The sequence below is a fragment of the Tympanuchus pallidicinctus genome, unplaced genomic scaffold (assembly GCF_026119805.1).
Source record: "Tympanuchus pallidicinctus isolate F22 unplaced genomic scaffold, pur_lepc_1.0 scaffold4, whole genome shotgun sequence".
NCBI classification, from domain to species: Eukaryota; Metazoa; Chordata; class Aves; order Galliformes; family Phasianidae; genus Tympanuchus; species Tympanuchus pallidicinctus.
The window spans coordinates 34,529,069-34,661,929 of NW_026294758.1; the positions used below are offsets into that span (position 1 = coordinate 34,529,069).

Consider the following 132,861-nt stretch of genomic DNA (forward strand, 5'->3'; position numbering starts at 1 on the left):
AGTCTGGCGCTGATTTCTTACAAAACGAACAAAACTTCACACCTCGTATTCCACAAGGAACATTTGGTCCTTTGTGCTATTCAAGTAATACATAGCACTTGAACTGGATTAGAATAATGAGATCATCTAGTCCACCTCCCCTGCACTGAACAAAGACACAGCAAGATCAGGTTGCTCAGAGTCTGGTCCAGCCTGACCTTAAATGTCTCCAAGGACAGGATATCCACCACTTCTCTGGGCAAACTGTTCAGAGTGCAGAGTAGAGGACCAGGATCACCTCTGTCAGCTTGCCGGCCACAAATCTTTTGATGCAGCCTGGAATACAGTTGGCTTTCTGAGCTGCACAGACACACTGCTGGCTCATGTCCAGGTTGTCATCCACCAGTACTATCAAGTCCATTTCAGCAGGGCTGTGCTCTATCTTTACATTCCTCGGTGTGTACTGATAGTGGAGGTTGCCAAAAGCCTGGTGGAAGATGGTTCACTTCACAAAATCACAGAATCACAGAACGGCCAGAGTTGGAAGGGACCTCAAAGATCATGAATCTCCAACCCCCCTGCCACATGCAGGGCCATCAAACTCCCCATTTAATACTAGACAAATCTGCCCTGCGCCCCATCCAACCTGGCCTTGAATACCACCAGGAACGGGGCATCCACAACCTCTCTGGGCAGCCTGTTCCAGCACCTCACCACTCTCTCTGTCAAGAATTTCCCCCTGGCATCCAACCTAAATCTCCCTTCCCTCAACTCAAAACCATTTCCACTTGTCCTGCATTTATCAACCCTTTCAAAGAGTTGATTCCCCTCCCCTCTGTAGGCTCCCTTGAGGTATTGAAAGGCTGCAATGAGGTCACCCCGCAGCCTTCTTTTCTCCAGGCTGAACAAGCCCAGCTCCCTCAGCCTGTCTTCGTAGGGCAGGTGCTCCAGTCCCCTGATCATCTTTGTGGCTCTCCTCTGGACCCTCTCCAACAGCTCCCTGTCTTTTTTGTACTGGGGGCTCCACACTTGAACGCAGTACTTCAGATGGAGCCTCACAAAAGCAGAGGAGAGGGGGACAATCACCTCCCTGTCCCTCCTGGCCATCCCTCTTCTGATGGAGCCCAGGATACCATTTGCCTTCTGAGCCACAAGGGCACACTGCTGGCTCATGTTAAGTTTTTCATCTCTCAAGACCCCCAGGTCCTTCTCTGCAGGGCTGCTTTCAAGGACTGCTCCTTCCAGTCTGTATGGATGCCTGGGATTCCTTTGGCCCAAGTGCAAAACTCTGCACTTTGCTGTGTTGAACCTCATCAGGTTCACCCAGGCCCATCTTTCCAGCCTGTTGAAGTCCTCTGAATGGCATCCCTTCCTTCCACCATGTTGACCGCACCACTCAGCTTGGTGTCGTCAGCAAACTTGCTGAGAGTGCACTCGATTCCATCATCGATGTCATTGATAAAGATGTTGAAGAGCACCGGTCCCAACACAGACCCCTGGGGGACGCCACTCGTTATGACCTCCACCTGGACACAGAGCCATTGATGACCACCCTCTGTCTGCAGCCTTTCAACCAGTTCCTTATCCATCGAGTGTTCCACCCATCAAATCCACATCCCTCCAATTTGGAGATAAGGATGTGATGGGGGTCCGTGTCAAAGGCCTTGCTCAAGTCCAGCTAAATGACATCAGTCTCCTTTCCGTTGTCCACCAATGCCATCACTCCATCATAGAAGGCCACGAGATTAGTTAGGCATGACCTTCCCCTGGTGAAGCTGTGCTGGCTGTCTCGGATCACATGCTCATTCTTTATGTAATCAAGCATGTTGTCCAGGAGGATCTGTTCCATGATCTTCCCAGGCACAGAGGAGAGTGTCACCGGCCTGTAGTTCCTGGGGTTATCCTTGCTCCCTTTCTTGTAAATGGGAGTGATGTGACCCTTCCTCCAGTCATTAAGGATGTCTCCTGACAGCCAAGGATTTTCAAATACGATGGAGAGTGGCTCGGCAACCACCTCAGCCAGCTCCTTCAGAACCCTAGGATGACGCCATCCAGCCCCATGGACTTGTACACATTCAGTCTCATGAGGAGGTCTCAGACTAGCTCTGTCCTCACAGCAGGGGGGAGATTTACTATCTTAGTCCCCACCTGGAGGTTTAGGGATGCAGGGCTCAGGGATGTGAGAAGTATTGGAATCCTGGCCGCCAGTGAAGACTGAGGCGAAGAACTCATTCAGTACCTCAGCCTTCTCTTTGTCTGTTGAAGCGAGTTCTCCTTTTACATTTACCAAAGGAGGCACGCTTGCTTTGGCCTGTCTCTTCTGGCCAATGTAACTGTAGAAAGTCTTCCTATTGTTTTTCACGTCCCTCGCCAAGTTCAGTTCCGCCCTGATCCCATGTCTGCAAGACCAGAAGGCATCCCTGCATTCCTCCCAGGTAAAACACCCTTGTTTTCAGAGCTTGTATGCACCTTTCTTCGCCCTTAGCATGCTCAACAGGTCCTTACCAAGCCATGCCAGCTTCCTATCTCCTCTGCCCGCTTTCTTATTCAGAGGGATGGAGAGATCTTGTGCTCTCAGGAAGGCATCCTTGAAGAGTAGCCAGCTCTCCTCAACATCTTTGTTTTTAAAGACAGCATCCCAGGGGAGCTCAGCCATCAGTCCATTGACCAGCTTAAAGTTTGCTCTTCCAAAGTTCAGGGTCCTGACGCCACTCTTTGCCAGGCCCACATCCTTTGAGATCATGAACCCAACCAGGGTGTGGTCACTGCAGCCCAGGCTGCCTCCAACCTTAACACCATTAATTATTTCCTTCGCATTTGTGCACAGCAGGTCCAGCAACGCTTCACCTCTGGTCAGTCTCTCCAACACCAAGACCACAAAATTATCTTCAACACATTCCAGGAGTCTCCTAGATCTCTTGCAACTTGCCATGTAGTCTTTCCAAGAGATATCCAGATAGTTGAAGTCCCCCATCAGGACAAGAGCCTGTAAGCACGAAGCCTCTGGCATCTGAAGCAAGAAAGCCTCATCAACAGTCTCCCCTCGATCAGGTGAATTTGTTTAATCTCATGTGCTTCACCTGGGCCCACTGACCTAGGCTCTCTAGGTCTCTCTAAAAGAGATCCCCTCCCTCAGGCATGTTGACTGCACCACACAGCTTGATGTCATACACAAACTTGCCGAGGGTGCACTTGATCTACTAATCTAACCCTAGTCAACTCTTTGAAAGGGTAGATAACTGCAGGACAAATGGAAATGGTTTTAAGTTGAGGGAGGGAAGATTTAGGTTGGATGTCAGGGGGAAGTTCTTTACAGAGAGAGTAATGAGGTGCTGGAACAGGCTGCCCAGAGAGGTTGTGGATGCCCCATCCCTGGAGATGTTCAAGGCCAGATTGGATGGGGCCCTGGGCAGCCTGGTCTAGTATTAAATGGGGAGTTTGGTGGCCCTGCATGTGAAAGGGGGTTGGAGATAGTCAACGGTTTATGGGCTGGTTCAGCCCGGTTCCATGACCAGCATGGTAGAGGGATCCACGGATCCATGCCTCTGGAAAAGGGAAACAGGGGACCCCAGAATAATTGAAAACAGTGGCAAATATCTGAGGTGGAACAAACTAATTTACTAAATGTAGTATCAGCAAAATATAATGAGAAAGAGAGAGAGTGTGTCTGAATGGTAGATAGGCCTCACCAGAACACTGAGGTGAGAAGTGCGGTCCAGTTGAGTAGATGAAGAAAAGCAGATGGTGAAGAGCAGATGGAGAAGCGCAGGTGAAGAAGAGCAGGCGAAGAAGACAGTATCGGGTGACCTTGCCAGGAGTTATATCTCCTTGCTGACCGCACAGCCTCCTGGGGAAATGTAGTTCTTCTCCGTCAGACAGGCACTCAGAACTTGAGCATCAGAAGTCAAACCCCCAGTGTATTACATGATGTTATGGTGTGGAATACTGATAACCAAAAATCATAAAACCATGACAGAGATTCTTGATCCTTGAGATCTCTTCCAACCCTGGCCATTCTGTGATTCTGTGATCTCAGTGTCAGTATAATTGATGAAGATATTAAAGAGCGTCTGTGCTAGTATGGACCTTCATGGAACACAACTTGTCTCTGAATTCCATTTGAACACTGACTCATTGGCCACCACTCTCATAACCAGTTTCTCATCCACTGAACAGTCCACCTTCAAATCCACAACTTTCCAATTTGGAGAGAAGGATGTTACAGGGGATCATGTCAAGGGCCTTACTATAAAGTCTAGATAGATGAGATGACATTAGTGGCTCTTTCCTTGTCCATTGATGTGGCTGCACCTTTTTAAAAATCTGCTAGGTTGTTCGGGGCCTGACCTTGCTGAAACCATGCTGATTATCCTATATCACCCCCCTTTCTTCCGTGTGCCTTGGAACAGCTTCCAGGAGGATCTCCTCTATGATCTTTCCACAGAAGTGAGGATGACAGGTTAGTAGTTCCTTGGTCATCCTTTCTAACCTTCTTAAAATTGAGTGTGATACTGCCTTTTTGCAGTCACCAGGGATTTCGCCCAAGTGCTATGCCTTTTCAAATATAATTGAGAGTGACTTCATGACTGTGTCAGACAATTCCTTCAGGACTCTGGGATGCATCTCTTCAAGACTGATAGACTTATGGATATTCAAGTTCCTCACTCAGTTGCAAACCTGATCTTCACACACAGCAGGAAGGGCATTGTTGCTCCAGTTTCTACCTTTTGAACCTACTCAAGGGTATTCTGTAGAAAATCACTAGTGAAGGCTGAAGCAAAAAAATTCTTGAATGCCTCAGCCTTCTCCTTGTTCCTTGTTACAAGCTTGCCTGTGTTGCTCTCCAGGGAGGCTACACCTTCTGGACTTACCTTTTCTGGTCAGTGTACCTGTAGTAGTCATTCTTTTTACACCCCTTGCCAAGTCCAGTTCCAGTTGGGCCTTGGCCTTCCTGACCTCAACCCTACACAACCTAGCATCATCTCTGTACTGTTCCCAGATTACGTGTCCTGCTTCCACTACCTGAGCATTTTCTTTTTGCTTTCTAGTTTGACTAGCAGGTCCCATTTAAGCCATGCCAATCTCTTGCCTTCCTGTCCTGACTTCCCACACCTGTGACGGAGAGCTCTTGTGCTCTAAGGAGAGCTTCCTTAAAGATAGGACTCCCTCTTCTGGGAGCTGCTCCCCGCCAGGGGCCGCATTTGTAATTGCAGGGTGTGATGCCGCAAACCCTGGCCCCGCCCCCGCCGCATCAGAGCCGCTGTCGCGCAGAAAGCAGCAGCGCACAGCAGCTGGTCTGTGAGAGGGGCTCGGTCGCCCTGCGAAGGCAATTCCTTGCTTCGGCACGGAATGCGACCGCACCTATTAGGTTACTCATTTCTTTCACAGCTACAAAGAAAGCAGAGTGGACCTATTAGGGTTTTGTTCCTTGTTTCAGCCTAATGAGAATAAGACTGCAGCAATGACAAATAAATTAAGATTAAACTAACAAGCACTTTTTCAAGAGCTGTCTGTCCCCAGTTTCAGCTGTTTCAGGGTGCAAAGCTAAATCGTGCTTCTTGGCAGTACTAGACCCAGCTGTGCAGCTGGATGCACTCTTTTGCCAGCAGCAAACAAGAATTTAGGCCAAGAGGTCTAGCACTGTGGTCACTGCTGATTCACTCAGTCTATCATGCTGCCTTCCCAGCTCAGGCTGCAGCTACTGTCCACAGCTTCTTGCCAATCTTGCATTCAGTGTTTTTGGGAGTTCAGTATAGCTTCATCTTCTGCTTTAGTCTCCATATATTTCTGAAAGTTGTATTTATTATATATTGAAACTTGGATTGAGCAGAGGACCAGCACAAGGTTTTCACTCAGATGGAGTCCAACCATTAGAAATTACCCACTATAGTTACGACCAAGATGTACTACTCTGCAAATTCTAGTAGGACTTCAGCAATACACAGTTTTGTTCAATTTTTCCTGCCTTTCTCTGTACCTTTACCTTCACTACTAATCCTGATAGAGGTTTCAGCCTGTTTCCACTTCAGTCAGGAGGAACTATATCATTCAGTTCAGTGGAACTATTCTAATATTATACTTATTTGCAAATTATTTGTTTAACATCAGTTAAATCTAAGGAAGAATTACTCTTGTAAAATTTCTTGAAAACAGAAATACTGAGATATAGTTATGGAGATTTTCTAGTATCTGGATAGGATAGGATAGGATAGGATAGGATAGGATAGGATAGGATAGGACAGAATAGGGTAGAGTGGAGTAGAATAGAGTAGAGTAGAGTAGAGTAGAGTAGAGTAGAGTAGAGTAGAGTAGAGTAGAGTAGAGTAGAGTAGAGTAGAGTAGAATTCTTTTGGAAGGGACCTATGAAGATGTTCCAAGTCCAACCTCCTAAACACTCCCAGAGTAGCCAAAATTATAGCGTATTAATGAGGGAATTATCAAAATGCCTCTTGAATATTCACGGATGTGGGGCATTAACCACCTCTCTAGGAAGTTTGTGTCAGTGTTTGTTCACACTCACACTGCAGAAATGTTTCCTTATGTCCACTGTAGTCCTCCCCTGCCAGAGTTTTGTGCTGTTCGCACATCCTGCCATCAGTTCCCAGGAGCAGAACCCAGTACTTCCCTCTGCTTGCCCTCCTCAGGGAGCTGCAGAGAGCCATGCAGTCACCTCTTAGCTTCCTCTGCGGAGTCCAGAATTGCACCAGTGTTTTTTAACATCTTTGTGGATGACATAGACAGTGGGATCAAGTGCACCCTCAGCAAGTTTGCAGATGACACCAAGCTGAGTGGTGCAGTTGACACTAGAGGGAAGGGATGCTATCCAGAGTGACCTAGACAGGCTTCAGAGGTGAACCATGCCAACCACATGAAGTTCATCAAGGCTAAGTGCAAGGTCCTGTACCTGCACCGGGGCAATCTCAAGCACAGATAGAGTTTGGGTAGGAATGGATTGAAAACTGCCTTGAGGAGAAGGATATTGGAGTGTCAATTGATGAGAGACTCAACATGAGCCCTCAGTGTGTGCCTGCAGCCTGGCATGGCAACTGTATCCTGAGTTGCATAAAGAAAAGTGTGACCAGCAGGTCAGGGGGGGTGATTCTGCCTGTCTACTCTGCTCTCCTGAGACACCTTCTGGAGTACTGCATCCAGTTCTGGAGCCCCCAACACAAGAAGGATATGGAATTGTAGAAGCAGGTCCAGAGGAAGGCCACAAAGATAATCAGAGGGCTGAAGCAACTTCCTTACAAGGACAGGCTGAGAGAGAGCCAGCAGAAGAGAACGCTCTGAGAAGAGAATGTTTACAGTGGCCTACCAGTATCTGAAGGGGGCCTACAGGAAAGCTGGGGAGGGACTTTTTATTAGGGATGTGGAATGTGTGACAAGATGAGGAGAAATGGTTTTTAACTGGAAGATCTATAGACTAGATCTTAGGAAGAAATTCTTTACTGTGAGAGTGGTGAGACACTGGAACAGGTTGCTCAGTGGGGCTGTGGATGCCCTGGAAGCATTCAAGCCCAGTCTGGATAAGTCTCTGAACAGCCTGGTCTAGAGGAAGGGTTATAGCAGGGGGCTTGGAACTAGATGATCTTAAAGATCCCTCCCAACCCAAACCCTATTATTCTACGATTCTATGAATGCTGAAGGTGAGGCTGCATCAACACTAAACGTGATGAAAGAATCACCTCTTTTGGCTGGTTGGCAGTATTGTGTTTCTTGCACCCTAAATGCCATTTGCCCTCTTGGCAGCAAGGAGTGCTGCTGGCTCACACTGAGCTGCTTTGTATGGAAAGGAATAAGCAATGTGATAACTTCAAAAATAAAATTAGTTCTACATTGCACTGATACTTTCCATTTCATGGATTTGACTGAGGCGGATGACAGCCATGTAATAATCCAGCGTCATCTAGCATTATCACAGCTGAGATACAATCCAGAGGTTAAATAGTCAATTCTGTGCCTTCAGCAGCCCACTGAGCAATTTTCCAGTCAGATATACCTGCAGTTATCATGGCTGAAATTCAGAGGTATTCTGAAAATTTACACCATGTTTACAGAATATAAAATGACTCTTGGAAGTCTCCTGCTGAAATAAGTGAAAACTATCTAACCATGATTGTCTGTGTTTTTCTGCAGGGTTCTGTTTACCAAACCTGCAGATAAGTGATACCATATGATCAGTATAAACAACTTTGTTCCTTATAGTAGCACTGCATTGTGGTGTATAATTATGTTGACACAAAAGACATGATAATAACCTATTTAAGGTCATTACAAAATTATCAGATGGGCAATTATGATATTATCCATATTCAGTAGTAGCACTGCCTGGCATTGTATGAATGGCTTAGGCAATAGAGTTACATTCTTCTTCTCTTTTTCAGCTCTTAAATCAGGATTCAATATTAATGTGAAGTAAGCCACCTTAACTGATTGCTTCCTTTCTCTTTTCCCACACCAGTCTTTCTCATCCCAACACTATCCCCTGTGATATTCCAATATAAGTAAATGTGCAACAGGACAGATTAAGAAAACAACCTGGAAAAAAAAAATTCTTATTTTAACAGTTATTTTTTTGTTTACTACACCATGAAGAACCACACAAATATGACAACAGGTGGCCAAGGATGGCGATGAAGGATGTCAGAAAATTTCCCTAAAACTGCTGTAGCCTGTTCAGTGAGAGTTTTCAATTAGACTACTTTTTTGTTGGATGTTTCTGACTCAAACAGCATAAAATGAGACTTCAGATTCACCAATGCAAGTTGAGAACTTCATCAGTACATTATCTATTACATGAAGGAACAGTCAAAGAGCACTTGCACTGTAAAGGGACTGTTCAGAAAATCCATTCTGTTTTAGTAGCTATCTCATGCTCTGCACAGCTCAATTCCAAGTTCCCATTGCTGTGTCATGGAGAATTTTAATATTTCAGTTATGTTTGCTCCAGAAGGGTTATAATCTCTATGTCCCCTCACAACACACATGCATACTGTGTCTGACCATGAGCTGAAGCCTTTTTCATCTTGACTACATCCTTCTATATCTAGTATTGAGTAAAATATTGCCTCAGAGAAAGGAAATATGAGGTGTTTGGGGTTTTGTTTTTCTAAAGGTCACACAAACCAATGAGACAAAAAAATCCAGAAACTCACAGTTTCTGTTTATTTAGAAGAATACAGTGCTGTAGTCTGTGGGCTTACAAGTGCTTTACTTTCATATTTTATGGTTTGCTCTCCTGAGCCCCTATAAATAAGACTCTAGAAGCCCATTTGCTTTATTTGAGACATTTTAGCAGAATATTGAACAAAGCATTAGCTCCTTGAAGTGAACTATTACATAATATATTTATGGATTTAAAAACTGGTATATATTCAGATTTTAAGGATTTATGTGCTTGAGGAAAGAAGGACCTAATGCATGTAATTTATAGAAAGCATGTGAGATTGATACCCTTGTTTATTGATGGCAATAATCTATTAATAATTGAAATACAGCTCCATCCCTATTATTTATACATTCTCTACAACATTATTCATCTTTATTCTGCGATGGTTTATCAGTACCATCTGCACATTTCTACTAATTATGTTTTATAATGATATACTTTTTAGGGCTGTGGTGGATATGCCTCCAACTTTGAAATCTATTGCCAAACATAAATTCAGAAGTTTAATGCAGTATTATAGTTTTTCTTGCAAGACAATATAAGTAAATAGCAAATGATGGATTAGTGGACTAAAAATCACAACAGAAGTCCATGGGAAAAAAAAAAAAAAAGGGGGGGAAGGAAAGGAGAGGAAAGAGAAGGGGAAGGGGAAGGGAAAGGGAAAGGGGAAGGGGAAAGGGAAGGGGAAGGAGAAGGGGAAGGGGAAGGGGAAGGGGAAGGAGAAGGGGAAAGAAATGTAGAGCAAGCCTATCTTTGGGACAAGATAGTTGCTTTGTTTTGCTTGTCTTTCACAGTTCAAACTGTGTAGAACTAGGATAAGGTGACACTGAACTCCCTGAAATGTTATCTGTCTTATTGACATGCTTAAGCTGGATTTATATCCAGGATCTAGAGTATATGACTTCAATTTGCGGATGGAAAAATGAGGGGAAAAAAAGTACATCAACTAGTCATCTCCTGTTTGACCTAAGACTTTGCAAGACATCAGGATTTCTGTTTCCAAGCTTGACCAGAATTATTTAAACCAAATAAATAGATGCTTGACTTCCATAAAGAAATCACAGAATCACAGAATGGCCAGGGTTGGAAGGGACCTCAAAGATCATGAATCTCCAACCCCCCTGCCACATGCAGGGCCATCAAACTCCCCATTTAATACTAGACAAATCTGCCCTGCGCCCCATCCAACCTGGCCTTGAATACCACCAGGAACGGGGCATCCACAACCTCTCTGGGCAGCCTGTTCCAGCACCTCACCACTCTCTCTGTCAAGAATTTCCCCCTGGCATCCAACCTAAATCTCCCTTCCCTCAACTCAAAACCATTTCCACTTGTCCTGCATTTATCAACCCTTTCAAAGAGTTGATTCCCCTCCCCTCTGTAGGCTCCCTTGAGGTATTGAAAGGCTGCAATGAGGTCACCCCGCAGCCTTCTTTTCTCCAGGCTGAACAAGCCCAGCTCCCTCAGCCTGTCTTCGTAGGGCGGGTGCTCCAGTCCCCTGATCATCTTCGTGGCTCTCCTCTGGACCCTCTCCAACAGCTCCCTGTCTTTTTTGTACTGGGGGCTCCACACTTGAACGCAGTACTTCAGATGGAGCCTCACAAAAGCAGAGGAGAGGGGGACAATCACCTCCCTGTCCCTCCTGGCCATCCCTCTTCTGATGGAGCCCAGGATACCATTTGCCTTCTGAGCCACAAGGGCACACTGCTGGCTCATGTTAAGTTTTTCATCTCTCAAGACCCCCAGGTCCTTCTCTGCAGGGCTGCTTTCAAGGACTGCTCCTTCCAGTCTGTATGGATGCCTGGGATTCCTTTGGCCCAAGTGCAAAACTCTGCACTTTGCTGTGTTGAACCTCATCAGGTTCACCCAGGCCCATCTTTCCAGCCTGTTGAAGTCCTCTGAATGGCATCCCTTCCTTCCACCATGTTGACCGCACCACTCAGCTTGGTGTCGTCAGCAAACTTGCTGAGAGTGCACTCGATTCCATCATCGATGTCATTGATAAAGATGTTGAAGAGCACCGGTCCCAACACAGACCCCTGGGGGACGCCACTCGTTATGACCTCCACCTGGACACAGAGCCATTGATGACCACCCTCTGTCTGCAGCCTTTCAACCAGTTCCTTATCCATCGAGTGTTCCACCCATCAAATCCACATCCCTCCAATTTGGAGATAAGGATGTGATGGGGGTCCGTGTCAAAGGCCTTGCTCAAGTCCAGCTAAATGACATCAGTCTCCTTTCCGTTGTCCACCAATGCCATCACTCTATCATAGAGGGCCACCATAGAATCATAGAATCATAGAATCACCAAGGTTGGAAAAGACCTAAAAGGTCATCCAGCCCAACCTATTACCAATAGCTCCCACTAAACCATGTCCCTCAACACAAGATTGGTCAGGCTTGACCTTCCCCTGGTGAAGCCGTGCTGGCTGTCTCAGATCACACACTGATTCCTCATGTGATGAAGCATGTTGTCCAGGAGGATCTGTTCCATGATCTTTGCAAGCACAGAGGTGAGACTCACCAGCCTGTAAATTGCAAGAATAAGAATAAGTGTATCAATTTTTAAGTTCTTTGGCAAGCCCCATCCTGTAGATGCCATGAGTACGCTGCTTACTAACAGAGCTAACCAAAATTCATTAGCTGCTTTCTTTCAAAATAAAACAAAAATAGATCCTTTCGCTTTATGTAACATCCCCAGTGAATGAAGTAGTCACACAAATGAGATAACCTGCTAGCTCTCTTACGTTTAAATTTCTAGCTCAAGCCATAAAATCACTAACCACCAGATAAAGGTTATCAGAAAATGTGAAGTGAGGCCTCTGATATGGACTGGCATTCTTTTCTTCTGCCAGTAAGTTATTTCTGCAATAAAAAATGTTATGCTTTTCTACTCCATCACAAAATCTAAACAGGAGACAAGAACTCTGCATGTATACCAGTGCCTTGTCTAGATGCAAATATTGGGGAACCAGCAACTCAAACCTATGTTGAATACACCTCAAACAGCATTTAGTACTCTAACATAGTAAGATACATCACAGCAACACCTCCAAGAAAGGCATAAGATTTCAGCACACCCCTTCCAGGTTTTTCCCATTGGGTTGCTCTGTACACAAACTTTCCGCAGCTCTGTTCTGAAGCATAAACTGTCCTTATGAAGCACAGACTATCCATAAGGAATATGAAAGAAAAGAGAGCTCTGGGATTTATATTCCATTTCTGAACCACGTCTTTGACTTGTGGATGTTGATGTTTTGTTTGTTGTTTGAATTCTCAGTTTTAAGTGGTATCAGATCAGATCAGTACTCTTCAGAATACTCCTGTATATTATGACAGAAGAGCACTAAAAATCACTATTATTCAAGAAAGATGTGATGCAAACATGTGTTGCAGTAACTACAATACTACCTCCTATCAGACTTACTCACTTTTTAGCTCACTTACAACATGCTTTTAATGAGGTGTCAAGTATTTCAATTAAAGGCAAATGCTGTGGAGAGATCTTTGCTTCTCACAGATGTGCTACTTAAATATTTCCCCTTCTCCACTCCCCTGCTGTTCCCCTGCAACTACTTGTCTGCTGGAGGTTGCCACCCTTGCTGAACAATGTGTGTGTGACGGATGCTTAATTCACTTCCCACAAAACCAGCTGCACCAATTTAAACAGTTCATATAGTGGTTTGAATTAACTTAGTTTATTTTGTATGATCTGGATTAGGGAGTATTCCAGGATCCTTTTAAGCAACCACAATTGTGGGTGGTGAAAATTTCAAGCCAGCCAAGAAAAACACCAAAAAGAGCAGGCAGTAATGTTTTCAGTCGGTGCTGGTGCACTCAAAAGAGAGCATCTGCTCATAAAATAAAAAGAAGCTTTGGAGGCAGTAGTACTAGAGATTTTCACCACTGAACCAACCAAAATTGTGAATTTGATATTAAATTAGCAATGGTAAGTAATTTCTGATCCAACAGAACTTTGGAGAAAAATGACACATTATTCTTGATCCAAGATAAAATTGGACAAGTAAACCCCAAGCAAAATATATTAAAACAACTTTGAAAAAGAAGAGTGAATTTAAATTTCTTCTGTGCTTTATGAAGAATACATCTTCTTTTGATCTACATACAATTATTCAAAATCAAATTTTCCAGCTTCTGGTACTGCTGCTTGACAGAAGCTGATTCTGGGATGTTGTTATTTTTCTCATGATTTAGAATCACAGAACCACCAAGGTTGGAAAAGACCTGAAAGATCATCCAGTCCAACCGTTCACCTATTACCAATAGCTCCCACTAAACCATGTCCCTCAACACAACATCCAGTCTTTAAAAACAATCTTTATTTGTTGTAAGAGAATGCATGCTTCCTGAGTGTTTGAGAATTCAGAGAAGTCTGTCTATAACATGAACTCTACATAGCCAACGGTGATGAGGGAGGCCCTGTTTTACAGTGAAACTACGGAGACAGAAAGGCTGATTATGAACTCTAACTCTAGGAAAAACTGGAACAGCCTTCTTCATGCAAAACAGTCTTACTTCATATGTAAACCTATGATAACTGAACATATCAAGATCATTGAGATCATGAGTAAAGAACGAAGCATCTCATATTTAGGCAAATAGACAAAAACTTGACAACACTCAAATGGCAATGCAGATTTACCTTGTGTGGAAAACTTTGCATATCTCTTTGATTTTCATATTCTTCTGATATTCTGAAATACTGTCTTACTATCTGCAAGCCTTTCCTCCCATGCTCAAGCCAAGAGCAAACATTTTCAGTGATGTTTTTATGAGTTTAATTATTGCCCATAAATATAAACTGGTAGATTAAGTTCTGATTCAACAATCTTTTCTTAAAATTACATACTGATGACCAAAATTTTCAAAACATTCAAAATCAAATATAATAGTGTTGCTTGGGCCAGATGATAGCCTGGAAGACTTGAATTTATCCTAAGTATTGCTTGCGTTAGCTAATATAATTGGAATAAAAGGTACAATAAAAAACAAAAGCAAACTTACAGAATTAATCATTCTTGACCAGAATAGAATAGAAATCAAATCCAGATATGACTTTGAAGTGATCACTGTAAAGTCCAAAAAGTGGGGAAAAACAAACAAACAAAAAAAAACACATGTCTGTGAAGAAAATCTCTTCGGTTATGTAGCATGAATCTCTAGTCCCGTTTCAGATTATAATTCTGCAGTTCAGGCACATCTCTACACTTGGGGCAGACTCCCCACTATACAATAGCTTCTTTAAACATCCAAGATTGAATAAAATTTATAGATGAATTTAATAAGTTTCTATTATTATTTTTATATTTCCTCGAGGCACTGCAGAGAAACTGAGCATGAATAAATCAGGTTATTCAAATACGCATACAGAAATACACTAAGCAATCCTAAAAAGATTTGAAAAACTGCTGTCAGTGAGAGTTTCATTTTTACGACTGACATTTGCAGCTTTAGATTAAATTATGGCACCTATATATAATGGGCATTTTAGAAATCAAGTCATTAACATCTTTGTACTCAAGGAGATAACGGGGCACTCCCTCCAAGAATTCATTTCTCATATAAAATAGCAGTGGAGCCAAAAATAGCATTGCACATTCTGGAGCACCACCTACTGGCACTTCATCTGTTCTCTCACTACTAGTAACAACTAGTGTATCTGATTAATGTTTTTTTTCTCAGAAGGTTTGGATTTCCTTTCATTAGTTGTCATTATTTAGGGGAAAATGATATTTTAAGAGAAAGTAGAGTGATTAAATTAATCAATAAAATGTGGTGCAAATTCTTAATCCCACTATAAATGCTGGAAAATCTATCAACCTCTTCCAAGTACAGAGAACATTTTTAGACATTTCCATGTAAGGGAATTTCAGATTCCAGAGGGTTCTGCTGCAGAACAAGATTGCTCTGTTCATTGCTGTCTTGCTTATCCTGTCACTGCTAGTCATGCCTTTGGGAAACTAGAAGGGGCCAAAGCTCTCCTCTCTCTCCCCAAACACACGCATATATGCATCTTAACATCTCCTGGAGCTATAGTGATTTCAGCAAATGTTTTCAATGGGCCCCACAACTTCACAATTTTGATTAGTTCAACTCTCAACTCCCAGCAGTATTGCTCCACTTAGCATAAATTATTAATTTATTACAGACCATTTCAAGGGAACAGAGGAATAATTCAGCGGGATAAAGACATCAACAGCAAAAAAGGAGTTGGAGACTCTTAGTGAGAGGGAAATCTCTGTTCCCAGCTTTTCAGATGAAAACAGGTGGAATGATGCCTCAACTGGATATGAAAACTCCCTAGCTTCATCCCCAAATTAATTAATTACTCAGTGGATCTGATCCAAAGTCACTAAAAATATGCAGTGTTAAAGTTATACTGCTTTACATCAGCTAGGGAACTGTCTTAGCATTTTGCAGGGATTAAGTTCTATCTTGCATGATTTTCTTTTCATTTCTAACATTGTATATTACAACAAAAAGGCAGTTTTGAGCAGTGTGGGTGAATGCATGATTCTTGCATACCTAAAGCTGTGAAAACCTTGTAACAAGACCACAGACCACAGAATAAGTTTCACCAAAACAAGAAGGAAAAAAAAAAAAAAAAAAAGACACATTATTCTTGTTCTAATTCACTGCAAAATCAAAGTTGCATTAAGAGAGCAGATATTTACCCAGAGTAAATGTTTGGCATTTTACAGTTTAACTAGAATGTAGATTTTACTATTTGCACCACAAACACTCAAACACTTCTGTCTGCTGCTCATATCTGGAAAAAAACAAAAACAAAAACAAAAACAAAAAAAACAGTAAACAAGCAAACAAACAAAATCCAACAATACAACCAACAAAACAAAAATAAGCATTTCCACATCTTACTTGATAATAGGGTAGGGCTGAAAATGTGCCACAGACTACAAGTTTAAGGACATAGAAGAGGACAGAAATAGTATTTGATATACATATGCTTTACAAATTCTTCATGGCATAGCTTTTGTTGTGAGCTACTCTGCACTTGCCAACTCCCCCCAGAATGGATAGTTGCCAACATCTACCTCTGGCACTGGTGTACAATATTACAAGGGATTTCTTCAGTCATCTGCACAGAGGATGTAGCCCCATATAACCATTTCTAAGGGTATTCCCAGTGCCAGGTAATCAGTAAGCTCTGTAGTAACCTGTTCTGCACAGGTCTTGGGACCACTCTACCTATTTACCTGTCACAACAATCCTAAATTAACTGTTAATCAATATAACCCCTATCTATATTATCAACTGCATTTTGTTAGATTTCAAATAACTGTTCATATAATTTATGTCCTGAGATTGAGCAGATAGGACTCAATAAGAACTCCTGAGATCAAAGGCCAACAAAACCAATCAGAAAAACACAGTACTTAAAGCAAAATCATGCCTGAAGACAACGACAATCAAATTGAAAAATTGTAAATGGAATCCATTGTCCTTCTCTTCTTCCTCTGTGATTCTCTCTTTCCCTTCTTTTCCCCAGCCAAAAAAGCCCACAACTCTTCCAAGGCTGCAATGAGAACAGTGTTGGTAATGGAGTTACTGATGCAGGAACCCTATGCACATACTGCCATCAAGTGCCCAGCATATCTGTCTGCAGTGCAGGCTCCTGTTGGCAGTTACATGTGAAGGTGTGCACATTCACGAGCCGTGGAGGCTTATAAATGAGTTCCTCTGGCACAGTGCCACAGCACTGAAGGATCTGCACATACAGCTAAAGGCAACAACAATCCTCCCCAAGGCAGCAGAGTTGCATAAGATTTAAACAGAAAGCCATCCTTTCTACTCATGGCATTGTCTGTGCGTTTGCAAGACCTATTCCATCTCTTCGTGTGCCCCCAAAATTGAAACAAAATCCTCTTTCCTGATTCAGCACTTTGGTGTGTTGGCAAGGGCTTCAGGAGAAAGAACAGTGAGAGGTATGGAATTGTGGCCAGCAGCCACAGGGGCTGGCACCAGCATGAAGAATACCCTGACCATAACACAGCATGGCCCTGCAGTGCCTGGGAGGACTCCCGTTTGCCTGTGACCAGTCTCTGGCAAGCTCCGGTGGCCTAGCACCTCTTTTCACTGCATGTGCCATGGCTGCTGCCAGCCTGGCCTTCCTGCTCACAGTTGTTCTTCCTGTCTTCAACTTTTGGGCTTGCAAGCCAGTTTCGACTATCTGAACCAAAGCATTTTTTTATAATCGGTGACTTCAGTGAAGAAAATAAACTCTTCAGTCAGGCATATGAGCTTTTTCCTTATCATTCTTCTGACCCATCTGATACATCACAAGAATCTAGATCATATATGTTCTCACTAGTAATTTTAGTAATATTTTCACTGTTACTTTGGGCAGTTATAGTACGAGGAATGCTTCCCAAGAGCAGGAAAAGAAAAGAAAAAAAAAAAAAGAAAAAGAAAAAAAAAAAAAAAGAAGGCATGTCCTCTGGCTATGTTAAATGTTACACTGTAAATGATTGTATCAGCAGCATGAACAAATGCCGCCAGAGAAACAAGTGCAAATGATAGTCAGTAAGACAAACCAGCCTGGAAGTTTTCTGTCCAAATAAACTTCAGAGGGCCTTGAAGAGAACTGCTTTTGGACAGAAAAAGTGCAACTTTGTAATGTAGGAGATAATAGGACAATAGGTTGAGATACAGGAAAGAGAGGAAAGAAAGGACTAAATGAAAACATTAGTTTAAGAAGATTGAGGTAGGGGAAAAATACAATTAATTTCAATGAAGATTAAAGCAAAGTATGACTACATGGGACACTCAGACACAACAGACATGAATTTGTAGGTTAATTGCTGCAGTGTTGTATGAAGCTTAAACTTGAGTACTAAAATCCTGAACACAGTGTAGAAAATAATCAATGAGGTGTTTCCAGATGAGGTGATCCAAGACACTATACAAGAATTTAACTTTAAAGGCAAGTGTGGGTTAGATTATTTTCTGTGTGTAAAATATTGGTATTACAGTAATTAGCATTACTTGCCTTAGTTGAACTTGCTGATCCTTACGCTATGTCAGGTAGAAAATCCTTTATTGGGAAGACTAGACATATAAACAAGCTAAGGAATAATATAATGTAAAGCAGCAATTACAGACAGCTTATCTAGGAGATACCAGGTGACAGCAGAAGGGGAATTTTGGTGTCAGTGAAAGAAGAGGCAATCAATGGTTTGGCTGCTGCTTTGCCTTGGCAGAGGCTCCAGGGCTAGATGTGATTTCTGTATCTGGGTGTCCACAGGAGAAGCCAGAAATTTCTCCTAAGTCACATTTCAATTCTTGTCAGGAAAACTGATCCAAATGTACACCAACAACCATACTCATTCATATGCATTAACAATATAATTTTGTTCTGTTATTTGGTCTAGGAGTGAGGATGTACATATGAATAATCATGTAAAGCAATAGTTAAGATAATGCTTATATTTGCTTATATTCACTTTCCAAGCCTCAAAGACAATGTGAAAGATCACTGCTTAATAACGATGACATTGCAGGATAAACAGAAGCTTCCTACTCTGTCAGTCTCTGAGTGTGGCCTTTCTGGGGTACACCACACATACGCTGAATTTCTGCTACCAACAGATGTTACTCCACTGCTTAGAATGAGATAAGTTATTGAAGTTTCCCTTCCACCCAAGGAAAAAAAGGGGAGAAGTGAACCTGACCTTTCATAGTTAGTCCCATCAATCACTGCAAGGACTGTAATACAATTCCCACACACTGTGGTCTGGTGCTGCCTAACTAATCTCATACACAGCTGGTGCAGGGCAGCTCAGCAAGGTAATTTGCTTCCAGTGGAATTTTCAAATGTGCTTTAAAGTACTCAAGTATAAAGCTTTGTAAAATGAATAATCTGTCACAAATGATTGGAACTGCCCTTAAAGGAGTTAGTCAGAAAGTCAGAAACAGATGTGTCAAGTAGTTAGCTTACTGGTTATTTGTGGCCAGAAAGAGAGCTTTTCTGATAAAGGCCCTGACCAGAAAGTGTCAGTGGGCAACTTGTTGATGTGAGGAAAAGTCACAACTAGAAGCGAGGACAGAAAAGGAATTACTAAATACTTCTATGGTGTTTTTACCAAGATGTCTCATACTTTTTACTTCATTGTACACTGTATATGTAGATATACATACACAGACACATATATATGTATGTGTATATATATATGTATGTACACATATGTATTTCATATGGTGTTCATTATTCAGGTAGCTTTTGCTACTTTTCTGGCACAAAATATATTTTTTCTTGTTACACTCTATACACAATTCCATATTTAACTAGAACACCTTTCTTGGCTACATAGTTACAGTTCCTGTCTGCTTTTATATATATATATATATATTTCTTTTGGTTCCAGTAGTAAATAATTTAATTTTTCTCCTACTCTTCCTTTTAAGCAGAGTGTTACTCCACAAGGTGCCCTTCTCCTTCCACATTGCTGTATGTTTGGATACACAATTCAGGCTTGGAAATGGAGCCTGCAAGTATTTGAACTTGACTGTCTTTTCAGTACTCTTCTTTCCCTTCTAATTCTTCAGAATGTTATTTTTCATTCACTAGTGGTGCTGAAGGATCACAATAGATCCATACTGGGCAAAACATAAAATTCAAAGATGTGCAGAGGAACTGCAGAATTAGGGTAGTATGGTTAGGTTGCAGTTGGACTTGATGATCTTTAAGGTCTTTTTCAACCTGAGCAATTCTATGATTCTATGATTCTGTGATTAAATTGCAACTTCTGAAGAGATGTGCCAATATTAAAAGCAATGGCACCAGGGCATGGGATCAGATCACTGAATACAGTAGGAAACATTTGTATCCAGAGACTTTGTGTAATATGTATCAGTCAATTATGAAAGTGTTTCCTGTGTTGGTTAGTTCAACAAGAGCTGGTTATTTCTGCAATAATACTGTGCATCACCTGTCATTGGATCTAGGTAGCAAAAAATCAGCTAGAGGGAGCTCTGTTGTTGAAAAAGCTGGCAGAAAAAAATTACAAATTAAATACGGTGAACTGGTATAGATGATGGTTTTGTCTGTCAGAAACACAGGAAAAAATTTTCTTTAGATTAGGTTATGTCAGTTTTATGAAATAGATTGCTTTCACTAACAGTATATTTAAGAAATTCGAAAAGGTCATTAGGTCAGCAAATATTTAACTGAAAAGGTACTAATAAACCATTAACACACATAACTTGCAGTGTGAAAACATAATAAACATGGAAGATGAGAGCTTTGGATTTTTTTTTGAAGCAGAGTAGACAAGACCTGCAAAATAGAGATTGCAAATCTAAACTACCCATGGAAAGATTAGCTGTGGAAACACAAGTTCTGCTGGCAGAAGGATTAATCCTCTGTTGATTTTCCAAATCCACTTATGTTCTACTAAATCCTTTGCCTTGACAGGCAAGAGGAAGTTTTATGTCCCTTGGAGCTGAAAGGTCTATATCCTGAACTACTTAATGGAGAGAAGCGGCAACTCCTTATAGTGTATTGTGTTTGGAATATACATATATATTTTTTTTACTCTTAGGCATAGTTCCAAGTCTGGTATCTCAGCAGACAGGCAAAAAAGGGAGTTGACAGGTGAAACGTGTTATGTTGGAGTCTCCAGACTCCAACATAGGTTGTCCATTTCATTCATGGACAAAACTGGTCTAGCAACAATGCTGTGACGCTGAGGCACCTGCCGCCCTACAAATGTGCCCCAGGCCAAAACCTCCCCAAAAAGCCGGACTAAAACTCTTATCAGGATGGTAACAACTTTTGCTGTGTTAAAAGCATGTGTTAACAGTGGAATTTAGCCACTGTTAGCCTCTTCATCTCATCAGCTTCTGTAAAGACTTGAACTTCTAAACAGCTATTAAAAATTCAAAAGAATGTTTTACATGGTGCCTCTCCCTCCCCAGGCATCAGCAGTTTAAAAAAAAAAAAATCCTTGGAGGTCTAACTGAGCAAGCATGTTGCTTTTGGCTGGAGTAGTATTTCACAACCCAGGGAATTCTCTTCTCTTCTGAAACATATTTTACTTCAATTCTGCATCTGGTCAAAAATTGTAAAGCATACAAATATGGAAAATACCAAAATATGCCTTATCATGTTTTAAGTATTTCAGTGAATTGATTCTCTGGTATTTGTAGGAAAAGATTTTTTCTTTCTTTTAAAAAGTTTTGATGTTCCTATTTCTTTCAAGTTGCCTTCAGCATTCAAGGGATGACCTTTGACAGGATCATACTGGGTGTTCCCATTACACCAAGCTGAGAGACACTATGTTTTCTCTAGCACATCTAGGGAACCAATACAAGTGAGAGATTTAGCTCAGACACTTCAAGTAAATAGGTTATATTCAAACCCATTTGTCTTCAAGACTTGATGTCCACACTGGGTTCACTTGGTCTTGCTGTGGACACATGGAATATTTATTTAAATCTACAGTGAATGCTCATTCTGTTTCAAATTCATTCATCACATTGACCTTGTGACATGTAATTAAAGCAAGACTGCTAACAAAAATCAAGGAGAAGAAAAAAAGACGAGTAATTTGCCCCAAAATAACTTGCATTGTTATGGTTCTATAGCCTTATTAAAAATCTTTTTTCTATTTCCTCTTGAAAGCACACACAACTCATGTCCTTTTGCAGGCCTAGTTAGCTGCATTAGATGAAAAATACTGCTCAGAGTAGTATGCTATATGAAGAGTACTGTACTTGAAGAAAAATACTTTGGGTATGGTACATTCCAGTTCTTTTTTCCCTTCTAAATTTACTCTGACAGTAAGAAGACTCTGTGGCTAGAGGACTGGGAGCTGGGAGTCCTGCTCTCAGCAGTAAATTTGGGCACAACGCAGAGCTTTGTGGTGCTGAAAATGTAAGCCTATTGAACTAAGAGTAAGAAAAAAGCAGTGGAACAATACAACTATTAAAAAAAAAAAAGAGAGAGATAGAACATTCTTTTTGCATAGACCGCAAGAGTAAATCTCCCACCAGATGTTGAGATAAAAGAAGCTTGAAGATGCCTTGCAAATAAAATCATTTACACAGAGGCTTGCAAATGAGATGCCCTTGCTCACAAGTTGAGCAGAAGCTTGCAAATTCCTTTCCTCTCAGTCTGTACACTCACCAAATTAAATTTTAGTTACAAAAACTATGGAAAGCTTGAATTTATGAACTTTGGATTTACTACACAGACCTAAGAGATCATATGCAAGTGAGAATATATATATATTAGGTAGACCAGGAAGTCTGTAACCTCTGAGAACATCAGCCAGTGAGGGAAGGAGGAAGGGACAGTACAACCAGGCATTTAGAATCAAAGGGAATCTGCAAAGTCTGATAATTTGAGACCTCACAGGACTGTGTTCCAGTGGACTCTTCCTTTATGTGAATAAAAAAAGGAAGAGACTCTTCTGTCTCTTTTTGTGATAAAGAAAATTGAGCAGGCCTACTAGAGCAGAAATTTTCCCAACATACCTTATGTTTAACTACATGGTGCTTTGTCCAAAGGTACACTTTGCTTTCGGTATCCAGTAAGTTTGCTAACATAAAATATAATTTGAAGGAGTAAACTTTGCACTGAAATGATCAAGTAATTGTCATCCTGACACTTTTGCAATGAAAAAGAACTAGTTTTGCAGATGATTTAATGTGTTGCTAGAAGAGGAGAAACAGCAGAAAGCACTTGTGTATTGATCTAGATACGACCATAGGGATTTCTTCCAAGTGTGTGAGTTTAGACTCCAGATTTTAGTACTAAAGAGTCTGGATCTGAAAATGACTCAGTGCCACATTTCCTTTGTCATCTTCCTTGTGGTAGTAAAAGCATTTCCAAAACTAGCAGGGGGACAGAAGGCAGGAAGGAAGAGAGAAACAGCTGAGGTATGCAGTAATCAGTGGGCCATTATATCAAATTTGTTAAAAATTTTAGCAGCTATTTTTGTTACCAAATAGTGTGCAAACAGAAAGAGGCAATTAGTCACAGAAATTGCTCTATTCACAAAGTATATACAAACAGGAACAAGCACTGATTTCAAAACCTGAGACATCAAAAGATTCTTAATTATATATTCTGTTTTCCTGCGTTTGAACAGGGAAAAACTACTCAACTTCTTAAGCAATAATTAGATCCAAAGACCATGTACTGCAAATATGATTTATAGTATACATAAAACATATTTAGGTTATTTCCCAGAAAGATGTATCACCTTGTTTTTTATACAGTTCTGCTTTTCCATGCTAGTCGATTGTATCTTTATTCCTAAAACAGGACATATTTTTTTGCTCTTTCACAGGAAGAGGGAAAAACGCATTTCAAACATTTTCAATTTCCAAGAAGAAATGAATTCAGCAATCTAACAAGTTCATAAAAATACACTGTCGTACTTTAAAGGAAGAGAATTTTTGTTTTCCTTAAAGTAAAAAAATACATTTATTCCAATTTTTTCAGAGATTTGTGTCAATAAAAGAGCTACAGTGAATTTGCAGAGAACAAACTGTAAATGAGAAGTTCACAGGCAAATAAAAACATATTTAAAAGATCTAACTGTTCTAAGAACAGAACTTCCCAATACAGGAAATGATATTGAAAACATGTAATAAGAAATTCTTTATTTAAAGGTGAATAAGGTGAATAATGTTATGACAGATAACCAAATGATCCTATGTCATACGATTTGGAATGCAAATTAAAAATGTGTAACATGTATCTGTTGAAGATTTGAGATTCTGTTTGTTGTTGTTTCTCTTGTAGATGAAATATTTAATAACTATGAAAATAGAATCATGACAACCTCACAGAAATGGTGATTCGAAATAGCTGCTAAAAAAAAAAAAAAAAAAAAAAAAAAAAAAAAAAAAAGACAAAAACTGTACTGATGTCATAAAGATCAGGGTGGAGAAAATTTTCCATTCACTATTTGCTACCCCAAGCCAGAAACCATGTGATTACATGACATGCCAGAGAGACATCTACCTTTCAGAGCATGAAGAAATCCTTCCTTCCTTTCTCAAGAAACACTGAATTCAGTCTCCCACACCAGCCAAAAGAGGCTGTCCAAGGGAGAGAGAAGGTGGAGCTAGAAGTGAGCAAGTGCAACCTGAGAATCCCTACATTTGATTAGTCTTCAAGAGGTAGTCACAGACCTTGTGGATGGATTAACCAGATGCTGACTGCTGTTGCCCTGTGCTACAAGTAGATTTCAACACTTATCCAAAACTCTCGTGTCCATCCTAGGCACATGGAGCTGAAGGAGACCAATCGTGATCACTCAGGAGTACACAATTTGACCTTCCAGGTAAGCAAGGTTTCCTTTGTTCTGTCGGGAAAACTTAGAACAATGAATAAAGCTTACTTCAGTCCCTGAACACTCTACATGCTTTGCACTGATATCTTGCCAAAATATATGGCTTTTATACAAAAAGGCAGAGCTATAATTGACACAGACTTCTCTTGCTCCCTCCATTACCTGGTATATTGGTATCTTTGAGAAGTCTTCTGAGTTGGTAATATTTGATAAGCTGACAGGTCTCACAACTAACTCATCCAGTTTTCCTCTTATACTAGTGCTGCTTTTTTCCTGAGGATGCCTGATTTACACTTGTATTGAAAAGATCAGTGTTATGAGCAGACAGCAAAGCAATGTACATTAGTAACATGAAAAAAATATTCCTATAATCAGAGCAGGGCATAACTTCCTTCCATATGTAAGATAAGTGTAATTGTATGTTTTGCTCCAGAGAAGAATGCAGAACGGAGGTAAGGAGTCAACACAGAAGGTTCTGCATATCATGTGGACAAAGGAATGTTAGCAGCCATTTAAAAAATGTAGATTTCAGAAGCTGAAGCACAAAATAACAGTATTTAGTGTTAGTTATTGTTTCTCAGTGCTTGGCATCCTTGCACTGTCATAGGAATATCAGAGTGGGAACAAACAGAAACTTGTGAATCCACAGCCAGGCCAATTCACTGTCCTTTGTTTCTGGGAGTAGAACAGACAAGGAAAAAGTTGTGTCTCTTAAGAGTGCTCCAATGACAAAATACTCCTTGCTCTTTTCCTGAAGCTTCCAATCCTTGCACTGTCGCAGAGCCCAGCTAATAAGAAGGGGAGCATGCTGTGGGCATTACTATCAGCCAGCACCATCCAATACAGAAGAATATTTGCAGATGCTAAATATGATGTAGCACCAGTGACATACAAGCATTTTATACTAATAAATATTCACTGGGCTATATGATACACACACACAAGAGGTTGATTTGATAATGTGCCAGTTGAGGAATATCTGGAATGTAAGGGAGCTAGGGGCAAGTCCCTACTCCCATCAGTAGTTAATAATTCACAGTAAGTGGGACTGCTGTCTCTCTCCTGTAAGAGGAGAGTGACAACTCTTAAAACATGATAGCCTGGCATTCAGGGCATTCTCCTGGCTAATTACAGTGCTCTCATAGCATCTCTGCTTCAGAGCAGGTAGATGAGCAATGTGAACTTGAGTGTCTCTCAGTTTAAATGGTTGAGGTAAGAGAGAGCATAATTCTGGCTTCATTTTCACAAAAAAACAGGGGCCTGAACCAGCTTCCAAAATCTGTGCTAACAAACCTATGGAGAAGTATCTCCATAGGTGCAGAAGCTCAGTGCCAAGTGCTCTTAATCTTCCGGATTACTTCCCCTTATCACTACATTCCTCAGCAGTCTTTGTGGAATATAGAAGAGTGACTTTGGTAAATCTCTAGCTTTGTGCAGCTACCCCATCAGAGCAATGCACAAGTAATCCAGGTGCCTTCCATACTCATCACAGCAGAACTTTGCAAGAGCCTGGAGATCTCTGATTTACATAATCCAAGTACGGAGCTATTGAGACCATCCATTAGTGAATCCTGGGCCTTGAGTCAGGTTTTCTAGTGGTTTGGGGTTTTTTGTTCTTGTTGGTGTTTTTTTCCTCCTCATTTGGGACACCAGAAGGAGTAAATGTTTATATTTATGCTGTTTATCTCTGACTCAACACATAACTCACTCTGAGGAAAAGAAGACAGAGAAGGAAATAGGTAACTACTCTTTATTATTTATTATCCACATTATTATCCACAATAATGTCATAATATACAGAAACACTATTGTATCCCTTGCTTTCAGCCTGAGTGAGTTTACTTTTCTGATAGCACCAGTTGGAGAATCATCATCATCATAGATTCACAGAATGGTTTGGACTGGAAGGGACCTAGTTCCAACCCTCTTGCTATAGGCAGGAACACCTCTCACTAGATTAGGTTCGCTACCTTAAGGATTTCCCACTGATAAACCTGGAAATGCTAACAGTAACCTTAAAACTTAGATTTTATATATCTAGTTTGTGTTTATCCTACATTTAAGATGCAAAGGTTTTATTTAATTAGTTCTGATGATTTGGATCTCTGCTAATGATGACGTTAAATCCCTCAAAGAACTTCAAGAGCAGGCTCGTACAAAGAAATGGTAGGTGAGACAAAAAAAAAACAAACAACACTGACTCATGGAGGAACTTGGAGTTGTTAAAACATAAACTAAACACAATGCAAAGAGCAGATTGCAGCCAGTAAATATTTATTGTTCACTGGTCTTTGACTGATGGTGTTAAGACGCATTAAGCAGTCAGAACCGGTTTCTGTAGCCTTGTACATCATACTTTCAAGAAGCTTACCCGAGGAAAGATCCCTCTTATACCAGCCTTTTATTGATGCTGCTTAAGGACATCGGTACTTCCATGACATAGGCAGTTTTCATAATCCATTCCATTCAAGCATATATCCTTATAATATAGCTTTAAAAATGCCTTCTATTTATCTCTGTATTTACTGCTATTCTCCAGAGTTTCCTGAATTTTTATGTCTTTGGTTAGTAAAGACTATATTAAATATTTCCATTTCATGGACATTGTTGAAATTTTACTGGAAATTATGAAGGCATTGTACTGTATACCACCATCAGACTCAGGCAGGAAAGTATATTATATTTTCCTATTTTCTAACTTGCTTTTCAAAGCTATGTTTATTTTAACAACAAATACTTAGAAGTTAGCCTACTGTGATATGCTGCTCTGTTCCTTACAGGAAATAGTGAAAGTTGGTCATACCTCTACGATCTTTTGTGCTCAGGTAAAGTTTTTAGGATTTTGGTCCATGTCATACTCTCTTTGTTCGTGTTTACTGCAGTGCCACAATGCCACAACTAGAATGGTCATACACACCTTGTCATCTTCTCAAGAATGTGGAGATGTTTTCCCCTCTCACTTTTTCTAGATTTTGCTTTCTCTTTCTCATACACTTAATTATTCTATTTCATTTTAATGACTGCCACTTGTGCCAATCTATAACTTGTTCATCCAGCATTTCAAGATGCCATTCAACTGCCCCACTCGCAGCAGACAACTTGAGCGTTTTAAATAAAACCCTAACATACTCAGAGGTCGATGAGCTTAATTTACAACCCATTTCAACACGTGAACACTGTGATTACTGATTAGAAATGTTTCCCCTCCGTATTTAAGATTTATTTTCTGTCTTCCAAAGTGGGGACGCTGGCTAATCAAAAAGAGTTCGCGGGGGCAGTGGGAGGGAAAGCCCAGGCGAATGGTCTTAAATAGCACTGAATGCTAAAAGAATAGCGAAGGTTTGAGCTGTAAAGTAGGTGTTTTCGTTTCGATTTACCGAAAACAATCTATGAAATCCATCTAATCCAAATAAAAACATTTGCTTCTGAAGGATTTCAAAAGAGATCCACAAAAGCGCTGAGTTCCATAAGCTCTCTGATTCTAATCTCAAAAGCTAATTCAATGACCCACCTTTAAATGCAAAATAGTTAAAGCAAGTGCCTTGCACGCGTTGACAGCCAATCTGTTGTAATCACTAACTGGTAGGGTGGAAAACCATCTGGAGTGGGCGCAGCTGTTAAAAGAGCAACCGAAAGTGAGTTTCTTTGAGATCTTTCTGGGAAGCGCTCTCCTCGGAAACTCAAGAAGATAGCAAGGGAGCTCAAAGAATGTAGCTATTGAAAAGGCTTGGTGAGCGAATAGCTCTTCTGACGAACAGAATGCTGACCCTGAAAGAGCTCCCTGCGCAGAAGTAAAAGACAAATCCGCGCTTTTGCTATTTAATCAAGCATTCTATAAATAAGAAACTCCAATCAGGAAGGTTCAGCAGAACGTGAAATTTCTGTGATATTGGTCATATTTGCTACTATTCAAAGTAAATTGATCGAATCTGTAACCTTTTCCATGTATGCTATCAGAAAGAGGAATTTCACATTCAACTTACGGTAACTTGTTTTTAACTTCCTGCTTCCTTGTGTCACTGTATACTGAGTAAATTCAGAACTAGCTTGGCACTTTCTCCTGTTTTCTGTTACAATGTTTTATTCTGTAGTCTTTACTAGGGAAGTAGATGGGCAAATGAAGCAGATGCTTGTTTGTGATGGGTGCTCAGGCAGCAATCTATAATAGCTGTTGATAAACACAAACACTGATTGATATTTAGTGGAAGATTTTCTTCAGTAAAATCAAAAATACTCTGAATAAGTGTGTGTGTGTGTGTGTGTGTGTGTGTGTAGGTGTAGGGGGGGGGGGGAGGGGAGAAAGGGATATGGTGGGGTTTTTTTGTCACCTGAATATTGCTATTCTGATGAGAAATTTGATAAATTATTTTTCTTCAAGGTCTAGGGTAAAATAAGGTTAAAACAACATGTTTTTCACCAAATAGGATAAGAAAATTTTAAATGGAAAGGAGGAAAGATGATTATTTGCCAATACATTAAAAATGCTCTGTTTCATGGCACTCATTCAAAGACTGTTCTTAGTCTTTTACTAAACCTCTCTGACTTAATCTTGCTATCAATAGTGATTAATCAGTTCCTACTAAATTTGGAATATGCCAGGAACATGGTGTGATCCGTTGAAGTGAGCACTTCTTATGCTTGTAGAAAATAATACATTGCTATCATTCAATGTGCAGATTATTAAGACTTTCAGCAACAATGTCATCCTCCATATTGCTCTTACATTCATATATTTTAATCACTCTAAAAATGAAACTCTTACGTAACCAATGTGGTTGAGAACAGTTGTACAAAGCAACTTCTAGAGGTTTTTCCAACACAAATTATTCTGTGCAACTTGTCTGAAGGCAGCAATCAACATACTTTCTGTTTTTCATGTGTTTTTGAGCAAAAATCCTAAGAAATCACTGCCTTTTCTTGCTCTCAGTAACAAGCACTGAAATCTTCAGGGAGAACATCGTCCTCTGTGCTTATTAATTACAGAACTGGATCAGTTCAACTTCACTATTCTATGTAGAATTTCTCATATATTAAATTTAATTCCCACAGTTAAGCATTGCTCTTGCTTTTTTTGAGCTGTAGGGAATGTTCAGTAGAGGCTTTAAGCATGGACTGCGGGACTAGCTATAGGAAATGTATAAGACAGCATAGTCAGAAGACAGACAAGTAACAGAGGCTCTCTTTCAAAAAGAAACATCACTCTTCGAAGGGAGTGTAAAGCTACTCTTTTCTTAAGACAGGGAATGGAAATTGTGTATTGGCTTTTGGTTTATCGAGGCCACAGAGACAGCTTTTGTGATGCCTTTCTCTTTTCTCAGTTCTAGAAATACTTTTACTGACACTTCTTCTGCGAAGTTAAACAATCTTTAAGAAGAACACATTACTGTAACGTGTTCTGGGTGCTTTTAAACTCACGTTTCTGCTAAAAGGCAAAATTAATTTATATAGAAGCATTATTCATTTTTGCCTTTATGATAATGCACTATGATTAAGGCTATTTTGTATTTTGTTCATCTGAAAACATTTATTTTCGTAGAAGACTAAATGTAGGTAATATGCTGTTTCTTACCATATTAATGACATGCATCATAGAATAGAACACACAGAAATGTCTGTTTTGTAGGAAGAAGGGAGGGGAGGAGGAAAGGAAGAAAAAAGGAGAGAGAAAGATGGAAAGAAAAAGAAAGAAGGAAACAAGAAAACTTGGCTTCAAAATAGAAGTATGTAGAAATAGTGGAACTTGTTACAAGTGGCAGAAAAGTACAGCCAATTAGCACACACTAATAAAAAGCATACCACAGAGTGTGAGTGTAATAAAGCTAACTACTGCCTTTAAAAATACTCCTGAGTTTTATTCCAGAAGCAATTGAAATACATGTTAAAACATTGTACACATATGCCATGCATGCATTAATAAAAAGCACTGTCTTGAAAAAAAAAAAGACTCTAACAGCCTGGGCTATTAACACCCAAATAAGTCATTTTGTTGTAATGTGAAGAATGGACACATCTTTGTTAGTGTGTTAAGCAAGTTCTGAGGCAAAGAGTAGAAAATGCTGCTTTAGGTCAAGAAAACAGCAGACTGACACTGAGTTGTGTTTGTGATCACAGCTTTATGTAGAAGTACAAGGACAAGAGTATATGCATTTTGAGTACTGAGTTTTGGGCTATTCTGTACTAAAGTGAAACATGAAAGCTCAGGAATCATAGAATAAACCAGCTCTCATTTGACATAAGAAAGGGTTTTGCTTTTGATACGAATTGACACCATTTTTGGTCTTCTTGTACCCCAGAATGACAATGAAGACATTGACATTGTAAATAAGGAAGATCTTCAAGACAATTTACAGAGAATTGAGAATTCACAACATGAGAAAAACGTACATACTAATCAGGTATGCTTCTAGCCTTTTTCTTTTGGAAAAAAACCACAGTTTTTAGAAGCCTGATGTAAATTCATTAGCAGCAAATTCCATGTGAGAGGCTGTTATGTCTAAGACAGATATTTGTAAGCTAACAGGGAGGCCAATTTTGTTCTCTGAAATATATTAAGGAAAAAAAAAACCACAGAAAATTAACAGAACACTTAAGAATAGGATTCTGAAAAATTTAGTTTTCTAGTATCGCCGTAGCTTCATGCAAGATGCAAAACAGGTATCAGAAATGGTGTTCAGAGGAAATATTATTGATAAGGACTTGACACAGAAGTATTTTCTACTGAAAAGTTGAAAACAGAGGACCTGGGAACATTATTTGTGATTAATGCTGTCTTTCAGTCAGGTCACAGATATTATCATATACCTATGGATCCAAAACAGGGAAAATTTCAGAAAAAAATACAGTCTGGAGGCAACAGCTCTGGCTTGTGACTGACCAAAGAGAGAAAGAAAAGAATGAAGTACAAAAACAATACAGATGATTTCATAAACATAACTATTTTAATTTTTTTTACTGTCAGTTTGTCTAAATCCACATATTGAGTAGCTAACTATGAAGGTAGGAATCATTTTTACACAAAACTTTTTTTTCCAAAAGTGGATATTTTCTAATGTCATCTATTTTCACACCCATACAAATAATAAAATAAAATAAAATAAAATAAAAATAACCCATTGTCTTGAATTCTTGGTAAATACTTTATGTGTATATATATGTATAGATACATTCCTGTTTCGTAATCATGTCTATTTAATAAGTATGATGGTAGGATCTGAAACTACATAAAAGAAATAGAGCTTGTTTGGTGTTGGATGTTCCTCTCTTTCTTTCAATGAGTTTTGCATATAAACAGAGGCAGAAATTGGCAAAGAAATGACTCTGCTTTCCTCCTGCCTCTCAAAGCTGAAGTGATTCTAAATTTGTAATGATGGAAGGGAATCACGCACATTATTCTGATACATAGACCTGGAAACTGGGATGTGACATCCTAGGAATGTGGTAGGCAATGTCTGTATCTGCCCCTTCAAAAAGTCATCAAGAAGGAAAGAATGCAAAGAATGGAATAAAAGAACTTTCAGAATTGTTGGAAATTTTGAAACCAAGAGAAGTAGTGGCAGTCAATGAAAGTTTGGTTTCTGTAAGTTACTCTGAAAGTCATACCTTCTATTTATGCAGTAGCACTTGAAGAGTGTCAGTCTTCAGACCCACTAACAGACCACAGAAAAAATGGGAAGTTTTAGGCACATGCAGAATGTTGGAAGTCATATGAGCCTAAAAATGTACATATTTGATCAGATCCTTGAGTCACTGTCCCTGGAAGTGTTCAAGAAACATGAGACAACATGATTTAGTGATGAACAACATGGTTTAGTGAGGAAATACCTACTAGTTCTAGGTAGATGGTTGGACTGGATGATTGTGGAGGTCTTTTCCAACCTTGGTGATTCTATGATTCTGTTAATTTCCATGGAAACTACAACAGCTACAAAGTGCACAGTAAATATATTTGATAAAGGAAATGCTAAACTACAAAACTCTATTTCTCAACATAGACATCATCATTAGCTATGCATTTTGCCAGTAATGAACAAGAGTCTGCATGCTGTGCTTGTAAATACCTGCAGCAATGGAGTGAACCACTGTTTAACAACTGCTACAGTGGCATAATTGCTGGGAAAATATTGCCCACACAGCCCATCTTTCATTAGATAATATTTATCTCCAAATTGGAGGGATGTGGATTTGATGGGTGGACCACTCGATGGATAAGAAACTGGTTGAAAGGCCACAGACAGAGGGTGGTCATCAATGGCTCTGTGTCCAGGTGGAGGCTGGTAACGAGCAGCGTCCCCCAGGGGTCTGTGTTGGGACCGGTGCTCTTTAACCGTTTTAATCTTTATTAATGACATCGATGTCAGAATCGAGTGCACCCTCAGCAAGTTTGCTGACAACACCAAGCTGAGTGGTGTGGTGGAAGGGATGCCATTCAGAGGGACATCAGGAGGTTTGAAAGGTGGGCCCGGGTGAACCTGATGAGGTTCAACACAGCAAAGTGCAGAGTTTTGCACTTGGGCCAAAGGAATCCCAGGCATTTATACAGACTGGAAGGAGCGGTCCTTGAAAGCAGCCCTGCAGAGAAGGACCTGGGGGTCTTGAGAGACGAAAAACTTAACATGAGCCAGCAGTGCGCTCTTGCAGCTCAGAAAGCAACTGGTATCCTGGGCTCCATCAGAAGAGGGGTGGCCAGCAGGGACAGGGAGGTGATTGTCCCCCTCTGCTCTTGTGAGGCTCCATCTGGAGTACTGTGTCCAGGTCTGGAGTCCCCAGTACAAAAAAGACAGGGAGCTGTTGGAGAGGGTCCAGAGGAGAGCCACAAAGATGATCAGGGGACTGGAGCACCCGCCCTACGAAGACAGGCTGAGGGAGCTGGGCTTGTTCAGCCTGGAGAAAAGAAGGCTGCGGGGTGACCTCATTGCAGCCTTTCAATACCTCAAGGGAGCCTACAGAGGGGAGGGGAATCAACCCTTTGAAAGGGTTAATAAATGCAGGACAAGCGGAAATGGTTTTGAGTTGAGGGAAGGGAGATTTAGGTTGGATGCCAGGGGGAAATTCTTGACAGAGAGAGTGGTGAGGTGCTGGAACAGGCTGCCCAGAGAGGTTGTGGATGCCCTGTTCCTGGAGGTGTTCAAGGCCAGATTGGATGGGGCCCTGGGCAGATTTGTCTAGTATTAAATGGGGAGTTTGATGGCTCTGCATGTGGCAGGGGGGTTAGAGATTCATGATCCTTGAGATCCATTCCAACCCCAGCCATTCTGTGATCGGCTTGAAGAAATGAAGTCAGAAGATGATAAATCCAGAAGGTATGTTGGGAGTGATAAGTCAGTCCAACCAAGATTGGCAATATGCTTCACGATGCTTCAATTGATATGGAGCTTAGCATCATCACAGAAAAGTTGTCTTCTTCTCTGGCCTGACTGTGGAAGTTTGAGCCTTTAGCTTATCTGGGATCACAATGTTGTGATCAGTGTAAATGGTTTGTTTGAGTTCCAGGAAATCCAGAGAGATCACCCCTTTCCTATAACAGAACACAGTGCACATCACTTTACCCACCAAGACCTTGTCTTCAACTTCTTATCTGATGGGGAATTCGTGTTGCCACTCCTCCCTCAGGCTGTCATTTGAATGCCAGTTCACTGTAATGACAGGACCGATCTTGTCACCGATTATGTGATTCTGGAAATTGTCATCTTGTACTGGTCTTATTGTTCCTAACAAACTTGTATACAGTGTTCTTTCTGTTCCTGTGTTTCCACCTGTGAGACCCACCTGGCACAAATTTTGTGATATTCCAATTCTGCTGCTATAATTTCCAAGGCAGTGAAGCCAATATTCAGCTCTGTACACAGTTCCCTGATCATTATTCGCTGATTTGTGCAGATGAGTTGGTGGAGACTCTTCATTTTATGGTGTCACAGCTGTGCATGGCTACGTGTAACATGGGTTGTCTTTCACATCTCTAACATCATCGCTGAAATGCACCACCCACTGCCTCACTGAGCTCACATCCACTGTTTGGTCTCCTTAAACATTCAGTAAATGTTGATGAATGCCAGTGGGTGAAATTTTTGCTGTGTGCAGGAATTTAATGACACACCTCTGCTTCATATACACTTCCATGTCAGACACCCTGCTCTGAGTGCTCCTCTGCTACCATCTGTCACATGTAACAGCATGTAACGAAATACTAGCAGGAAGGTTCAGCCTATACTGCCATACCACCAACATCTGCCTCTGCCATCATGGGCCAACATAGGAAAAATAAACAAAAGACTTTATTTTCAGAGCAGCCCTCATAAAATCGTAAAATAAAAAAGAAACCAGTTTCCCACTGAAACAGTTCAGCTGACAATGTTCAGTCAGTACTTTGTACAAACATGCCTGTAGATATGCATATCTACAGAGATTCATAGACATATTATGTCTTTGTAAGAAAAGAGCTGATATGGTCAATTTGGAGCAAACTAGAACAGCTTTCTGTGCACCTTCACATAGGCCTTGGGTTAAACTCAACAAGGACCTCCACCTCCCCAAATCTAGCATTATGTGACCAAACTGAAAAGAAGGAAAGGGTTTGGATCAATTTGCTCTTTCCCTTGTGCACAGTTAGGCACAACAAGATCTTTGATTTCAGATTTTCTTCTTTTTAATACATATTAATGACAATAAGGATTAACATAATATTCTGGATCTGTTGAAGTACATTGCAAACAGTGTTAAAAAGATAGACTGGTACTTTTTATAAAAGTAAAAATCACTCAGTTAAAACAAAAGGTGATATTCTCAAGATAAATACTTGAAAACAATTCTTCCCACCTTTCACTGCCTGGAATCTTTATTGTGCCAGTGTATTTCATGGATTTAAAGAACCACGGTGAGGTTGTGAGTGATATAGGGGAGCTCCTGGCCTTAGGATGACATGGCAGCATGGGGGAAAGGAACAGGGAGGTACAGTTTGGCCTTGGCCATATGTGAAGCATGTCTGTCAAGGGCAGTGGAGAAGAGAGAAGAGGGATGTCTGGGACATCAGTATCACTTGTAGCCTAGGGAAAGGACACAGTGCCCTAAGGAGAGCACAGTGATCCACAAAATTGGAAGCATAGGTCTTCAACACAGAAGGCAATCCACTCTCGATTTTTTAATTTATAAGGTAGGCCTGAGATTTTTGTCCCTACAAATTCATAACCTTGTGAGAACCTGAAGTTAAGCTCAGAAAACAATGACACTTCTGTTGCCTCTGCAATCACTGTCCCATAGAGAAGAAGTCAACTTTTGGCAGCTGCTGGGAGGACCGCTCCCCACTACCAAAAAATAGCAATTCAGCAGGTGGTGGGATTTGCAATTTATGATTTCATAACAGATAACAAAGAAAGAAAGAAATCAAGTTTATGGAAATAAACTTGATATAGCTTAGAGCACAAGATTTGCATTGCTTCACAACATCTGCTCTGCTGTGGGATTTGTTGTAGGGGAGCAAATAGCAGTTTCCATGTCTCCTACGTGCCATTTTAATCACTGGCTACATGTCCATCCTTTGCCAGCTTTGCCCATGAGATTTTCTAGCCAGATGCTAATGGAGAGCTCACCAGAACTGTCAGTAGAATGGCAAGATCCCAGCATGAGCAGAAGAGCCTTTCTGAAAGCAGGGTCATGATTCAGGATATACTCTGATATACAAGAGGCAGCTTGGGGAACAAAGCTGCTATAAATATTTGTGACATAGAAAAGTTGAACTCACTCACAGGCCAGTCCTGTAGGGACATTTCCTCCCTGCAGTATATAGCACACTGCCCAGTACAGGCCAGTACATACCCAGAAAAACAGGTTTGCCATTGTGGGAGTTTCCAGATACCGTGGAGCACGTGACCTATCACGTTTCTCAGGCTGGGTGTTAAAATCCAGGAGGGCAGCTAGGCCATTCAGTTGCTGTGCTGACTTTGGATGCCAAGGAGTCCCAGCAGCAAATATGCCTGGGTGCCAGTCCTGCCTTAGTCCCTGCCATGAGCACCAAGGTACATACAGGAGGGATGGGCACCTCTGAGTGGCACTGAGCCAGTTCCAGAGGCATCTGAGAAGCCACATGCCTCCCAGACACCATGAGGATAGCCACCGAGTGTGACAGAGCTGAGTGCATGCTGCAGCATTGGAACAAAGCTCCCTGCCATTTTGGCAGAGAAACGGAAACTAACCAGAACATGCAAGTGCATAAAATGAGATGAAAAGAGGAGCTTCATAGTGTTTCTGATAAAAAATTGCCTTGTTAGACTGCATATGTAGTACGAGGTAAAATAAGAAATTTAAAGCGAGCGATGAAGTACAGGAGGAAACATCAGAATTTCTCTGACAAGGGAAGATCCGGGTATGAAACAGAAGGAGATTCTGGATTTCATGCTAAGCCCGCTGGCTGTAGTGACATACGCTTCTGGGTGAAGGCAAAGTGTCAGCACAAGCACCTGTTTTTACAAACCACATGAATCCAGCTCCCTGCCCTCCTCTCCACAGGACCAGTGCCAGCCCATGCTCTGCCCATAGGCTGTGCCAGGAGCACAGCACAGCCAGCAGGAAGAGAAAGGTGCATATACTGGATGTGTCCCTGTGGACAAGATCACACTGTGCTCATAAGTGCTGAGTGAGTTGGTGCGTAGGCAGTTATACAATCCCCACCTGTAACATTCACTGTTTAGTAGGTATGCACAGCTGCTTTATATGAGTGCCTCTTTAGCTCCAGATAACACTGGAAGGTGGTTTTTTTTTTTCCTTTATCTTCTCTTTCAAAATCATGTGGAAGTCTTGAGAAAGTTTGTAACTCAAAACAGTCATGAGTTGACAGTCACAGATTAACTACCTCATTTGCCTGCTAGTTATCACAGTGTTGGTGGCAGACAGGACAACTGTAGCTGTGTACCCAGTGCAGAACAGGGAAGTCTTGTGACTGTTTCAGCCATCTGCCTGGGGGGATCTCTGCTTTTTCACGTTACTTAACAAGTATGCATCTCTCTGACAGTGTTGGTACTGATCTGTTTTCCAGGAGGATGAATTCATCAACATTGAGAGTGATCTGCATGAAAACAAACATGACTCAGCGGGTGATGAGAAACTACACTTAAAAGGGTAATGTCTTCTGGATGGACAAATAATCCACTCACTTCATAGCAGCCTAAACAGTCAGCTGCCAGTGTTCCAGATTCTGGAGCAAGAGCTCATATAGTTGCTGCCATACCCTTGTGCAGTGCAGACCTTTGTATCACGATTTGAGTAATACAGAAACACATTGTTTTTAAAATAACTTTACCTTTCAGCCAAAATACGTGTGGAATTATAATTATAAAACCTCACAAATTGAGCCAGCAGTGTGTGTTTGTATTCCAGAAAGCCAGTGACATCCTCGGTTCCATCAGAACAGAGGCAGTCAGAAGAACAAATGAGGTGATTGTCCCCCTCTATTCTGCCCTCGTGGGGCTCCAGCTGACGTACTGCATCCAGTTCTGGAGCCTCCAACACAGGAAAGATGTAGAGCTGTTGGTGAGAGTCCAGAGGAGGGCCACAAAGGTTGTCCAAAGGCTGGAGCACCTCTCCTATGAAGACAGGTTGAGGGAAATGGCCTTGTTCGGCCAGAAAAATAAGAAGCTGTAGGGAGACCTCATTGTGCCCTTCCAATATTTTAAGTGAGATTATAAACAGGAGGGAAATCAAGTTTTTGCAAGGGTAGATGATAACAGGGCAAGGGGGAATAGTTTTAAACTAAAGGAAGGGAGATTTAAATTGGATGTTGAGGAAGTCCTTTTACTGAAAGAGTGGTGAGGTGCTGGAACAGGCTGCCCAGAGAAGCTGTGGATGCCCTGGAAATTACATTTCCAATATTTCTGAAAGGGGCTTTTTAAAAGAAAGGCCTTAAACAGTGAACTCTTGCAGAAAGTCAAAGATTCGACACTGCTCTTCATTTTACATATCTGGTTACCCCACCGCAAGTTGAGAGTAGAATAGACAAAAAATATATATATCATTTTGCTTTAGCAGCATTTTTGCCTCTCATGCAGTGTTACTAAGTCTACACAGTAAAAGTACACACTCATAATTATTTGCAGGTTAGTATCCTTATGAGAACTATAAATCTCATGTAAGACATCTAAAAAAGTGAGATAGAAGACTTAAAATAGTAATTTGTATCTTAATATTTTTCCACCAGACTGATGCTTTATTTAAAACCTCATAGAAATCATGCTGTAATTTTTCTGCTGACTTACATTTCTCCACCTTAATATACATCATGCCATTTCAGCTTTGAGTCTCTGTTTTTATCAGCTGATTCTAGGTACTGACTTGCCGGATGTTCCAAACAGGAGCTTTTCTAACTCAGACTGAACAACTTGAAATGATCTCATGCCTGAACAAATGGTACAGTTATATATTGTAGCAGTAAATTACTGATCATTCAGTGATGAGTAATCATTGTGATTATAGTGATCATTCATGCTTTTGAGCTGTACATACAGAACTTCCAAGACTTCTTACTGCGATTAGGCTTTCTGATGCCACTGTATCATTAAAATGCTGCTTTAAAGAGCCAGCAACAGTCTCTAGATGTCCTTAAAGTCTTTAAATTTTCTCTCATTTCTCTTCTCTGTTCTACAGAGAACATTTCATATTTAAATATTTTCAGTGTTCTTTACAAAAAAAAGCTGAGATTTGATAGATCAAATGTCAGTGACATGTACCCAACACATATTCCAAAATTATCTGATTACACAATAAGTGTTGGTACATGAACAAGATTAGTAGTGTCTGTCTTCCCTCAGACCCAGGTCCAGAGGCTCATTGGACTGGAGGGAGTTCTGCCCAGATAGGCACTTGGGCAGTGGTAAAGTTCCATATTTGTCACTCATTTTTGTACTCCTACAGAGAGCCAAGAGCTAAGTAGCTTTTAATTCACAGGGCCTTATCATTCTCTAGGCTATCTTGTTCTTCCAGCAATATCTGGTATCATGCCTTGGGCAGTGAGAGCTCCTTTGCAGACTGGAAGCTGAAGAACACTTTGCTCTATTCTAATTATATTCAGGCTATGGCTTGCCCTATACTGTTGGGCAGTGCCATAATGTGATCTAATGTTTTAATTTTATCTGCTTAAAAGGAGTGTTCACAAAGTGTCCCTTAATTTTGAATGCATCATTGATTTCTTTCAGAAAATGGCACCAAACAGTCTGTGATTTGAGACACAAAACCTCTGAAACATCAGATTGTGGATAACAATAAGTGTGAGCACATTCACTCACAGAGCACATGCAGATCAGAACAAGGATTTCTAAGTTGTAAAATGCAAGCAGTAATAGAGTTGGTATGCAAAAATGTATTACATTAAAGCTCTCATTTAAATATGCTTAAAATACATTTGCTTTTTCAACATCTTCAGTTAAGTAAAAGCCGTCAGCAGTGTGCTGCAGTATAAATCAATAGTCTTCAGCAAACAGTGTTTACTTGGATAACCAAACATCATAAGGGAGACTATTTTCTTCTGCTACCTTTCGGAAACAGAGCTGTATATTTATAACATACATGTTGAAATATTTAAGATATACTGGTATCAAAGTGATAATCACTAAACAGATAAAATAACAAGATAAGGAAAGATGTTAGATTAAATAAGAAATTGCAAGGAGTTGTAATATTAAGTAGTGATCTAAAATCCCAAAAGACTCATAATACATAGTTCCAAATCAAAGCTACTACTTTTTTCCTTTTTATGTTGGTGGTAGATGAACAATTAATTTGATAAAGTCACTCTGGATTGTTTGTTCATCTGTCTTTCATTTCTCCTTTTATTTCTTCTCTTGTATCTAATCTTGAATCTAATCTCACTGTTGAGACTGAGTGGATAACCTGATTTTCTAACAAGTAAAAGCAAAGGACTGTGATCTGTAAGGCAAGAGGAATTCCTAGGAAGAAAAAATAAAAAATAAAAAACAACTGGAATATCAAAAGCAGTCAAGATTTCTCAGAGATCCTGTTACTTTTTGAACTAATGAAGAAGAACGTTCCTTCTCTGCTGTTCTGAGTACAAATGCAGTAGGGCAGAAAAGCAGGGTATTCATGCTGAATGTCAGCATGTATCTGACTCCAGATGCATCTGGTTTTTCAACACATACAGTCTGGGCAATTAGCAGCTCTAAACATATTGTTGCTTTGATAGACTGCAAGGGTGTGAGACATGACTTTACAAGAATATAAACTGTAGCTGTAATTTCCCTTTCAGTTTGAGCAATACTAAGGGATTTATTTAGCTACAGCTTTTGTAACTAAAATACACCAACATCATCGGCATATTTCACATCAGAAATCTGTGCAGAATTATCATCTAAAATGCTGTTTTCCTAAATCTCAGCCTTCCTAGTGAAATCATTTTGTGTTACCACTAGTAAAATGAGAAAAGAACAGACACTAGAAAAACGTATTCAATATTAGAAATCATTTTACCTCCCGTAAACTGAAGAGTCTTAGATGAAACATTGGTGTACAAGGGCTGCTCCCAAAAAGTAATGCTTCCTACTTCTTTATGTTGGCCCACAACATTGCAGGGGGGTGTTGGTGACATGGTAGTAGAGGCTGAACCTTCCCACCAATATTCTGTTACCTTTTGTTGCCACGTGACTGATTGCAGCAGGGAGGCAGTGTGAGAAAATGGCATCTGACAGGGAAGGGCTGATGGAGCAAAGATGTGGAACTGAATTCCTACATACAAAAAAAATCGAAACCACTAGCAGTCAATGATGCTTGCTGTGTACGGAGACCAAACAGTGGATGTGAGCACAGTGAGGCAATGGGTGATGCATTTCAGCGGTGATGACAGTGTTGAGAATAGCCGGATTTTTACAAGCAATGCAGATTTTTACAAGCACAGCACACAGACTTGTTCATCATTGGTTAAATGCATGGATGATGGTGGTGACCATGATGAAAAACAGGGCTTTGTAGCTGAGAATTTGCTCTATCAAAAAGATTTATTGTGCTCTTTGTAGCTGTTGTAGTTTCCATGGAAATAAATGACAGGCATTACTTCCAGAGCAACATAGGTAAGTAACAAATTTTAAAGTAGAGAAGCATCTGTGCACACTATAGTAAGATTTTTGCTTTCTATTGATTATTTTGCATCCACAAATGCAAAAGTGCAGGTGGAAGCTACAAGTCTTGAGACAAACTCTTACTGTCAAATTTTCCTAGGAAATTCTCCTCTAATGTTGGGCCTTCACAACAATAGCAAAACTGCCACTCTATGTAGCAGTGATAGACTGACTGTACTAACAATCTCTGTGGGTCTAGCAATGGGCACTGAATCTTTATCTAGTTTGCACTAACCTTGTAAACAGAGTTCCTCACAGAATTAGAGCTGGCAGAACTGGCCTGCTAACTTTGGTCCAACATGTAGATACCTGCTGGACTGGCCTGTTAGATAAACTGCTGGATTTTCCCTTTTAGTTGTCAAAGCAGAGAAATAATCAACAATCTTAGAAGACATCAAAATGATTTTCCTTAGCACTCATGGATCCAAATTCAGATTTTACTCCAGTTAAAAACATTCCAGTAGATAAATATACTCCAGCAGTCAATTTCAACTGTTAATTCTGTGGAAACTACTTTTTTATTTGCAGCTCAAGTTTCTGTTCTGTTTGTTTTTTATGTTTTCCTAGGCTTTTAGAAAAGAAATATGATAAAGCCTGCATTTTTTGCAAGAAATATAGAACCAGAATTAAGTATGTGATGTGCAGAATTTTAATAACAGGTACAGTATTTTACACCACGTGTTGGTGAACCTTTATTTATTTACCTGTATGAGGTTGTAAATTGTGCTTGTCTTACATCTGACACACACAAAGAAGCTCTAACAACTACTCCTGACTCCCTTAAAAATGCATTTGAAATGAGGTTAAAATGAACTTAGTCCTAGGGAAAGCTCTAAAGTGCAAACCTTCGCTCATTTCCAAACATAACAAGAGCACAGGCCTTGCTACAGTACTCCTTCAGTATGTTTTATCTTTGACTATCTATTCCTTAGGGCATAAGGGTTAGTTTAGTCTCTGTGTCTAATCAATTTCTAGCCCAGTCCATGTGGCTTGCAATTAAATTATAATGTCAGAAACATGCTCAAAACCATGAAATCACCCAGAAAGAATCATGGACTAACCTGGATAAGACTTACCTCCGCAGGAAATGAAAGTTTTTTGTTCTGACCTATGTCATGCAATAGCAACAGCAAATGTTTTCTATAGAAAATGTTCTGATGTATGTCAGTTTGCACTGCAAAGTAATTCAAATATTCTTGCTTGTTGCTTTCCTAGTTATCCAGTAGATTGGTTTGTTTCCACTTCACCAAGTTTCTATTAGAGATCTTTCTTTCTACTTGAACACTTACTGAGAACACGTAGACCTACAACATGTCTATGAGATAAGCATCAGCATAATATAAAGTGGGTATAAGAGAGACTATTGCATAGTGAATATCCTGTCCTCCTAGCATCAGCTCATCTTTGTAATAATGTAAATGCATCTTGGCTCAAGAAAGGAGGTGAGGTCTAAGATTGTCAGGGATTTACATGTTAATTCTGTGAAAAACAGCTTGCCTAACAAAAATCAGTAGTTCTTTCTTACTTGCCATAGACAAAATTAGGTTATTATTTAAAAGCATTGAAAATTTCATTAGCAATGAAAGTACCAAATGACAGGTTATTTCATTGCTACTTTATGAAATAGATAAACTACTTTTAAGTTTTCCAATTATTTCAGAGGCCCATCAAATCAGAAAATTGGCAAATGTTTCTACACATTTGTTCTGATCTTATTGGATAAACTCACCCTCTTGCGAAAGAAAGATCGATTTTTCTTAATTCACTGTTTTTAATATAGGATAAAGCATTTGTGCAGATGGTTTTATTTTCTCAAGTGATGAATATATTTGATATGAATTTGACTTGGTGAAAGCATACATATTCTGCTTCCACAGAAGAAAGCCAAGAACAATTCCACCATTTCCAGCAGTACATTTTATATCAATGAGCATAAGTAACAACAATATCCGTGAAAGCAGAATTTCTCAGTATCTAAAATAAGAGTCAGAAAAGCACTCAAAGCACTCAAAGCTAAGCTCAGACCCGACTTTAGCCCATGCTCTTATCACTGAATTTAATATTTGATTCTCTCTATAAAGAGACAAGAAATAACCGACATGTATAATTTTGTTTCTTGGCAGCTTATTTGGCAGCAGTTACTGCAGCCTGCAGCTTGAATTTTCAGAGAGCCTTGCCACTCTTCATCATTACTGTCCTAGCCATCTTCCTCATCTGCTGGGATTTTTTAGTAGCGAAGTATGAAGAGAGAATTGCAGCATTTTTTTCCCCTGGAGAAAGATATTTGGAGAAACAGTGGTTTTGGCTAAAATGGTAAATATGAACGACTACTTACAAAAGAACAAAGTGTTAGCTTACTTTTACGGCTTCTTTTAAGCTTAAGAACCATAAACAAAGAAAGATAGATTAATCATAAAAAGTAAAACATTATTAGATAGTATACACAGACTAATAAATTACTTCCAGTTAAGACATGTTAGAAACATCCTTAACATCACAATGCAAAAGCTAGGTATAAAAATCTTAGCAGAAAGAGTAAAAAAAGTCTTCAAATTGAGGTATGTCGGGTTTGTTGCTGTGGAAGCATATGTCCAGAGAAGTTCATTTCTACAAGCCAGAAATGCCATTGTTAGCTGCTCAGAGAACTGTGAATTTTGTGAAAAACAACAACAAAAATCACCTTAATTCTAACTTTAGTAGACTATTAAATACCGAAATGTGTTATTGAAGAACTACTTGTTCACATACCCCCTCAGAAATGAGCTAAGAGCTTTTCTGATTTAATCTTCAAAAGTCAAATCATAGCAGCCACATTTGATGTTGTAATAACATCATACAATCTTATTTGGAGTGGTAAACATTTATCTGGTAGATAACCTGCAGGTACTTACATATGGAAGATTTTTATTCCAAATACTTCTTAACAACTATCAGGAGTATTTAACTTATTCCCGGGAAAATGAGGGATGAAAGGAGACAGACTGAGATTCCAAAGACCAAGTGAAATGTCTTTAAAATAAAAAAAAATTGTGCAATATCCTTCATTCTCGGCTGCATCACCTCTTCTCAGAGGGAGACAGAGCTGTAAGAAGGAATCATTGCAGGTTCGCAAAATAATGATGAATTAGTCTTTTTCTTTAGATTTTTAATTGGTTTGCCCCAGGAGAATAAATTTCAAATAAAAATGCTACAGAGATTTTGGTCGTTTTTCTCTTGAGTCACATCAGGGAGCAGTTGCACCCGAAAACCGATGTTAGGCAATTTGGCAGGGGAAGGAACAAAAAGAGCTGGAGAGTCTTGGTGGGTAGATGGAACAACTCAGAGGCAGTAAATGCTGAATTAGGCAGGCTGCAATCTTTAAACAGCATGTTCCAGATTAAGTGGTTAACTGTGGATCACAGATCACCAAGAGAAAGAAAGTCTCTCACGTGCAGAAGGTGCTATTCAGCATTGCAGGAGACAATTTTGTGAAGCTAGCCTGTAGTACTTGTGTTTTAGGTCAAAAAAAGAAGTTTACATAGGTAAATTTATTTAAATACCACTCCAATCAGTGGAACAGCAGTTGGACATAATCAATATGAAATAAACTGAACTGTGTTTAGTTTTCCCTTCTGTAAGCTATATGCTGTATTCCCCTATCTTTCAGACTGTTGTTAGGATAGTTGCCCTAATATGGAAACTGTGCATAGTTCTTTGTTAGAGGAGATTGATGGATACGTTGCTTTTGTCATGTAATTGCTGTGACTAAAAGTTGTTTTTCTAAACAGGCTACAGTCAGTTGGAAAGAAGTAAGCGGTTTGCAGCCTGCTCTTTAATGCTATGTATTTTCTGTGCACAAGGCAGTTTGAAATGAAGCTCTCGCCCAGATCCAACAAATTAGTCAATGGGGAAGACATAAAGGAAAAAGAGAATGGAGTAGGAAAGGAGGGCATATTTTCACATTTCACTTAGTAGAAACAATGCCTAGTCACTTGTATTTTACTGAGTGTTCATCACTCCTCTGGGAGCACAGGTGCAAGACACTTCTGGTTGACACCGAGGGGTGTAGCAGTGAGAGCAGCACTAAAACACGTTCCTGCTTTTGTACAACTGAATGTTTCAGCTTAATACTTGTGTTCAGAGATCTTTTTCACAGAAAAGTAAATGTCAGGGACAGAAAGGAGGGAAGGAATCTCTGAACTCCTCCACAATGTCATGCCTGACACTTTTTTATCTTGCAGGGTAGTGTGTGCAGTTGTTATTGTAGCTATCATTTTCTGGCTCATCTTTGACACAGCAAGACAAGGACCCCACCAGCTGATCTCCTTTGGTGGGCTTGTGATGTATATTCTCTTGATGTTTATATTCTCCAAGTATCCAACAAGAGTGAGTATTTAATCTATTTTGGATCTTTCTTATTTTAAGTTTAATGTCTCAAAAACTGTTTCCCTGTTTAGGGCTAAGTTCAGTAACAGTAAAAGAAAACTCATTAAAACCAGAATTTAAGCTTGTCAAAGTACAGTGATGCATTTCACTTTGGAGGAAATCCATTTTGCTCTGACATCTTGGGAAACATTCATGGGGCTGTATGAGCAACTGTCTCTTAATTGTTCGGGAGGCCATTTCCTGTCCTTTGTACCAGCAGAGCTGTGGGTGGGAACGCGTTTGCTTCCAGAGCATGAATGCAAGCCTGAGCAGGTTGCTCTTTGCCTCTCATCCACAGCAGGCTTACCACAGCTTCCAGAATGTCGGGTTATAGTGACAGTGTACATTCTTGTCATGTTAAAGCAAACTGCATGAACTGGAGCTCTTGTACTCTCATCAATTTTATTTCCATTGCAAATGCCAAGCTCAGTCCCACAGGTTTCACTAACAAATTGTTACAGGCTCCCTGATGCCATTTACGTTAATTTTCCAACTGAGATTTCCACCATAATTCTCTGCACCACTGTGATATCACAAAAGCCATGGCAACTCCCACCTCAGCTTCCAAAAAAACTTTGTGCTGTCCAACGGGTCCTGGTTACACTTAATTGGTTCATACTATTAAAATACCAACTGAATGAATTAACAAGAGCCATCTCAGCAATTTGTCTTATTAATTATCAGATGCAGTTTTCATGAAATAAAATGAAGTTTTCCTGAGGCAGCAAAGCAGAAATCTGTGTGTGTAGCAAAGAGGGGCCATTCAAATACAGACACGGCTTTTCCTGTGGCTGACTGTGTCGCATGACTAGCAATAGCTAGCACTAAGTAGCTCCCAAGTATACAAGCTGGAGAAGACAAATATACAGCTGCAATTACTCAAACATATGATAAAGTCTGTGTAGAAATTTTTTTTTTTTAATTAAAAAATCACCTTAGTTATTTCTTTTTGGATGATGATTCCAGTTTAAAAAAAAAAGGGAAAAAAAAGAAACAACAACAACAACAAAAAAAAAACATGGAGAGGGAGGGAGGGAGGGAGGGAGGAGGATAAAGAAAGAGACAGGAAGAACCCTGTCAAAGTATCACTTGTCTGCTGCCATCATGTCTGTTTATTTCAACTTTAAACTGTAACACAGGAAGAACTGTCTCTCCTTTTATTATTACTTGCTTGCTTGCAATCTGTGTTGGTGAAATGAGCATGTTCACACTTATATAACCAGATTTTCAGCACTTATCTCAGATAGAGATAGCCACACCCCAAAGTTCTCCCATTAGGAGCGACTTATGCTCTGAGACCCTTGCTTTGGCGGCTGCTGCTACCCCGCAGACTAGCCAAACAATCCATTAAGCACTATATTAAGAAACATTTGAACTATATTGTTACATATTAAACAACAAGAAGTTTCACCATTTTTACTTTCCTGTCCATCTAGGTTGCTTGGAGACCAGTGTTTTCAGGAATAGTAATGCAGTTTATTCTTGGGGTTCTTATCCTGAGGACAAAACTGGGATTTGATGTATTTAACTGGCTAGGCATTCAGACCCAGGTAAGCTACTGGACATAACTGTTTATTTCTTATGTCATTTTCTGTTTTGAGGCTCTTACTTAACAGTCAGGCAGTGCAACAATCTATTTGCCCCTAGATGTTTTTCCCTCATGAGGAAAACTGAGTTCTGAATAGTAACTGACAACCTACATTCAGTCTTCTCTTCTGTCTCACCTAGATACCACAAGACCATGTGCAACAGGTTGATAAATACTGACCAGAGTTTGTTAATGTCTTTACCTTCCTTGGGATAAAATCATATCTTGCAACCCTCCAAATGGAAATCTGCTTTTATCCTAGTTCCCTCATAGAAATACTAACACTTGGTCCAACACCGAAATATCCCTCTAAAAATCTTGACATGCTGAAAAGCTTTGAGATTTAGCAAGCCTGAAAAACCACTATCTTCAGAACAGTTGTAGTTCCAGGGGCTTGTAAGACTTATCACAACATATAAGAAAGTAAGGAACAAGTAGAAGAATCCACCTCTGGGACAAAGCAAACCAGGTCACTGCAAACAGTAAGAGATCTCTAGAGGGGGACAGGATTCTAGGTATCTGTAAAGGTAGTTTGCAGACACAAAGGTTTTTAATAAGCTCGCTGTTGCAAAGTACTAAATAAAAAAAATCCAAAAATCAGACTAGAGAGTACTCACTGAAGGACATTCAGACTTTTCATCACAGAGTTACTATTTATGCATCAGTTCTTCACAGTACAGATAATTAAGTGCCTTTAAAGTAAGACAGGGCGGAATGTACTCTCTGCACAGGAGTGGAGGCACACATCTGACGTCTGTTTCCTGCTACCCTGCAAGCAACAGAAGTTACCTGGGTTTTGTCATTGGATTCTCAGCCTTCCCTTTCAGTGCCCCCTCTCATTAGCTCCATGTGGCTTATGGCCACTGTCATTGTAACTAGCCATTTACATCTCCATTTTACATTTTATCAGTGATAGCATATGTTGGTGTCAGGAATATAAGAATGAACCACAATACCAGAATTAAAAAGTAAAATCTTCTTTTATGTCAGCTTTTGACTGTTCTTTTTACAACTCATTACCTCAACCATCATATCTCCCTTTCAAACAGTTTCATTTATTGTACGTATTTACATTGGGAGTGTAGAATACCACAGTATCAAAATTAAAAAATACATTCTCCTCTTGGTAAAGCAGGAAAACTTGTCCTGTGCTGTTCATTTACACAGTTGGAAATAGTATGCACTTGTGGCAGAACAGAGCAGAAACCCCTAACTGATGCAGCTCAGTTAAGCCTTGACCCATAAATAGCATAGCACAAGATCCTTGAACTGCACAAAATTGCTGCAACAAATCTAGCAGTATTGCTATGCTTTTTGTTGATGACACAGAGCCTATTACTAATTTCATTTTATTCTGTCTGTAGACTTTTCTGGAGTACTCTGACACAGGTGCTAAGTTTGTCTTTGGTGAAAAATACACAGATCATTTCTTTGCTTTTAAGGTAAGGTAGCTTTTATAAGTACAGTATGGGAAGTTAGGTCGCAGAAAGGAACAGAATGTATGGGAAATATATGCATTATATGTCTTACTATAAGAGTGTAGTAACCTGAGAGATCAGCTAAGAGGCAAACGCTTCCATATTTTGTTCTGCATATAAGATCTGGGAGTCTCATATATAATGGACTGTAGTTAGAGATCATGTAGTAATGGCTTTAAGTTAAAACAGTGTAGATTCCTGTTAGATGTAAGGGAAAAATTCTTTACTAAGAGCATGGCAAGGCACAGGCTGCTCAGAGAGTATGTGAATGCCCTATCCATACGGAGGTCAGGTTGGATAGGGCCCTGGGCAGTCTAATCTGGTGAAAGATGTCCTTTCCACTTTAAAGAAACATCATCTCCTGCCTACCTTCCTCATGTCTGCACAAGGTTCTATACTGTGCTATACTGTCATATCCTGAATTACTGTATAGACCACTAAGTGACAGACATTGCCTATTTAGAAGTGGAAAGCCTAGGTGTATTTTCATACCAAGGAAAAGGTGCCCATGCAGAAGGTAGCTAGATTTCTAAGCCTAGACTTCTAGCTCTTTGTTACAAATTGTACATAGAAGATACTGGCTTTTTCAGGGTACTCATTACATTTCTTCATCAGTTAAATCTTGCCTATCTAAAAGTATGTGGTAGGTACTAGAAACAGGAGACTGAACTTTCTGAATGTTTTTTCATGGAGAGAGATATAGTTCCATTAGTTTGACCAAGAAGGTATAATTACACTACAGGACCTATCTGTTCTTCCCCAAGTGAAAACATGCTAGCCGTTTATGGAGAGAAGATCCAAGATGAGGTCCATCCGACTTCTGTGTTGAATTTCCTTTCGTAGTTCTCAATCCACTTTCCTTGGCACTGACATCTTCTTCACCTACAGGTTCTACCTGTGTGCACCTTCAAGCTTAACTGATGAATAGGTTTTGTTTTAGTCAGTTGACTTTGATTTTCATTGCATTTATTTCTGCAGACAGTGTAATTGAAAATCCATTGCAATGCAGTGTGTTGCATGTAGCTGATTTCCATGTGCTTGTATTAATGATTTGCAAATATTTTCCATGTGATTTCGTTATGCCCTAGATGACTGTTAGCCTGAATAGATCATTAAAACAGCTATTTACCTATTAAATGGTTGCTGCTATTTTCTGATGAAGACATAACGTATTTGGTACAACATTAAGTCACTGGGGATTTAGTTTAGCTTTAAAATAGTCTCCTGCTTTTTATGCAGTCAAGGCAGAAATTGTCACAACTGGAAAATAACCTCTCTGTTTCATAAAGAATAACTCTACATCCAGAACTGCCTGCAGCTCAGAAATGGAGAAGCATGATTTACAGTTCTGCAGGTTATTTTCACAGGAAGAAGTGATTGAAGTGAGGCAAAGGGATGCTAGCTGTCACCTACTACAGACAGAACACGGGCTCCTCTCTCCTTCAGCCAAAAACATTCTGCTCCATCAACTGATAGCTCATCCATCTGGAGTGAAAGACACTCATGATTTTAACTGACATACACAGCAGACTTTTGATTATCTAAATTGAGTTTCCAGGGTTTATCAAAATTGTTGATTGTATTAAGGAACAGCTTTAATTTGCTGGAAAGTTCTGAACTAACAATATTTTTTGGTTTTTGTTTTTGTTTTTTTCCATTCCGTTTACTTCTTTTATTTATGATATATTATGACCTTAGTTCAGCACACATAATACCTTACTATTCTTAGTGGCATGGTTTTAACCATCATTAATTTGTTTGACATATCCTGGAGACTTCTGAGATATTTTTTCTATTATTTTTTTCTATGAGTATAGAAATGAAGTGCTCCCATGTGTTTGACAACTTGAGAATTAAGTTATATTAATTTTATTCAAAGTGAAAAACTAGCACATAGTGGGTTGGACATTCTTGGAATTGTTTTAAATCATATGTTTAAGGAAAATGTTCCTTCTACTTCCACTGAAGGATACATATTTGATTTTCCTTATATTTAATAAGTATAAATGTGTGAATTTGTTTTTAAGCAGAATGTGTCTGTACTTACAGTTACAGAGTTCTTCCATATGCCACACTCAATGTTATCAATATAATGGAATAACAAAACAGAGGATTTTACTATATTGTGTTATTAAGTGGCAGCTATACTGCTTGAGCTTTCTAAGCGAGCTGCACTTTATTGTGGGAAATCGAGGTAGTTACAATTCCCATTAGAATCTCTCCATCTTCTGAAGGATTTCTGTCCCAGTACTTCTATAGCTGTCTAAAAAGGATTTTTTTTAAGAAATAAACACAGAGGAGCTGAACTCTGAATTCTATGCCATTGTATATATTTCATGGCTTTCAAAAGTCGGTACATGTTTTAGAAAGTGCTAGTGCTCAGTAAATGTTTGAGCTCACATAAATACAGCTATAAACAAATACTTCACAGATAGATAATAAATAATTCCAGCACAAATACAACAATTCATGAAGGTTAGAAGTTTTACAGCATAGATGTAAACTTAATGATTAGTTTTCAAGACTTCTGAATGTATCTCAAAAAACATGAGTCTACAGAATCATGGACAGGAAAACCATTCTAGAAGTTTAATGATTTTATGCTTCCCAATCAGGTCTTGCCAATTGTGGTTTTCTTCAGCACAGTAATGTCTATGCTTTATCACATTGGATTCATGCAGTGGCTCGTTGGAAAGGTAAGAATTGCTAACAGTAGGTTCTTGTTTGCCTAATATGAGACACCTTGAATGCCTGTATCCTTTCAGGGAAGACATATGGAAAGTAGTTTATTTTTAACCTGACAGTAGTTTTGAATGTCACCACTACAAAATCGTAAGTGACATCACCAAGTGCCGTTTCCACCCCAGACTGTACTGTTAATGCCACAGTAGCCAATGGCTTTGCATGGCTGCTCTCGAGCCCCTCAGATGCTATCCTTACCTAAATCTTCCTTTCCATCTGTCACATGTCCATTTTCCATCCCACAAAATGCAAGATTAAGGCTACATTGCAGCCAGTTGGATTGCTGCCTACTACAAAGTATTGCAGGAGTAATTGTGAACACCACCCACACACAGGCTGCCCAGAGAACTTGTCTCCCCAAATAAGATTACGGAATCACAGAATCAAAGAACCCTCTGAGTTGGAAGGGACCACAAGGATCAAGTCCAACTCCTGAATCCATACAGTACCACCCCAAAACCAAAGATTGGAAACTGTTTCCTCATCTCATACTTTGTCTTCATTTTTGTCAGGTCATAGGTCCGCTGTCCAGTCTGTAAAGTTGGCTAGCAAGTCTACAATTAGTCTTTCTACCTATATGCCCAGTGAATTTATCAGATGAGGGAAAAGATCTTTTTATTGGTGACAATTACAGCTTATTTCTGAATAAACGTGAAAAGTCCTTTGTCGTTCACATTTACAGGATTATTACACAATAAGCACAAACTTCTCCAAGATGAAATACTGTGTACTAAATTTTTTGCCATAATAAAATTCTGCATTTTGTTCCCCTTCACATGGTCAAAGTCCCTTTGGAAAGGTGCATAAGTAATAATGACATATCAAAATATCTACTTCAGTTAATTTAGTTCAGCACCTAGTGCCCAGGAGGAGCCTGAGGTCTTTCAGAATTTTACCTTCAGTTCTGTTAAATTATTCCTCCTTGTCTTATTTAAGCATGTTACTCCTAAATGAATACACTTTATCTTGATGTTGAAATCATTAATATTAAATATTTATGGAGTCTCAGAGCCCTGATACTGACATGATTAATTCAAGAAGTTAATGGATCAGGCACACCAATGTGTTTATTTGTTTTTTCTTTTTTTTTCACTTTTTATCACTTTTTAGGTTGGTTGGATAATGCAGATTTTTATGGGGACAACTCCTGTTGAGTCTCTTGTAGCTGCTGGTAACATATTTGTGGGACAGGTGAGTTTAAGCATGGAAAAACATGCTAGAATGAGATTACTGAATATCGTGAAATATAACTATTCAGCAAGCATCTGTGTATAAAAATTCAATTCAGATGAAGTAAGGACAATAGTACAGAAAGTCTGGTGGTTGATTTCCTGGAAGATAGAATTCTTCCAAGTTTATGTGTTGGCCACAACAGAACATACTTTTGGAAATACATCTGTTCCCAAAAGCTGTTCAGATATAAATGTAGGTAATGGATCTCCCTTGTGAGACTACTCCAAGGCTATAATTTTTTTTTCTTTTTTTTTTTTTTTTCTTCTTAAACTAAGGAGAAAAGAAATGGGATGAAAAGGGGGCACAAGGCAGATAGTGATAGAGAGAATGGGATCCTGCCTCATCTGCACAAGGCCTTAGCCATGGAGGCATGGTCCACTTAATGGAAAATTCAGTAAAATTACACTACAGCAGTATCAATCCAAGACTTCAGAGAAGAGTGAAAACATCACTGAGTAGTGTCCAATCCCCAAAAAACACTTACCACATCATAGTTATTTTGCAACAGTGCCTTACTCTTTCCTACTTCTTCTAGAATGCCCTTAACACTACCCTCAGGATACGTTCACACTCATGCCAGAAGTACTGGGAGCACCTGCCCATAAATACTGGCTGGTGTACATGTATCCCACGATGCACAGCTCTACCTGCAGCTCAAATCCATGGCTGTTTCTAGCTCACTCAGAACTCGATTTGCATTTCTTGGCAATTTCACTTGGCCTTTGGAGGAAAGTTAAGATCTGCAAGAATCATCAGTAAGAGACATGCTGGTGAAATTTTCTCTCCTGAAGAAAAAAGCCCTAAATTATTCATGTTGTGCACTCATTAGCACAAAGATTGACTGGTGAAAAACACATAGGAGTGTGCGATGCAGCTGGTGATTTTCCTGCCCATTTAGTAAGATAAATTTCTGAGGATTTATTAGGAAGTTCTGAATTTGTTGTTTGTTTTTCAATTCCAGACAGAGTCTCCTCTCTTGGTACGGCCATATTTGCCATACATCACCAAATCTGAACTCCATGCAGTCATGACAGCAGGATTCTCAACTATTGCTGGAAGTGTCTTAGGAGCATATATTTCTTTTGGGGTAAGTGACAGAGGGAGAACTGAAAACATATAGTTTAGCTTAAACTATTTAAGTAGAGAAGCCCAGGTAAAATATTGGGAAGTACAGCTGAGTTATTCCTCTACCTCCTTTTTTTTTTTTTTCTTCCTGATAGAAGTAATCACAAAAAAGAAGAAGAAGATAACATGGTCTGATCTTAAGTAGAGTAATACACCTTAGGTGTACAGAGAGTCTTCCTGCCTTAGCTGCAAGGAAATTCTGATTTCTGTACATTTCTGCAGTCCAGATGAACTAGCATGGAATATGCTTGCTTGTCACAGATGAAGTCCTTCAGGAGTGGCTGCTAGCCATACAATCCTAAATACTTTGTTTGTGACCGAAGTTCTAATAATGCTGTATAAACACAAATAGTGAATGCCTTGTCTTCCATGAGTCTAGCAGCACAAGGTTAGACAGAAAAGGAAGGCTGAAGGTGTGATTTTCTATCAGAGACATCAAGGGATGGATGATAAATTTGTTCCATATCTGAATAAAATACAATGGAGGGACAGAGGCAAGAAGAGAGGACTGACTGAAAAGACCAAGAAGCAAAGAGAAGAAGAGCTAGAAATACTGCAAAAGCTACCAAAGTTTTTTGCGTAGAAATTTATGAAAGAAGAGATGAAAGGGTAACAAAGAAATTAAGCCAAGTACATTTTTTTTAATTGCACTTTCAAGAGACGGAAATAATGTTTGGCTATCAAGGAACATACATGCACTGTTACAGAAGCTAGCTCTCACTCTTCTTCTATTGCTGCACGCAGGACCTGGATTTGTTTTTGTTCTGCCATGCCTCTGGCTTTTTCGTTTCTTTCTTTCTTTCTTTTGATTTTTGGTTTGGATAGGAGAGAAGCAGCTCTCCTCATGGAAAGATTCCTTTGTACTTTTTACTTCTTAGGCTTCCACCCTCTCCAGTTAGCTTTCTCCAGTTTTCTTTCTTTCCCTACAAGTAATGTGATATTTTTAATGACTCCCTGTAGAAAAATAATCCAGTCATCTAATGATTTTAGTTGCTTTCTACATGCTTGTTTATGTTCATGATGCAGTTATCACAGCATATTTTCTGTCACTCAAAATTCTAGGTTTCTGCTTCCCACCTACTGACTGCTTCTGTCATGTCCGCACCAGCATCGTTAGCCACCTCCAAACTGTTTTGGCCTGAAACTGAAAAGCCTAAAGTAACTTTGAAGAGTGGCCTAAAAATGGCAAAAGGGTAACTCATCTAGGTTCTATGTTAACAGTAATAATCTTGTGAAAACACCATTCAGAAAACTAATTAACTCCTTACACATAAGATTTAGGGGCAGCACATGATGAGCGGGCAGGAATTAAATCAAGTACATGCTGCTATGTGCCAAGCTAGCAGTTTATGAATTCAAGTGCAGCATGCCCAGCTATAACTATTTGAAGGTACCTACCACTACTCATCAGGACAGGTGCAGAGCTGCTATGGACCTGGGCTTGACAACTCTTCAGGAGACTGAAATGCCTGTTCAATGTGAATCACCAAAATATTTTCCCATTTGCTCTTTTCTTTGCAACAAATCTACAGATACAAGCAAACAGAAATAAAGGTAGAGCAACCATTTCAGTGACGGCAGCAGCAGCAAACTTTTTGCCCATCTGCAGGGAGACTTACTTGCCTCAGGAAAGATAGACAAAGCAGAAAGTCTTGGAAGAAGCTGCTTCTGAACAGAATAAGCATCTCTGCAAGGGCTGCCTGCAAAAAGATCAGTGCCCACTCCCTCATCCCAGCAGTGTCTCAAGCAGTCACAGCACTGGGATATGATACAGATTTTGCCCAACCTCTATTTCCAAAACACTCTTACTATCAACCATGCCAGAATTTGTCCTCGGGGTACCAAAGACACACCCTCCCAGTATCTCCCAAGAGGATCCAAGGCACAAACCTGACCGTTATTTTCCTTATGACTGCACAGACAGTTCTAGGAGTTGATTGCTAATCACATTCATGAAACTTTTAGATCTGTGATTTTTCTTGAATTACAAAATGTTCACAATCTGTTGTGTTTGCTTTTTTTTTCACTGAATAAGTGAATCAAATAACCTGCTGGAGGCAGCCAGTCAAGGTGCATCCAGCTCTATTCTGTTGGTGGCAAACATCACTGTGAATCTCATCTCCTTCCTTGCCCTGCTGGCTTTTGTCGACTCAGCCCTCTCTTGGGTGGGCAGTTTGTTTGACTATCCACAACTGAATTTTGAGGTATGGTCTTCAAGTCCTTAATACAATTTACATGTGTACATAATCTGCTGTTCTTAAATTAAGCATCTGTGTGGCTTGTTGTTGTCATCTGTTCTGTTGTGTTGATTTTTTAGTATGATCTAAAAATTTATACTTTTGCGCATGTATTCTTCAGAAATGTCTTTACTATCAAAGGGAAATTTTTGACATGTAAATATTTCTGTTCATTAGTCCATGTAGAGTTTCCCTCTGAACTGTTTTTGATAAGTGCACTTTTTTGAGCATTGTGTGCCAATACTTGTCTCTTCTGGCTTGGCTGTGTACTTGCCAAATCATTAACATCTCCTTCAAATAAACATTGAAGTGCCTTTTGCTTTAAGTAGCCACAGCAAGTCCTTAAAGCTCCCCAGCTTCACCTAAATAAGGACAGTGGTACAAGGCTGGACTTGTTACCTGTAAAACTACAACCAAATCAATCAGCTGAGAAAACAGACTTTAAATAGGACTCAGTTTTTGAGGATTTTTTTTAGCTTAGGATGATACATCGTTCTTGACCCAACAGAACAGTGATTCAATGGATTTGGTCTTTCTGTTTTCCAAATTCCTGATACACCAGCAGTATGAAACATGGATATAGCATTGTGATACAGGGCCTGAAGAAGTGGATAGATGCTCACATTGGCTTTAATAATATTAAGATGCTATCCTACAGAAATTTCTGCAGATTATTTCACTACATGGACAACCACAGCAGAGGAAAGGCATGTGTATGCATACTTCAGCCACATTCATTGCAAGGGTGGTGTTTCAGAAACTAATGGATGGAGCAGGATTTGGATGAATGGATAAATTATAAGAAGATGCAATACACAAACATTTTCATTTGGCCATTTCTTTTGAGAGTCACTAACTTCTGTTGTGTTCCATTCCGCTCTTGAAGAAGGTCCAGCTAGGACTGTAAGCCTAGTGGGTCTGTGCTGTAGATGTACAGGTTAGCTGTGCATTTTTGTCTTGAATGGAAAAGGAAGATGTTGGTGTGAGGACATACTTTTTGTGGGGTTGGGGCAGAGAGACGTGCAAGAACAGTAACTGCCTAATCTCAGTTAGGTCCACAAAAGACAATCTGCTTTCACTGCTTGACCTTTCATTTGCAAAAATAAGCTATACTGGAATATGAGATATGTTTTTTCTTGCATAGTTTTTATACTAGGAAAAACATGTATCATTCTAATTATGTCAGGAGTACAGCTTTTACGCAGAAATAAGCCCTTTTCTTTATACCAATTGGAGTTCAATAACCTGTAAAGCCTGTTTATTAAAACGATTTAATCAGCATATGAACCAGATTTTTATTCTTTTGTCAGCACTTTTAACTCAAGCCCTTTTATTTTCTTCAAATGCTCTAACCATCCAGAAGTCATTTTTGGCGAAAAATAAGGCACAGAGACTTATTTTATATGAAGTGTTTGAAGTATTTGGATAAAATTAAGGATATATCTAATTACTTTTTTAGATCTAAATTGTGAATTGATATTTTAAAAATTAATTCCCAATCTCTCAGATGTTCTGGCAGTAAGAAAACCAATGTTCCTACACTGAAATAAACCCACCTTTACTTTCAGTCTATAGAACTTATCAGCTGTCATTGTTTTTTGATCACTTTTGACCAGTTTTGTCTTACATATTTTGCAGAACATTTGTGCATATCTCTTTATGCCATTCTCCTTTATGATGGGAGTAGACTGGGAAGACAGCTTTATTGTTGGTGGACTCCTAGGTTACAAGACTTTCTTCAATGAATTTGTGGCTTATGAACGTCTCTCAAAACTGATACACAATCGAGAAAAGGGTGGGAGCATGTACATCAATGATGTGAAACAATATATGACGGTAAGTAGATTTTCTTTTATAGATATTTATTCAATCTAATTCTTTTTTGCTGCAACCAATATATCTTTTAGTATGGGCTCATCGGGACAGTGGTGGCATATTGGTTTAAACTGTGTCTTTCAGCAACAGATCACAATTGTTAAAATACAGCGTTGTCTTGTGAGCCTGCCATGACTGTTACCACACTATATCTCAAACAAGTAAAGAAAGGAATAGCTTATGGCTAGAGAAGTTTTAAAGAATATGCCATATCCCGCAGAACATTTCCTGAAGCCTATGGCTATCTTCAAAGTGACTTTTTTCTTACTTCATTCTTAGGTAGCACTTCCCTATGACATACTCTCCTAGGAAAATTCTGGGCAAGAACTGAAGGATATTCCTGTCCATAGAGATTTACTCAAGCATTATGCTTCTGGAGAGAAATCCAGGAAGCTCTAGCTCATAGCATTTAGAATAGTATCATCTTGTTGTCCGTGCAGCACATCTACTGGAGGTTATTATCCCCATGCAGAAGGCAGTAGTACAAGGCATATAATATGGCATACACCAGGTATTTTTATCCCATATAATTTGCACTTACTTGCACAGTGGCAAAGAATACAGTGATCAAGACTGATTTTTGCAGCTGTAACTCTAGCACCCCCGTTTATGAGCTTTGCCACCTCCACTGGTCCTTGCTATTCCAATCAAGATAAGCTGTCAGAGTAGAGGACCCTTAGTTAGGAAACCTTCTTAGGTATAGGCTTTAATTTTCATTTTCTTTAGTATGATACTTTGGATACCTGCCTTGGTACAAAACTAAAGCCTTGTTCCTGACCACTTGCATTCTTTATTCCTGGAACATGTATCAGAAATTGAGGTATAAAGCCAGTTAGTCTGATCAAATTCTCCCACTCTTGCCCATGTTTCCACAATCAGTGGTCCTAGAGAAAGATCTCTGAGCTAGATAGACCTTTGGTCAGCCTTGTTATAGCCATGTTATGTTCCATAAGGGAAAATGGCTGTGAATTCAATGAATTCTTAGATTTAGTCTGATTTAGATCCCATCACCTGTATTTTACTTTATTTTTTTCCTTTTTATTCAGTAAAATGCAGTATAAGACTTCTTTGTTCACAATGAATATTCTCACAGAGCTGTATTAACTCCCACAATAAAAGTCTCTGAGATGTAAAAGCAATTTTGATTCATAACACTTGTAAAAATGGCCAAGTAATCATTTTAATTGGAACAACCGTTCATCCGAGAGTAGCATAGCTTCCAGTTCTAATTTCTGATCTGCATAAATAATAACTAGTGTGTCTAGTAACAGATATTCAGACAGAGAAAGCAAACAAGCAGTTTTGTTTACTGCCTGATCTAAGTAAGTAATTACAAAGCTTCCAATTTTTTAAGCTGGGAGAATGCAAGTAAAAGCAGGAAATCATGGTACACAAAACCTTTTCTAGGAAAAGTAGGCAGAATGTGCACTTGAAACACATTTTCCCGCATATGTACAGATTGATTGAAAATTTCTACAAATTGGTTTTCATAAAATAGGAACGGAAATAGAGGAAACTTCTAATAAATAGAAAACCTACTAGAACACTCATCCAGCTGTCTTGCACATAAAATACAGTAAATAGAAGTTATGAGCTGACTGGGAGCAAAAGTCTATTTGCTGAGGGATGCTACATTTTTCCCCAAAGTGTTGGAACTACATTTGCCTTGAAGTTTCTATCTTGATTCCACACACAGTCATTCTTGTGTCCTGTGAGGGGTGCCTCCATGTGGGAAGGGGTCCTTCCAAGAGAAGGAAGATTGCTAAAGTCAGGAAGCAAATAAATTAGTAGTAGGGATTCATAAATCATAACATTTATCTGCCTGTTATTACATCAAAGCATCCACTCTGAATGAAAAGTATTTCCATTTCCTTCTTCCATCCACAGGATGGAGCATACACAGAGCAGCTGGGCTCATAAAACTCTCTGCTTATTAGGGACAGCATACCAAAACTTGAGATTTCAGCAGAGTGCTACAAAACCAGGCCAGCTATGAACATCAAGATGAATTAAAGCTCTCTGACTCATGATATGATGTTCAAAAAGGCCAAGTGAAAGATGTTGCACTTGGATCAGGGCAACAGTCTGAGAGAATTCATCTCAGTGAGCAGCCCTGCAGGAAAAAACCTGGCAAATGAAAAGCTGGTTGTGAGCTTGCAACCTGGAAGGCCAACCACTTCCTAGACTGCAGCAAAAGAGGGGTGGCCAACAGGGAGAGGGAGGGGATTGTCTTCCTCTATACTGCCTTTGTGAGGCTGCATCCGGAATACTACATCCAGGCGTTGGAGCAGGTCCAGAGACTGAAGCATCTCTCCAAATTTAGGCAGAGGGAGCAGGGTTTTTTTGGCTCAGAAAAGAAAAGGCCACAAGAAGACTTCATTGCAGCCCTCCAATAAAAAAAATAACAAACAGGGCTTATAAGAAAGAGGTAGGCTTACTTTTTAAATGGTCTGATAGTGACAGGAGAAGAGGAAATGGTTTTGAACTAGAAGAGGGGAGATTTAAGTCAGAAGTCAGGAGGAAATTATTTACTTAGAGGGTGGTATGAGATGGGAACAGACTACTCAGAGAAGCTGTGGTTCCTGGAAGTGTCCAAGGCCAGGCTGGATGGGGCCTTCAGCAGTCTGATCCAATGGGTGGCAGCCCTGGCCATGGCAGAGGGGTTGGAACTGGCTGGGCTTTGAGATCCCTTTCAAACTATATCATTCTACCAGTCTGTGAGTCTGTGACACTCTGAAAAAATAATATCTAGTAGTCACTATGAGTTAAGAATAATTTTTGTCTTTACTTCTACTCATCAATGTATATGAAGAATAAATCTACCACGTGGTCTTTGAGTCCTCAGATATGAAAGCCAGCATACCTGCAGGAACAGAATGAGCTAACCTTGTTGCAAGTCACACGCTGAGATAGCAACCATGTGCAATTTAATAATGTGATTTCAGTTCTCAGAGCCCTGGGCCACAATGCCATAGTTTCAGACTTCTAAATCAGCCTGTGCTGTCTTGATTCATTCAACTGAATATCTGTTTGTTTTCCAGGTCCGTTCTGAAACCATTGCCACCTATGCTCTTTGTGGATTTGCCAACTTCGGCTCTCTGGGAATGGTAATAGGAAGTCTAAGTAAGAATGCCATTCATGGGTTATTTATTAGCAAGCAAATACCAAGGAAACACCCAGAGGGATGGGCTGCGGGGGTGAAGCTTGGCAACTTTAGGAGCTGAGTATCTCTCTTTCAAGAACCAGTAGCCCGCTAGGCATGGGAGGACTCCCTAAGGGATATTCACACTGAGGTGCGGGAAATGAGCTGAGAACGAGGGGAGGGAACTAAGCCCCCAAGTCTCCTTGTCAAAAACTCATGCCGCCAACCACTGCAACTACTATAGATCTTAGGACTGGGATAAGCAAACCATGTCTGTAGCCAACTAGTTTGCAAGACAAAATTAGTGTTTTTCTTCAAAAATGTTACTTATATGCAACTGACTTAAAGGGGAAGAGAAAAACAAAAAGAAATAAAAAAAAAAAACACAAACTTTTCAGAATTCTAGGAGAATTTAAAATAAAGAAATAAAAGAAAAAGAAAGAAAGAAAGAAAGAAAATTCATCTGGCTTTCTCACTGCAAAGCAGAATTGCTATTAGATCCCTTTACCATGGAGCCGAGGTGGGCTTTGCAGTGCCAGCATCAGAGCAGTGTGTAAGAGCAGGATAAGAGCAGGATCCAGATGTGGGGCTAGATCCCAGTACAGTGACTGAAATTCACTTCTAAAAGCAACTGTTGGCTGGCAGAGATGTGCAAATTGCCAAAGCAAACATAATTTGCCTTTTTTGTGCTCAGACCAGCTTCTTAACATTGTAAGCAAACCTTACAATGTTAACATACCTAATTTTCCTTCTTGATTTCTTCTGGTTAGAGCCACAGGGTGGGGCTTTGCTCACATGAAGAGAAAACTAGCATGTTAATTTTCTTTGCATCTACATGTATTTTTCACAGAATCACAGAATTGTAGGGATTGGACAGGACCTCCAGAGATCACCTAGTCCAATTATTCCAGTGCTTGACTACTCTCTCACTGAAGTGTTTTTTTTTCCTGATATCTAGCCTTCTATTTTATGCACACTTTACTTTTCTTCCTAGCAAGCATGGCTCCCACAAAAAAAAAGGAAATTGCTAGTGGTGCTTTCAGAGCAATGATCGCTGGAACTGTTGCCTGTTTTATGACAGCATGCATTGCAGGTACTGTACATGAGTTTGGTACATTTGGTGAAAGTGACCACAGGGCGGCAGCACATCAATGTGATAATTACAGGGGGGAAGCTCCTGCTACTTGAAACTTCATGAGATTAAAAGTCAACGTTGTATTAAAAGCTGCTGAAAAGTGGAGTATATGAAATATCTATTTCTTTAGTTTAAACTTTTTTGTTAGTCTTTGTGTAATACCCCACAAGAAAAAATGATGTTGGCAAGTTATATTTAGGATAAAATCTCTTCTTTACACGGCTGCCTATTGCAATAAAGAAGTAATTACAGAGCAGAAACAGTGAATTAGATGGGAAATAGAATGCAAGAGAGAAGTGAGAGAAGCTACAAAATTTTTATCTTAGTGCTAAAAGAATGCTTGAGTCTAATAGTATTCCCACTGTACGTTTAATTTAAACAAACTGTCGTAAGGTGGGACTCAGCAGGAGATCCTTGTTTGCAAGTTCTCACATTCATAGTGAGTGAAGAATCACAATGAAGCATTCAGTTAAGGGAGGAAATGAAAAAGAACATGTAAGTCTCCTGGGAGGTATTCCCAGGTATAATTCAGCAGACAGAACTCACCCCTAGTATTTAACAGTGCATTTCACAGCTTTCTTTTTGGAGCATGTGATAAACACTGGTATTTATCCAGTGAAGAATTGTTGAAATTGTTTCTTCATTAAGTTGAAAAAGAAATCTGTCTATAGGAACCACCAAGCTTTCTTGTCCCTTTGTGATCACAGCAGCAGCAATACCATACATGCTGTAAGGATAATTCTGCTGTGTTTTCTGAAGGTTATAGAAGTAAAGTACCTGAAATTTCATTAGGCACACTGTGCTCATAATGTTTTAATGCATGAAACTACTTAGTATAACTGAGGAATCAGGAAGTCTTACTAAATGTTGTCATTTCACAAACTTGGCCGTAAGAATAAAGTTGTGAACAGGTACAGGTATCTTTCCAAAACAACAAAATCTACGATGGAAAGAAAATTACATTCTTGCCTCTTCTGGAATGGGAGATGCTTTCATTTTACATTAAATGAAATGTTTTCATTTACACAGAAGGCGAAAGAGACATAGAATTTCTACTATCCCATGTAAGATAACATATTAAAAATGTGACCATGTTTCATAGCACTAAGTAGAAGGAAGAGCTGTTATTTTCACATTTTTGTGTCTGCATCTACATTGGATATTAATATTTGTAATTTTGGAGAACACCAAAACAGGTAGATAAACCATACACATTCTTTTAAAACAAAAGAAAGGCTTGCATGTATACTTGTTCTGCTATAAATGCAGCATAGCTCCATTTTATTTATTGAAAGCGCACTGGCCCAGCACTAGCATACATTTTTAGAAGCATAAAAAGGCATAAAAGGCCCAGATGTTCTTAATGCAATGGGTCACCACAGTTTAATTTCTGTAGGTAAAACATATGTGATTCCTTAATCCAGTTCTGTAAAAATTTTGAAAACGTCTAAGATTTTTGAGGATTTTAAACTTGCAGCATTTTATGGAACTATTTCAAGGGATGATTTCAAATCAGCCAGAACATTTTATCCAACCTTGCTCCAATAACTGACGACCCTAATCTTAAAATTACCAAAATTGTTCCTTTTTTAACAGGAATGCTGGCCATCCCTGATGTGGAAGTTCCATGCCACATTTTGTTACAAACTGCCTTCAACTCTACAAGTTCCCCTGCCAACATCACAGAGCTGGTCGAATGCTGCCAGCAGACCTTCACCAGGTAATGAGGGCCTGAGTATCCTCCACAAGTAGTGCAGGCTCTGCTGCAGGCGTTCCTCACCCTATTTCAGTCCCACACCAGTGGGAGGGAGCACATGGGTAGAGGGCTGGACCAGTCCCTCCTGCCAGCACGCCCTGGCCCCTTCCTCAGAGCATTCCCATCTCCCAGCCATCAGCATGGTGGAGTTGAGCTCGGGAGAGAGCTACAGGCAGAAGGAGCAGATGGTGATGACACCCTCTGTCCCACTGCAAAGGCCCAGGTGGGCAAGGGTCTCATTCAGCAGCTCTGCACCTAGTAACAAGGAGCTCTTTATCTTTCTAGCAGCCCTTTTTTTTTTTTTTTTTAATTCTGTTTTCTTTTTCACCTCCTTTTTGTGAACTTTTAAAACTTCTGAGTCATGATAATTTTAACACTTTAATAGTCAGTTTTTAAAAATTATGTGTTCGTGTGTAAGCGTGTGTGTGTACACAAACACACAAAAGAGGAGTAAATCTGATTTCTGTTTTTTCCTTCTTCTCTAGTGCAAACAGTTCTCACGAGAGCTTCTCTGGAGGAAACTATACCCTGAGCTTCTGGAAAAAATGTTGCCAAATACTGAATCAAACAATTTTTAATTGCACATGAATTAAGCTTTAATCTGGAGTGGGATATTCATAACTAAGAGCCATGTTTGTTGGCAGAAAGGCAGTAAAAAGCTTCCTTTTCCACAACTGTGAATAATATGGACCTTTATTTCCTATCTCTTGCAAGTCTACTTCTTATGACATGCATAGAATTAAGTTCCAAATTTAAACTGGGATGAAAGCAAGAGACCTTCTGCTACAGATCTGTTCTTCTATTACACATCAGAAAAGAAGAACATTTCTGATTTCATTTCTACTGTGAAACTGATGAATCTGTAGCATAAAACTACTATTGGCAAGAAGAAAATCATGCTCAGAGGATCTGACTTGCAATTACAGAAAGTTGTGTACTCCAAATAATATTTTTTAGAATTATTATCCTTTCTGCTCCTTTTTGATACTTTAGAAGTGGTTTCACTGCAGGTAAAAGCCTCTGTTCTCAGAAATCTCTGTACACTTCTTCTGGTAACTACGGCTACATGTGAACTGAGCTTCTAGCATGGGATGCACCTCATCCCCTTGGCCACCAAAAGTACCCAAACCAAGGGACTAGCCACTGTGTGCCCCAGCTCCCATCTTTCTGCCCTCAGCAGAAGGTAGGAGGCATCCTGTCTGTATCTGAATTCAGGAGGCTGATTCGTGCTTAGAGGTAACTCACATGACTTGGAAAAGTCCAAATCCCAAAGGAGGTTTCCCACATCAATTTGTCCCAAACTTTGTTGCTGAAGGTCGATCCCATGGTCACCAAGTGGGTACTCACTGTCATATTCCCAGCAGAATCAACAGAGCATCAACAAAATGTGGATAAGATCAAGTCAGAATCCAGCTCTCTGTGAAAGCAACACTGATGGATCCCAAATACCAGGCTCTAAATGGAAGAATGTGCTATCAAATAAAATATGTCAAACAAAAAACCTGATTTTATTTCCTCTGGTTATGTTTTCTACACCATTGTAGAGGGTGCAGGATTATTTCCAAATTTCAGTGAGACAAGTCCTGTAATAAATTGAATAATAGAATAGATGTTTTAATAAGATGGGGACAACAAACAAACAAACAAAAAAAACAACCAGGAATTTTGGTAGCGAGTAAATCTGACATCCCTTTAGATGCCAGAAATCCTGGTTTCATGCAGGACTGACTTTTCCCATAGTGATCTGTGCAGTTCTTAACCATGGAGAAGTCCTTCATGGGTCTGTTTGATGCTGCCTAAAAGCAAGGTTTCCAGCACATAAAGGAACATAAGATTTATTTGTTATATTCCTTTTTTTTATTCTAGGATGTAAGATTTACTTGTTATGTTCCTTTGTTATTGTCTTCAAACAGTTGTACTGCCTGCTTTAGCTCTCCCCATGCAGAACACTTTGTTTATATGTGTAAATGTAATAAAAAAAGATTACCTATGTTGAGGTAAACAAATATGAGTTTTCATAATAAAATTACTGTATGTTTTTGAGAATGTGCCAAAAGTGAAGAATTTATGTTAAAAAAAGGATGCCTGTTATGTTTTTAAGTTCTGCTCTTTTCGTGGGCTAAAGAGCGGAAAAGTTTTGTTTTGCAAATGCCAGTGGTAGAGCATAACTCACACAGATAGAAATGAATCTATCGATTCTGACAAAACAGTATGCATTAACTTCTCATCTTTCCATTAATTATTGCAGAGTCTGCTCTGGGAAAACCAGATTAATAAACATAAACAGCTGCCAATACAGCTGTTTTCAGTGGGCTTTGATTTGGATTTACCCTAAAAGGTCCAAGTTTCCTGTAAAATTCAGTTTTTTGACTCAATTCTCCAAAATTACAAATGCCAATAGTACTACCGCTTCTGAATTTCAATACTGGTTTCCTGTTGTTAGGTGTTTTTCTTTGGCTTCATTCTCCAAGATTTAGGAAACTGCACGACAGCCTCTGGTTTCAGAGTTCTTAAAGTGTGTTCCTAATCCTGTTAATTGTAGATCACGCTCAAATGCATGATGCAAATATGTCTTAAAGATTAAAACTGACTGACTGCACAGTTCTTAGTGACCATTATCATTATAGCACAGCGTAGCTTTCAGATAAGTTCTGAGTTAGCTGATGTGAAATACAGAATTTTCAAGAGAAATGAATCAGAAACAATTCTGTCAAACACACTGTCCGATGGTTTTGCTGCTGGCTCAGTCAAAAGGTGATACAAATGGTGCACTGCATCCTAAATGCAACAAATGAAGCAGAGGGGGCTGGATAGACTGCTGAGTACCACCATGCTTCCAGGTAAATATTTTCCCCCCTTCTTTGTGATGGTGTTATGAACGCAAAAGGGGAGCCACGTATCTCATATGTTTTGAGTTAACCTGGCAGCTTGGGCCCAGGGTTATAAGTGCTCAGGAACGCATTTCCAGCAACACAGTTGTCAATAACAATGAACACAGAACACATAGCTACAAAGACATTCTGCTTAATCAAATGCTTGCTAGCACTCCATTCTTGTATAGATTCTAACTTCACAAACTCTTAGGATTAAGCAACAGACAAAGCCTGTATAAACATATCACAGTTTCAAAGGTCCTACAAAAAAAGGGAGAGATTTACCTGCTTTGCAGTTATTGGCCTGAGAGTATACACTGCATTGTAACTAAGGCAGATGGCTAACTAATGTGCCTCAATCTGTCACCTTCACAAATTATCCCCTGGATGTCACTATTTGTCTGAAAGCCTTGTGAAGCTCTGTACTGAAACATTTACGGTCGCTAAATATCTAGTCACTAAAAATCACTGTTAACAATTCCAAGAAGTGTTTTACATAGGTGTACAACAATTCTAGGAAATATAACATGCAGCCTTTATTATGCTGAAAGCATATAATATCAAATCCTAAATATAATACAGCTTTTCTTTGGCCTCAAACAAAAAAACCCATTGAAATATGCAAATCAGGAAAAATGGTAGGTAACGGGAATATTTCTATTTTAACTGACTGAAAGGAAACTGCTGTTGGAAAAAAAAACACACCTTATGAACAACTTTTTTTTTCCAATTCCAACATCTCAAAATAGCCCTTGAAACTTGTATACCTTTGTGATCATATGAATAATAGTTTCAAAGACGCAAGTCATGACTGCAGCAAGTAATGGAACTACCAAGTGTTCTCCAAAAGAGGTCCAACATTATCACATCTTTCTAAGAAAGTACACAAATAGAGAGAGGGAAGTTTGCTAAAGAGGCAGAATATAAACAGTAATTCTTTTATTTTGCGGAATGAGATCACCCCCACTAAATTTGTGGATAACACCAAGGTGAGTGGTCCAGCTGATAATTTACTGGGAAAGGAAACCATGCAGAGTGACCTTGATGGGCCTGGGAGGTAGGCTCATGCAAACTTCATGAAGTTCAGCAAGTGCAAGGTCCTTTGTGTGGGCCAAGGCAGTTCTAAACATCAGTACAGACTGACTGACAGATGGATTGACAGCAGCTCTGCGGAGAAGGACTTAGGGATACTAGTGGCTGAGAAACTTGACATGAGCCTGCAGTACATGCTTGCAGCCTAGAAGATCCACAGTGTAACTAAGCTGCATCAAAAGAAGTTTGGCCAGCAGATGAGGTTTTTACTCTCCTTCTCAGCTCTTGTAAAGCCCAGTCTGAATCCAGATCTGGGTCTGGAGCCCCCAGAACCACCTGCAGAGCTGCTGGACAGGTCCAGAGGAGGGCCAAAAAGATTATCTGAGAGCTGGAGCATCTCTTCTGGCTGAGAGAGTTAGGATTGTTCGGCCTGGAGAAGAGAGCTCTTGGGAGACCTTGTAGTGGCTTACCAGTACTTAAAGGAAAGCTATAGGAATGATGAGGGGGTACTTTTTACAAGGCTGTGTAGTGATAGAAATAGAACGAGGTGTAACAATTTTGATATAGAAAGGGTAGGTCTATATTAGAAATAATCTATGAGTGTGGAGGTGATACAGTGGTAAAGGCTGCCCAGAGAAGTTGTGCATGCCCCATCCCTGGTGGTGCTCAAGGTTGGATGTGGCCCTGGGCAGCCTGGTCTTGTGGCTTGCTCGTGACACATTGGCTGATATTGAATGATATTTAAGGTTCCTAACAATTTAAGCCAAATTTTCATTACTCCCTTAAATAGATATTGCTATGCAGACTGCTATGTTAGACTGCTTTTCAGAATGAAGTGCAACAAGTCCATGGTTCCCCCATTATGTCAGTCTGTGGATCAGTGCAAGACCACTTGGCCTAGACCCAGACAGCTTTAAAATCTGTCAAGCAACATGCACTGTTTAGCATGATCTGTTGTCAGTAAGGTGGCTCTGAATCTCAGCCCCATCAGCAGTGGATGAAGACAAAGCTGTATCCAAAGCAAAAGTTGCTTCCTGTCCTGGGGGGGTGCTTAGTACAGAGAGCACAGAGCCCTGCCTGTCAGCCAGCAGCACAGACAGATATGCCCAGAGACAGCTGGCATTTGCCCCCATATTCACTGAGGGCTTAGGGCACTCTTCACACATGCGGCACCATCCTTTCTTTCCAGTCAGGCTCACAGAATAAGTAAGTCTGCTAGCATCCTGATTTGAAACAAAAAAAGAAATGAGCCTACAAGTATTTAATGTTTGAAATTCTGTATCAAAACATTTTCTCACTTATATCAGTCTAAGCTTGGGGGATGATCTCTGAAATTTGAATTGTCACACATTTAAACCAAGATAACCAAGACGAGAACTCGTTTCCTGGGATTTAATCCTGGGATTTAATTTAGGAAGTATTACTTTTCAGAAAGGGTGGTCAGGCACTGGAATGGACTGCCCAGGGAGGTGGTGGAATCACCGACCCTGGGGGTGTTCAAGGAAAGACTGGATGTTGTGTTGAGGGACATGGTTTAGTAGGAGCTATTGGGAATAGGTGAACGGTTGGACTGGGTGATCTTTTAGGTCTTTTCTAACCTTGGTGATTGATTCTATGATTCTATGATTTTGAGCTAGTTTTAAAGTCAAGTCAGTTCATGAGCTAATGTAATTAAAATACGACAACATTGTGATAGTGATCAGTTCACAAGTTTTTGGCTTGCTTACTGAAGATCTGAATCCGAAACTTAGAATATTCACAAAAACGTACTGGTGAAAACCAGCTCAAAACTACTTCATGATGGATTAAAGCATTTTCTTGTTGCTATGGCATAGAGATTCACTATAGCAACCAATGTGTTAACTCAAAAGGCACTGATCAGAATGGATAGGTTGCCATTGTGAAAGCATACATTTTCTTTTATGTATATTGATTGCATAGCGATGTTTGGAGTCCCACTGTTTGGGAGAGCAGATCTGTGCATTAAAGAATAAACGTGGATTTGTGTCCAGCTGATAGTTCTTCCGCAGATCCCACGTATCTTTTGAAATTTTCCCTGTGATTCTGTGATGCCTCTGCTTCTGATATGCAAAGAAAAGCAGAAGCCTAGGAATGCTCTTAGCAAACATAATACAGTAAAAATTGTTCGACAGCAGGAATTGGAGAGACAGGTCTTTGCAGCTGTGGGCCTACACACCCACAGCTCCCTCCAGCCTAATTTTGTATTAGGAAGTAATGAGAAATTGTGCACTGACTTGACTATTTTCTGTCAGAGGTTCTTACATACGGTTCAAAACAACAACACCAACATCCTGACCCTTTTCCTAAACTGAACAGCTCTGGTTAAAGTAAATGAGGAAGTGCAAGAGCTAGGAAAAGAGAAAGAAAGGGAATGAGAGAGGGAGGGGAGGAGAGGATGTTACAGGGGAAGGGAGGTGAAGGGAGGTGAAGGGAGGTGAAGGGAGGAGAGGAGAGGAGAGGAGAGGAGAGGAGAGGAGAGGAGAGGAGAGGAGAGGAGAGGAGAGGAGAGGAGAGGAGAGGAGAGGAGAGGAGAGGAGAGGAGAGGAGAGGAGAGGAGAGGAGAGGAGAGGAGAGGAGAGGAGAGGAGAGGGGAGGGGAGGGGAGGGGAGGGGAGGGGAGGGGAGGGTGAACAACTCACCTGATGCCAAATGAGGTGTTCTCTGTACTTCCAACATAACCAGAGGATTCCTGAGTTTTATCCTTCTCAGATCCCTAGGTGGCAGAACACAATCAGTGAAAGCCCTTCAGAAATAAATAAATAAATAAATAAAAATTTGTTGGGATAGAAGTATCTTGCATTTTCATTTGGATACATGTGGTATATTTATTGTTTCTTGCACAAAATGGTGGGCTAAATATCTTTATTAGTTGCCTCAGTTTCCACATAATGTAAGAAAAAGACACTCTTTGGCCAATATATTTTGTTTTAATTGAAATACTGCGGGCCCTTTGAATAACTTTGAAAACAATGTTTTCATAAAATGCTACACGCTGATTCCCCCAAATCACATGTTACCTCTATAGATTGTGTTGAAGGGTATTACTGCCTGTTAATAAGAACAGTAGTAAAAGTAGTAAAAGAATGAATTATGGGATAATATGCAGGGATGCGTGGCTAATATCCCAGAGTGCTGTGTTACCATGATTAAGAGGGATCTTGACAGTCTGGGGAGACTGGCATGGAGAAACATTTTGACGTACAACAAAGGCAGTGCATGGGCCTGTACTTGGGAACGAATGACCATATGCGTCCGTGCAGGGAGATGATCTCTGGAGAGAACCTGGGTGCTCTCTTGAGCGAGCTGGCCGTGAGCCAGCAGTGTCCCCTTGTGGTCGGAAAGGCCAATGGCATCCTCGGGTGCATTAAATAGAGCGTGGCAAACGGGTCGAAGGAGGTGATCCTTCCCCTCTACTCTGCCCTAGTGAGGCCACATTAGGAGTATTGGGTCTATTGTTGGACTGTCCAGCACAAGGCAGGCGTGAGTTCCTGGAGAGGATCCAGTGAAGAGCTACTAAAATGATGAAAGGACTGAAGCATCTCGCCTATGAGGAAAGACTGAGGGAACTGAGCTATTTGTGTTGGAGAGGAGAAGGTCTGGAGAGATCTGATAAATGCATACAAGTGTCTGAAGGGAGGATGTCAACAGGACAAATCTAGACTCTTCTCAGTGGTGCCCAGTGATAGGACGAGAAGCAACAGGCCCAAAATGAAAGACAGGAAGTCCTGACTCTACACGAGGAAAAATTTCATTCCTTCGAGGATGATGGAATAATGGAACGGGCTGCTCAGTGAGATCTTCTTTCCTGGAGATATTCAGAAACCACTGGCACACAGTCCTGGGTAATGTGCTCTGTATGTCCCTGCTTGGGCAGGAGGTTGAACATGATAATCTTCAGAGGTCCTTTCCAATCTCAAACATTCTGCAGTTCTGTCAATAAACATAGGCATAGATGTTGCAACAGCCCCACAGGTGTTGTGAGGAGAATGTTGTGCAGACTTCCACAGTAACGCCACACTACTTGGCTACAGCTAATACAGGGACTAAAGGTTTTTGAGCGGCTACATAGCTCATGCATAACCCTAAATATCAGCACCAGTAATAGTAACAGTATCAAAGTCTGTTTTAATTTTATCTCCACCAGGAGCCTACCTCTCAGCATGTCATCTTCCTTGATGCTCGTGAACTGATCTCACATTCTGATGGAGTTTTCCTTAGATGCACTGTAGTAGTGAGAGGTTCTTACGTACGGTTCTTACGTACGGTTCTTATGTACGGGAACAGGAGAAATCAGCTCACTGCTGTAAAGTGAGTAAAGAAAAAATGTATTAACAATAACATTTTCCATAATTAGAAGCCCTAGAAAATCATGATCTTGGATAGAAGAGAGAAATGTTATTTTGTGGAGAAAGAAATTATAAGATTCATTCCAAAGAGATGTAACTCGGGTAGGTGACTGTTTCTGAAGTGTCATTAGTTGCAGAGTCTGGCACACTCTTATTTACAGGGAGTAGGGAAGCACAAAGAGCTTTCCTTGCCTTCCAAATATTAAAAACGCTACTGAAGAGTTTAAAACTTACTGCTAAAAATGACCACGTAATCCACTTTGTAGAACAGTAAACTGTTCACAGTGAATTTACAGAGCCTATATCATATTTTAAAACCTCTTTAAAAGAGACTGGATGGGTAAAGTCTTCGCAAAATCCAAATGAGGATGGTCTCTCCATTATTTTAGATCCAGTTGAGAAATGTTTCATCAAATAACATGAGGCAAAGCACTTGCTACTACCTACTTTGGGCTGTTCTCATCTCTCAGAGCTGTGATTTAACATGAGCATTCAGGAAAGGCAAAGGGATGTGATCACCCATCCTTCAGAAACCTGAACTGAACAACCCCCAGAACACTCCTGAAAAACCTGAAAGGCGCAAAGGTGGAGACAACATGCTGTTGGGACAGGATCAGTTAGATTCTTACTTTCTTACGTCAGCTTTTCTTCATTTTTCCTAATGAGATTCTGCAATGTCTGTAACTCATGTTTATCACCAGTCAACTGATGTCTTGGAAGGGAATGGAGAAGCTCTTACCAGCTAGGACCTGCATCAGAAAGTCTCTATTTTCTGTAACATTACTCATGAAAGTATTTCCACTTGAACATGAAAGGGAACATATTCTTTAAAGATACTTTCAGACAGTTTCAAAGGTGCATTACCACCATGCAGTCATTAATTGACAGTTTTCACTGGAAAAGTTGCCAAATAAAGACCAATGGGAAAAGAAAAAAATGTTGATCTAATTCACTATATGTTTTGTCTATATTATTTTTTCTTTCAGAGAAATGCAAGAAAAAATATTTTTTTCCTTCTGTGAAGGTTGTTATGGGGAAGTCTCTGGACTCTCAGGAAGCTCTAGAGACATAACAGCACAGCAATGTGGTTAAAAGCTATTAGTCCACTTTATTGTTAAGCACTACTCTCTTTATACATGTTAACAGAGCATTCTGCAAAACACTCTTCAACCGTTCACACAGGCGCTTAGCCAATGATAGCCATGAGATGTCCTTTCTTCTTCTAAAGGTGTCCTTGGTCCTCATGCCGCTTATCTCGCTCCACAGCTGCTGCTCTGAACAGTTTTTTTCTTACGTTCCCACAGTTGTTGTCTAAAGTTCCTTCAAAAATATTAGCATCAAATGGGAGTATTTGCTTCTCCATGTCTGAGCATATGTTGACAACTAGAATAATGTAATTCTTTAGCTAATCACCGCTGTTACACTCATTTCTTTGCAGTTCCTTGAGTATTCAGCAGGTTGCTAACATAGTGCAGAACTTTCTCCTGCAGGGGTCACCTTCAGAATCTTCTTACTCTTTAAACGGTCCCTACAATAGCAAAAAAAAACTGCTTTCAGCTACATCTAGTTTTGTTTCTTCTCTAAGACAAGGACGTGAGTCTCTGCAAACATCTTCTGTAATTCCACACCAGAAAAATCTATTGATGGTGATAATGATAGCAAAAATAGCTTCTGCACTTTGTATATGCTCACATATGTGTGCTTAATTCTCTGACAAAAATATTCTTCAGCGTATTTGATTCCCACTAGAACTGCTTGTGGCACTGACAGAGTGAACTTGATTTCTTCTGTCTTTCATACTTGTTCACATGTAACTGTTCTAGTTATAGTTCTGTGTACATCCAGTCAAGTTAACTTGTTAACCACAGAACAGAGAACCAGCTTCATTCCTAGGACCTATGTGACTTTGCAGCAGTAACAGTGAAGAAAAAAATAAATCTGACAAGTTTGAATCTACCAAAGAAAGTACCAGCTGAGTCTGACCTCCAGCGCTGCTCAAAGCAGGAAAAATGGCAAATCTTTCCCTTGTCTATTTCAAGAGAGGACACTGAGGACACTGTTTTTCAAATGATAAAAAGCCTTCCCTCTGTAGATTGCCTTTACCAATACAGACATTCCAGAGAAACAAGGACAGATCTTGAGATCTTGGTACAGCTGAGCCGGGAACTGTTCTGGTAATTTTCTCTGTTCTTTCTTGAAAAATAATCTCATCCAAGCTTCTTGAAAGAGCCTCTTACATTCATATGCCGCAGAACAAATCACTGTTAGAAGTCTTTTCCTGCATACGACAAAATGACTACCTTACTTGACACACCAGCTGTAGCAAAGCATATTCAGAAACTCAGTAGGTATACTGTGAAAGGCATTATCTCTGTTTTACTCTGTATAGTACAAATAAATAGGCTAAGCATCTATAGAAGGTTTCTGATTTGTATTTTTTAGGAAATAGAAGAACAACATATTTAGAAATCATGGCAGAAACAGAAACCGTTGCACAGAATAGTAATCAGGGTAGTGCTATTTTGGATAAAATAAAGGCAGTGTGAACTAAGGAACTGTTAATGATGTAGTATACAGCAAATCCAAATAAAATCTAATTATTTTCCTCCACGAGAGTGTAAATGTACTGCACTTCTATTATAGTATAGCATTGCCCTCCACTACACATAAAACAGTGCAAATCAATCAGGTGATCTCTCCCTTTCGCAGCTGTGATCCATGTCCATTATACCATGGGAAGGTCTGGGTTGGTTGGTTACACCACTGGACAACAATAGGAGTTGAAATTCTCATTTCTCGTCACAGATGAGCCCATGAGGCTTTGTTTCTGCCACAGGCATCCAACTGCCTCTCAGTGGCTTGGCATCTGAGTTTGTAGAGTTTATAGAGTTTTCTGAATGGACACTTCAGTCACTTTAGCATCAGTAAAAATGGTTTAGAGAAGCTTTTGTTTTAAGTATTGTTAATGTCAGCTTCTTCATCACAAGCTTAGACAGACTAAGACTGACAATGCATATAACTGGCACTTGAAGTAAGAAGGATAACAATCACAGTTTATTCACAAACGAAAAGTTTGTAAAAACAGCAACTTTGTTAGTTCATATGTCTTGTTTGCCAAGCTTATAAATAGTCAGCTTTATAATGTTCAAGAGTGAAAGAAGATATAAGTTGTGTAGCCTAATCATAGAATCATAGAATCACAAAGAGCCTTCACATGCTCAGCAGTAAGCTGTTTGTGTCCTGGTACACATAACCAAAACATCCAGAGAGATCAACATCCAGAACCTTAAACATTTGAAGAATTTGCTTCTTTTCTGATGTTGCAATAGGAAATGAACCCCTTTGAGACTGACTATATACCAGCTACTGGTATGCTCTTCAGATAAGATTCTACGGAATATTTAGGCCTGCAAGCTATGGTGGGCTCTGCAGCCAGCATTTCCCTGGGATGAATCATGTTTGACCCAATGAACTTACACACATGCAGCTGGAGCAGCAAATCTCACTGTCTTGGAGTTTATGTTTATAGAATCATGTTATATAAACATGAATTACATTTATAGAAAAATCCAGCTCTGCGCTCCAGGTGTTCCAGGGCTATGGAAGATAAGAAGTTAAGAAAGAAATAAATGTCTTTGCCTTGATTTGTCCCTGTCTGTGAGGTGACCATCCTCATCAAGTAATAGACTAATGCTACCTCTGGTGTTCCTTTTGTTGTTAACTCTAAAAGAACTTTCAGTTTGTCCTCCATAGTACTGGCCAGCTTCAATTCTTATTAAACTCTGACCACACAAATCTTCATATGTCATTCTTAGTTTGCACATCCTGATGTTAAGAATCATAGAATTTCTCCAGTTGGAAAAGACCTTAAAGATCATCGAGTCCAACCATGACCTAACCATACCACTCTAACAATCCCCTGCTAAATCATGTCCCTAATCATGCACCTCAATCAATCCCTAAATCATGCACCTCAATGTCGTTTCTATACCAAGGTGCCCAGAACTGAACACAGCACTTGAGGTGAGGCCTCGCCAATGCAGAATACAGGGGTAGGGGTAGTTCCCTAGTCCTGCTCACCACACATGCATCACATATCTGACTTAAATTTTAAGGACACTTAACAAGAGTCGTCCATAGAGTAAGGGAAGGTTATCTGTATGTATACAAAGGATAGACCATGACTGGGAGTTGTTAATAAGGATATGCTGGATAAACCAAACGTTAAAAAATTGGTATGGAATAAGGAGTGGAAGTGAAACTTGTCTGGGATGATACAGAGTCAATTTTCTTCACAGCAACGTCTACAGTGTTTACTATCTTAGGGGGCTCATAAGAACCTACACAGTTCAACAAGGCCAAATGCAAGGTGATGCACTTGGGTCAGGGCAACCCCTGACATGAATACAGACTGGGAGAAGAACTCATCCCACTGATCAGCTCTGTAGATAAAGACTTGGATGTTCTGGTGGATAAAAACCTGAACATGAGCCATCAGTGTGCACTCATAACGTGGAAGACCAACTATTTCCCGAGTTGCAGCAAAAGAGGGGTGGCCAGCATGAAGAGGGAGGGTATTGGGCCCCTTTACTCTGCCCTTGTAAGGCGCCATCTGGAGTGCTGTGTCCAAGCCTGGGAACCCCAGTGCAAGAAAGATGTAGAACTGTTGGAGTAGGTTTAGAAGGAGGCCGCAAAGATGATTAAAGGGCTTGAGCTTATCTCCTATGAAGGCTGAAGAAGTTGGGCTTTTTTAGCTTTGAAAAGAGAAAGCTCCAGGAAGACTTTGTTGAGGCCTTCCAGTACTTGAAGGGAGCTTATAAGCAGGAATGGGAGTAACATTTTACACAGTCCAGTAGCGATAGGGCAAGGAGGAATGGCTTCCAGCTAGAATGAGGAGAAAGAAGGTAGATTTAGGTTAGCTGTTAAGAAGAAATTCTTTACTTAAACAGTGGTGAGGCACTGGCATAGACCGCTCAGCGAGGCTGTGGATTCCCCATCCCTGGAGGTGTTCAAGAGCAGACTGGATTGGGCTCTGGGCAGCATGGTCTAGTGTTTGGCAACCCTATTCATGGCAGATAAGGTGGATCTCAATGATCTTTAAGGTTCCTTCCCACCAAAACCAGCTCTACTTTCCTGCAAATAGTTAAATATCTGCCCATCCATGGAAAGTACTGAGCTTGTGCGTACCTTGTTTGTACGTTGTGCATGCCTCTGTTTTACCTTTTCTGTATCTTTATCCACATATCCACTATACCTCTGGGGGGGTGGAAAGTGAGTGGTTCTTAGGGGCTATGTCTTTTCCTGGGGGTCAAAACACAATGCTGATAACTATCAAATTTAATTATTTAAAATTATGGGTTTTCATTGATGCAAAAGAAAACAATATTTTTATTTTAAAATTAGCAGTCAGGCAGTTTTAATGGTGCATTTGTAATAAAAAATGCTATAATTCACATAAATGTTGAAAAGTTCCTCCATTTCTCATTGCGAATCTCTTATACCTGTATAAATTTAGGTTTGTTGCCTGTCATTTTTCCCAAGTTCTACTGTTGTCTAGTTTCAAAAATATCATTCCTAAGAAAAACAGAGAGACTACTGGGAATGTTCTTCAGAGGTAGAATTCATTTTTCCTCTTTGAACAACTTTATTTTACAAAATTTTCTTTTGGTCTGTCACAACATTTCTTCACACCACTACTTTGATGAGGAATGCCCTAAAAATGCTTGAGACTGTGAGCTCTATGAGAGTGAACCCACTTTTTCCTTCCTGGCATTTCAATGTAAACTTTCAGGTTCAGACTCTCTAACCACCAGAGAACTGAAAATGACAACATCTGAGAGAAAGTGATAGTAAGTGCATTCATTTTTCATCAGGTAGGTTTGCTGCTGTAATCACTCTTGAACCCAAAGAGAGATGTTATTGAAAAGACTCATCACTAGAAAACCACTAGCTTCAACAGCAGCTAAATAGCCTTTCTGACTTGTCTAGACTTTCATAGAAGTTTCTGTAGTCTGTTGTTATCTTGTCTTTTCTGGCTGATTCAAAACTCATCTCCATCTGTTTCACTCTTTGAAAATGATGCAAAATTCACCTACTTTAGAAACTCCTGTCACCTTCTGAAACTTCTTTCTTTTTACCTATCTCCTCCTGTCCCACTTCCTGATAAGTTCCAAGTTGTTCCACTTTTGTCCTCTTGCTCACCTAAGTGCTCTTTCTGTGGCTTGCTGCTTTTTATTAGCCCACTGGATTCATTGCCTTCTGTTTTCTAGTGCCTTCTCACAATTCAGTTTACAACTCAACCTTTTGGACAATTAAATAGGCATTAGTCCTTCCTTAGCTGACCTTCAGTTTTGCCTCTTTGTGGTGAGTCTTCCTTAATTCAATGCTGAATTTCCTCTTCTCTCTCCTTTCCTTCTGTTAAATGCAGTTGAATAGGGAGTATCTGTACAGCTCCCATGTAAATATATGACTGAAAGTTTATGTATCTCCTAGGGGAGGAGAGAAGAGTGCAGATCATACCGAGCATCACTAACTTTAGCAGTCTACTGCTCTGTCAAAGAATCATTGAAAGGTAGAGTTTGTTTCAGAGCCAAGTGGAGTAAGAAGATAAGACCCATCAGTTCTGCCAAGCTTTTGGGTTAAATTTATACTTTGAGCATGGTGAGTACTTGTAAGATGATGAATAGTTTTGTAAATGCAGAGCATTGATTTACTTGTCTGTCATTTACAATGCCACAAGCACACAGGCAGAAATTGTATAAATTATGAAGATGCTGGAGATGTCATTGTCAGGGAAATCTGAAAGGAACAGATTTATTTGCAACAGGCATAGTGTGAGCTTAGATGTCTGACTTGGCCATTTTGAAATCTGTAAAGGGAGATCTTGAAAAACCAACAGTAAATGTGCTTTTAGACAGAACTAAGAAACTAACATTTTCTGTTAATGAAACTGTGCCTAAACTTATGAATAAAATCTTACATTTCTCTTGCTTTTTTTCCTGAATACTCAGAAAATGATAACAAACTCAGAAAAACTGGACTTTCAGGGGATAAGTAAGGGATAAGCACTCTCCATCAGTTTTCCAAATGTAACTTTTCAACAGCCAATCATATTTTATTAAAAGATAAAAACTGTCACTGGGAGCTGTAGCAATGCAGAAGCATACTGAGGATTTGATGACATGGTAACCAGGAGGGTGACTCTTGAGTGGTGAGCCACACTGTGACATCCCAAGAGGCTGCTTGTGTTCAGCTAGCATTGTTGGCAGCGCAGTTCATGGATTGGTGACTTCTGTCATGTTTGAATAAGATACACAGGTCCTTCTTCCCTCCAACATATGTTTTATGTATATTCTCTGCAGTCCAAATCAGCTGTTTATGTAATTTGTTTTTGCTCTGCCTGCTTGTATTTTCAGTTTAGTTTGTGAAGTTACCTAAAGGACTTTTTAGGACAAAGAACAGAAAATGTCCTAATGTAATAAACATGGCATTTTTATCTGTAGAAAAAGGATGCTAACAGAACATTCCTTCTAAAACTGTCAGTAAAAAAAAAGAAAGAAAAAAGAAAAAAGAAAGATAATGATACAAATAATTTCCTCCAGGCATCAGAGCTCACAAAAAGAGGCAAGTACATAATGCCTGTTCCATGCTATCTGCTGGTTCAGGTTGACCTTGCAGTGCTGGCTTAATTCAGCAGGTAGTTGCAAAGCTTTCTTCATAATCATACATATTATACTTTTTTCAGCACTTATATGACATTCATATTCTAGAACACAAATCTTCTTCAAGCAATTTACATTGCTACCTATCAGTACCTATCAGGTACTATTAAAAAGAAAAAATAGCTACAGATAATTAAAAGAAAAACCATATTACAAGTATGTGAAACATACAGACATTCGTCATCTATAATTTTGTTCCTCTTATGATACACTCATTACCAAAGGAAAAAAAATAAATGGCAACAAAAGGATGGTTGCTGTGCAGCTTTATATCTTATCAAGACAGAATTATACAGGAATGTGTGGAGAGAGAAGAAAACTGTGAGCATAAGCACGAAGTAAGAAGTGAGTTTAGAATATACAAGCAGAAAAGTCTGGGACTCTAGGAAGACAAAAGTGACAGGGAGAAATAGAAGGAGATAAAAGAAATGAGGGAAAAGAGAATAAGCAGGAAGAGGGAATGGAAAAGAGAAAGAGAAATCAAAACGGAGCAACAGAAAGATTGAAGAAGGATTTTTTCCAATGCATTAATCTCTTGTTGTTGTTATATTTCCATGTGAGGAAAAAAATCAGACAAAAAGAAAGCAGGATAAGAAAAACCTTGGGATACATATTTCAAGAACAGAAATTTCTTCCTGTTAGTCTCTTGCTATTGGCCATGCATGGATATGGTTTTCAGTCTTTGTAAGAAGATCAGAAGGAGCTGATTGTCCTAGGGTACAAGGAACATGTTTGTAAAAACATAATGGAAAAACATAGTGAAAGGATCTGAGTATTCTGTCCTTCAGTCAGGGAAAATTTGGTTCAGGTTAGTTAGAGCATTTCTGTGGAATGCTTGAACTGTCTATAAAAACTACCACTGTAAGTATCTTGTGTTTTGTACTCTAGAGAAAAACCAAACGCAGCTCTAACCAAAAACAAAAAAACAACCACTTGGATTTTGCACTTTGGACAGGTAATTCTGAGGATTTTTAAAACTCTCAAACACTTTTCCAAGCACAGGAATTTGTTGAAAGAAATGCTTTTCTAGCAATTTTATTATTATTTTGAGAAATTGCTTTTTAGCACAGAAAGAAACAGTAGTTCCTAGGTAGTTCCTATTTCTCTGATCTTTAGGAACAACATTTCCTTTAAAAATACTAATGTGATTTGTTACTATAGATGTAAAGGCCTATTATTATTTAAAATATAAGGCAACAAAATCCTCTATATATTTAATGAGTAACAGTGCTTCCGTTACTTTCTCTGATTAATATGATAAAGCCATAAATAAGTTACTAATAATCAAACAATCTCTTTTGACAAATTTTATCTGAATATGATCTTCTGTAGTGGGAAAATAGACTTAAGTCTCTTGGAAAAGCCTTTTCAAATAGATGAAATTCCTCCGGATATTCGCAGGCTGAAGAAGAGCTCTGCCAGATGCCTGGGCTCTTCACTGTGCTCAAAGGTCATGCTGAATGTTTTGCACAAAATGAACCCCAAGTTCCTTTAAAAGCTTTATAGAATTTATTGGGAAACCATCCAAGCCAGCTGTTTTTCCATTATTCGGAGAATTAATGGCCTCCTTGAAGAATGCTTTTTCTGAGATATCCCTCTGTGCATCTGTGCATTTGGGCATTTGGAGGTTGTTAAGGAATTCATTACTTTTTTATGCATATCAAGAGTAGTCATTTTCCAAGCATACATCTTCACTGAGCTGCCTGCAGGCTTTATATTTTTGTATGTTTAAAGTTGCTTTCCATTCCATTCCATTCCATTCCATTCCATTCCATTCCATTCCATTCCATTCCATCCTGAATTTAAATTGAACTTATTTTATTAGTTCTAAGCTATTTTTCCTTGCCTATTACCCATATTCCAGTGTTATTCCCTTAAATTATAACATAAAACTTACTCTGTATCGCAGCTGGTGATCATTTTTTTTTTTTCTGTAAGCGCTGTAAAATGGAAGTTTTGTTGCTCTGCCAAAATAATGTTTCTGTCTCAAGGTTTGATTTTTCACAAATTACAATTAGAGATGGACCAATAATTGTTACCATTTCTGTAAGAACTTGGATCTTAGGAACTAAAAGCACTTAAAAGCAGTACCAGAGCCTGAGAATGCTCTGTAATGTTTAAGTAATTCTGTGGTATGCTGCTTCTCTTACTTGTTCTGCATAAAGACAACACTTTAAAATAAAAGGTATCACTGTCAGCTCCTCATGCTTTGGCTGCAGAGCAAGGAGAGAAGTAGGAAGTACTACTGTTGTTGTCACCAGTCCATGCTAAAGAGAAGACTAGAGAGGTCTTCACTGGGAGCTCTAGGATTAAAGAATGTCAGGATCAGACAGAGGAGACACTGGTTTTGGAACACTGATATTGTTCAACAGTAGCAGGGCAAGGGAAACATACCTGTAGACTCAAAGTCTAGTTTGTTAGAACAATATTACTTTAGCAAAATCCTTTCATGAAGCCTTCCTTGTTATATTTGTTGTACACTAGGGTAATATGTCTGTTTTTGACAAGATCCAGCTCCTTTAGTTTATCTATCTTAAATAAAACTTTAGGTTGCTGGACACTTCTCTTTAGGTTTTTGAGTTCCAGCACTCCCTTTGTCTTGCTACATAAGAGCAACAAATCCCATAGGAGCTTCCAGAAGACAACTGATCCACATCTCAGAAAAAAAAGGAAAAATGGCTTTGTTGAAAAAACTGTAAGTAGTATAAAAAAAACGCATGTCTTGTTTATTTAGTTTAACTTCTTAACATGAAAACAGCTCTTGAAATGAAGAGAAACTGCATCCAAAGACTTTCTTCTCACCAACCTTCTTCTAAATAATAACAGTAATACTTAAATAGGATTAAAAAAAGAAGCAAAAAAACAGAAAACACAAAGCGTTTTCTGAGAAGTTGGGAGGTTCAGGAGGTCTTGATTAAGTCTTTTCTTTTTTCATAGTCAGATTTCTTTACCCTGGGAATTCACAGACCAATAAGACAAAGTGTCTGAAGAGCAGCACTGGTCCCTATACTTGGAAAATGAAAAGAAAGACATGGCCTTAAGGAGAGTGACTGTACTTCAAACCAGGTCTGCTGGTAACAGGTTAATTTATCTGCGTTCGTTCTGAATGCTATTCTTTGCTGGGCTGAGCTGTGATTAAGTTTGGGAAATCCACACTTCTGCAGCTACATACTCTTGTTTCACCCTAATGCAAACTTTCCACCAACTTTTGTATCTAAGTTTTCTTTATCAATATTTTAAGTAGCCCTTATGCTGAATTTACTTTTTCTCGGTGGGTTTACGTGTGTGCTTCCAACAATTGCTACCAATTCCTACACAGATCAGAGAGCAAATCTCCAATTATTTCCTTAGGGTCCAGTGTTTATAAACTCGCTCATTTTTCATATGCTTCTCTAAAGAGTCTCCAGTACCAATACTGACATTGCTCATTGCATTATGAACACTGTGAGACTGATTGTGCATCATTTTTGTATGTGCTCATTTGCCAGAGAGCAGGAGGATTCTTGCTGAAGTCTGAGCACCTCAATGCAAACATGGCACAAGGGCAGCAGCTGTATTTTAGCAAATTAGACTGAGGTGGGACTGAGAGATGTAGGGATTATTCAGCAAATAACATTGCCCCAAAACAAGGGTGCCTCTTTAAAATACTCCACTGCCAAGGAAATTTCCAGCTTTTGATCACTCTTGGTGTGATAAAATCCAATTAGTGACAAACCTCTGTTTGCTCATTGTTGCTATATATTCCAAATGGCCAATTGCCAACAGTTTTACTGAGAGTAGGAGCCATCTGATATTTCAGCTCACCGAAAGAAACCATCAGCAGAATGCAGGGGATCAGAGCACTGAAAGGCTGGTATGGTTTTCGGTATGGTTTGAGAAAGAGCAAAAGTTGTACAAAAAGGTAATTTATACAATAAGCAGCTTTTGTCCAATGGGCTCTTTTTAAGCTCTAAACATGTAAAGAATGTGCTTATTATTTACAGTTTGTTAAATAAGAGCTTGAACAGTTCCAGTTTGAGTCAATCTGTCCTTCCAGACAGGAGTGAAAGAGAAGGACCTTTCAGATCTTCCTGACAAAGAAATACAAAGCGGGATTACTGCGTACTGTGTGATAGCCTAATGTCAGTGCTTTCCCTGGTATTATTAAAACATGTTCTTATGCTTCACATTTACTGACTCAGAAATACTTTCTGAGTTCAAACACCTTCAGCTGAACTGGAGGAAAACTCCCCACTTGATTGCATCCCTGCAGTTTATTTTAAACAGGACATTTACTACACTCTTGATATAAATCCTCTTTCTTCCTGTTAATTAGCTAAAGCCTTCTTACTCATCTATCGTGCTATCCAGGACCGCTGAAAATCTTTCAGCCAAATTTTGGATCATTCTGTAAGTCCTGCACTTTGCAGTGAAATTGCAGCCTCAACCACGAGTAGCTGTCTAGTGCCTCCCCTCTCGTGCCCAAAGAAATATGCTCATGTATGAGGTAGCATGGAGGACTCTCAGAACTTCTGAGGTTATGAAGGCACCAGCACGTATCTGTCTATACATTTAAGCAACATACACCAGCCATCACACTTGCAGCAGGCTCACTCCTTATGCCTTGGTTAGGCTGACCTGCATGCTCAAATTCAAGTGCAAAAGATCTGACTTAACACTGCAGAAAGGATTCTCCTTTCAACATTATCATCTAGAATTCCTAAGTTTGCTTCCATCTTAGAAACTTCCCGCAGTTCTGCATATCACTGGAGGAAAGTCTTACAGAACGAGTCATGTACTGCAACTCTCCTATAGTTATTACTTGAAAATTATTGTAATAAAATCCTTAAAATCTTCAAAAATAACATGCTACATTTGTAGATTCAGATTGCAAGTATTTATGAGCAACACTGGATGATTTCTATGTTATTAACAGGAAAAAAAACAGGATATAGATAGAATCATGCATGATGAGTAACACTGGAGAGCTTAAAGACTGTGTTTCTCATAGCTCATGCCATTATTACTGTATTCCACTCAGTAATAACAAAAATTTCACCTTTCCAATACCATACGTTACTGAATTTCATTGTATCATTATTCCTGGCTATCAGCTAAACACACACAGCCTATCATTCACTCTCCTCTCTTTACCTACTTTAATGGAATCAGGGACTAGAAGAGTATAAGCAAAAACCTCTTACGTCAAGATAAAAAATATTTGAAAACACTAAGGGAAAGTGAAAGAAAAGAGAAAGAAAACATAACAAAACAAGTGATACAAAGGCAATCATTCACCACCTGTCCCAGGTTGTGAGTAGTTAATAAAAATCATCTGCCTGGTTGTGCTCCCTCCAAAACTCTTGCATGCTTCTGTATCTACTCTCTGGAGCAACAGAGTGAGAAACAGGAGGCCTTGATTCTGTACATTCAGTGGCAACTAAAACATTGGGGTATTACATACACTGTTTTGGTCACAAATAAAAAACATACCACCATGTAGGCTGCTATTAAGAGAATTAACATTACTGGTGGTTGTGTCTACAGTCTCTGGGATGTATTTCCTTGACTGGATTTCCATAGCTATGAATTCTGTCTGAAAGACAAATGACATCACTTCTTCCATGAGTAAGAGAAAGACAGCAGTACAAATCTGCCTTCACCCTTCCAGAAGTCATGGCACAAGTCCTGGCAAGGTCACCACAGGTCCAAGATCCAAAACCATGAAATCCATACTGTGCTCACACAGGACTACCAGTAGTATCACAGTGGGAGTGCACTGGAGAAACCTCACACAAATACCCTCAGGTAGAACACATCATCTCATCATCCAAACTGAAATGTACTCTGACAAAGTGCGCTGATAATGGTTTCTCCAGATCTAAAAAGGTGTGAATGATCTTTCACTACGTCTTTTTTTGGAGGATACAGACTCCTACTTAAGACAGGCTCTTAAACCAAACATTCTAGGCTGTAAATACATGTACTTTGTATTTAACGTAGTGTCTGTTTTGAGATGCTCCTAAACTGCAAATGTCAGCACACTTCATTGATGTTAATATTATGGCTATTTTCCAGAGGGAAAAAAAAAAAAAAAAAAAGAAAAAAACTGAAAGAAATACTGTTCCTAGCTGGAGGCCCTGCAAGGCCATATGCGGAAGTGCATGCAGAAACCTGAGAATAATTCCCCATTGAGACTGGTGTATAAATAAGTTAGCAAGGAAAGACAATGGTGACCTGACTTCTTCAGACATTGTAGAAGAACATTCAAGGATGGAAATTTTTGCTAACCTGTATCCTCACTGTTCTTTGCACTCATTAGGCTGGTGATCCATGGAAGAAAGGTGTTATCTTATACCCTCTTAAGCCTGCAGTATTTTTAGTTCACTTACATTTGAAATGGATAGAGAAATAGTAGCAATGAGTTTGTCCAATTTTGTTCACTTTTATTATGTCTTCATAGATGATTGTGGCTGTTTTTTGTTTGTAACCAATTATTATATAATAATAATTGTAGTTCAAGAACTTTTGAACATATACGTTTTAAACAGTGGTTTATCTGATGTAAGAGCAATCATGTATATTTCTTTAATTACAACAACAAAAATATAAGACCATGGCATAATTTTATATTTAAATTATTAAATTTGCATATATATGTTGTGTTGAAAGAGAGATTAACAAAGGGATAAAAATATGTCTCGGCTTAATGACCATTTTCAGATGCTCAAAAAACACCTAGACTGCCATTGTTTTATCTTCTTATAGGCACATTTGGGTTTGGTTTCTCTTCCTCTTTACTAAACAAACAGATCAAAGGATGAAAGGAGAAGGCAATTTTAGTGTTTCCATTGGTAGATAAAGATAATGTGACTGACAAGGGAAAAATGAGTGTGATTTCTTGAGTACATCTAAACAAATACAATTCACTAACGATCAGGCCTTTGAGTATAATATAAAGTGCTGCACATTTTATACACACAGCTTTTAGGAATATTACTGGTTGTTAGTATGGTACAAGGCACACTTTCTAAAAGCAAGTATTTAGGGTAATAAAGATGTCTGATTTTAAAAAATAAATTGCTAAAATTTATTTTTATGCCAAATGTTCAAGTGGTTTCAGGTGCTGAAAATTACAGTGAGATTTGGGGCTTCAAAATGGCAGAGGGATTTAGCCACAGAACTTCAGTGTTAGTTGGCTGGCTAGATGCTTGGTATAATTTTCAAAATTTTTGTCTTCTTAAATCAAATTCTATTACTAAATAATGTTTAGTTTTTCTTGCAGATGTTTGATATCAAAAAAGAAAAACATTAGGGTCTAGTCTTTTGTTCAACTATTTTGCTTCTCCCCTGTTGCCTTTTCCTATTTATGCTAATAAATAAAATACTAATATTAGCTTTTAGGAATTAGTATGTTCTTAAGAGCCAAAGCAAGGCCCACTGAGTTTATCTAGCAAAGCCTTTTTTATTTGAAAACACATTTACATGCTACTTAATTGTGAAATAGAAACTGAAAGAAGAATACAGCAACCAAGCAGGTAAAGAGCTCAAGTAGTCTATAAACTCTGTTTAGTCCAAATTAGCAGTGTGGGCAAAAATAGTGTACTATGTTTTCATCCTTAGTTGCATATATTAACAGATTCACATGCAAAACAAATTCCCCATTGTGAAGAATGAATTATGTAAATGTAATTTATATCATCAATTTAGACTTGTAAATTTAATCCACTCAAACATGAAAAGGTTTTCGTGTACTGAATACTCCTGTGGTAGTTTAATATGTTTAAAATAAATGTTCAGCAACTGACAGAAAAACATGCCCTCCATATCACAAAAAACTGTTTAAAAACCAATAATTTAAGTGCCTAATTAATATTTACTACCCAAGGATTAAACCACTAAATAAATTCTCTTTCTAAAATAGTCACTGTGCAATCTATACAGGTGGCAGGTATTAAGGAGAATAGATGGTAAATGGGTAAGCCAAAGGCACATAATAAATGCTACTATATTGAGAAGTCCTTCCATGAAATAAGAGCAGTTGTTAGAAAAGAGAGCCTGACTTTCAGGTCTTCAGCTTATGAAGTGCATTTTCCACCAGCTCATAAATTTTAAGAGAATACAGGTAATATAAACTCCCTCAAAAAAAACCTTTTGTTTAAAAGGTTTTATGTTTGTAATGCACCATCAAGTGTTTGTTCACCAAAAGAGAAATGCAGGGAGGCTCAACAACAAATACAAATACATTGCATGGTAGCCATTGGGCTAACCTGCACTTGTGTGTTAATTCAGCCGTTAATTACTATAGCTTTTGAACTAATCTCAGCTTCAGAACTTGTTAAAATCTGCCAAATCAAACTACCTTGACTTTGCTTTTGGTTCTAAAATATAAAATAAGAACTTTTATTAGGAAAAGCAAGGTAAATCTCCCAGATTAAAATGGTATACTCATTTATTTCCTTTTTTTTAGACTGGGAGGAAGAAAAAACATTTCCTTCCAATCTACGACCATGAGTTCTTTATGATTTCTATCTCTAAGTGCATCTTCATACATCTGTTCCAGGGACTATTACATGATCTTTTGCAAACAGTCTTCTTGCCACGGCATAGCCAAATCCTCCTCCATTAGTGGTCTCACCAATGCAGAGTAGGGAGGATGAGTAGACCTCCTGACAACATTTTGCTTAATTCAGCTCAGGATATTATTATCCTTCTTTACATCCTTTTTTTGCAGCCTTCTTTGCAGCAGTGGAACAAACTTGTTGCCCATGGGGATCCCCAGTGCCTTTCCTGCCAGGCTGCTTTCCAGCTGGGTGACTCCCAGAATGCACTGATGCCTGGAGCTCTTCTTTTACAGATGCAGGACACTGCAATACTGGTTGAACTGTATGAGTCTCCTGCTTGGCCAACTTCTCCAGCCTGTCCAGGTCCCCCTGGTTGGCAGCATGACTGGCGTATACATAAGTCACTCATCCTAGTTTTGTATCACCTGCAAACTTGCTGAGTGCACTTAGCCTGTTCATCCAGATTTTTAATGAAGATGTTAAACAGGACTGAGTAATACTGACCCACAGGGTACTCTTCAAGTTACTAGCTTCTAATTAGACTTTGAGGCACTGGCCACCACACTCTATGCCTAGCCATTCAGCCAGTTTTCATCCAATCCCACATTTGGCTATCCAGCCCACACATCAAGAATGTATATCCAAGAATCTTATGGGAAGAATGTTAAAAGCCTTACTGAAGCCCAGGAAGACAATGTTCACTGCATTTCTGTCACCCATCAGTTTGATCCACTCAGTGTAGAAGCTTGTTAAATTGATCAAGCATAACTTCCCTTTAGTGGATGCGTGTTTGCTACTGCTTATGATTTTCTTATCATTCATGTGCCTGGATATGGTTTCCAAGTTAGCTGTTCTATTACCTTCCTAATGACTGAGGTAAAGCTAACTAGCATGCAGTTCCCTAGGTCCTCCTTCTTGACCTTCCTGAAGACAGGAGTAGCATTTGTTTTCCCCTGGTCTTCAGGTACTTTTCCTTTTGCCATGATCAAACAAAGATTTCCAAGAATGGCCTCAAAATGACATCTGCCAGCTACTTCCTGTGGGTGTATTCCATCAGGGCCTGTGAACTTTTTGTATGCCCAGTTCACTTAAGTATTTCTTGACATGATCCTCTTCCATCAAGAGTACGTCTATCTTGCTCCTTTTTTTTTCTCCCTATCAATCTGGTATTACTTAAGGCTAGTCCTGATGGTAAGTATAATTGTGTTTGAGGCTTTCAGTACCTCTGTCTTATCATTTTCCCATGTAACTAGATATTCTATTTCTTTCAGCAGAGGGCCTGCATTTTTTTTATTCTTCCTTTCATCAACAATGTTCTTGCCTATGCCTTTCTTGATGTCTTTGACATCCCTAGTCATACTGAATTTCACTTGGGCTTTAGCTTTCCTAACTTCATCCCTAGATGATTAGACAATGTCTATATTCCCTCTTCATTACCTGTCTTGCTTCTACTCTCTGTATACCATCTTTTTGTATTCGATTTTTACTTACCTGTTTTACTTACCTAGTTTGACAGGCCAAACTCATAAAACTTACCTAGTCAAACAGGTTTCACTTGTGGTTTGATATTTTAAGTCAAACAGTGGGAAAGGAGTGAGACCCATGTTGGCACAAGGAAAGAGATGTCCCACACCCCCAGGATCTTGTTTAGCAGCTTTCTGGTCAATCGTTAGCATAAAATGGAGATATCTGATGAATGTAATTACTAATTTTTATATGAATATGCAAGTAGTTACATATATACAAAATATTCATCCAAATATGTACTAATTAGAACTCTATATTATACATTCAGACAAAGGTAGGTGCATGTGATGAGTTCATCTGAAAGTGCAATCATCCATCGGTTCTTCATTTCTCTTCTGTAAAAAGAAAGACAAAAATTACCTGCAGGTGGCTATGGTACACTGCAGGAACACTTGTATTTTGTACATAATATGATGTCAGGAGTCCCAGAGTTGATGTTTCACTAACTGTAATGAAGGTGAGACATGGTTTACTTTTCTAGATGAACTGACGTTGAATAAGTAAACACTAATGACCAACACAGCCTTGCTGTTGTTTAACTTTCAATATACACAAATCCAATCCTGGAGCTTTTCTGATTTGTGGGAAAAAAAAAACAAAACCAAAACAAAACAGAATCTAAGAGCTACACAATACCCTCAGTTGGAAGAGACCCACATGATTCATTGAGTCCAACGCTTGGCTCCATCCAACACCACCCAAAAATCAGATCACATAACTGAGAGCACTGTCCTTGAACTCCAGAAGCCTGAGGCTATGAACACAGCTCTGGGGAGACTGTTCCATGTCCACTGCTGATTCAGTGAAGAACCCTTCTGAACTGCTGCTGAACATCTTTCTAGTGGGATTCACACAGTCTTGTTGTATAGCTCACTTAGTATTTAGGAAACCTTTGAAAATTCTAGAAGAAAAAAAATAATTTTCAAATTCAGAGTTTTTAATATCCATGAACATTTTATTTTTTCAGTTACTGATATAATGGTTGTATTCTTCCTCTGCATAGACTGAAGCAGGAATAAGGCATGGGAAATATGAGAGAAATTAATTCTAGTGAAGCAGTTCTTTTCAGGAGTGCACTACACATTTTACTGCACTGATCCATAAAGAATATGTTACTACAGCGGCAACTAAGCATACTGAAGCACTACAAAACAAAGGTTGCCAACTGTCTCTTGCAAGAGTTTCTAGAATATACATTTCCTCATGCCTTCCCCTGCTGTGACCTCTAAGTCAGGTTTTTACTAACAAGATTATACCATGTAGCTCAGACTGTTTCCTGTCCAAAGAACATACACAGGCCTTTGTCTGGGAATTACTAAGACTTTCTTGTCTTTTAATGCTCTTTCTGTAATTGGCAGCAAAGCACCACCAGCAGCAGGAGTCCCTGATGGCAGAAGAACAGGACACAGTAGTGGAAACTGGAGAGCAAGATCTTGTCACCTAGCTGTAATCTGCCATGGGAGGAGAGATGGTTGGGCACAGGACTAAGGGTAAGTAACAAGTCAGGCACAGACACTAACTGGGGATCAAGCAGCTTGTTGAGGTTGTGTGCCTGTACTATGATCCAGAGAGAGGGACATGTTTGTGGTAAGAATGTATGAAAGGAGGAGGAAGGGATTCTCATTATATTTCCTCCTGTTACTATTACACAATTCACAATCATAAAACTCACAATTTCAATTATATATAAGAAAAGAAGTCACAGAGCATGACTCCTAAGTGATTAACTGAGAAAAGAGCCTGGCAGTACCTTGTTTAACTAGTGTCATGGTTTTGTGATTTTTGGTTTTTGGCATTCCACATCATAACATCGTATAGTGCACTGGGAGTTACTGTTAATGCTCAAGTTCCGGGTGCCTGTCAGGAAGAGAAGAAGAACCACATTCCCCAGGGGGTTTGGCGGTCAGAGAACAGATAGAACTCCTGGCGAGGTCACCTGATGTTCTCTTCTTTCTCTGCTGTTTTTCGTCTCCCTGCTGCTCAACTGGACTGCACATCTCACCTCGGCATTGTGGTGAGGCCTATCCGCCTTTCAGACATTCTCTCTCATTATATTTGATTTATTAGCTTCAAGTCTAATTATACTGCATTATGGTGTGCTATCTTCCATTCCAATACTATATTTAGTAAATTACTTTGCTTCTGCTCAGATTGTTGCCACTGTTTTTAATTCTTTTGAGGTCCCCTGTTTCCCTTTTCCGGAGGCGCAGATTTTGCAAAATCCCTCCACCCTGCCAGTCACGGAACTGGGCTGAACCAGTCCGTAAACCATTGACAACTAGCTGTCTATTAGCTCATGATTTTACCTCTTTTTCTGTTTGGCTAACTTTATCTTCTTCTGTGACTGGGTGGCCCACCTTGTGGATGATGGAAAGGCTGTTGACATAGCCTACCTAGACTTCAGCAAAGCCTTTGCCACTGACTCCCACAGTATTCTCCTGGAGAAACTGGCAGTCGATAGCTTGGACAGCTACAGTCTTTGCTGGGTGAAGAAATACCTCGATGGCCAGGTCCAAAGAGTGGTGGTGAATGGAGTTAAATCCAGCTGGTGACCTGTCATGGGTGGTGTTCTCCAGGGGCTGGTTCTGGGGCCTCTCCTGTTTAGCATCTTCATTAATTACCTGGGCGAGGGCATTAAGCTGGGAATAATTATTGATTTTCTTGGGGTAGGAAGACCCTTCAGGTACAGGCTGGGTCTCTAGGTTGATGCCAATGGGGTGAAGGCCAATTGTGACTTTTGGTCACAACCTCAGGCAAAGCTACAGGCTTGGGAAAGTGGCTGGAAGATTGGAGGAAATGGACCTGAGAGTGTTGGTCAGCACTCCACTGAACATGAGCCAGCAGCGTACCCAAGTGGCCAAGAAGGCCAATGACATCCTGGCTTGCATCAGAAACAGTGCTGTCAGCAGGAGACAGAGGTGATCCTCTCCCTGTACTCAACTCTGGTGAGGCCACACCTCAAGTACAGTGTTTAGTTTTGGCCCCTCACTACAAGAAAGACATTGAGGCCCTGGAGTGTGTCCAGAGAAGGGCTGGGTGGGGGTCTGGAGCACAAGCCTGATGTGGAGTGGTTGAGAGAGTTTGAGGGAGTTGTTGAGACTGTTTAGCCTGGAGGAATTTCAGGGGGGGACGTTATCATTCTGTAACAAATGCCTGAAAGGAAGTCATGGCGAGGTGAGGGTCAGCCTTCTCTCCTACGTAACTAGAGACAGAACTAGAGAGAAGTTGTGCCATGGAAGGTTCCAGTTGGATATTAGGAAAAATTTGTTCTCTGAAAGAAAGAAGCCTCTGTTCCAGGCTGCATAAGGAGGTTGTGAGTCACCATCTCTGAAGGTGTTCAAGAAACATTTAATGTGATGCTAAGGAATGTGGATTAGCAGGAAAATATTGGCTGTAGTTGGGTGGTCGGACTAGACATCTTAGAGGACTTTTTCAGTCTTGGTGGTTCTCTGACTCCATGATCCTTGAGCCTCGTTAGATAAAGAGGACTGCTAGATTTCTCCATCCCTACCTGTTTTCACGGCATACACTGATGATATTCCTCTCCAAACAGATCATCCTGTGCATGGAGACTCTTGGGTCTACCCATACCGTGCAACAAGGATTTCCCTAAAGGAAGTAAAGCAAACAAACATCTTCAGAAGCTGAAAGCTGTAATGCTGAACTGCATCATTAATGATTTTGACATCAACTGTTCCCAGTTAAACTTTTGTATAACAAATTGCTTTGGAAGGTGAATATTACAATTATTAAGTAAGGTCTTTAAATGCAGGTCTTTAAATTGAATTTGAACATTCTCTTTTTATTACCACTAGTGTGTCTACTAGAATTAAAATTTCTGCCTTGTCTTTCATGTAAAATGCAAATTATTTTTGAAATACAATAAGAATTACATCTTACTCTTACAAATTCAAACACAGGATAGTCAACTGATTTTGTTTTTGTTTTTTTAAGTTAACAAATAGGTATGTTACATGTAAAAGATACAGAAATTTGAATGTCAGCACAGTGATTTTCCAGCAGGAATCATAATTAGAAATGAGTTCGAATTTTATCTTTAAAAAAAAAAAAAAAAAGTCTCATGTTTATTGCTAGCAGTATTTAGTAGCTCCATCCTAGTTCATTGTAACAGAGACAGATTTCTTTTTCCCCTGCTTCAGAACACATTTCAGTGATACAGTATTGATTTGGAAAAAAAAAAGTAGAGATAGTTCTGTTACATTACTAATCATTCACACACCAGGGAAGACTTGATAACAGCAGGAAGGAAAAAATCCATAATGCACTTAAGAGATTTTAATATCATTCCTAACACATAAAAATTATAATACTGAAATGTAGGAATCACTAACTCCGGCAGTTATCTGAGCGTGTTGCCAGTAGCCATTTGTTCTACATTTCACAGAGACAGCCTCACTCCCAGCTGGCTGGTGTCAGATAAAGGAGAGACGTGAACCTGAGTGGCCCTTTCAGCGCGGCATGGCTGAGGCTTTGTGGACAGGAAGGCCTATCATCTTTCCTCCACAACTATTCTGTGCAGTTATCTGGGTGTAGGTAGGACTGAAATGTCCCACCCAGAATCCTGCATACTATGCCTGGTAATGCAGAGTGGCACAGAGTGGCACTGGCAAAATTCTCAAGACTGTATGGATCTCTTGTCACACCCAGCCATGGCATGTGTGGGTCACTGCCCAGATGTTTTGCAGTTCCTCCTCCTGAAATTGTTCAGCTGAAATTAGGGGAAGAGTCATGAGTCCTCCAAGCAAAACCTGCTTTGTGTTCATTAGTAAAAGTACAGATAAATTATCTACTAAAATAAGTATGCTTTAGAGATCTCTGAGAAACAAGCAGTATTGAAGAGAAATCATCTCACTTCTACTTCTCTACCCTTCGAAATGTAAGCATCTGTTTAGAGCTCTGAGGTTCCAAGGACAACAGTGGCCCAGGGGAACAAAAAATTCACCACATCTTTCCACTGTTGTCAGAAGAGTTTTCCCAGAACAAACTATTTTACTTACAGTAAATATACTGTTCTTGAAACATGCCAGATTGCAAGACTTTTGCAGGAAGGAGTATATGCTTGTGCTCCTCGTTTTTTTGGTTCTTGTATTGATCCTGATCATGATACCACTGCACTTTCAGGTGTCAATGGTGCCCTCTAGTACCTGAGCAGCACTGGGCTGTCTGTGCTGCAGGTACAGTGTTGCCTTTCAAAATGTGCTGTACTGTATGGATCCCACAGCTGCAGAGCAGAGCACCACTCTGCCAGAGGAACCTGCAGCCTGCTCCCACATGGTACCAGCACCTGCATGGCTTTGGATTTATATTAGTGTGCACAAAGAGCTCTTACGATAATGTCTTTTAGGATCAGAGTACTTTTATGTAAGGAAGTGATATGCCACCTTACGTAATAAAAAAGGGAGAGTTTCTCTGCATGGACAGGATCTGCTTCTATGCAGATGTATTGTGGGAAAATCCATTAGGGCTCTGTCTGATTCCACATGAACATAGTATTTGAAGGCATGTAAGATTTATTCAATAGCTGTATTTCCCTTCTCATTCCATCTTATTAAACAGATCTCCTATTAATGCCTTTGTTGTTGAGCTATTCTTGCTTAGTTTCCTCGTGTTGAGTTCCCTTGCACCAACTTGCTTACTCTCTCATTCTCTCCAGCCCTGGTACAGAACAATTCTTAGTTTAGATAGCTGATGACAACTCCAGCGATGAATGGCTTGTTACTTCTAAAATGTTCGTTTGTTATGAGAAAACTGCTTTAGACTTTGCCATCAGACAGCCACCCACAACCTAGGCTCCAGATAGCCTGGGCCAAGTCCATCTCACTTACATGAAGATGAGCAGTTCTGCACCCCATCACCAGATGGCTGATCTATCCACTTCTTCCAGCATAAACATTTGTGAGTGTAAGAAATTGCCTTGGTAACAAAGCCTCCAGATGTATCGTATCCTCACTTTATATCAGAGGGTGATAACACAAGGGGAAAAAACTAGCTCAGAGAGAAATGTCCCATTTTTCTGCTTGCATCTGTATTTGACATCTGTCTTTGGCTCAGTAAATCAATACCCTTCCATAAGTATTCATTTGCACATGTTAGTACCTTGTTCAAACGTTGTGTATTATAAATAATGAAGAGAGCACAGCTTTCAGAAAAAAAGGGACCTGAAAGGAGTATTGTCTCCTATATTTACATGGGTTTTCTTACTTCCCTTGATTTCGACCAGGTTATCTTTATTTATGATGATGTCAGAGAAAGGATCGTCAAGCTCTGTAGTCAATTCTGATTCAATTAATTTGCATGGATAGATACGGACTTTTTTTCCTGAACTGCTGTTTGTTGGCCTGAAATGTCTAAGTGATTACATTACTAATGCTCTTTTTTGAAGCTTTGTAAAGGTAAAAATGTGATTATCCTAGAATTTCCTTGACGTACTATTTTGAAGGTACTAAGCAGGAAGCAGAACCTATTATTCCTTTCAGGTTCTTCTCCAGCTGGCACCATTTGGTCTTGATAATAAGCAAGAGAGCAGTTCAAGACAAAGCCAAGTGAGCCCATGAAAACCTACTGAGGTTCAGCAAGGCCAAGTGGAGGTTGCTGCACTTGGGTCGGGGCAATCCCAGGTATTTATACAGACTGGGAGAAGAACTCCTTGAGAGCAGCCCTGTTTAGAAAGACTTGGAGGTCCTGGTGGATGAGAAGCTGGACACGAGGCAACAGTGTGTGCTTGCAGCCCGGAAGACCAACTGGGTTGCATTAAAAAAGGGGTGGCCAGCAGGGCCAGGGAGGTGATTGTCCCCCTCTACTCAGCTCTTGTGAGGCCCCATCTGCAGTACTGCGTCCAGGCCCAGGGTCCCCAGCACAGGAAGGACGAAGAGCTGTTGGAATGGGTTCAGAAGAGGTCCACTAAGATGATCAGAGGGCTGGAGCACCTCTCCTGTGAGGAAAGGTTGAAGGACCTGGCTTTGTTTAGCTTGGAAAAGAGAAGGCATATTGTGGCCTTCCCGTATTTGAAGGGAGCATAATAAACAGGAGGGGGAATAGCTGCTTACAGGGCGGATAGTGATAGGAAAAGGGGGAATGGTTTTAAACTAAGACAGAGGAGGTTTAGGTTAGATATTAGGAGGAAGTTTTTCACCCCGAGTGTGGTGACACACTGGAACAGGTTTCCCAAGGTTGTGGATGCTCTCTGGAGGCATTCAAGGCCAGGCTGGATGTGACTCTGGGCAGCCTGATGTAGTGGTTGGTGACCCCCTGCACGCAGCTGGGGGCTTGAAACTTGATGATCATTGTGGTCCTTTTCAACCAAGGCCATTCCATGATTCCATGATTCCATGATTCCATGATTCTATGGTTCTGTGATTTTATGGATGTGTTGGATTCTCTTTTCCAAGAAGTGGAGGATAACTGTAAAGCACATACATTACTTCAATACCTCAGGCCTATATCAAACTAGTATAGGAAGGATACACCATGTTTGATGCAGCTGCTTCAAAATCTGATGAACATTTTTCTTCATAAGTTCATGCTGACTACTCCCAAACATCTTATTCTCCTTTGTACACTTAGAAATGATTTCCAACATTAGTTCCTCCATCACCTTTCCAGGCACTGCAGTGAGGATCACTGTCCCACAGAGCTTGAGTCCACCTCCCTACCCTCTCTGAGAACAGGAATGACAATTGCTCTCTTCCAGTGCCCAGAAACACCCCCTTCTTGCCATAACCTTTGTACAACCTGATCTGGCATGTTGCAGCCTGGGTTGTGACTGGGAGGTTGAACTAGATGGCCTTTAAAAGTCCCTGCTAGCCCAAGCCACTCTATGACTTTATGAAGTGGACGCATCACGTGAAGCTCTATGGACTTATGCATGTCCAAATTATTAAAATTTTCTATGACTCAGTCTTGCACCAAGAGCTTATCTTCCTTGCTCCAGACTCTATTAAAAGGCTCAGGGGCCTGAGGTCCTTGAAGACCAATTCTATCAGTTAAAATTAAGTTAAAGTGTAGGCAGGCCACCAAGCAAGATTTTTAGAAAGGCTAAAGACAAAAAAAAAAAAAAAAAAAAAAATCTGAAATCTATAAAAGTATTTAATTCTACATTTTTTCAAATCTTTAGGTCAAGAAATTCTAGTCCCTAGATTTCTGTTGGCAACAAACTCTTAGTACACAGGTGTTTACAAGCAAGTAGGTATTTAAAAATCTAATAGTCCAGGTCCTGTCCTGGTGTCCACTGTCACGATCTGTTTGTTTCTTTAATTTGTTTTAAAAATTCTTTATACTTTTCAAATTTTAAAAGTTAGGGCATTAAATGTACTTCTGAGATCATGCAACATTTAGAGCTTTGTAAAATCACCATTTACCAGTGAAACACAGCCATAAATAAATAAACAATACTATCTTTCCTCATAATTCTGTATTAAATAAAGTGCAGTAAACAGAAAGATAGGCTGAGTATTATGTTATTCTTAAGAGAATAGGTCACACTGACATTAAAAATTAGAATCCAGGGAATACAGTATGCAGGTATCTCTGTTTAAACTGATATTTGCTGATATAACTTGTTTTTTGCAATGTTTTTAACTACCAATTTACACTTCTTTATGCAGACATTAGCTACAAGCTGTCACTTTAATTGTCACATCATTGAATTGATGTTATTGACTTTGGAAATGTTATTTTCTATTATCAAAAATAGTAATAATAATCTTTTTTTAGAGAAGCCTACATTTAACAGAACAATACACTCATTATTTAGCTGTTAAATAACGCTATACCTAAATAGCCTCTGTACTTCTATGACTACAGATATGCAAAGGACAACCACAGTAAAATCTGCTATTGTGTAAGGTTATTGCTCATTCTCACCTCCTGCTTTCAAGATTCTTTGCCATATCTCTGTGATCAGCCTTCATCCCTGAGATGAGCAGGAGGAAGCATTGCTTCTTTAAGAGTTTTCCCTTCAAAAGGTGGGAAAACACTGTTTGCTATCTCCTTGATGTTATTTGTGTAAAAGGGCTTAGCATGTGCATCTTGCTTTGAGTTCACTGATACTTGTGTGATCTTGGGATCTCTTAAATCCAAGCTAACTCTTAGTTTTCTCTTCAGAGATGGGAGTGGTTGGGGGTGGGGGAGAAGTATTTAATCAGCCAAGCTTAAAGCCAATGACCACACCAAGTCGATCATTTTAATTGTGGGATTGAAAATAAAACACCAGTTTAGAAAATAGTATCACATTATTAAAATAATCTAGAACTATTTCAAGTCATAATGGCAGTAGCTAGCACAAATTATTTATTTTCTGTATTTAATCTATCATCGGACAAGAATATAACTTTGTTTTCTCACACGGGTAGACATAGCTTTGAAAAGGACTTTTGTGTCTCTTTGGGGAAATACAAATAAAAAAACACCAATCTCTGTGTATAAGAACATGACAAATCCACTTCCAGGGCTTGTACATCACCTCTAACGAACAGCTACTTATAAGGCTTCTACTCCCACCATAAAAGGTTGTGTCAGAGCTATATTATACTATTCTGCTCAGCAAAATAAACTTCAGTGCTACATGTTCCTGTTTTCATTGAAGTCAATATTATTTTGTCATAAAAAGAAATGACAGCATTGTTTTACTCCTGTTAAATAGGCTGCAAAACAACAAAGGAATCTGATAGTGGCAGAAAATCAAAGCAGCCAAACGTCATGATCTAATCGTCAATTACTTTATCAGCTATATAATACAACATATAGGGTTTTCTCTGCCATTTCCAGAAAGTTATGTTAATAGATATGCCCCCTAAACAAATACAGCTAAGATGTACTCCAAGACTGGATCTAATTAATGAAAAAGTGTGTTGTGTAACATATGCATGAGGAGGATCTGCATCTTAACAGTGATTTGAAACTGTCTGGTTCACCTGGATGTGCGTATTTTTTAAATGTCATTGGCAAAAGAAACTTGATTAAATGTAATGCTGTAGTAAACAAGAGGCTCCTGTGAATGGATCTATAGTATAAGAGCAGATGGCGCAGGTTAAATCTATTTATTAGCAGTCATTTGGTAGGGAGATAGAAAAAAATAGAAAGAAAAGAGACAGGTGTAGCATGACACTTGTACAATAGTTTCATGCTTAAAGCCAAAATACACTTCATCCTCCCATCTCTCTCATGTCTGGCCTTCAGCCAGAAATGTTTAAAATCCACTGTTTCCCACTAGGATACTTTTTTTAAATCCACACAACGTATGATCTGCAACAACTTTGCTGTGCAACTGTTTTTCCATGAAGAACATGAACATCATTGTTCTTTCAGTGAAAAATCAAGGATAGGAAGTCATACAAAGTCATCAAACAGTGATGGAGATCTACTCTCCTATGGGAAATTCAGTCATTTGAAACAAACAAAGTAAGATGAATAGCTTAATTGCCTGTCAAGTGTTTTCAGATTAAACTCCCTCCCCTTTCTGTTTGTGGTGCTACTGCACTGTATTTCTTTAAGAATCAGCACGCTGTTTTTTGTAGAGAGTATTCTTGTTCTCTCCACAAAGCTCCTGAAGGAATAAAAAATATTATTTTTAGTGTTTTAACTTAATTTTCACCCTTAAGAACCTAATAGGCAATGCAGTGGTCTGTGTGTTCAGAATATACTAACCCTGTTGCTATTTCCTTACAGCTCATTAAAATGGCAACATATTATGGTTTTTGTTCTTTTTAGGGGGACAAAACTGCTAACTCTGGTGTTAATAGTATGATAATCATCTTTATATGTCTTCTTTTTTCCATCATCTTTCAATTGTTTGGAGTTCATGAGAGAAGGGTAGCTTTGGTGAGTATGAAATCAGTCTCACCTTTTATCCTTTCATAAGCATGAAGTTAACTTTGAGTGATACTGATTATAGCAACTGCATCTTGGCCTTGCTCAAACCTAATTACTATTGCACGTGGTGTGGAACTCCATTGTTGTTTATTAAGGCCAGAGATAATGCAGCCTCTTTTTTGCTCAGCAGCCTTTGCAGGCAGCTCACTGTTAATGAATAGAAATAGATGAAAAAAACCTACGCAGAGTCTCAAATGACTCTTTTCCATTTTAAAAAGATATGTGGATTGATAAACACACTAGGATGTGTTAGTATCCATTATTTAATTTTACAATTAATGAACACCTGGCATGGGGAAAATGAGATGTGTGTCTTCTTTCCATCAATATTAATGTTGATGTCCAGAAGCAACCAGAAATCATACCAATTTCACCCTTTCAGAGGAGACAAAAGTACAAAACAAAAAACAATTTTACTTGATATGAAGATATATAGGATAAAATTTAAAGATTTAAAGATTACGGATTACATGCCTTTTCTTAAATATCACTTACATGAGGCTTCTCATAGAATTGAAATAAGACTAACAAGTATTGTAAAAGGTCAGCTGCTTCAAGTGTGCAAAATAAAAAGGAGATAGGTCAAGAAGGGGTAACACTGTGGCTTAGCACAGCCAGACAAAGATCATTTTGTTTTGTCTAGCTGATATTATCCAACAGGGCTGGATCAACTTGATGTTCAGATGGAATTTTTTAACAAGTATTCTTTAAATCACAGATACAAAAGCTTGGTTATATTTGATTGACTACTATTAAATATAGATCTAGCTGATTTTGTCTCTAGATGTATAATTTTCCATTTTTATGTATAGTATAGAAACTGTAAATAAACACATGAATACATCAGGCTTGGCAGTCAGCAACATCTTATCCAAAAGATATGTTGAACAAAATTAAGGGGAACAAAATGTTAGTTGAAAGCAGACGTTGGAAGCTCTGGAAATTCACAGCTAAGATTTTGAGTATAACAAACAGAACAGGTGAAAACATTAATTTTAGATTTGACTGTTCTTCACAGCATAAAGGAGGATTTATGCACAAAGGAGCGGATTGTTTTTCTTTAATGTGTCTGCAGGTGTCTATTTTTCTGAGCACTGAATGCATTTCTTTACTAACAACAATATGACCTTCAGATTACAGTAAGTAAATATATTTATCAAGAAGCATTGATCTTCGGACCAGTTTATCTCTCAGAGTAACCCCAAATGCTTTTCCAGAGGGAAAGTGTAGAACAGTGAGGGGAAAAAAGGGCTTGTTAAAGAACAGCAGTAAAATAAAATGAAAGAAGTGTTAAGGATTAGTTGCAAAAAAAAGATCCATGTACTCAGCATCGGTTCAGACAAAACATAAACTGTCCAGTGTGTTAGTAGAGTAGGAATAGAAAACCGTAAAAACACTAAGCCACAAAATGTTTGGCATAATAAACACCTCATAAAATGATATAGTGAGAACACAGGTTGGAGTTTTTCAGTGCAACCTGCATACTTTGTCTCACACGAGGACATTTCAGCTGATTTCTATATACTGCTCTTCTCACGCCAGATTGAGATTTGTTACTCCGAGTTTACAGTTACAGAACACTGTTTGCTAAAAGTGCAGCAATGCAATGGTATTGATGCTATTCCAGCTCCAGTTCAATAACACAGCTCTGCATTTACACACCTTTTCATTTTCTCCTTTCCTGCTCCTCCCTCTCATTCTACCCTGTTTATGGGATCCACAGGATTCACAGAACTATGCAGCCAGGCACAGCAATATGGGAAGGAAGGCAGAAATCCATGTCAGTGCTTCTGGCTGAATATAGAATCGCAGAATCATAGAATTATTGGATATCCCAAATTGGAAAGGACACATACGGACCATTAAGCCCAACTCCTGGATCCACACAGGATCACCCAAAAATCACACCATATGTCTGAGAGATTTCTGCAGACACTTTTGAATTCTATGAGCACTTGCCCTGGGAGGCTATTCCAATGCCTGACCACACTCTCAGTGTGGTCCTGTTTTAACCAACCCGAACTCCCCCTGTCACAGCTCCATGCCTTTCCCTCAGATTCTATCACTGGTCAGCAGAGACAGAGAATAGCACTGCCTCTCCACTCCCCTCGTGAGGAGCTGTAGCCCACAGTGAGATCCTCTCTCATATCTCTTCTCTGGACTGAAAAAACCAGGGGACTTCAGTTGCTCCTCACATGTCATCCCCCTGTAGGCCTTTCACTACCTATTTAGATATCCTCTTGACACTCCCTAATGGTTTTATGTCCTTATAATACTGTGGCACCCATTGCTGCACTCAGTACCGTAAATGAGGCTGCACGGCACAGATCAGAGCAGGCAGCCCCTTGCCATCTGGCAGTGCTGGGCAACCAGGTACTGTTGACCCTTTGGGCTGCCAGGGCACACTGCTGGCTCATGTTCCACTTGCTGTTGACCAAGCCCTCCAGATCCATTCCAACATTTCTGCTGTCCAGCCTCTCATCCATGAGTCTGTATACATATCCAGTGTTGCCCCTTCCCAGATACTTGCCCTTGTTAAACTTCATGTGTCTAGTGATGGCTGTCAGGTGAGGTCCTGGATGACTGGAGGAAGGATCACATCACTCCCATTTACAAGAAAGGGAGCAAGGAGGATCCAGGGAACTACAGGCCGGTGAGTCTCACCTCTGGGCCTGGGAAGATCACGGAACAGATCATCCTGGACGACATGCTTGATCACATGAGGAGTGAGCATGTGATTAGAGACAGCCAGCATGGCTTCAACAGGGAAAGGTCATGCCTGACCAATTTGGTGGCCTTCTATGATGGAGTGATGGCAATGGTGGACAAGGGAAAGGAGACCGATGTCATTTAGCTGGACTTGAGCAAGGCCTTTGACATGGACCCCCACCACATCCTTATCTCCAAATTGGAGGGATGTGGATTTGATGGGTGGAACACTCGATGGATAAGGAACTGGTTGAAAGGCCGCAGACAGAGGGTGGTCATCAATGGCTCTGTGTCCAGGTGGAGGTCATAACGAGTGGCGTCCCCCAGGGGTCTGTGTTGGGACCGGTGCTCTTCAACATCTTTATCAATGACATCGATGATGGAATAGAGTGCACCCTCAGCAAGTTTGCTGACGACACCAAGCTGAGTGGTGCGGTCAACACGGCGGAAGGAAGGGATGCCATTCAGAGGGACTTCAACAGGCTGGAAAGGTGGGCCCAGGTGAACCTGATGAGGTTCAACACAGCAAAGTGCAGAGTTTTGCACTTGGGCCAAAGGAATCCCAGGCATCCATACAGACTGGAAGGAGCAGTCCTTGAAAGCAGCCCTGCAGAGAAGGACCTGGGGGTCTTGAGAGATGAAAAACTTAACATGAGCCAGCAGTGTGCTCTTACAGCTCAGAAAGCAACTGGTATCCTGGGCTCCATCATAAGAGGGATGGCCAGCAGGGACAGGGAGGTGATTGTCCCCCTCTGCTCTTGTGAGGCCCCATCTGGAGTACTGTGTCCAGGTCTGGAGTCCCCAGTACAAAAAAGACAGGGAGCCGTTGGAGAGAGTCCAGAGAGCCACAAAGATGATCAGGGTGCTGGAGCAGCTCCCCTATGAAGACAGGCTGAAGGAGCTGGGCTTGTTCAGTCTGGAGAAAAGAAGGCTGCAGTGTGACCTCATTGCAGCCTTTCAGTACCTAAAGGGAGCCTACAAACAAGACAGGAATCAACTCTTTGAAAGGGTTGATAACTGGAGGACAAGTGGAAATGGTTTTGAGTTGAGGGAGGGGAGATTTAGGTTGGTTGCCAGGGGGAAATTCCTGACAGAGAGAGTGGTGAGGTGCTGGAACAGGCTGCCCAGAGAGGTTGTGGATGCCCCGTACCTGGAGATGTTCCAAGGCCATATTGGATGGGGCCCTGGGCAGCCTGGTCTAGTATTAAATGGGGAGGTTGGTGGCCCTGCATGTGGCAGGGGGGTTGGAGATTCATGATCCTTGAGGTCCTTCCAACCCTGGCCATTTTGTGATTCTGTGATGGCCACCAGCTTAATGTAACTCCATTTACTATAGACTTTTGAGCCCAACCTATCAACCAAATGTTCAGCCACCACAAAACAGACTGCAGGAGCTTGCCACTCAGAATAAGAAAGCCTTACTATTTTTCACTAGGCAAAATATTTCTCATATATTAAGCTTTGATACGGTCTTTTAAAGAGACAGTAGCAATAGCTGCTGTCATTCACATACACTTGTTTGACATGCATGGGTGATTTATCTGTTGTTTTAAGGGTAGGACAAAATAACAAATACAAATACTTCAAGTTTTATTATCCATGGAAGTCACAACATCTACTGATAACCCAAACTCATATGCATTGGCATTTTACTGCTTTGATATCAATGCATGTTCCTGAGACAGTAACTTTTTAATAAACCTGTTTTTATTTTATTTTATTAACATCTGTTCAGTTATTCAGCTGGACTTAATATATATTTAACAATACGTCAGTGTTTAAATGGTCCTGAAGGTCTTGTAGACTGATAGTGTCTGCCTGAAATTAGTTTTCTGGCACATACTGTCCCAGCAGTTTTTTCAGATGCTTTTGTTAGTGGAAGAATTGCACTGCTGCGTCTTGAGGTGGCATTAGGACTGGGACCACAAAGAATAACACACTAAGAGGCAGTGTTTGCCTTTATGTGAAGGCAAAACAAGACTAGCAAAGATTAGTTCTGCAAAGCACCTGTTAGGATACAGACATTAAAAATAAATGTATTCTCTAGATGCCTGGAAATTTGTAGTAAGAAATTTTCTGTGGATGATATACAAAGTTACAGTGACTGTTCCCCTAAACTTAAACACGCTTGCTGCATGCTAATATTCTCAAATTCGCCTAAGGACAGTCAAATAAAGACGGTTGCTTTGGGTTATACAAATCAATCAGAAAAAAGCCTTTGATGTGTGGCTCAGTGAACCAAATTTTGCACTTGGATAGAACATTGTGATTCTCAAAAGGCTCCCAACAAAGGTGACATCCCTGAGCAAGTCAGTAGACTTTCATTTAGTGCAAGTTCTGATGACCATCCAAGTGCTGGGAGGCAGACAGGAAAATCTTTTTTTTCAATCTCTGTAAATACTATAGTCTTGTAACTGCTCTTCAAAACTGCCAGATTTGCTTACAGTTATCTCTTATGTATAATGTGTTAGTTTTCGAGGTCAAGACTGGGTGTGTAGCTAGTAGAACCATACAAAAACAAAATGGGAAGCAGCAGACTTGGCATTAAAGCAACTATTTGCTGAACTATTGCTTAAAAATGACAACTCAGTGATCACATTTTCCCAATTTGTGCCTTTCCAGTGCTGACTAGGAATAACTACTACAGAAAATCATACAAGTGAGAACGAACATTTCTAAAATGTGAATGTGTGGCTTTCCAGAATTCTTGAAAACATCTCAGTAGAGCTAAAGTAAATAGAGCACATCAAAATATACTCCAAAATAAGTTCTCCGCATTTGGGCAATAAGAGAACAAATCTTTCATCTTTTAAAATCAGTGACAGAACACATTTTGAACCTCTATCATTATTTAGAACTTGTTCCTTATCCTGAATATTATTCATTAATACACATAAGTATGAATTGCTTGCTAAACAACATGCGAATGTTTTGCAAAGAGTTTTTAATCTTCTAGAATCATCTGAATGGACAGAAGTTCTACGTAAAGGTAACATCACATGCTATATTAAAAAAGAAATGCAAGAGTATTAAGGCTTTAGGTTACCTTAATTATATTTGGCATTAGTTCAAGAGCTGCAGTCATCTTCTCTATTAGCAGTAACTATATATAACAACAAGAGATACGGACTGAGAGAAAAGTGTAGCAGCTTCTCTTATGTTTGAATTAGTGAAAAGTTATCAGCACTGGAAGATAAGCACTAGCATTTAGACCAGTGTAAATGCATGTAGAGAAAGTCAGCTGTGAGTTCACTTGCTTTTACAATTTGCCTAAGCAGAGAAGAAATTGAAATGGAGCTGAATCTGGCAGCAGACAGGAGCAGCTTGCTACACAGCACCATTTTCAGGTGAAAGAGAAGAAGCATTTGAGAGAGACTTGTGTCAGTAGGTAATCAAAAATCATGTAAGCAATCTTCAAAACAAACATCTAAGAGGTTACTGCATGCTTTTACATGTGAGACAAAAAAAAAAAAAAGAAGTTTCATTCAGAGCAATGGTGAATTTAAGGGGTCCTATAAAAACACAGCTCTTAGCAAAAATGCTTACACATTGCCTTGCAGTTCTAAGGTGAGAGAGAGGGAGGGAAGGAGGGAGATAGGACCAACAGATTGGCTGAGGAAGTTTTCTTGTTCATCTGTGGGAGAGTTGTAGGTTCTGTGTAGAGGTAAAGGAAGGCCAAAGATGTTTTCTATTTGAACAGGCAGACTGGCATATCTGAGTGTAGCCTTCCCAGTACTAAGCTAGGCGGAGTAGAGTCAGAGAAAAACTTTCCCTCTTACATACTCAAATACTTTACTAACTTCCTGATTTACTTATGTGCAGTTAGGTAGTTAATGACATGGCACTGCCGCACTGTTAAGCTGCTGCTGGTTAACAGGAGAGGGCAAGAGAATACCCAGGAGAACAACAAATGTGAGCACTTAACTGCACTGAGCACCAGCAAAGCTGATAAAACCACCAAGCACACATGAGAGCTCTGGTTGCTAAGGTGTGACTGGCCATTGTGCAAGACATCAAAGCAAGCATCTGAGGCAGATGTTTTTGTAGGAAAGCAATGTGTGCCCAGTGCAATAAATGTGGCAGTGGGGCATTTGGTGGAGAGAGGCAGGGTCGTTTCTGCCCAGGGCTGTTCTGAGATCTGTGCCTCATTCTCTTGGTGTTGGCTCTCCCATTGGTGCAGAGTGTCCTTGCTAACATGGCCCTATGTCCACTTTGGTAGAAAGGCGGGGCCCCAAGGCAAATTCTCCATCAGTTGTTGGAGTGACTGGGTCACCAACTAGAGTGATTTCACAGCGTTGTGAGAATATTGCAAAGCCAAGGCCTGTATCACGAAAGTAGATATTGAAGATTCTTCTGATGAAGCTGCATGAGAATGAAACAGCAGGAAACCCAGTGTAGGTTTCTTCTACTGACAAAAGCAAATCAGAGACCAAACTCCTTTGTCGACATTCTCATCAATAGATAATTATTGCATACCTGTTTTACAGTGGCTTCTCAAGACAGAGAACTTCCATTTAGAGACCTTCACACTCTTGAGAAGTTACTACTTTTCCACCTTCAATAAGCATTGCTTGCATTCTTTTGATAGGCTCTTTCATTCCTATTTTATTTTTATCTTTACATTATACAGTAAGATTTATTTTCCTCTGAGTAACAATGCTCTTCACCCCTTCAGAACTTCTTGTGATTTGTCACCAAGCTTATCATGCTTTTCTTCCATCTCAGGTGTGTCTTTCAGGATGCATCCTATTCTAAAGCAAATCTTACACTCCCAACATTTTATATAAATGTACTTTCTGTTCCTTTTTTTTTTTTTTTTTTAAAGTTCTTCTTTAAATGAGGCTTGAAAGATTGTCATTCTATTCACTACTGGACCCACCTACTTTCACTAAAACAAGCTCAGGATTTTCCACTCAAGGAGATGCTCTCTGCTCTGAATTATCTATTTCACATAACTCTGTGTTCAGCTGCTCTCGTGCAAGGTAGGTAAGTAAAACAGTACAAATGCATGTTAGTACAACTGTCCATCTGAGTAGAGAACATTTAAAATAAAATGCAAGCTCAGTTACACAACAGTTACAGTGCCACAAATAAGACATTTGATTTCCAACTGTTTCTCTTTAACCTGATACTAATGTAAAGATAATTGAATTTTATAACTGTGTTAGAGAAAAAACTCAGTGCTTATTGAAGGCATTTTCTCTACCTTAAGTTAGATTACTAGTCCCAGAGTATCAATTAAAGAAATGAACATAAATTCAGATCTCTTTTTAATGGAAGAGGAATCTGACATGTAGAGTATCATCTGATTAATGACACAACTGGGAACAAAACAAAAATATTTCAGTTTTCATTCCCAACTCTTACCCACTTACTGAGGTTGTAAGATTGTGAAACAAAACATGCTTGCTGTCTGTTACAGCATCCCTGTCCCACCTACATCAATTGGCAGAAAATATTTTAAAGAAAATATTTAAAAGTAAGATCAATAGATCTTACGGACCTGTAGTCTGAATTAAAAAAAAAAATTGCCAAGTATTATTTATCATTTGCAGATGATGTTGTATTATTTACCACTAAATTAGTTACTTGTTTGGGGATGTGATGTATTTAGCAGTAGAAAAGCCATACGTACACAGTTAAGAAAAATCCTAAGTATCATAAAGTATTGTTATGACTATCAGTGATGTGTCTTTGCAGTTAAGAAATACTTGTCAGCAAAAGAAATTTTAGTCTCTGATACAGGAAGAGGCTGGACTACAAACAGTAGTTGCACTGGAAGATAATTCAGAATCTGCATTCTAGTACACAGAGCTTGTTAGGGTAAATTGGGATGGGGTAGTTCAATGCTATTTTACTTAAAATGTATTTTTCTGAAACAGTGTAGAGGGAGTAAAATTTCTTCTTTTAGTTACTGGGTTGCAATACAAAATAAAACAAATAAGAATAGTGTTATTAAAACATATGCTATAATTTAAAGTTAGCTCAATTTGGAAAACATTTTTCTTCTTGCATATAACACTATGATTAATCTGTTTGCAATTTCTTCTTGTTTGTTTCAGTGTTGCCATAGCAATTTCTGTCTTTCAAATACCAAGTAAATTGTTGAAAAGTACATCTTTTCTTGATTACGTAAACAGCATGCTCCTATAGAAGGAAATACTTTACTCTGTGCACTAACATTTCATCTATTGTAGCTACATTTCCTCTTTTCAATAGAAGTACATCCATTAACGATCTAATTTTATTAATTCTTTTCTAATCATGCCATCAAAAGATTTTCTTCTCACAATGACATTCAAAAGAAATTCTTCTCAAAAAGGACATGGTAATCAAATTATAAGTGCTAATGCATTTCCTTTTTTGTAACAGTTCTGTAGTATCCTTGTACTAGTGAAGCACTTAACAACAAAAGTCTGCTACACATATGCCAGAATTCCATTCCAGTATCTCTCTATAAATTGAATTACTTTCAGGCATCTGAAACCCCTAAAACGAAAAGAAATGCATTAGAAGACACAGAACTCACAAATGGTTTGAGTTTTTGTTCTTGCAAAAGCAATTGTAAATAAATTGTAAATAAATCAGAATTGTAAATAAATGTAAAGGGAAAAGGAGAAGGGATATTGCACAGATTGATGCTGTTCTGCAGGGGAGAAGGGGGTAGTGAGGTTTTAGGTTTTTGAGAGCATGACATAATATATGTTAGAAAGAAAAAGGTCCCCAGTCCAGAGCAGGGCTGGTTTTGATATCATACAAAACTACTTAGGCTGTTATCCATTCCAGACTTGAAAACATTCAGTGATAAAGATAGATCAGTCTCTTCAGGTCTCTTCTCCACTGCATGGCTCTCCTTATGGAGAAACTGTTTCTCCTTATAGCCAGTCTGAACCTCGCATTTCCATCTATGTTTGCCATTGCTGTCCCTCCTGCATGGAAAACTGTAAGGAGCTTGGCTCCATTTTCTCAGTGACCTCCCCACAGATGCCACAAGGCTGCTGCTAGATGTCCCTAGCAGCTGTCTCTTCTCCAGCTTGAACTAACCCCCGTCCTGCAGCTTCTCTTTGAAGGGTTTATGCTCCAGCCCCCAGTCATCTTGGCCCACTGCTCCCCTCCTCTTTATCAACATCTTTGATGTATATGAGCCTCCAGATTAGTTGCAGCATCTAGATACTGCCTACCAAGCACTGAGTAGCAGGAAATGATCACCCCCTCAGCCTTCTGGAAATGCTTCTGTCTGTGCAGCCCTAAATTCTTCTGGCCCTCACTGCTGTCGACATACATGCCTGACATTGCTCAGCTCATTGCACAAGATGCTCCAGGTTATCACCACAGAGCATCTTCCCTGTCATTATCAGGATTTCTTCCGTTTCACAACTGAGCATTTGTTTCTACTGAGTTTCAGCAAGTTTCCCTTTGCCAGTTCACACAGCCTTCCTAAGTCCATCTGAATGGTAGCTGTTTCACTGAGTGTGTTTGCTAGTTTCCCCGCAGATTAGGTGCCATGCAAAAGAGTATCCACTCCTGCTCCAGGCCTGATCCCTGCATTGTACTACTTTCCACCAGCCTCTGGGTAGCCTAAGATCCTTGAGCTACCACCAGTTATTTAAGCAATTTTTGGCCGATTATCCACTATGCTGTCCTAACTTGAATATACAAACACTGAGGGACACAGTGACAAAAGCTTTGTTCAAGGTAAATGACCTCCACTGTTCTTCATTTGTCCACAGATCTGATTGTTTTATTATCAAAGGCAGTTAGGTTAGTCAAGCATGATATATTCTTGGAAAATTCATATTGACTGCTCCCAGTTTCTTTCTTCCCCTTCATTTGCTGTAGAATATGCTCTAAGAAGACTTAACTCTGAGACCTTTCCAGGGATCCATCTGAGAGTAATCACTTTGCAGTTTCCCTGATTCACTTTTCACTTTTTTTTTTTTCCAATATGGGCACGTTTTCTGTCATTTACCTTCCTCTGTGTGGGAGGAACCTTTCCTAAACTCTCGGAAATTTCGAAGGTGATAGAAAGAAGCTTTTCAAGGACTTTGGCCATCTCCTTAAGCACTCTTGGGTACAATTCATTGGGTCTGGTTGAATCCTGTGGGCTGATGTCTGACAACACTTCTGATTCAGAGCTTATCTCCCCAGGTACCTTTTTCCTCCTTCAGCTCTGTCACTAAGAATAGAATTGTGGCTGAGTTTTGCTGGTAAGATGAAAGCCCACAATCTCTATCTGTGCACACTGTTAATAAATTAGCACCACTCTTTCAGTCAGCAGCAGTCTCACATTTTCCTTGTTCAGTCTTTTCATTGCGAATGTAGCAATAGAAGCTCTTTTTTGTTGTCCTTGACATCTGTTGCAAGGCTCATCCAAGTTGAGCTTTTGAATTTTTTGTAAACACCCCACCTGCCTAGGCAACATTTCTCAAATCTTCCCATTGTAGCTGTACTATTTTTTTCTGGGATGGAGTTAGCTTTCTTCAAAACAACCACTACAGTGCTGTGTTTTGGTCTTGCGGTGAAAACTACAGTGATAGCACACCACTGTTTAATTTGTTGCACAGTGGTGCTTATACAGGGCCAAGATCTCTGTCTTTTGTGCTGCCCTGACAGCAAAGCAGCTGGGGGTGCACCAGAAACTGAGCGAGAAACGCAGCCAGAACAATTGACAACAGTGACCAGAGGGTTGCCCCATACCTTATGAGCCCATGCTCATCAATAAAAGCTGGTGAAAAGAAGGAGGAAAAGGGGAATGTTCAGAATCACAGTGTATGTCTTCTTAGGTAACTATTACATGCAAATATTATGGTAACATGGCATAATATGGTAACTATAACAGCAGAGTTTCCTAGACAGCAAGTCTAGTGTGTACCACCAGAACCAACGCACAATTGGAAGTCCAGTGCCCCATGCCGCAGTCACCTGCTCTTGCTAAGGGCTGGCTAATTTCAGGAACCAAATTCAGGGAAGTCTCTCCATGATTAACACTGAACCTAAAATGCAAAAATCCATGAAGTTTAAAACCTAAGAATAAATTGCCTAAGTATCTCTGGCATCCCCAGTTATTTCCTAGCACTGTATTTTACCATAATTAGTTAAGATTTGTACTTCCCCTCTCAAGGCAATAAAATATCTTCATGGCTCTGGAAATGGAGTGATGTCTTATGTTAAAATTAAAAATTCCTAATTAAAAATAAAAATCAAACAAAAATAACTTTAAATTTATATGCTGAATTCTTCACTTTTTTGCTATGAAAATTATTCACCGTGCAAACCAGATGAGATTTTCTTGGATTTTTAAATGTTACTCCTCTCTTTTTTGAAATTATTGAATACATAATCTCAGTAATATTTATATTTGAGAAACAGAGTAAAAAGGAAGTTTAAAAACTATTCGAAATATTCCAGGCAGCATCCATCTCACAAGGCAACAACAGCTTTTGTTAGCCAGTAAATTCCTACTGGGAAGATGTTAATAAAGAAAAGCACAGTAAGATCTTGAAGAATTAACACATTCAATCAGTATCTAGATTCTTTGTCAAAGACATATCAAAAGTTTCTGCTGCCTGGGCATCAGCAGAAATATTTATCTTTATTTCAGTAAAGGAATTGTTCACACACACACACACACACATATATTCCAGACATAGATCTTTTGTCAAAAAGTTCTGTTGATGAAACTAGTTTCGTATGGCTACATTCACAAACACGTTCTTTCCCTTATCCTTTGCATAAAAGAAGAGCAAAACACAGTATTTTCTAAGTCTTATTCTTTCAGGGAATCATGTTGAGACATAGATCTGACAGGTCATCCTATACTTCCCCTGCCTGTGGGTCTAGCTGGTGTGACTGGAAGAGTGTTGTTGCTGTTCAATTGCCAGCTCATTTAAGCTTGAATCTCGGAGTGACTCCTTAATTTGCAAAACCACATCTGCCATCAGTTCTGAGGAAAAATGGTCTGAACCACCCAAAAGCAGGTTATGATAATAGCAAATGCTTGATTTTTCCCAACTGTGAGGGAATAATATACTGTATGGTCCTGCCACAGAAAAGATTTGTTTAAGTACAGTATACTGAAAAACATGAAAAGATAATACATGATAATAATTCTCTAAAACAGTGGTTGAGCTCTCCATGAAACCAATAATTTCCTTCTTCCCAGAAGCTGGTAATCATATATCAACAGCTTAAGAATTTTATTCCATTACTTTCCTTTTTTACTGAAATGAACTGAACAAATACACACACCTGCACTCATATAAAGATATAAAGATATAAAGCACACACCTATATACATACATGTTTTTTGTATATAGAAATACTCATGTGCTGATAAATATCATGGCATCTAAGCTGAGCCTAAATCCCTATTCAGCATGAGCTGCAGAAGAGAAAGTAATACTCTTTAGTGCCTGTTATACTGGCACTAAATCCTTTCTTCTCTTACCTCCTTGTTTTTCTTGAGCTAGCTTATAATCACAGAATCACAGAATCATAGGATTTAGAAACGGTCTCCTGAGATCACCTAGTTAAGCTCCCTGATAAAGAAAGTTCCCTACAGCAGGTTGCACAGGAAAGCATCCAGACAGGTCTTGAATGTTATCAGAGAGCAAAATTTCAGAACACCTCAAGGCAGCCTGTTTCAGTGGTCTGCCACCCTCACAGAAAAGAAGTTACTTCTCAGTATGGAAATTTCTGTGTTGCAGTTTGACTCCTACGTTTTAGATATTCACAAGCATTGTTGAGATTCCAGCCCTTCCCATTCTTCTCTTTCTCCCGGCTGAACAGTCCCAGGTCTCCAAGCCTTATAAAGGAGATGTTCTAGGCTCCTAATCATCTTCACAACCCTCCTTCTCCAGAAGTTCCCTGTCTTGGTTGAACTGAAAAGCTCAGAACTGGACACAGTCCTCCAGATGTGGCCTCACCAGGGCAGAGCGCGAGCAGGGGAGGATCACCTCCCTTGCCCTGTTGGCCACATTCTTTTTAGTGCACCGCAGGATACCACTGGCCTTCTTGGCCACAAGGGGACAATGCTGGCTCATAGTCAACCTGCTGTCCAATAAGTCACTCAGGCCATTCTCCACAGAGCCTCTTTCCAGCAGGTCATCCCCTAACATGTATTGATGTGCACAGTTATTCCTCTCAAGATGTAGAACTTCATATTTGCCCCTGTAGAACCTCATCAGGTTCTCTCCTCTCGACTCTCCAGCCTGTCCAGGTCTTGCTGGATGGCTGCACAGCCACCTGGTGTGTCAGCCACTCCTCTCAGCCTTGAATCAGCAAACTTGCAGTAACTCTGTCCTTTTACTCAGGTAATTAATGAATACATTGAAAAAGACCAAATTGAATACTAACCCCTTAGGAACTGCCCCTTATCTATCCCATACTTCCTAAACTTACCTATGAGAATGTTATGGGAAACAGCACCAAAAGGATTGCTGAAATCGAGGTAGACAACATCCACTGCTCTTCCCTCATCTACTCATTGAGTTGTAGAATTAGAGAGGGCTACCTGATCGTCAAGAATGATTTCCCCTTGGTGAATCTCTGTTGACTACTCCTTATAACATCATCTTCCACTTGCTTGGAGATGACACCCAGAATAAGCTGTTTCATCATCTTTCCAGCAACAGAGGTAAGATTGACTGGTCTGTAGTTTCCTGGCTCCTCTTTGCCCTTTTGCAAGACTGGAGTGTCACTGACTTTCCTTCAGCCTACTCCCATTTTCTATGACTTCTCAAAGATAACTGAGAGCAGTTCAGCAATTATTTCTTCCAGCTCCATCAGAATTTGTGGGTGTGTCCCATCAAGTCCCACTGATTTATGTGCATTATTTCACCTAGATCCTCTCTGAAAAGATTCTCCTCAGCCAAAGAGAAGTCTTCCTTTCCACAAACTCTTATTTTCAGGGCCTGGAATTTCTGAGGGGCAGTCATAGCTTTAAAGACTAAAGCAAAGAATTCAGTAATTCTGCCTTCCCAATGTCTTCTATTAAGAGGGCATCTACCACCTTCATCATTGGGCCCACATTTTCCCTAGTCTTCTTTTTGCTCCTGACATACTTAAAGAAGCCTTACTTGTTGTCTTTGATCTCCCTCTCCAGATTTAATTCTAAGTGGGCCTCGACCTCCCTTTTTGCATCCCTAAATGCCTGACAGTGCCCATATATTCCTCCCAAATGGCCAGGTGTCTTTTTCACATTCTGTAGAGTTTCTTAGTCTGCTTAAGTTTTCCTATAAGCTCCTTGCTCATTCATGCAGGTCTCCTGCTGTCTCTGCCTGATTTCTTACTCTTAGGGCTGCACTGATGTTGGTCTTGGAAGAATGGGTGTTTCAATGTCTATCAGTTCTCTTGGGCTCCCTTTCTTTTCATTGCTCTAACCCATAGGGTACCTCAAAGTAAGTCCTTGAAGAAGTCAAAGTTTGCTCTCCTGAAGTCTTAATTACCTTATTTCTTCCATGTAAGATCCTGAATTCATTTTCTCATTGTCACAGTAACCAAGGCTGCCCCCAGCCTTCACATTCCCAAGCAGTCCTTCCTTGTTTTTAGGAGCAAAGTCCAGCAGTTTACCTCTTTTCATTGGCTCCTCCACCACCTGTGATACCTTCCACACATGACAGAAACATCCCAGTCTGTATGTGTGCCAGGTAGTGCTGCTTTTCCAGTAGGTATCAGGGTGGTTAAAGTCTACCAGCAAGAACAAGTGTCTATGATCATTACCATGATCATTGTGTAAAGTTACTTCAAGCTGGCTGCAGCAGGCCTCATCATCTTCTTCCTCCTGATCAGTGGCCTCTAGTAAGCACCTACAATGGTGTCATTTGCCTCCTCATTCTCATCAATTAGCTCTCCACTCAAACATCATTCATCCCTCGGCAAAGCTTATACATTCCTGTTGTTCTCTCACTTAAAGAGCAGCTCCACCACCTCACTTTGCGGGCCTTTCCTTCCTAAAAAGCACGTAGCCATCTGTGACAGCACTCTAGTCACAAGCTGTCCTACCATTACTGTGGTCGCAATGACATCATCGCCTCCCACAACTCATGATCAACATTTCTGGCAAAATCTCTTTCCACAGTCACAGACAATACTTGGAGCTGCAACTGCATCCTTGCTTAAGGACAAAAAACAGTCTTTCTTATTTGGTGCAAATCTGGAGTTTGTGTGATTAGCAAGCATCACAATTGGGTTCTCAAGCCACATCCCTGTCTTGGAGTACCTGGAAAACCAGACAGATGTGTTCTCTGACCAGAGCCAATGTCTGGGAATTCTGTAGAGCAATAATGGTGACTTTCGTCAGCATTAGATGTGAGAACTCCATAGATCAGAATCTGCTTTTGTCACAACACAGTGTTAAATGGACCATTGTGACAACTTGATTTATTCTTTCAGCAAAAGTTAGAAATGGACATGAAAGCCATAATTAGATAACCTTATGTCACAGCTTCTTTAGGGATGGGGATGTGTGCAGGTATGCTACAAATAGAATAGTGCTTTCTTTAACCACTGATTAGTAAATCTGGTCACAATTCTTTCAAAACACATTTTCATGAAAATATCTGATTGTCCAGACTGAAACATACAAAAGGAATTAACATGGTTCTATGGAGTTTTGGGAGGAAAGGTTTTATAGCATCCCAAATCAGACAGTTATTTGAGGTGAACAAGTAAAATTGAAAACCTGAATATTTTATCTAGCATTTCTGGATATTTCAATGCAATTTTACCTGTGAAAACATCTTAGATCTTCAAAAGCTTGAGTATTATAATGAAATTGAATAATCTTTCACCAACTCTAATAACCAGTAATATTTTGCATTAACATTTTGCTTTTCAGAAGATTAGAAGCCTGAAGTAAATATATTCCTCTACATAATACTTTTTAGATGATCAGATAATCCCAAGCGTTAATTAATTAAGCCTGGCTGTATTCCAGTCATGCACATCATGCCTACACATTATAGAGACCACAACACAGAGGTTAAATAATTTCCTGTTCTCAACCCGTTGTGGAGAATTTACCTCCTGGCATTCGGTATATTATCTGAACACAGTGAACTCATGGGAACTATGGACAATTGTTAATCCACAATAAAAAAAAATTAGTCCACAAGAGCAGAAATCACTCCATAGGGTTCAGAGGAGAAAAAATTCAAAAATAAGAAGTCAAGCCATATTTAATAAGCAACTTCCTATCTGTCAAAAAAAAAAAAAAAAAAAAAGGAAAGTTCAAAATAATTCATCTTCTGTTTAAAAAAAAAAAAAAAAAAAAAAGGCACTTCAGTATTGTGGCCATCAAGCAATGCATCATTCAATTATTAAATAAGAGAGCACTATGACATCTGAAATGTGGACTAATTATCCTAAAAGCATTAATCAATTTGTTAAGAACTCTTCAGTAATAATATAGTCTGTTTATTCCTACCACAGTAAGATTTACTTCACACAGCCATAATCTGCTTACTGATACAAACACCATCTCCTTTTTGTTAATTTCAGGAAAACATTTTAGAAGTGCCTCAGGCTAAAAGGGATGATAAATAAATTTTTAGACTGAAAGTTGAAGTGGATTGATTAGGAGCAATTTTTTATGTTTTACACAATAAAAACATGAACTGCGTGGTTCATGGAGCTAATTTGCAGAGCAACCTCTTTTCTCTAATTGCTGCTAGACTAATGTAGAAGCACACTACTAGGAAGTAGAGAAATCCATTTACCCAACCATGTCATTTAAGTAGTGAACACAAGTAGAGAATTTTTCCATTACTTTTCATATTAGCCTTTCTACATTCCACCTGTGACCCTCATTTTAAGAGGGCATTGCTCTTTTATACAATTTTGTAACTATAATAAAGGTCCTCTTCAAAATTTTTTGAAGTAGACCAAGGACATTCAAAAAAAAAACAAAAAGCCATAATTAGGGACATAACCAATCTCACTAATTCCTGGTAATGTATTGTGAAGCCAAATTATTTGTTAAAAGGTCTAATAAATCCCCATCTTCTGGAGCAGGAAAGAACATTTCCTCAATTTCCTCTAGCATGAAAATCTAGTGACTCTATACTCACCCTGTGGTTGCCCCAGCTACTGAGAAATTTATTCTAAGAATCATTTATTAATAACAGGAAACCAACATACCAAATGGACAGATCCTATTTAACTCAAGATAGAGATTTTTTCTCCCATACTTCACAAAATCTTCTTCAAGATTTTTTCTTCCATACTCTTCTCATGAAGACAAACAACAAATTGTAGCTGAAAAGAAAAAAAGAGAGATATATCCTTAGCTCCCCTTATCATAGCTTGTCAGTGTATAAGGAGTAATTAGCTCTGCTAATTCCATATGTTTTCTCTAAGGACTGTTCCTATTATTGCTGGAACCGCATTAAAAAGAATCCCATAAGCAAAAAGTACTCTGGGAGCAGGAGCTGGTTCAATGCTTCAGAGTTTCCTTATTGGAATAACGTTTTTTAAAGCTACTATCATAAATACCTACAAAGAAATTGTAAACAGCTTTGAAGAAAGTATTCATTTTTCCAAAATGTAAGCAAAGACCACCATTGAGATTCTTAAGTTACAGAGAGTTTCCTGGTGGAGTAAAATACGCCTATGGTGTCTCCTGACACATGGGTGAAATGCATTAAATAAGTACAAAGTGTTTTGATATTGTTACACCAAAATATCTTCTATGCTACAGAAAAAAAACAAATTAAAGGAATGATTCTGGAATAAGTGCTCTAATTCTGCATTGCATACACAGAAGCCCCATAATACCAACAGCTGCTACAGCTTTTGTTGCAACACAAAAATGATCAGTAAAGGGAAAACAGCAGAACCGGAAATGCCAGCTTAGTTTTTTAAAGATGGGGCAGTACTTGTAGCACTTTAATACAGCTAATAATATTCTTATTGTTAATGCTCTGCTTTAAAACATGATCAGTGAAACTTTTCCTAAAAACTGTATTAGCAATATTAACAGCACTAATTTAAGACAACGTTAAGCCTCTGCTACTTTTGTAACTATGGATTTAAACGTATTATTTAGATCTCATAATATCAGGGCTAGCATGGATACATTTGCATTGCAATATTTACCATTTTTCAGCAATATCTGGGCTTTGAAAATAAATTTCAGAGCAACCTGGTTGGGACAGTTCAAAGTAACATTTACAGGTGTATGTAATTTACATTATATTGAATATAACATTTGCACTAATAAAGATGAGACATAATACTATAAAAGAATTAGCATCTTCAGAAAGGGTCAGTAGTCTTGGCCTGCCTGCAGTATATACTGTAATACCTCTACAGACACAGGACATAGCGAAAGTTTAGATAAAATGATGTGAGACAGGCAGCCTGCAAAGAATGTGACTTCTCTCCAAAACTAGTCCAGTTTACAGTGCAAAGCTGATGGGCTTCTCCACTGAAGCAGGGGATGTGTGACAAAAGGCTCATGAAGTCTTGTTGGAGCAGCAGGAAGAGAACATGTGCAGGCCACTATAGCCAACTTCTGCTTGAGAGCCACGCTGCAGGCCTGGCCCTACCACTGAGTTGAGAAGAGGGACTTGGACAAAGAAGGGTATGATTGAACTGCCCAACAGTTCCTTTGAACTGCCCAGCAGTTCCTTTGAAAAGCCCTTCTCTCTGATTTTTTTTCTGACAGCCTTCCCAGCAAATGTTTGATATTGGGTAGAGACAGCTGTGTCCTAAAATGGTGATTTACTAATTTTCTATTCAAAGTCTGTTGTAGCAGCATAACTTCACTGTCTTGATTAGATTAAAACCTGATCTATATCTGCAAAACCGGGAAAGGAATCAGATACAAATATATACTTAGTATTAACCTAAAATCCTTAAGCAAGAGCAGGCTTTACTTTAAAGGTGCCTAAGAAATTCTGTTAAGGGAGATGCCAGATATAATTGCACAGTGTGGTTCACGTAACCGTTTTGCCTACAGACTTCTCAACAGTTCACTGAATAAGCAACTTTGGCAAATGTTGAAAGGGTTTTGTTTGATTGTTTTTAAACAGAATGTGATAATCAAAGTTTTTCACTCCCAGGGTTAGTCATCAGCAGTCAGCTTCTTTGTGGATCCAGCACAGGATATCACAGCATTTTCCTGTTCAGGTACAGGAACCATTTCCTCTTTACCACTTCTGGCTAATTGCTCTTGCAGATAGGCTGTAATCCTATGGTTATAATTACCCAAATAAGCCAGGCTTATATCAGAATTCTTGCAAGCTGTGAAGAGGTAAAATTGCTGAGCAACAAGGGCTGTGCCAGCGGAAGTCTCTCATGCAAATAACACTCCACTGGCAAAATAGCACTGACGACCTGAAATGGCAGATGCAGAAGGGAATGCATGGCAGTGGCTGTGCAGAGAAGATGACACATTTGCAGAGCACAATTTGCTTTTATTAGGATAAAAACAACCCTTTTGGATAAACCTACTATTTCTAGCTGCAGGTGCATACACCATGGAGCAACTTCAGGAATATTTCAAGTATTGGTATTTGAATGAGAAACACTCTGAACTTCAATACTAGAAAAATTTCCCAGATGCTTAAAATTTCAACAGTCATGAGAGAGCATGTTTGAAGGGACTCCACATTGCCTGACACTATTTTCTCCCTTCAAACCACATAACTATTCAAGGCACTCCTGACCAATCTGGTCTAACCTGTCCTAGTGGCCTTGTGGCCACTGAGCCCCACCACCTCTCTGTGAGGTCTCTGCAGGTAGTAGTACCTTTACTAATATTTTCTTCACATCTAACCTGAACCTTTTCTGCAGTAATTCAAGCCTGTTATTTCTTGCCCTGTTGCAGAAAAGATTAATTGCTTTCTGTCCTTAATAATCCTACACTCATTTGAAGCTTACCATGTTTTCCTGTTCCTCTCTCCAGTCTTCCCTGAGGTAAACATCTCCATTTCCTCTGACTCTCGACCCTCTCTGCTGACAAACTTTCCTGCTCTTTGGATTTTCAGTCTGGTCTACAACTCCCCTGCATCGGGTTTCCTAAAGCTGGACAGAGTAAACCTGCATAAATTCAGCAGTGCTGGCTGATGGAGAACTATTTTGTGCATCACACTGGTTTTGGCTAGGATGGAGTTAGCTTTCTTCACAGCAACCTCTATAGCGCTGTCTTTCAGATTTGTGGTGAAAATAGCAATAGTACAGACATTTTTAGTGTTGCAGAGTGGTGCTTACATAGCACCAAGGTCTCCTGTTTCTTGTGCTGCCCTGTCAGTGAGGAGGGGATGTTCCCAGATAAACTGCTTTCCTAGAAGTGACCAAACATCTGCCTGCCCATGGGAAATAGTGAATTAATTCTTTGTTTTGATTTGCTCAGTGAACTGTCTTTATTGTGACCCATGAGATCTCACACTTCTTCTAAGCAGTTACTGTCTATATCAAACTTACGCAGTTGATTGCTCCACCTGAAGTATAGTATCTTATACTTGTTCTTACTGATTTTCAGTGGGGCCATTTTTTTGGCCTTTTAAAATGTTTTTAAACTATCAAATTTGCCAAGATAATTTTGAATTAACCATTCGAACTTTTCTCCCACAGCAGGCGAAACTGAGAGATATTTTAGCAGGAATGATTGAGTCATTTCTGAGAAGATGATGGAAAAATATGCTATTCTGCCAGTGATTCAAAAGATAATTTAGAAATACTAATAGAACTCCAGCTGCCATATCTTCATGCTCATAGGCCCAACACCCCCACTCATCCCCCTGTTCCTTTCTGTCACATCATCTAGCAAAACAGGACAACTCTTGATTATTAAGGAAAGCGATTGTGGAGGGAGGTCTGAGAGTACGAATGTTCAGGCAAGAGTATCAGGAAGTACACAGAAATATTTTTGACATCTATAAAGAGTACAGTTATGGCAGTCACAATTCTTGGGATAGAAATCCCTATTTTACTTCCACTATTGTCTTCCCACCATCTTCCATTTGTCAGTCAAGAGCCTGGAGTAAGGAAGGAGTGTATTCTGATAATCCCCATCTAGTGAAATCAGCAGCCTCCATTGCTTTCAGGATTGTAAATAAACCACAGGGAAAAAAGAAAGGAAAAAAAACCAACACTTTTTCTGACCTGAGAGTAATTCTACTTGTTTTTTTTGGATCTGAAATAGAAGAGTATAGAAGGAACTGAGAGAACTACAGAAAAAATAAATCAGTATATTTTGTACTATCATGTTCAAATGAGAACAAGACCAATATCATCAAACCCTTCCGTTAATATATGATTAAGATATAAATTGATTATGATAAATTGAAGATATGATTAAGTACAAATCCTAATGAATTTATGGTTCAAGCTAACAAAACATAAAGCAGAAAAAAATCTATTAATAATATACACAACAAGAAAATGAGAAATCAGACAAGACTAAATTCTCAATAAGGCTATGTGACTAAAATACTTGATTCTAGCAAAACAACTTTTTTTTTTTTTTTTAATCTAATGAAGGTTTTCCTTCAAAGGTCTCTGTTTACTATCATTGAAGCTAACAGTTCTCAAGAAGTCCTTTCAGAAGAATGCTGTTCTTACCATTTCATACAGCATTGCTATGATTCCCAAACAGGTATTAAATTCATATTATCATGACTAATCTAATCCTCCTTTTAAATTTCCAGTTAGTATTTTAAATTGGTTGGGTTTTGTGCTTAGATAGATTATTTTCTTTCCTGAGTTTTTCTAAGACTGAAAGTAAACTATGTAGTTCACATATAACATGTAGGAATATAGGAACACAATAATATAGGAACACAAGTGGATAATAGCATTAGTTGCACTTGTACAAGCACTTGTGCACATATTACATTTTATAAAAGAGCCTGTGTAGTAGGAGAATGAGAAAGCAATGTCAATAAACTTGGAACACATTATATAGACAGAATATTTGTTCAAATATAACTTTAGCAGTCTCTAAATGGAAAATAGAAAGCAACAATTATCTTTTTAGACAGTGTTTTATATCCTGAAATCCTTCTAGTGTGGTTTTAGCTCAGTTACTGCATTTTCTTAGTTTCCACCAGCAAGTATACTAGTTGCAAAGGCTTAGGAGATCCATACTTCAGGGACTGCTGAAAGAAACAAGGCTATATGCCTGTCACATTACTCTCAGTATGCATTATAAGAGATTTTCAGGGACACTGAACTACATAAGCCTTTATTTTTCTTCTATATAGGCTTCTTGTATTTTTGTTTATAAAACTAAGATTCATTGAAGTTTCTTACAAATGGTTTTCCACACACTGGAGGCCTGAAAAATCAGTTCATCTTTACCATATTGTTTATGTATTTACAGTATTATATTCTGAGAATTCATTAGGATACATGGCTGGAAAATTCCCACTTGAAGTAGAATTGTTATTAAGCAACTTTAAAATTTAATTAGAACTCTTTGTTGCATTTCATTATGAGGTTATTTCATAATTGCTCAGCACGTCCTAAGTATTACTAATGCAGAGGTGACAGTACATCATATTGCCAAATTACAACTGCACAGCTGGAGAAGATACTTAGAAAAATGAAGAGCAGATAAATGCATCATTTAAAATGCAACAGAGGAGCACTCAGCACTGAGCATCCTTCCCTCCCTCTCTCCAGCTACTATTCACAGTTGTAAATAATGCTACAAAATTCAGTGCAGTCATCTAATATTTTAAGGAGTCCACCAAAAAGAAACAGCTGGTTCTTTACAAATGCAGCTGACAGAAGTCAGGGTACTAAATAACCAGGAGAAAGGTATAGTCCTATACACACCGAAATAGACTAGTTGCCACCATTTGTGCTGCACTTATTGCATGGCATGTAATACAGCAAGACAGCATGCAGGGATACATCTCAACATCTGCTGAGACACACAGCTTTTATTGTGAGGGGAAAAAAAAAAAGCAACAAAAAACGCAAACAAGAAAAACACAAAATCTAAACCTACAAATTCTTTTGGCTGAGAAATATCAGCATTCTTTACCTCTCAAATTCTGCCACTACAAATGAAGTTACTACTACCACTCCGTCTGCTTAAATAACATGTTAACATGCTGCCATTTCTGAGAGAGGAAAAGACATTAGTGTGCAGACATTATCTGTGCATGCATTCACAGAAGTGCAGTCGTTGTGGTATTTTAGTTTCTTACATCTGAAAATATTAAAGTTCAACGAAGTACTTATGGGAAAACATTGATCCCTGTGCCTTCCTTTCTCCTTTGACTAGAAAAACCCCAATAGGAAACACAATGTAGATAACTAATTATCCTTAAATTAAGCAATTTCTTCCAGTTATGTTGAATACCTTCATTGGCTACTTTGATGAGTATAAATATAAATGATTTTCTTCCTTTGCTTTTCCTGAAGCCAAACTGTGTATCCTACAGTCACTTATTTCTTAAGTGCCTGGAGAGCTTAGAATTTCCCTTTCCCCACCCCCCATCTTCATCTGTTTATTCTTCTTTCGAACTCCTAAGAAAACCATTGTTTGATTCAAGTAAGAAAACAGAGGACATAGTGAGCTTTTTCTCTCGCTGTTCCATTCAGAGTTTCTTAGCTTCCTTCTCTTGTGTTCTTTCCTTGGTCTCTTCCTATATTTTCATCCTATTTTCCTCCAGCTGGTTCCAAGGATGCCCGTTGCTATCATCAAGATTGTGCCTGTGGCCAGAGTTTCATACACCTTGAACCAGCCCATGCAGCTCTCCCTCACCCTGCTTCTTCCAAACCTTGCATCATTTACTTCCTCGTGCCTTAGGGGGCTGATTCAGGCTAAAGTCCAACCCAGTGACAGGAATCAAAGGTAGTTTTTAAATGCAGAGCACTGCAATGATTTTTCCTTGTTTTAAACCCAGGATAAAAAAGGATGATGTACAAACATGAAAGCAGGGACATAAAATGTCTAACAGCTTCTTTTAGTAGTTGCACTGGCTCAAAAAAATCTAAAGCAAATGCAGAAATATCACATCAAATTATCAGTTCCTCATTTATTTTTTCAATGAGCTAAATTTCACCTAAATCGTAGAGGAAATTTATTGACCAGGGTTCTGCGAACTGGCACAAATGCTAGCAGCCAAAGCATCTTTATACAGAAAAAATAGTATCTGCTGATTTTGTTGGTCTGTGACAATACCATGAATAATGCAGTTGCACAGAAACCATCCCCCAGAAAAAACAATCCAGTTTCCATGACTGAATGGCATCAAGTTACCCCAGACAGCTGACTGTTTTACAGGCTTCCCCATAGAATGAACATTTTTGTTTCAAACATGTTTGGGTGAGACAGTACCCTCAGTAAAAAACAAAGCCCACAGTATCTTTAAGTTTTTGCAGACCAAGCTTACAAGCACTATAAAAATACTTAGGAGCACTTGTTGAAGTCTTATCTGCCATGAGCAACTACAGCACAAATGTTGCTTTTACAGGTGATGATTTTCAATGCTGTACCAGTAAAAATCATTACTTCCTTGCCTAGATCAGCAATCTTAATTTAAATACAGATATCAAATTAAACTACAATGAGCAAATAGTTTGTAGAGTATGAGCTAATAGCTTAGGAGAATGTCCTTCTAATGCTGGTTTTTAAAAATCTTTTGCTTTTTGTTTTCTATGTAACTAAAGAAATTAAAGAAATGTCCTGCTAAAATACACTTTCTTTGAGATATTGGACTTTCTCACCAATCATAACGCCTTTTACTACTAACAAGCTCTTACACTTCCTGAATGAATTTGGGAACACATACATCCGATTTTCCAGCACTCAAAACCTTAGCTGACAAAATATTACAATGCAAAATATAATCACCTCTGTTGCCATAAAAACTTGGTTTCCTTCCTTCACAGATCACAGAACATCTTTCCTGAAGCTTGAAGACCCCAGTAGAATAAAAAGTGAACAAACCTACTACTTCAGGAAGACATAAAGCAGTAAATTAAAATGGAAATATAATACTGGATTTTTAGATTAAACACTAATTATTTTACAGAATAGAGAGTCTTCATGAAAAACGTTGACCTGTGCACTTAAATCAGCTTAAGACTATCCAAAAGACTAATACTTTTTCTTACCACACATTTTCATGTGTTGACAAAAACAAATCAAGTCAAAGAGCACTTTTTTCCATAAAGAAATAGCAGTAATAGTTAATTCATGCCTACAAAAAAGTGGGCTTGGTCCAGACTGTACAGTTGAAGCAGAACTGTCTGTAGCACAGAATAAACTACTGTTAGGAAAATATAAAAAAAAAACCGTAATAATAGATAAATATACAGTCATGCTTCACTTTGTACATTTGCAACTGTCTGTGAAGACTGACTGCTATGCTTACCTATCAATAAATAATACTTTTTGCTGTGAGTATTCATAATTACTTCACATCTTGATTTTTGCAGGGCCTAATAATATATTGTTCATTAACTTCATAAAGGCCACTATGAAAATATAAGATCAAACTAACTCCCAGTTCTATCTGTGAATGGCAGAAGCTGAGGAACAATAACCAAACTAGGAGTTCAAAATGGAATCAGAAAGTAATATTTGCCTAACTGGTTGTCTTATACCTGCTGAGAACACTCTTTTCTCCCTTGTGATTAGTCATTTACCGTCAAAAATACCAATAAATATTGTAGACTGTGTATTTTGCTCGAAAAAGCAAAATACACTGTTTCTGTCTTACTTTACATTAAATAAGATCAGTGCTCTACAACGCTTATATTAGAAAATAAGGTTATAAATAAAAGCTGACATAGTTATTAAAAATGTAATATCAAACTCAATTCCCTTCACAAATAGCAACATACTCTATAGTTAAAACATCTCTTTTCCTCCTGTGTTGGCTTTGCCTTTGTTAACAAATGTGATCACATCACAGTATTTACCAATTCATGCCTATTAGCTTTGCAGCTAAACACGTGCTTTCCTAGTGACTGCTAAAATAAAAAGTAAATCTTCCTTCAGTATCCTTGCACAGTTTAACATACTTTTAAGAAATATTTTCTTTTTGTTTCATTTTATTTTTATACATAGGTTTTTGCTGCACATATCCTGGCAACTCTTGGCAGCTCAAGGGTATTTTTTGTCACTTTTTGTACTCAAGAATAATTGATCTGTAAGTTAAAGGGAAAAGCACATCTTTTCACAGCATGTATCTACTGGATGACTTCTGAATGCTTTAGGTTAAAAGTAGAACTTTGTTTACTCTTTCTATTTCACAATATTTTCTTGCGAGAATCTGTATAAGGGCAACTACACTAACATTTCTAACTGGAGGTAAATTATCTAAGTATGTGCTTAGGTAGCCAGCAGTACTGGTCTGTTTTTCTATAAAATAAATGCCTGATTTGTAGTTAAATAGTAATAATTCTTGCCTGTACTATATATACACTATACATTTGTTAAATGATGATTGTACTGTAATGGTAAATATTAAATGAAATTGTCTTACATGCAGAAAAGTCAGCTGTAAACATTTAGCTTGTAATTGCAGTTATTTCTTCCTCAGTGCTGCTGGTGTAGAACATTTCCTCATAATGACCATAGATCACATTCCTTCCTGTCACAGATTCTCTTCTATGTGCATATTTTCACCTCAATGTTTTAGGATATATTTTTTTTTTAATCTAAAAGGATGCTCTGTGAAGGCTATGATTCTGTCAGTACTTTAAGATCAGGCTGTCATCTACTGTCTCATTGTTGTTTATTATCAACATCATTTAAAAAAAACCTTGACCCTTTATGCAGAAATAATGAACTTCCTTTCCCCCCCCCCCCCCCCCCCCCTCAAGGAAAGCTGTTCTCATCTAAGGACAAAATTCCAAAGAGAGACAAAAAGAATTTGTGTAACGTGTCAAGGTGGTCCACACCAGCTAGGTTAACTGCACAAGCTGTCAGCAGAACCTTTTCAAGGAGTTAGGTGCTTCTGAAACAGGCATAGATGCTCATTTATATAGCACTAAATACCAAATATCTCCAAATTCCCACCCCAATTGCAGATAAGGTGCTTAAGAGCTGAAAATTAGATGAATTCAGCTCATTCACCTACTCAGACTCAAAATCCTATCTCACTTTCAGTAGCCACCAAGTTGAGGTAGATTTCTTTTCTTTGGCAAATGGACTTGTGAGAACTTCTGGAATGGACTGCCAAGGGAGGTGGTGGAGTCACCGACCCTGGGGGTGTTCAAGAAAAGGCTGGATGTTGTGTTGAGGGACATGGTTTAGTGGGAGCTATTGGGAATAGGTGAACAGTTGGACTGGGTGATCTTTTAGGTCTTTTCCAACCTTGGTGATTCTATGATTCTATGATTCCTCAGGAACGAAGGAAATTCCTTTGCCTGTAAAAGTTTCAGGCCTGTCATTTCTTCTACAAACATCCTTTCCAGCTGCTTATCCAGTCAGGCTGCATTACTGATTCAAGGGTATTTGCCTGCATCCTGACCCTTTTCATATTCTAAAAACTTTGTTGAAATCAGTTGACTGTCCTTGAAAATAGTGGAAAAGTTACGTTTTCTAAAAATTCACCTAGCACAGAACAACAGACTGCATGTTGCCATTGTCTTTTAAGCAACTTATTTTGCTGTTCAGTGATAAGTTCTTCCATTACTCACACTACAAATGCTAGTTTAAATCCATTATTACGGTGAGTTGTGTTACAATACAAAACCTTCCCCTATATAGCTTACAGCTTACATCAGACATACAGGTACAAAGATGCAGGTGAGCAGTGAGTGGATGACAGGCAATGCTCTGAGGGACCTGAGCCTCAAAGACAAGACCTCATGATGGACTCAGCTAAGAATAGGCCTGTCTGAGTGATCCTGATACTGTGCGGTAAAGTGCTTCAAGTAGTGAGCAAGGTAACAGAGTTATAACTCTGAGCTTCTGGAAATCAGGTTAAAGCTCACTTAGGAATCTGCCTGGACCCAGTGAGAGACTGCCCCCTGCTTGGGTCAGGCCCACAAGCTGCTTCTCTAGGATAACTTCTCTGAAGCAGGCCTGGAAAAACATCAAACACCAAGCAGGTGACACAGAGGGTTGAGCAGGCGGACCCTGCCTGAGCTCAGGGTGACTAACGAAGCTCATGGAAGAAACTTTTGGAAGACTGTAGGGACACGAGGAAAGTACACAAGGATGAGCATTGCAGCAAAAAGGATTTCTATAGGTATATTCAGGGATGGTGAAAAATAAGAGCTTACCATTGAATAAGAGAGAGTACAAATTACATGGGAAAGATTGAGGTACTCAGTAGTTTTCATTTGTTTGTTCTAAGTTTTTTTTTCCTCGAGGATTAAGGTCTGCTTCCTGCCTTACACTTCCCCAGTTCTATTATCAGGACCTGCAGAAAGGCAGCGCTGCAGCATACTGCAGAAGACAAGACAGATAAGGAGCACAGTGTCTTTACAGTTAAGGTAACTAATTGTATATCAAGCTTTACTGGACAGCAGCAAGCAACTTCAAGAAAGCAACCCTTCCTGTTTTCAGTGCTTTGAGAGGGACCACTTTTGGAGCACTGTGTCCTATTTTGAGCTCACTAGCATAGGAAAACCACTGGAGCATGTCCAGCAGTGGTCTGCCAAGGTGATCAGGGGACTGGAGCACACATCAATCCCTGGAGAGGATAAGTAAGTCTAAGAAACAAAAGCAGGACAGATTCTGACGGGAACACACTACAGCTTTACTATGTTGGAAAACCCAGTGTAAGCAGGAAAAAAAAAAAAAAAAAAAAAAAAAAAGACAAAACAAAAAAACAACCCTTAAGGAAAAAGGATTAAATAGGGCCATACTGATACAGAAGTCTGGTACACGGATAGCGGAAGCTGGTAGGTAGGAAATTATGCCTCTTCTGTGGAGCTTAACAAGATTGCAGTGTCAGGCTGCCCTTATCTCCCATTTCTGTCATTGTTGCTGTTCTGCTGTTTCATTTCTTCAGGGACTGTAATGCAGAGAATTCTGGATCTGAAATAAGAAGTACTATTTACATTTAAAGGCTTTTTTGCCCTTTTCTCTCAGGTAAATACATTAAAGTTTGCTACCCACTACAATAACTCAGAAACACTCTGCTGTAATTCACTCTTAACTACCTACCAAGAAATACTTGAAGTTACTGGGTTTTTTTATTCTAGATAGAAATACTTGACATTACTTTAGCAAGACACTAAGAAATATGCCTAGTAACAAATATTATGATTTGCCACTTAGCTTTTATGAGAACTTCTCTTACTGATATGACCTGAAATATTTTTTCATCATGAAGTCACTGAAATGCTCTTAGATGGAATCATTAAGTGCATCCTTTCGGAAGCGCACTACCATTACTAACTGGCACTTCAAGATAATATTATCACAACAGGCTCTTGCTTCCTTCCTTAGGATGCTGCTTTCATTCAACAAGACCACACTGTCAGGTTACAATGACATGCATCACAGTGGACAAACTTGTATCCAATAGGATTAGGCTAGTCCCCAAACTGTTTTTGAAGCCTAGTCTATTTGTAAACCTGCCACATCCTTTGGTCTAGCTACTGCTTTATGCTACTGTGAGAGGCAATATCCTTAAAGTAGGGCACAGCTAGGGAAGAGTGAAAGAGAAGACAGAAAGAGCAGGAGCTGCTTTCTGACAGAATGCTACATGCAGTTCTTGAGTTATATTGACTATCGTCTTCATCAGCTTGTAAGGGATTTCTGAACCACTTCCAAGCAAAATGCATTTGCACCTCTCTTCTTGATCCCTAACACAGATGGGAGGTTGCAGCCTGTTTGATTACTTGACCTGTAAGAATTCTGATTATCGAAAGACAGACATGCATCAGTGCTTGGCATGCAAAGGCAACATACATGCATCATATGTACTCACAGCACATAAGCATTGTGATCAGAAATAGCAAAGGTGGATCTGATCGCCAATAAAGTGAACTGTGCATGAACCAACTACTGGCATACAGCCAGTTATGTCACTGCTTCTTTGATATGTTGCTGTTAATCAAGTGTGCTGAAATTTTATTTCTTTTCTTATCTGAAAACAAAACAAAACATAATATTTGTCATTAATTCTTAAACACAGATCTGGAATCAACACATGCCTGAAAATTGTACTGAACTGTACTGCTGAGCAGTCAAGTGCTGAGCAGACAGCAGTATTGAGATATACGTTGTTGCATACACTTGACAAAATGCACAGAAGTCTTCCAGGAAAAGGACATTCAGAAACTGAAGACTTAGGTGTGGGGCAGGAAGTGAGAGGGAACAGATCTGACAGTATATCTCTTTCCAGCAGGGAGAAGGCCAAGGGAGGGAGGGAGGCATTTGAACTTCTTTTAGCAGAAAAAAAAAGCAAATGCAGGAAGACTGGAAGAGTGATTTGAGGTGACTAGCTCAGACAATGATAACACTTGTTTAAGTGCTTTGAATGGTTTGCTCTTCCATTTCACTGGTAGAATATGCATGTATCATTTGTTTAGCTCAAACTTAAAGGACTTGTTTTTCATGATATATTTAGCATCTCAAACGAAATAATGTAATTTCCACAACTCCAAGAAATGTAAAAGTTTTATGGAAAACTTCCCTAGATTAGTCATCTGTATTACATTTTAAGGGGATTGCCTGAAATGAAGCTTAGTCAGCTCCCTATTAACAAACACATAATAATGCTGGAGCTTCACTTGCTTCAAAAATAGATTCTTCATAGCAATCTAGATTTTTGCTATTACAATTCTAAATGACACACAACTCTCAACAGACCAGAATATAAAAAACAGACAACAAGGTTATGGTTTGCTTAGATTCTCTTCAGAGAGGAGAGGGAAAGGGAAGCAGAGGAAGTAAAAAGCAACACAGGAATTCCTATAGTTCTAAGTTGTTGGAAACAAAAGGCATAAA

The 132,861-nt window shown here is 39.4% G+C and overlaps 1 protein-coding gene and 1 long non-coding RNA gene across 2 annotated transcripts; one reads left to right on the forward strand and one right to left on the reverse strand.

Annotated features, from left to right (window-relative positions):
* The first annotated feature begins 24,186 nt into the window (after window positions 1-24,186).
* Window positions 24,187-66,253, forward strand: SLC28A3 (solute carrier family 28 member 3). Its single transcript, XM_052701565.1, has 18 exons — window positions 24,187-24,489; window positions 30,792-30,893; window positions 37,523-37,605; window positions 42,174-42,265; window positions 43,730-43,919; window positions 45,827-45,971; window positions 47,447-47,560; window positions 48,963-49,040; window positions 51,692-51,772; window positions 52,929-53,009; window positions 54,013-54,138; window positions 55,239-55,369; window positions 56,212-56,380; window positions 58,052-58,249; window positions 61,330-61,411; window positions 62,425-62,523; window positions 64,162-64,285; window positions 64,807-66,253. Exons 1-18 carry the CDS (start codon window positions 24,433-24,435, stop codon window positions 64,907-64,909), a joined length of 2,055 nt encoding a protein of 684 aa, XP_052557525.1. The 5' UTR covers window positions 24,187-24,432; the 3' UTR covers window positions 64,910-66,253.
* A 20,664-nt stretch (window positions 66,254-86,917) lies between these two features.
* Window positions 86,918-93,994, reverse strand: LOC128089803 (uncharacterized). Its single transcript, XR_008210681.1, has 3 exons — window positions 93,895-93,994; window positions 91,041-91,284; window positions 86,918-90,718 (listed from the first exon to the last, which is right to left on the reverse strand). It is a non-coding gene; the product is annotated as an uncharacterized LOC128089803 (long non-coding RNA).
* Between the last annotated feature and the right edge of the window lie 38,867 nt (window positions 93,995-132,861).

Coding starts and splice junctions, on each gene's coding strand:
- SLC28A3 (XM_052701565.1), top strand. CDS start 24,433: ATGGAGCTGAAGGAGACCAATCGTGATCACTCAGGAGTACACAATTTG. Junction 30,894..37,522: donor AAAACGTACATACTAATCAG/GTATGCTTCTAG, acceptor TCTGTTTTCCAG/GAGGATGAATTCATCAACAT. Junction 62,524..64,161: donor TATGACAGCATGCATTGCAG/GTACTGTACATG, acceptor CTTTTTTAACAG/GAATGCTGGCCATCCCTGAT.